This window comes from Sphaeramia orbicularis, chromosome 24 (assembly GCF_902148855.1).
Source record: "Sphaeramia orbicularis chromosome 24, fSphaOr1.1, whole genome shotgun sequence".
Taxonomy (NCBI): domain Eukaryota; kingdom Metazoa; phylum Chordata; class Actinopteri; order Kurtiformes; family Apogonidae; genus Sphaeramia; species Sphaeramia orbicularis.
Window position 1 is genome coordinate 23,914,358 of NC_043979.1, and position 144,179 is coordinate 24,058,536.

Genomic DNA, 144,179 nt, shown 5'->3' on the forward strand with positions numbered 1-144,179 from the left:
TATTGGTGGGATTCCACCCTTTTGAAGACATGGAAGCTTTGACAGTGTTACAAGTGGACCTGGTGTCATCTTTTTGACCATTTCTGCCTCAACACCATGTTGACTATGTTCTGAACAAAACAATGAAGCGTACACGTGACATCATCGCGCATGCGCAACGAAGGAGGAATCAATAAGCAGAATCATTAAGCAGGTAGGCAAACAATTCCAAGGAATCGAGCTACTGGGATCCAGTTCTCAAAAAGAACCGGTTCTCGATTCCCATCCCTAGGTATAATAGAGGGATAGAACCCGGGAGTCGGATGTTAAAAGTATGTAGTTTCCCTTTCGTTTCACGCCAGCATTAGTTACGTTAGATATGGACAGCACCCCCACGTACATAACTGCCACTCCTACCCCACATGACCCCCCTATGTTTTCTGACAAATCACACCCTGGGAGTAACTGACAGCTGATGACGGTATCAGGCTTTGACCACACGCTTACTTTGTTTGTCTCGTATCATCTGTGAAGTTGCAAATCTTGGAAATTTGACAAACTTTACGAAACTTGGCTTTGACTCATCACCAAGTTGTGGCTCCACACCTATGATGAGTCGAACAGGGAGACGTTTGTTTATTTAGAAGTGTCACGCCTAATGAAAGATTATGTAAAATACAGTAAGTCCTGAGTGAGGGAGTCCCGTTGGCTGGGATGCAGTCGCTGCTCCGTGTTTTAGCTGACTGAGCACAGTGATGAGAGTCGGCCAGTGAGCCATTGTAATTGGTTTTCTCCTTTTTCGTTCTTTCCCTCTGTCTCCTTAGCTCAGCACTGCAGTGTTGTCAGTCCCACTGGGAGTCTGTGGCTGCACTCCCTCCCACGCACACTCCAACAGGCACACTCACACACATACATACACACAACGCCCTGTCCTAGCAAACAAAAATACACAACTTACAAAGGCACCACTATCATTGGTGAGGGTGTATGTGCACCCAAGTGTATTCACAAACCCCTCCCTTTTTTTGCAACCACCCGTACCATCTCCCACGCATCGTTCTCACTCACACATGGGCTCCAGCAGAAGGCACGTGGCGAAGTGTGTGGATCTCATTAGGCGATGATAGATTCAGTAAAGTTGACTTTGGGCCCTGAGAGAGCCTTGAGGTAAACTAATAAATAAGCGTGACAGACACTCAGACACATGCACACACATAAAAAACAAAAAAACAAACAGCAAATACACACTCTTAAAACGGTGTTCTGTACTGAAACGTGGATGTCAGAATGAATTTATGTTGTTTACCGCCCTGTCGTATAAACCCGCCGTACTTACAGGTGGCTGTCCTTCAGTCATTTATTCCAGAAATCTGACATTCACACACACACATGAATGAACACCCACGCATATCTGCCTTCAACTCACTTCGTGATCCCCTGTCACTCTGACACTTTTGCTTCCTGAGATGTTTCACGCAACACAAATACTGTTACTTTGCATATGCTGAAAATCTCACCAACACAATGCATACACACCAAACACACACCTTTTCATATGCTGAATGGTAGTTTGAAGAAATTGTGAGCTTTGCGGCAACACGTGCAAAAAGGGGTTACTATTTTCAGCCTGCGAGAGAGAACTTGCTGGTGACTGGTGCATGAGAAAAGCACTTTTTTCCCTAAAGATGCTCTTCGCTGCAGCCTGTGGAAACGGCGCAGGAATATGGTTAATTAATGAATGTGACTCAGAGTCAAGGGCAGCTTATTTAATATGAAGATAGAAGGTGTAAATGTGGCTGCTTTAAATCATAAATACCCAAACATCCACTGTCGACCAAAACCATCCACTAATCTAAACTGTCGATCCACTAATCTTACCAATACATGTAAATAATTGGTGTAAATGCAGTTTGTCATCTTTTCATGGTCATCAGATATGACCCATTTGGACTTTCAGATGCTCCATAGTTACCGTGGAAACACAGTCATCTTCTACAACATTGATTCACCAGTAAAACACATGGACTTGGATCAATGACAGTGGATGGAAATGCTTGTTGTATGTTCAGTTAATGATAGATTTTACTGAAAAAAGTCAATTTTTCCGCAGTTTTCTCTGTTTTTGATGTAATGCCCCCAACTTTAATCTGAGCTTTTATGAACATCTTCATGATCAGTAAATTAAATATAGGAAAATACCTGATCTATACTGACAAAATGGGAAGTACAGAGGATAATTTTATAATAAATGGTGATAAATTACTTAAGGAAGGTTAGATACAGAGAAAATTCGTTTGGGAACTCGTACAATGACAGTGGATGGAAATGCATGGTTTATGTTCAGTTAATGATACATTTTAACCCTTTCATGCATGAATTATGAGAACCTTAGTCAATATTTTTTCTTGAGTGTTTTTATTCCTCTTTAGGCATGAAAAAACAATGCAATTGAAATTTTTTTATGAACCTATTTTTCATGGAGTCACAGAAATGTCCCTCAGTTGGACACCAGGCATTTAATTTTTAAAGCAAAGAAACATGTATTTAAAACTCATCATCAGAAAGTAATATACTGTGTGAAAACTATGAAATAAAAATATTTTTATTGCTGCTAATCTGATGTTTTCTCACATTTCATCACACTCAAATACTAGTTATTACTCATTTCATGGAGATTATATCCTCCTCAGACCTAGGAAATTGCCAATTTTAGCTTTTTTACATTAAAAATTTGTCTTGATTGGAAACTACATAATGCAACAGTTTTTTCAGATACATTTTAAAAATTATTTTGATTTATTGATTGATTTTTTAATGGAATGTCCTTTGTAATGGGCAATATTTTTTAAGTCAAACTGTCAAACTTTTGTCCCCTATAGAGGACAAAATGCATTACTGGGTCTCAGGAGGATATGGGAAAAAAAACAAACAAAACTTTTTGTTTCAGAAAACTGTTAATTACAGCCTAATAACAATTAGCAATTAATTTACACTCAAACATATTACTTCAGATCTGGTTTATCAAGAGTAGTAACGTTACAGTAATTGTATGAATTGCAGTGTTTTGGATGATGCATAAGTGTTCACTGTGTCGGCTGATATGGAACTGAAACAACAAAACCCATGAATATACAAGAGAACAGCTGTGGAATAGCTGTCCACTGTAGTGACTGCTGTGCATGAAAGGGTTAATGAAAAAGTAACTTTTTCAGCAGTTTTCTCTGTTTTTGACATAATGACCATCAACTTTAATCTGAGTTTTTATGAACGTCTACATGATTAGTGAATTAAGTTTAGGAAAATACATGATTTTCATTGAAAAAATGTAAAACACAGAGGGTAATATTATAAATAAATGGTGATAAATCACTGAAGAAAAGTTAAATATAGAAAAAAAAAAAAAAAACTATTTTTTTGGAACTGCCACACAAGTCACATTGGGTTCTTATGGGTTAAAACAACTTTGTGCCAAATCAGTTAAAGGTGCATGCAGTCAGGTGCACGGATTCAGGGTGTTGTTCCCAGTAATGAGCTCACCTCTGGGTGTCAGAGCACCGCTTGGTTCTGCCCAGAAAGGTTGGCAAGATGACAGACGTGAAAATCAGAGGAAGCAGGCAGAAATCAATTGTGCTGGACTGGATGGAGTCAAAGGCTAAAGGCAAAAATAGGCAGAGGGAGTGGAGGTGAACCTGCAATGGAAACATTATTCTCATCTACAATGCTGATTCAGTCTGATCCTGCATTAGTGTGTGAATGCTGCTGAGACACATGAAAAGGTGGAGACCTCTTTGCACAATGCATGGCTTCTAGAGCAAGGATAAACCGAGGCACCATCGATCTCCATTGAAGATCTTTCGCTGCCCTTTATGGTGCGGTTCATCTTTAAGCCCCACATGACACAGTGACCGCTTGCATCCCCCCCATTATGGAACACATACAGGGATGCAACTGTTTTACATGGAAGTTTTAAAACATTAAAATGAGGAACCCTTATGTTGAAGAAAAACATACAACTATTTTCCCACTACTTTAGCTATGTTTGCTCTGTCTTTCATCAAAGAGTCAAGTCAAGCAAGACGAGTTAAAGGCTGAAAAGGATTAGGAGGGATTTTTTTTTCCCCCCCTACCAGGTCTTACACAGTATGCGATCAAAACATGCCCACTGGACCTCATTAGCAGTTTGAGATAGAAAGAGTATATCATCTCTGACCAACACAAGGGTACTCACTTGGCTTTCTATTATACGGTCTCAGTCTCAAATGTATTATCTGACTATTCTGGACACATAAAAAGCATTAAAATACATTTAAACACAAAGACCCCCGCACATCATCAGGTCATCATACTCAGAGGCTTGTCCATGCATATATAATTTATACATATATCTTTTGGCAATTCTCTGAACTATTTAAGAAATAGGCATATTAAATATTTATTGACCGCATTTGAATTCATAGGAGTATCTGAAAATCTTTGGGTCTTTTGGGAGATCACAGAATAATTTATGTGCCAAGCTATATATTTAAAAGAGAAATTGTTGCCGTTATGTAAGACTGTTGCTGCTGTCAGACTGTGTAATAGCACCCTGAAGCATTTACAGCTCTATGAGGAGATATTTCGGAAAACTAGGTTTTTGTCTTCCCCCACTCCCTGAGTGAATTCAACAATATAAGCCACCAGTAGTTAAATGTTAAGAGCAAAAATAGACCTTTCTTGTGCTTTATTCTATTGACTTGCTGCAGTGAAGCGTTAATAGCTCAAACATCCTTCCTGCATCCATTTGTCTAAAAATACAGGATAAAAATCAAGTATTCTGGTGAGTAAACCATAATTTAAGAGATGCTTAAAATTAAAAAAAAAAAAAAAGAAAAAGTGAATTGTTTGTTTCCTGTTGGGTCTGTGCTGCCTTGGGTGTAAAGCTGATTTCACCAATCACAGTTCTGTGCCGTTTCCACTGAGTTACCGCTGATTGAGCCTCTGACTGGTTCTGATTACAGGGAATATTGCAATGTCATTTGTTTCCCCCTGCAATGAGAGCTCCATCCCTCTCACTATGAAGCTGAAGCAAACTTATTTGCTGCATAATGAGAGTTTCATTTCTACTGAACGGCTGCCACGTACGCGGCAGAGTGTTTTAAGCCATTAACAAGTACCTTCTAATTTGCACAGAGTAGAGATGTTTGTTCCCACTGAATTATCATCAGGTTACCTTTTCCTTTTTAATTGGTTTCTGTCTTAGTGAATAGTTACTGCCAGCATTAGTTTGCTCTTATACAACTGCTTTAGCAGCAGAAAACACTCCACAACACTGAATTAGCATCTACATTATATTCATTGCATTATAGACATAGTTGTCATTCAGTATTTTATGCTGAGTGAATATTTTTCTACAAGTTCCTGACATATTTAACTGCTGAAAATGTATGCTTTTTTTGTATATATATGATACATTTGTATATAGCATATAATAAAAAATATATATACATACAAAAATAGCATATTTTTACCACATTATGGAGATTACAGTACAGTGCATTTCTTTTCTATTTTATTTACAGTCTTTATGCTAAGGCAGCTAACACTAAAGAATGAATATTTAACAGTGATATTTTTTTCATTTCCATTTCTTGGAAAAAGACAGAAAATCTTACTTCCAAAATGCTCACACTTTTGGCATTTTTCGGCTTAGCTCAAACTGGTGACCTCCTAATCATCCAACCATGTGGATTCTGAGCATATATGACTCTGATCGATCACCAAACCTCCTGCTTTCACTATTTCATGACAATGATGAGCAGTGTTCATAGGAAATAAAACTATGCAAACATGTCTTGATTCCTGCTCCAATTAGAATTCAAGCCACACTTTGACATTAGCTGCTACAAGTGCCTCAGGCAGACTCAGGTCTATGGGCTGCATTATTCACAAAACACGCAAAACAAAAACAGATTCATATATTCACCAGAACAAAAATGCTTAATGAGCAAATTAAGATTCATTTCGTCCAACTGAGGTTATTTCTGGACATGTATAACCAAAATATGCACTGGGGGGTGGACTCTTGTACAAACTCAGCTGAAGTTCACTGAAAAATGTAATAGAATCTCTATTAATTTATCAGAATACATTGGTAACTACAGTGAAAACATGCAGGATTGGGAGGCATGCAACAACATGATACTTAACCCATAAAGACCCAAACAGCCACTGGCGACTGATCTGAACTGTTTAATACCTGTTAATCCACTAATTCTATCAATACATGTAAATAATTGGTGTAAAATGCAGTTTGTCGTCATTTCATGGTCATCAGATATGACCCATTTGGACGTTCAGAGGCTCTGTAGTGAACGTGGAAACACCATCATCTTCTACAACATTGATTCACTAGTAAAACCCATGGAGTTGGATCAATGACAGTGGATGGAAACACTTGTTTTTATGTTCAGTTATTGATATTTTTGCTGAAAAAGTCACTTTTTCTTCAGTTTTCTCTGTTTCTACCTATAAATTTACTCTGAACTTTAATGAACTTCTACATGATCAGTGAATTAAATATAGAAAAACATGTGATTTACGCTGAAAAAAATGCAAAATATTGCCGATAATATTTAAATAAATGGCGATAAATCACTTAAGAAAGGTTAAATATAAAGAGAAAATTCCCGTGGGAACTGTCACAAAAGTAGCACTGGATCTTTATGGGTTCATATTTTGTTTCGGATCTAATACTTTTCTAATGCCAAGAAATTTCACAATCTCTGTTTGAACAGAGGGCCCGCTGATAACAACAGATCCAGCTCACAGGTCAAATAAATAAATAAACTGATTTTATTTTTGCCTTCTTCCAATGTGAAGGGCATCGCTCCACAAACTGAACATGATTAAGGTTTATGGTGCATGGATGTCACAGCAGGAAATGAAACTGACCCTGTGTTAAAGGTAGATGCAAGGACATACACGGAGTATGATGAGCTGAGTATGTGGGTGAAATCCAGCTGGACCAAAGCTGTCAGGAAAATAGTACAGTGCATTAAACACAGCCACACACATATACACTGTCATGTGATTGAGACATATTTTGGGTGTCTCTGTCCTCACCTCAAGTACAGTGAGGTGAGGTTAGATGGAAAGAGGGAGACGGAGAGGGGAGAAAGAGAAGGAGGAGCCAGAGTCGACTGCAGCAGAAAAATGAGCAAGCGTAGGAAAAGGGGGAGGGCAGAATGGTGATGAGGGACAGTGAGGATATGAAGGAGAGAGAGTGAGATGGGAGAAGGGGAGGGTAGGCAGCATCTGCTCACTGCAGAGTCTTTCATTGATAAAGTAGTGCTGGTTTGAGCCCGAGGACTGAAGCTGGAAGCATCACCTCATCATGCACTCACACACACATAGACTTCCTGTGTGTTTGTTTACAGGCTGACACCACGCAGGCATCAACACATTCTGTCACACTGCACTCCAAACAAATGCACCACAAAGAAGCGCTCACACATACACCCACACAACAGTCACATGCTCTAATGGGACCGGACCACAACATCATCACCATCATCATCACCATCACAGCCTCTCTCGTTTTCTCTCCTCCGTCTTTTGAGTGAAAACAAGGACACCTGTAAGAGAAGCTGGAGTTCTGCAGATCTGATCCAGCGTCAGTTTTTCCCAAAGTCTTGCCTTGTTGTTGGATAAAAACAGGCTGCAGCAGGACGGTGGAACCAGCCGACACACCAGCATAAAGGTACGGGAGGAAGGATGCAAGCATGTGCGCAGGATTTTATACACAAACAGATGGCACGCACAGTTTAGAAGGATTCAAAAACACACTTTATGTTCAATATGATCATGCATGCTCCAGTAAACTTTACACATATCTGATAGTTCACTGAGATCTCAGGTTTTAACGTGACTTTTGAGTGTGAAGCTGTAAACAGAGCGTTTTCCTCCTCACAGCAACAGGAGTTGGCACCCTTTCCCTCCTCCTCTTCCTCCTCCTCCTCCTATTTCTCATCATCTTTAATGTGTATCTCATGACACTTTTTTTGTTTTACCCTATGTTTATTTCTTTCCTTGTTCCAGTAATTTCCCGTTCATTACAGTCCCACATTTTGGTCCATCTGCCTCCTCCACCTCCACCTCCACTGCCACCTCCTCTCATTCTCCTCCTTGTATCCCCTCACACAGAAGCATCTCCCTCATTCACCGTCCCGCTCTTGAACGCTAAAGCCACAGCCTTCTCCTCATGCCTCACTCCTTCTCCTCTCTGTTTCAATCCCTGCCAGTCTGCCCGTCATCCTGGGATCTACGGAGGCAAGCGGAGTGCCGGTGTCGGCCATGAAGCTGGTGAACGGGGGAGGAGGAGGAGGTGGTGGTGGTGGAGGAGGAGGTGGAGGAGGAGAGAAGACCACCTTTTCCTTTAAGAAGTGTTCTGCCTTTCAGTTTGTCAAGAGAAAGGTGAGTTTGGAGGGGGCTCGCACTTACAGATACACACATTTTGGGATGGACTGGGATGCTTTTGTGAGGTTGTGAGTGTCGTGCCCACACATGCACCCACACAATAAGAGAGAGGGAGAGAGAGAGAGAGAGGTGTATTGGCTCAGAGAGGAGGTGTCACAGCCGGAGTGTTCTGTGTTCTATGTTCTGTGTGTGTGTGTGTGTACACGCCAAAGATGATGTCATTGTTGAAGCTAAGCCGCACTAATCAGGCACAAGACTCAGCTCCCCGTGCATCTGTGTTGACTGTGTGAGTGTGTGCCACAAAAACACTGTTGCATTAAACAACCCACAAGTGTAAAAAAATCCTGACATCACTATATACGGCTGTGGTCCTGTAGTTTAGGATCTGTTCAGCATGTCCTGCCTTATGCTGCAGTGTGATCACAAGGCTCATTTGCTGTGTAACGTTAAAGGTTTTAATAGCTTCCTTACTTAGTGTGTAAAAAAAAGAAAAGAAAAAAAAAAGGTAAAAATCAGCTACTGTAATTAATGGAGCAACTTCTAAGAATGAAAACCATGTTATACTTATAAAGAGGTGTAACTAATGGCTTATATTTTGCTTTGTCTTTTTTTTTTTTTTTTTTTTTACTAACTATTTAAGCCTTTACACGAGAATACACCACCAGTTAGTGCTTTGAACAGATTCAGAGCTAGCTGCAGAGTATTTAATTGTAATCTAACAACAGCTACTGCAGACTCATTTTGTCTCTTAAAATTATGATCTTCAAGGTTTAATCATTTTTGATATTATAATGGTTTGTGTGTCTTGGACTATGCGACTATGCTAATTTGTCAACTGCAAAAAAAAAAAAATCCAAAAAATGTCAATAACTGTAAGTCTGTTCATTTTAAAGTACAAAAACTCTTGAATGCTTGTTAATATAGTAACAGTTTCTAATAGCTTTTAGTGGTATATAACATAGTGGTATACAATCGCGAAAAAAATTATTAAACCACCCTTTTTTTCTTCAGTTTCTTGTTAATTTTAATGCCCGGACAAATATAATGATAACAACAAAAATAGCTCATAATAGTTTACTTTCAGAGCTGATATCTAGACATTTTCTATGGTTTTCTTGATAATAACCAAAATCTATGGCATTGTACAGTACTGACAAAAACGGTGCTTTTACGCATTCCGTGTTTTCTTTTCTGTCTCTTTTAGTCACATGATACACACAGGAGTTAGTACTTGATTGCATAACCATTGTTTTTGATTGACTTTTGATGGTCTAATATTTTTTTCCCGACTGTATGTCTGTAGTTCAGGTGGTATTTGCTTACAGGACATATTCTCCATGGCATCAATTTCTGCCACACAATGCTTATGCAGGTTTGCAATGAACACCACAACATTTTTTTCTGCCCAGAGTTGCATCATTCATTCATTTATTTATTTATTTATTTATTTATTTAACCAGTATTTGTTTTGATGATGAAAAGTTGAGTAAAGTCTTCTCCATCACATCCCAAACATTCTCAATGGGGTTCAGGTCTAGGCACTATGGAAGCCAATCCATGTGTGAAAATGCCTGAAGGACTCTAATAGTTTGATCCTGATGACTCCTGGTTTTGTCATCTTAGAATATATCCCTGTCATCAGAAAATAAAAAAAAACTCTGCTGATGTTCAGAACAGTTTATTCAGGTTCAGCTGACCTAATTTTTTGGCCACATAACATTACTGAACTTAGATCTGACCAACTGAATCAACCCCAGATCATAACACTGCCCCCACAGTCTTTTACTATAGGCACTAGGCATGATGGGTAATCACTTCATCTGCCTCTCTTCTCACCCTGATGCACCCATCACTCTGGAACAGGGTCAGTCTGGACTCATCAGACCACAAGACCTTTTTTCCATTGAAACACAGTCAAATCTTTATGTTCTCTATCAAACTGATGATTGAGAAGTTACTTCTGCACCAGTTAGAGTTAAAGAACTTGTTGCACCTGAAAATTATTAATCACAGCTGTAATCCAATGGAAGGCTCTTACCTATTTGCTGAGCTGAATCCAGGTGTTGAAGTTCTTTGTTTTTTAAAGGGAAGGCAAGGGGTATTGTTTTTGGTTCTGTTTGTTTTTTTGTTTGTTTGTTAACACTCTAGGAGCAAAACTATTGGTTGAATTCATACCAAATTAGGTTATAGATTGCCAGTGACCCAGAATAGATCTTATTACATTTTGGGGAAGGTAGGTCAAAGTTCAAATTTTTAATGAATTTTTAAAATCTTTTTTTTTTTCCCCATTTACTTATAATGGGCAAAATTTCACATGTCTTTAGCAGCAAAACTATAGGTTAAATTCATACCAAATTGGGTTTATAGATTGCCAGTGACCCAGAATAAATCTGATTACATTTTGGGAACAGTAGGTCAAGTTCAAATTTTTTATGAATTTTTTAAAATCTTTTTTTCTCCCATTTACTTATAATGGGCAAAATTTGAAATATCTATAAAAACATCAATTTTGATTCAATTTTCTTCAAACTTGGCACATATATAGAGGCAACGGATATGCTGACATATGGATAGACATGATGGCATCAGGTGGATCGATGCCAAAATAAGCTACGATATATACAAGGGGCGGGGTTTGTTGTGCCTGGCACCACTTGTTGTTTTAAATCATTTCAGTAATAGAGGTAAATAGAGACAAATGTTACAGGTATAATGCCTTAATGTAACCAGCGCTGTCATGCTGCTGTTCATGCTGAATCAAAAATTACAAAATTATTTGGTATTGTCGGTGGTAGTACATGTACTGTGGCTAAATTTCCATTAAGGTTTGCTACAGCCACTCACAACATCCCAGGGTTAAAAAAAAAACAACTCCACTTCCACTTCTTTATTCTTTATACTAAATCTGAATAATTTGCAAGCGATTTACATGAGATCAAAAGAAAACAGAGAGATATGACTGTGGGGTATGAACGGAAGGAAATTATTCACATTACTACCTGCCTGTGGAGGAGAAGTGGATTAATGCATTTATTCAATAATCACTGTATTACTATGGGAATATGGCAGAACATTACATTTTCCCATTACCCCTGTGTAATAAGATAAATGTGATCGCAAATAAGATGTTTATCCGACTGGTTATTGTGTTCAAGTTACTGCATTTTCAGAACAAATAATCAGTGAATGTTTACTTGTTCTGATTTGTAATACCCTCAGGTTGTGAAGTACTTTTGTTCTCGTTGGTTTGAGTCACTGATTAGTGTTTTTGCTTGTAGTAGAGTTGTCCAAAATGTGTGTGTGCTGTAGTGTGTGTTGGATTCAGATGGCGTACAGTATGGTGTGGATCACTGATGACTCTCTTGGTGAATATGGGCAGATTGTCTTGTGTTAACACCCACTTGAAAACACACATGCACTCCCACAGGCACATTCTGCTGCAGTGACTCTCCCATGGGAATTTTTTTTTCTTCCGTCAACAAAATATGTAAATATAAGCATTTATACTTTCTTATCCGTTCTAGTTTTTTTGTATGTGTTTATGCTGCACATTTATGCGTAAATCTAGTTTCCCTAAAATCCCCCAGTAATAGAGAGAAAATAAGGCGATATGCATCAGCACGCATCCTCAAATTAGAATTTATGCCTGCTGTTGTTCAGAGTTTATTTGTCCCCTCCATTTGTCCCTAAATAAGCCTAATAACATAATGGTCCAAGTATGAGTCGGGACAATGCTCTGCATCATACAGATGAGTAAGGGAAATGAAGGAGGGAAATATAAAATCAATAGCCCTGTGCAGTGTGTGTGTGTGTGTGTGTGTGTTTTCATCTGTGATTTGCAACCGTGCGTTTGAGACGACACCAGCTGATTCACAACTGGAAGACGAAAGGCAATAATGAAGAGGCCATTCTATTAACCTAACACAGCTACTGATATAGACGTGGTTTGGCCGATGAAAATTTCAGTAAATAAAAATATGAACAAGTGGTGCCAGGCACAACAAACTCCGCCCCTCACATGTATTGTAGCTTATTTTGGCATCGATCCAGCCGATGTCATCATGTCTATGCGTGTAGTGATGTCAGCGTATCAACTGACTGTATATATGTGCTATAAGTTTTAAGTAAATTGAAACAAAATTGATGTTTTTATAGACATTTGAAATTTTACCATTAAAAGTAAATGGAAGAAGAAAAAATATTGTAAAAATTCATAACAAATTTGAACTTTGACCTATTTTTCCCAAAATATAATGACATCTATTCTGGGTCATTAACAATCTATAAACCAAATTTTGTATGAATTCAACCAATAGTTTTGTTGCTACAGACGTGAAATTTCACCCATTATAAGTAAATGGGGAAAAAACAGATTTAAAAAATTCATAAAAAAATTTAAACTTTGACCTGTTTTTTCCCCCAATGCAATGACATCTATTCTATGTCACTGGCAATGGGTAAACCAAATTTGGTATTAATTCAACCAATACCTTTGCTGCTAAAGACATTTGAAATTTTGCACATTATAAGTAAATGGGGAAAAAAAAAGATTTTAAAAGTTCATAAAAAATTTTTAACTTTGACCTATTTTTCCCAAAATATAATGACATCTATTCTGGGTCATTGACAATCTATAAACCAAATTTGTAAGGAATTCAACCAATAGTTTTGTTGCTACAGACATGTGAAATTTCACCTATTATAAGTAAATGGGGGAAAAAAACAAATTTAAGAAATTCATAAAAAAAATGAAACTTTGACCTATTTTTCCCCCATTCTAATTAGATCTATTCTGAGTCACTGGCAATGGATAAACCAAAATTTGGTATTAATTCAACCAATACCTATGCTGCTACAGACATTTGAAATTTCGCACATTTAAAGTAAATGGGGAAAAAAATATTTTAAAAATTCATAAAAAATTTGAACTTTGACCTATTATTCCCAAAATGGAATGACCTCTTGTCTGGGTCACTAGCAATCTATAAACCAAATCTGGTATGAATTCAACCAATAGTTTTGCTGCTACAGACATTTGACATTTCATACATTATAAGTAAATGGGGAAAAAAAGATTTTAAAAATTCATAAAAAATTTTAACTTTGACCTACTGTTTCCAAAATGTAATCAGATCTATTCTGGGTCACTGACAATCTGTAAACCCAATTTGGTATGAATTCAACCAATAGTTTTGCTGCTAGAGTGTTAACAAACAAACAAATAAAGAAACAAACAAACCAAACCAAAAATAGTACCCCTTGCCTCCCCTTCAGGGGGCGGGGTAATAAAGAAAGCAAAGATCATTTACATCCGTTTCCTGAATTTCATCTCTGTGTGTGTTTGCGTTCCTGAGGTGAATGCTACAGATGGCACCTATCATCAGTTTCATCATCGGTGTGACACGTTAAAACAAGAGTAATGATGGCACAGTGTTTGATTCACAGGATAATGTCAAAGCCTCTCTCACCACAACTTGGATGTGAAGACAAAAAACAAAAGAAAACTCATCTAATTGGATATAACGTCAGTCATGCTTAACCTTAGTCTTGTTCAGAAATAGTATGTGGTAGTGTTTTTATCACTGGACTTTCGTGTCAGTCCAACAGTAGCTTGGTTTGTTTTTGTCCTGACCTGCTGGAGTGGTTTTTCAACTCCAGGTCTGTTTTTCTTTAGGCCCGACATGCTCTGACATGCTGTCTGGCTACCCTACGACTCAGGCATTCAATCTCTCTGTGAGTGCTGGTGTGTTTGTCACAGCTGTCTGGACGCCGTGCTGCTCGCTCGCACAGGCTACTGCCCTGTGGTGTGTGTTTGCTGAACATTCGAATCACACAGTAGGATGAGCTTTCATAAGACCTCACGTTTCCTGTGTGTCCTTGGTTCTGTTTCTTTTTCATCGCTGCCAATCCTCTGTGTAGATAGCACATGAACACACATAAAGACACACTGGGTTTTACCGTCAGTGACTGTGTTTTACCGGGAAGTCTTAGTCACTGAAGGAGTGTTGCATGAATGCAACAGAGGCGATTTCTCATAGACTGCAAAGGAAGCTCAGCTTCCCCTAAAATTACAAAAATTAAATGGTCAAATATGTACAGTTGTGTTGACAATTCATTGACTACAAATGTGTTAGAACACGTTCATCTCACAGACGAGTTTGTTCTGAATCAGCTTTATCACAAATCAACAGACTCGATGTTGTTCACTTCTCATACATTCCCGTTGCGCTGTTTTCTCATACGATCTATGGTCAATGCATTTGCCCGTAGACGCTCAGCGTCCATGCACTTCAACGGGACTGAGTGGAACAGTTTTTTCATTCCCTCAAAACTGGACGGTAATTGGATAAATGCCATGATGTTGTCCCGCCCCCGGACGCTCGGCATCTCTGGGGGTGAATGGAGCTGTGGGCGGAGCTCGGCTGGGCTGGACGCTGGGCTTCCACGTGCTGATTGGAGGATCAGTCGAAAGGCTGAATCCTGTTTGATTGACAGGTATTTTGAGATCTACTCCTTCACTGAAACAGTTCAGTTTAATACCGTCAAGCATTCTGCTGTGAAATGGAGAGAAAAACCACTACGAAATTACTCGTTCATTTCTTGCACTGTAAATAAAACACACTCATCCTATTCCCTTTTTTCAATTTAACATAATTTCAACGTTTTCTTGTTTAGTTGGCACGATAAGGTCACTGACTATTTTCTTAAAAAGGAACAGAGGGCCAAATTTATGTTTAAATAACTTGACTTTTTTTTTTTTTTATGTAAGCTGACAATGAGCTTCCCCTCTCTGATAGATGAGCAGCCGCCACTGGCATGCAATATGTTTACTTGCAACAGCTTGTGCATGTGTTTGTAATATTATTAAATATACTCATCTATCTATGATGAGCCATACTTCTGTATAGCTGTGCATTATGAGCATCTGTCAGTGACAAAGATGAAGGGTTTTAATTTGCAATGATTCATCATTATAGCAAACATTTGGATTAATCTCACCTCTGTGGACCAGATTTCCAGACTCTAGCAAGTATTATTGACATGAACCCTTTAACCCCTGACGTGTCTGTGGTGCTTGTTCTGAATGTATAATTTATTTTAAATATTCATAAAAATTCAACCGTTTGCTTCATAGTAAAAATTTCAAAACATGCTGATAGAATAGACCTTGTTCTTTCCATAGATATCTGAGCATGCTCAGTGCACCCCCCCTACCGCCTGTGTAATGGAGGGCAAAACACAGAGCAGTCAGTGAGACTGACTCACTATAGAAATAGATGTTTTTCTTACACTGTTTTCCATGGGTTTTTTTTGTTTGTACTGTTGTTTGCGGTGTTGTGATGATTTTCTTTACTTTTTTAAATGTCTTTTTACCCAGTTTTGACTGTGTAACTGCTTTTTGGAGTACAACTAGGTGCCAAAAAACAGTTGGATTGATTTAGAAAAAAAAAAAGAGCCTCAAAACAAAAACTACAGGGCCAAAATTCAAATACTTGTTATTCACTGTTTCAGTTCACAGTTCATGTTCAACATCCTAAATCTCTTATTGATGTACATTCTGAGAGCCTTATTTAGTAAAAACCTGTCAAACTTCAGTTCCTCTCTTTGTCTTTTTCTGTTATTCCACCTGTTTTGACCATAAAACACACAGTAAAACAAAACCACTGAAGCAAAGGAACACGAACACATACTCACAGCAGCTTTTATGACACTGAAACAGACGCAAATTCACAGCAGCTTGTTTAATTAAAATAATGTTTCAGGGGTTAAAGAGTTAAAGTGTCAGAGAGAAAGTTTCTGTAGAAACTTTCAGGCAAGATCAGACATTTTTCTTTCATTTTTCATCAGTATTGTGCTTTGTGACAGCAACATGTGACAGGTGTGTGTGTGTGTGTGTGCGTGTGTGTGTGTGTGTGCATTTTACTGTAAGTGTTTTCTCTTTCTCATTTCATATGTTCAAAGTGTGACATTGTAGTATCAGACCGGAGAGGCGATTCGTGCCTCTTTGAAGTACAATTCTGTGCCTGTGTGTTCCACTCCAATTGACATGTAATCAGGGATAACATGACAAACTCCTTTTTCTCTGATCAAAGGTTGGAGCTGCCAGGGTTGAGGTGTATGTTGGTGAATGGGAAGCAACTTTATTACTCAAGATAGACGAATAAAAAGAAAGGGAGCCACTAAAAAATTTGATCAAAACACAACCAACCTTTCTGAAGGGGATTTTTTTTCTCACGCAGGTACGAAGATGGATGCGAAACCCTAAAGTGAATGTAGAGAAGACTCAGGGGAAAGGTCTCTACCCATGTCCGAAGTGTCCACTGGCAGAGGATCTGTGGTACACCCACTTCCCCTCACCGTACGGCTGCTGCCACTACTCGGGTCTGCAGGGTGGGCAGTACTACCACCAGGAGCCGTCGTCACCGTGCCCTGCAAGTGGACAAACCAGCGACCATGACAAGAGCAAAGGCTGTAAGGTAAAGACAAAGACCATGAAGCAGCGGTGGAAGACTATCCTTCATTTCATTTGTAAATGTAAAAATACATACAGTGTAGATATACCCTAATATATCAGACAAAATCACTAAAATTTGGGAGTAAGTCATTTGTTGATGCTAATTCTAAGCTAACAAACACTAATTTCCACAATTTGAGGACTTGGGTAAGTTTTTCCACATTCCTTACATTTGCCTAGTGTCTTCATTTGCTCTTCTACAGCAGCAACAATGTGTAACAGTAACTATTATTTGCATAGAAACTGAGTTTATGCTAAGCTAATGCCAAACTTCAAACTGCAGCACAGTTTGCAACACAACTTTACATGAGCACTAATTGACAAGGACCATGACTCAAACAGTGGGACCCATAGACTTACACTGAACCTCTTTAGAAATACTAATCATTTCTTTTCAAGGAGTCATTCTGACTTTTTTTTGTTGTTGTTGTTGGTCCCTATAATAAGTATTATTTAGGTCCATTTTTAAGTTATTGTGCTGATAAGTTTATTTAATTAATTTTATACTATACAATACAATACTAGGCTTGGGTTTTTATCATGTTGGATGTGGATATTAGCAATTGATGAAAGCCAAAATCAATTTCCTGATAGACAGCTTGACTGTAGGTATGGTTAACATGTTACCCTAACAAGTCCAGAAAATCACTTTGTTATGTAAATATTTGCAGAATGCCAGCTTACAGACTGTTTTTCCTGGTCAATAATCAAATATTGAGCACTGGTTCGTCCATCACCCCTCAGAGTTCTCTACCTCTGTTGTTTTATCCAAATATGGTCACTTCTGGGTCCAAAAACCTAACATTCAAACATTCACACAGTGGTAAAAAAAACTCCATGGATTAAATCTTTAAATAAATACTTTTGTACTGAAAGTATTTCTGCAACACGTATTTCCATACAACAAAAATTAAAGCTGTTATTGTGCAGAATCGCATATTTCAGTGTTGTTACAGAATATTAGATTAATATAGTATTTAAGTTTTTATACCTAATTACAGTCAGACCACCCTTGTTTTCTTGAGTTTTTTGTTCATTTTAATGCCTGGTACAACTAAAGGTACATTTGTTTGGACAAATATAATGATAACAACAAAAATAGCTCATAAGAGTTTAATTTCAGAGCTGATATCGATCCATTTTCCATGTTTTCTTGATAATAACCAAAATCACTTCAGTTCTTACATCAGTATCTATGGCACTGTACTGACAAAAACAGTGCTTTTAGGCATTCCACGTTTTCTTTTCTGTCTGTTTTAGTCACACGATACACACAGGAGTTAGTATTTGATTGCATAACCATTGTTTTTGATGACTTTTGATGGTCTAATAATTTTTTCCGTGACTGTACATGCAAAGCCATTTCTGTGTTTTCATTTTGGATATCTTGCATATTACTGAGTATGTAGTAGCAGTACTTCTTATCAAAAATGATCTAGTGGAGGATAAAGATGAATCAAATAGAAATACTTACTTTACTTATAAATAAAGCACACAATAATTGCTCTTAAGGACAGTACTTGAGTGAAAGAAGTTTACCTTCCACCACTGCGAGTCATTTGAGTCATTTGTATCACTTTTCACAGACATTTTACTTTTTTTTTTACCCTTCATTTAACTCTGGTGCCATTTATTACTGTTATTATTAAATCTATTCATTATTACATTGGTATAAAACATATGTTGTGGCCAAATAAACCTCCTAGGGACAAGAGGTTAAGTTCAGTATATACATTTATTATTCAGATCAGTATAACAGGTAGGATTTAGTAAATTTCCCTTCTAGTGACCCACAGCTGCTCCAGACAGACAGGATAAAGCCCCCTTATCATCAATGGTGGGCCTTTTAAAAGGGACAAACAGAAGGGAAGAGATAGGAGACATCTGGGTGTGTGTGATCTTCAATTGTACATATGAAAAAAGCAAATAACTACGTAAGGTACTTCCCTCCTCAGTAGACCATATGCCACATCACATAACAATTACATTAATGTATAAGGGGACATATAAAGAAAAAAACTCAACACTAGTGGTTGGCTCAAACACACTCCACTCTATTCACAGTGATATGACTGCAGGTGTCCTGGCTGTCCTTGGTTACGTAACGGCAATTATAAAAGCTATCCCACTGCCTATCAATCAACGTACCCATCAACTGGTTCCCTGTCTGCGTACACTAGTGTTACCAGTCCTGGGAACAACAGGAGAGAGTGAGTCATCAGTGTCCCAGAGAAACAAATAAATCACACTCTACTGTTTGTGTTTGCATGTCCAAGCCAACGTATGCAGAGGCCGAGCAATGTTGTTGTCTGCCACTTTACTTTCTTTTCTCCAGTGCTATTTTCTGTTTTTGTTTTTTTTTTTTTTTCATTTGGTTTCATTTTACTTGAGTTTTCTTCTAGGCCACTCTTCATCTCTCCATCAATTCCACCTCTTGGCCTCACTGGCAATAGATCTGTCACCAATGTCTCAGTGGAGATAACCGGTGTGTGTGTGTGTGTGTGTGTGTGTGTGTGTGTGTGTGTGTGTGTGTGAGGAGAATTAATGGGTGTTGCAGGGAGGTGGGAGCAGGCTGGGGGGTTAAAGAGGAGGGGCCTCAGTGGTGAGTCATCGCCGCTTTTCACTGCAGAGTGTAAGAGTAGCGTGTGTGTGTGTGTGTGTGTGTGTGTGTGTGCAGTGTGGAGACATGACTGTAAATGATTGACAGTATAACTTACAACATACATAAATGTTGGAAAGCCCATTTCCTGTATTTGACTTTGTGTGATATTGCCAAATAGTCCATGACAAAACACTGTACACGGACGTCACGTTCTGTTCCGTACAGTACGTCCCATATCTTTGTCCACTGTCCAAACACTTCACAACTCAGCCCCTTGAAGTGGATTTAGTACTCACACCAAGACACTAGTGGAGCGTGACACTTGTTCAGCAAATGGTTCGGTGACAGAAACATTCCCCTCATATGCAAAACACAGCGCTGTGTTCTCCAGGAGGCCACCCACGGCCTGACTCAAATGCAAATGAGCAAAGCATCACTATGAAATTTGTCAGCCCATCAAAGTGAACCGTATCAGATGCTGTCTAACAAGTGCCTCGTACTCGGACTTAAGAAACCGGGAGGAAGTTGCCGAGAGGCTGCTGTCACATTTTGGAGGAGGTGGGGATGGAAAAGACAGACTGTGCCATGTCAGCTTACTCTTAACTGTGCAGAGACAGAAGGGAAAGCTCCAGGGACATTTGTCATGGTCTAATATGTTACTCTTTATTCTTTGATTTTTAATGCTGTTGGAAATGTTAAAGCCCATTGTTTTGCCTTGAGTGTCCTGTGTTGTTGAGGAATGCATGTTCAACTTCATCCCTTTTTCACATTACACTCATTGGAAGCAGAAATTTCAAAAATCCTTAATCTGTAGTTGGCAGTAAAATATTGTTACATAGCTGTTTGTCTCCGGAAGAGCTGCATGTAAACTGTTTTCCGAATCCTCCAGAGGCACAAAGAAAATGAATTGTGAACACTCCTTATTCCCTTTGGACAGTTAGTCTTTTCAAAAGCCTTGAAAGTAGTCGCTTTTCCATTGACCCTCAAATTGCACAAATATAACTTGTGCACAAAAAATTACCTAATGGAAAAACGACAAGTTCGCCAAAAGTCTCATTTTTCGATTAAAAGTTGTTGGTTTTTTGGGCATAGCGCAAATGGTATATCATGCAAAACTGCAATGGGAAGACCTGTTTTTTGCAACTAGAATCAGGTGAATTAAAAAACGGATATTTACAGACTTTACAACAAGCGAAGAAGTTGTAAGAAGAAGAAACATGTTGCGGTATGTGTGGACACACCAGGAAACCCAAACATTTTTAAATTCAGTACGAGATAGAGGGGTAATATATAACAATAATAATGAATATATCTGTAAATCAACACCATATTTATGTTTTTCGCCATGTTGATGGAATGACTTCTCATGTCATCTCGCCATAATAAATAAACAAATCATTGCATTTGTGATTTAATGGAAAAACTGACAGCATGTCTATGTGGGCCCCAGAAGGGTTACATTTGGGCTGCATATAAGGGTCCCATGTGGGTTTGTCCACAGTTTCCATGGTGACTCCACATGTGTTTACCCATATCAGAATCAGAATCAGAGATTTGAATATCTCATATTATTTATTCTTCACACTATTTATCCCAAGATATTTATCTTTCATGTCATTTGCACTACTTCTCATGTTATTTGCACTACTTAAATTCTATGTTTTACAAATATCTTAGTTTGCAATAGGTTTTATTTTTTAATGTAAGTAACTGTGCCTTTTACTGATATTTGTTGTCTGTTTGTAAATTCTTGCACTGAACCTGAGAGCTTTACCTCAATTTCGTTGTACTTGCAACAGTGACAATAAAGAGATTCTGATTCTGATATGGGCAAACACATGTGGAGCTACCATGGAAACTGCGGACAAACCCACATGGGACCCTTATATACACCCCAAATGTAACCCTTCTGGGGCCCACATGGACATGCTTGCTGGACGCACTTCTGTTTTTTCGACATTTAGTAAATATCGGTAAAGTTTTGCGCAGATGTCCAATGGAAAAGCGACAAGAGACAGAAAAAACCGCCTCAGTCTTTATTAAAAATGCCACTCTTTTTCCTAATTAGACAGCATCAGCTCAGTTAAATATGCAGGTCGCTCGGTTTAGCCTTGACCCAGTGCTTTGCGTAGCCTTCACCCTTTCAATGACTCTGTCAGAGCCAAGGCTAAATATAGACCAAGCTTTATGGCGGTGATATGATTTCATTAAATCGGTGTACTACATTTACGACACCTGCATTTTTCCAAGCGCTGATGATAGCTCATAAAATCAGGGAGAAGACGAGGAGAGGTTTACTGTTACTAGGGTGAAGTGCAGGGAGGAATTAGAATAAAATATTGACAAAGTGTAAAGAGTTATGACAGGAGTGGGCAAATGGGCGACTGAAATCATGGACAGCGAGGGACATGAACAGAAGAATCAGCAGCGATAGAGCGAGGTGAGAACGGCTGAGGGGACAATTTTATTAGAAGATGGAAGATGAGGTCAGAGCATCTGCCCCGCTGTCTGAGCATGACCAGAAATCAAAAGCGTATAAATCCTCCCGATAAGGACGTCCTGTACTGTCCCACCAGCACACACACACACACACACACACACACACACACACACACACACACAGCTGATGTAAACGCAGCTTTTCCACTAATCTCTCGAATCAAGCTCGTACTGTTCATGATGAAGAATCGTATCAAACACATCAAACTTAAAGAAGGAACTGTCCTGACATGTACGTCTCTTGCGTCACATAATAATTACAGTTGGACCCTGTAACAGTAAATGTCTGACTCTGTCTTATCTATCATGTTATAAAAGCTTGTAGTCATTATTCGTCTCAGTTGTTTGTGGGTTTTGCTCATATTTCTTCATGTTCTGTTCCAACCGTGTCTCACAGATATGAAGTTTATATGCAGCTGGATTGTAACTCCTGGTACATTTTGTTATAGATATAATGGTGGCTGCATTTTTGTTTTGTTTTATTCACACATTGGAAGTAAATGGTATAAATTATGTAATATCGAAATGGAAAAATGGTGATCTGAATTATGTAAACCAGTCTCATGACAAGTACAGTATTTTGTTGCACCAAAATACCATCTACTCAATTTATAACACCACCTGAATTTGACAAGAGTATTACTAAACTTGTTTCTTATTATGGCTCAGTTTAAGGAATAAAAGCTCATGAAAATGCATTATCAATATTTAACCCATAAAAACCCAAACATCCATCACCAACCAAACACCATCTACTGATCTAAACTGTTTAATACCTGTTGATCCACTAATCCTATCAATACATGTAAATTATTGGTGTAAAATGCAGTTTGTCATCTTTTCATGGTCATCAGATATGACCCATTTGAATGTTCAGAGGCTCCATAGTGAATGTGGAAACCCCATTATCTTTTACAACATTGATTCACCAGTGAAACCCATGGAGTTGGATCAATGACAGTAGATGGAAATGTTTGTTTTATCTTCAGTTAATGATAGATTTTACTGAAAAAGTCACTTTTTTTGCAGTTTTCTCTGTTTTTGATACGATGTCCCAACTTTAACCCATAAAAACCCAAACAACCACTGACAACCAAAACCATCTACTGATCTAAAATGTTTAATAACTTCTGATCCAATAAACCTATTAGTCCATGTTAATAACTGGTGTAAAATACAGTTTGTCATCTTTTCATGGTCATCAGATGTAACCCATTTGGACGTTCAGAGGCTCTGTAGTTACTGTGGAAACACCGTCCTCTTCTACAACATTGATTCACCAGTAAAACCTATGGAGTTGGAGCAATGACAGTGAATGGAGACATGGGATTTATGTTCAGTTAATGATAGAATTGTTGAAAAAATCACATTTTCTTCATTTTTCTCTGTTTTTACTATTATCACAATTAACTTTAATCTGAGCTTTTATGAACATCTACACGATCAGTGAATTAAATAAAGGAAAATACCTAATTTTTATTGAATAAATGCAAAATACAGAGAATAATATGATAATAAATGGTGATAAATCACTTAAGAAAGGTAAAATAAAGAAAAAAAGTGCCGCAAAATTCGCACTGGGTCTTTATGGGTTAATCTGAGCTTTATGAACATCTTCATGATCAGTAAATTAAATAAAGGAAAATACCTGATTTATACTGATAAAATGCAAAGTACAGAAGATAATATTATAATAAAAGGTGATAAATCACTTAAGAAAGGTTAGATATAGAGAAAATTCATTTGGGAACTGACACAAAAGTAGCGCTGGGCCATTATGGGTTAAACCCAACTGTGATTTTTTTCCTAAACCTAACCATTTAAGCGTGTTTTTTTCTCCCTTCTCACTCTTTTGTTTTTCATGCCTTTACATTTTTTGTAACCATGATCATGGTTATGGTTAGTTTCTTTGCAATGCTGGTACATGATTATGTTTAGGAAAAGATACCAGGATGTCGTTTTAACATATAAAAAATCCACAATGATATGATGAAATATGAATCAGAATGTTTTTATTAACCTCATCTCTTTCATAACCTATACCACAGGTGTAAAACGGTGCGGCCCAGGGGCCAAATCCAAAGGGCCCAATCTGGCCCTTGGGTTGAATTTGTGAAATGCAAAAATTACACTAAGATATTAACAATCCTTTTAGTTCAGGTTCCACATTCAGACCAATTCAGTCTCAAGTGGGTCAGACCAGTCAAATACTATCATAATAACATAGAAATAATGACAACTCCAAATGTTTCTTTTTGTAAATGTAAATATTTTTCATGTATTTACACTAAAACAAAGTATAATTTTGCAAAAAATGTGAATAATCTGAAAGGTCTTAAGTGAAGCAAGTACAATTTTACCAATATTCCACCTGTTTTTAAATGTTTTGTTTATCTGTAGATCCACTGTGATCCATACGTTATAACATACATGTGTAAACGATAAACTGAAGCAGAATACTGTTAAAATTACACTTGTTTTTTAAGTTGGTTCATGTTATTCACTTTGTTTGAAAGGATAGTTTGTAGATGTAAACCTGTTCATGATGTAAATTAACTTTTTGTGCTCTAAAACATAAAGTTTGGAGTTGACATTATTTATATATTATTATGTTATTATTTTACTGGTTCGGCCCATTTCAGATCAAATTTAGCTGAATGTGGCCCCTGAACTAAAATGAGTTTGGCACCCCTGACCTATACCAACAGTGCCTTTAAAGCCTCAACATTTGCAGGCATTGGGATGTGAACGACACTATCTGGTGATGGATATTGTGTCTACCGTTCACCCTACCTACCTCCTACCTATTGAGGAAAAACAAAAGAATTTGCAGATCCTTCAGTTGCAAACAACAAAATCAACTAATGTCACTCACAATACACTGTATTAAGTTACAAATCCAGTGTAATTGGATTTCTAATTTAATTGCAAATGAAGGTAATTTCTGTGAGACTGTTCTCTGTGACAGCGTTTCACTTGGTCCAAAATCCAATGGAAAAAGGGTGGGCGGAAGAGAAGAGAGGAGTGGAGGGAGGAAGTTAAGGAAGGCAGAAGTGAAACAGAGGCAGGGAAGGGGCTGAAGAACTCCAAAGGGATGAGAGAAGCCAAGCGTGTCCAAGAAGAACAGTGATTGTTATCTACTCCCAAGCAGCCTGTGAGATGTGGTTGACTATTGATTAGATCTCAGTTGAAAGGAGTCGTACTAAGTATAGAGCAAAAAAAAAAAAGAGCTTTGATGCAGAAAAATGCCTAACGTCATTTGTCAGCGGACTAATTTAATTGTATTAATGTTTAGTAGTGTGAAGAAAAATCCAAAGGTTAATCGTGTTGCGCTGTCATCTTCACAGTAAAAGCTCAGATGATCAGTGTTGCTTTACACGTGAGTGAAGTCGGTCATGGTGCTTCGTCTCCTCAGAGAGAAAACAGAGGCAGACGACCTGTGACAAATCCTCCCCTGTTGTTCTCCTTCAGCGGTGACAAGGCCCTGCAAGTTAAGGTCTGTTCTCTGAATGCTAATGCATCACATCTGACTGAGTCAATGAAACTGAACAAAGCAAATGATGGAAGATCGTTTCATTCAACGATCCTATCAAGCAGTGGCTGTGTGAGTCAAGGACAAATGGAATTCAATTTGTTTAATCAGATGACAGTTCTCAGAAAGATTTGATTTTTTTTTTTTTTTCCTGGAGAATATTTGTGTTTCGGTTATATATATATTCCATTTCTTGTTTTTTTGTACTGTGAAGATACGTTACTGCTGGACCTTGAACTTTGTACTTGGAACTTGAAGTCGTCATTATCTGTGAGGTTGTACATTCTGAGAAGCAGCTGATGTCAGGCAGCTAACTCGAGGAAGAAGCTAATGGTTAATGACTTATGAGACACATTAAAATACCACCACACATGACCTTTAACTAGAATGCCGCTGACGTTTTGATGCACGGACATGAACTCCGTACTCCAGCTGTCTCCCATGCAGGTCTTTAAACTTGAACCTTTCCACTGGGTGAATCTAGACTTCCTGTTGATTCATCTAAATGGTTTTCCCACAAACACTTTAGCACTAATAGTCATTTATTTATGTGTAATAAATCCAATGCAACAGGCAAAATGAAAGGACAGGACATGAATGTAGCCTGGTCAGCCATCCGGTTTTCCCAGTGTAATTAATACTGAGAAAATGTTGCGCTCTCCGCCCGGACATTCGACGGCTGCGTTGTATGCGTTATTGAAATAACCACGAACTCGCTGCATTTTCCTCACTTGTCCAGGGTTTATTCAGCAGCTGCCATTACAATACTCAACTCAACAGCGTACATGCGCACAACTACTTCCTTCTAGATAACATCAATCGATCAGGCATGAAACAAAACTGTGTATTGCTTGTTTAACATAAAACATTTGTAAATGCATTAGTTTTTTTAAACAAAATATGTAAAGATTTAAATAACAATTTTAAATGTAATGTTAAATTTATATAAACCCATATTTTCCCTCATTAACTAAATATAAATGTAATTATACTGAACGTGTACCAATTTATATGAAGCTATAATAATACCTGGGAACAAGTAGACCCATTAATGACCTAGGAAGAACATGTCAAAGAAATAATGCGCTTCCTAAATTACAAAAAAAAAAATAAGGCATTTTAACCTGTCACAAAAACAGTCTGGAATGGCTCCATTCGCTGTGAATTATGCCTATTTTATACTGGACCAATCACAATTCATGGGGGCGGGTGTTTCGCAATGCATCATACAACTTCTTTTTCTCATCCCTAGTCAAAGTCAGTTCCAAGTCCACAAATCTCTTTACACTGTTTTTGGTTGATTCAAAAATAAGGATTGAATTACAGATAACAGATTGTCCTCCTTTCTCAAGAAGAAATCTGTCTGGAATTGTGGGGCTTGAATCCAAATATGAAGGCAGGACTAACAGGCACAGAGTAAACCAATCACAGAAAAGATGAACGTGATGCTTTTATCAGAGAAATTTAAGAATACAGGGTGTAAACTGTGATTCAACCCTTATTTTTGAATCAAACAACCAACAACAGTTGTAAAGAGATTTGCGGACTCAGAACTGACTTTGACTTGCGACAAAAAGAAGTCGGTGTGTATGGCGCTTTGCGAAACACCTGCCCCCAAGACTTGTGATTGGTCCGGTATAAAATAGATCAGGCATAATTCACAGCAAATGGACCAGTTCCACCCTGTTTCCTCAGTACTGAATACACTGAGAAAACCAGATGGCTGGCCAGGCTAACGTGAATGGGCATAATCTGCAAAAGCAGACTATGATTAACATCTTATACACTGCTTGGGTGTTGTGCTGGATCACAGTTAGGTGCATCTCATGAATTGTTGACTTTGTTGTCCTGGTGGGTAACCCTATGTCTCCATAAGCCCGGTACTTGATCCTCTTCTCACTTGCCAAACAGATTACACAGCTTTACAAAAACACATCACTTGGAATCCAGCTTCTGCTGCATTTGCCATGAATTGCATTACTGTCAAAATGGTTTTAAGCTTGTATTGGGAATAAGAAGGAATTAAGAGGAACAACCCACAAGGTCCAATTATAGTTGATACAAAGAGGAACACAGAGAGCACTGGGAGCCTAAATCCCTTTCTAAGTTGCATGGCGTGTCATGCATACAGTATCATCACCAAGAAGTGTTTCTCATTTCAAACCTCTATTTGTAGTCTTTTCAATAGTTCAACTATACTATGAGTAAGAAAGTTTATTTTTCTTTGTTAGAGACCACGGCGCCTATTCACATTCACTCCATGGAAATGTCAAAAGTCAGAGCCCCTGACTGAGCCTTTCAGTCTGTGCTGAGTAATGAAACTGGAAGTGTTGGTACAAAGCCAGTTCATATCAGTTTGGCCTACTTTAGGCTCCTACCCTCATTGAACATAACGGAATCAACTTCTTTGCTTTGGTTTGCTGAAGTCTCTCTATTAAAATCATTAACAGCCTTGTGATTGTCAAAATCACCCCTTTCCACTGATATGTCAATTATTTGTTTCTTCCATTATTACTGGCATTTAAGTTAGTTAAATGAATGGGAATATCCCAGTCTGAAAACTACCAAAACTACCACAGTTTAGCAAACACTTAGCAATGGAAAAACTGCTAATCCTTTTCTGTTCTTTTGTTCCAAAGCCAAGTGTTCTGGCAGTGGAAGAATGTGGTTGGAGTAATAAACTTGGAAGTGCTGTTCTTGCATGATCTCCTCTTTCTGTACACAGTACAACACTGTATATATACAACTCAAATGGCACAGTGCATTTGTTTCCATTGCAAGAGCAGTATTATACAGGCTCTTTTTTCTGCCAAAGCATAAAAAGAAGATAAATAAGCACCTTATACCTTGGCTACAGCTACGAATTCTGATGTGTGAATTAGCTTTGTAGTGTTTCTCCAAACCCTAGCTATAACAAGCTCTACAGGAGCTGAGTAAGGAAAAGTAAGACAGGTTATTTGTGAAGCTAAGAGCCATCCAAGGTAATCTGTGTCTGGTTTGATACAGATAAAGTCACTACGAGATACACAAGCAGTGTGACTGTATGTACGGTGGTGTGTTGAAATGCAAGGGAGGATGTAGCTTCAGCTTGATATTTTCTGTGTTGTACTTCAAAACTGAAAAGAAAAGGATTAACGCCTTGTATGAAACAAATGTTTTGATAAGAAAAATCCAAAAAATAGTAACCTAAATGGGTTACTTTATTAAAGATACAATATCAAACATTTGCACATGCTAACATGAAGTTTTATGGTCTGTAGAGCCAGGAGACAGTTGTTGACATTAGCTATATGCATTTCTAAGTTGCATCCTTGAGAATGAATAAGGATAGAAGAGACTGTTGTGAAACAGCTTGTTTTTTAAATTACGTTATATCTGTTCACACATAGGAAATAATACCAAATAACAACATATCGACACTAAAATCACCCGGAGTTAACCTAAAATAGCCAAAGGGGTTAAATTTACAGACACACTATTTAATGGGCAGTTAAGCAGCCCTGGGTAAATTTGACCCACTGGTAGTTCTAGTGGTAAAAGTACAATAAATACATACATATTTCTATAAAAACCTATTTTAATTTATGTCTAAAAAAAGTTGATTATCTCGTGTAAAAAAAAAAAAAAAAGAATGTTCAGAAGACAGCATCAGTTTTTCTACCTTGTTTGGACACAACCCCCATAGCTGCAAGGTCTTCCAGCATTAATACCTCTCCCTCGTGCCCCCTCCCACCCTCCTTCCGTCTTTCTCTTCACTGACCTTGGCCCACTAGAAAATGGGAGCACCCTCCATTCCGAGACTCTTTGTGAGGGAATTTGGGATTTATTGTTGCGTTAATCTACCCTGAGAATCCGGCTAATCCCATCTTCCATCTTGATGTTCCAGCGCTAATACCAAAACTGCTGCGCCACAGTGGCTCAGCAGCAACCTGACTAGACCTTGTAACTTTGCTCTTGCATTCACAGACTCAGCTTTATTGAAAGTGTGTGTGTGTGTGTGTGTGTGTGTGTGTGTGTGTGTGTGTGTGTGTGTGTGTGTGTGTGTGTGTGTGAGCAATGAAGTTTGGGTTCATGGCAAACCCTCCCTACAATTGAAATTAGAGTTGAGCTGCTTCTACAATATGCTTACTCATAGCATTGTGCTTAACAACAAGTAGGACATTGTTAGTAGTTTGTATAGTGTATTTAACTGTACACACATCTCATGTATTATCTCCAAGGCTATTCATTTGTTCATTATAATATGATTTGTGTGGTCTGTTTTGAGGTTAAATCTACACTTCAACTTGAATTGAAATAAGATAAGGGAGTTGGTGAAATATTTTGGCAGTGTTTTTATGTACCTGTGCAATGTCAGATGTGTGGGTTTTTCACAAGTGAGAGAAGTGAATATTTGACAAGGAGGAAGAGAGAAGCTTTCAAATGTCTAAGAAAAGTCACAGCTGCTAAAGCACAGTGGACGACCATGAATATTAATGTTTCGCCAGGAAGTCAGAACTCAGAGACCTTTTAGATATGAAAAGAGTCAGAGAACAAAAATGGACACGAACTCAAAAGCAGCTTAACCTTTTATCGGGCAAGTGACTATTTTTGGTCGTTTCTGTACGCATTACAAGACAGTGACAGCAACAGTTCCAGCGAGGACAGTGAGGCAACCATCTGAGGTCCAATGTGGTCTACAGGGTCTGTAAGGTCCACCTCTGCATGAACAGTGAGTGTACCTGCTTTGTTAGGTACCATGAAGTAATGGTACTAATGTAAGGAATGATGTTCAAAGGGAGAATGTGGATGTGGACAGGGGTCTGGATCAGCACTTATGTTGGTCTAGTGTTCTAAAAGTCATGTTCCTTTCACCTTACATGTGTTTTTCTTATATTTGTTATATACTTTTTGGATCTTTACTTTTTTTGTCACATATGGGCAAGGAACCAAATACAGTAACTTTGTTGACCTTGATTTTTGACATAATAATAAAAAAATTTGAAAAATTTCACAAAATTTATAGTCTTGTTAGGTCCTCCAATAACACACTAACATTTAAATTTTGAATTTCAGAGTATCTCTACAGTCGCTTTTCCATTGACCCTCATATTGTGCAAATCTAACTTGCGCATAAAAATTTGCCTAATGGAAAACCGACAATTTCACCAAAAGTCTTGTTTTTCTGTGAAAAATTTTTTGCACTGGTAAGAGGTGGTTTTTCAGGCATAGCAAAATTGGTATATCACCCAAAACTGCAATGGGAAGACCTGTTTCCTCAACTAGAGCCATGTGAATAAAAAAAAAAAAAAACAGATGTTGACAGATGTTACAACAAGCAAAGAAGAGGAGTTTTAATTTGATTTGATTTGATTTATTTATTTATTTCGAACATGCAACAAAACAAAAAAAAATAAAAATTAAAAAAATAAAACATTCAAATGGACAGAATCTATCTTCAAGCACATACAAGTCTGAATTTTGCATGGTCGAAAAGGAGTAGGAAGAAGTATAAACTTATTTAATTCTACCCCGCAGTGCTTTTACACCTTTGTCACTAACTTCATACAAGAGTCAAACAATAATATTTTCCTAATTTTAACATCAAACCACAACAAATACATAATGCAGTAACTGAATTACACCCAACAATATGATCATGGCAGGACAGTCATACAGACTCAACAATTCAACCATTATCTTCAATAATTACAGCAGATTCATCAGTTACAACATCATCCATAAACAAACAGGCCGCATTGTCATTATTAAATACTGTACCTCTCAAGAATATTTTTTATATCTTTTTTTAAACTAAATTATGTTTGATATTTGTTTTATCTCCACACACAATGTGTTCCACAGTTTTACTCCACAGATGGTGATACAGAAACTTTTTAACATACTTTTTAATATTTATGAATCTTTAAATTTAACTTTCCCCTTAAACCATAGCCTCCCTCTCTTTCATAAAACATTTCTTGAATATTGCCCGGCAGTAAGTTATTTTTTGCTTTATACATTATTTGAATAGTTTTGAATGAATGAAAGTTTTGAATTAAAAAAACATTGTGTGGCATGTGTGAACACACCAGGAAACTGAATCATTTTTTAATTTAGTATATAGTAGATAGAGCGGTAATATATAATAATAATGAATACATCTGTAAATCAACATGATATTTACATTCGTCGCTATGGTTATTTAATGACTTCTTGTGTCATCTTGTGATAATAAATAAGCAAATCATCTCATTTGTGATTTAATGGAATAACCTACATTACGCACTTCTGTTTTTTTGACATTTAGTAATTATCGGTAAAGTTTTGTGCAGATGTCCAACAGAAAAGCCCCTTAAGAGTGCCCTATAAAGGGTTAAGCCAATATCCCAATCTTGAAATCCCAATCATGCTCTCGTTTTTCAGGTTGGCTCTCCGTTCTGGCTTTGTCTCTCTGGCTGTGAACGGTGTTTCTAAGGCTTAATCGCCCATGGGATATGGTTGCTGTTTGAATTCTATTTGGACAGCCTGAATCATAGCTCTTCGCTACTCTTCCCGCTTGGATCTGACTTCACACCCTTCCTCATTTATTTCTAGACCTGTGTTCTATGATTCAGGAGCAGGACCAGGTAAAAGAAAGCGAGCTGAGGGAATAGTGACCTTGGTGTTAATAAGCAATTCTTATCTCTGACTAAGAACGTACTGGCTTATGTAAGACTATCTCACACTCGTATTCTTTCAGTTTAGCTTTTTGCCTTTCTTTGTCACAGTGTCTGTGTTTGCACCTCATTCACTCATTCTATTTTATCATTCCCCCACTGGTGCTCTGTCGCCTTCCCTCATTTCATTAGTCTTTGATGCTCAGACATATATGGGACGTCACATAGCTGTTAGAGGTAGACAAATGCACCAAGGGGAGCTGGTGGAGGGCAGGACGGGATAAGCAGGACAAGGCTAAAAGGGGGTTAGCAGGAAAGAAGGCCACAGGCTGCTAATAACACCACTATAAACTCTATTTTCAGTACCATGCATTGAACAAAAACTTTATGCTGAGATTGCTTAAATGCAATAAAAAAAAATACCAGAAATGCCGTAACAAGCAATACAATGCAAATGAACATTATTTCAGCAAAAATTATAATAATGTTCATTGCTGAGAAATGTACACTGTAAAAAAAAATCTTGTTGTTTTTACGGAAAAAAACTGGCAGCTGGGGTTACCAGAGCTATACTGTAAAAAACATATCCAACTGTAAACATATTTACGGAGTAACATGTAGATTTAACATTTTAAACATGTAGATTTAACATTTTAAACATGTAGATTTAACACTGGATTTAAATGGTAAATGGACTGCACTTATTTAGCACATTTTCTCCACCTTCATGTTGTCCAAAGCACTTTCCAAAACCACCAGGTCCAACTGGGAACAACTTAAGGTTCAGTGTCTTCCATGGACACTTGGACATATGGACAGTCGGAACCAGGATTAGAACCACCAACCCTTTGGTTATTGGACAAGCTGCTCTCCCAACTCTACCAGCCCATTAATTTACACATTTAAAATGTTAATTTGTTAAATGTTTACTTTTTTATAACTTTTTTATAAAAAAAAAAAAAAAGCAAATATGCCATTATTTCAACATTACGGTCTTGCAATCTAAACGGCACTACATTGTATTTCAATTTACAGTTTTATTTTGTAAAAACAATAGAAATACATAATTTCTACATATAAATCTGGTTTTGTTCACATACTCCTCCTGTAAAAACTACAGCTATATTTGATTGAATCATTAACACAAAAATCTTTTCAAATAGCCAACTTTGCATTATATTGTCACTTGTAGTTTTTTTGTTACAATTTTACAACTTTTTGGTGTTAATTCTACAGTCATTTTTTACAGTGTAGATTCAACTTAGAGGTTAGTTTGGACTGTTTGTCAGCCAATGTTCTGTTCCATATCTGTTACGTATCATTCAGTACTTGTTTGGGTCTATTTGTGACCACAGTGTGTATGTGACAGTGATGTTTTTGTCATGTTTTGTTTGGCTGTACATGCTGCTAAGAGAAATGAGTCATGTTGAACACCACTTAGCAATAAACATAAACTTCTACGCACCGCAGAACTTAGTATCAACATATTGTTAGGTTTAACTTCAGTGTCTGATGGTGCTATTTATTTTCAGTCATAAGGTACTTCCTAATATCTTGTTTGTGTGTAACAACAGATACAGAACTACACTGTGTACCGTAGTGTGTATTTACAAGTGTAATTTTTTTTTTTTTTTTTCATGTAGAATAGTAAGAAACATTATGATGTAAAGTTTATCTTTCTCTAGCAACATTGGATTTTATTATGGGGATAAAGTGCACGCTTTGTGCAGAACACAAGTTAATAAGGAGAAGACAGGAAGGGAAACAAACGGAACTCTCCATACAGAGAATGTGTGATGTTTTTATACCTTGATTTATGGGTCTGTCTGGAACTTATAGGTACATCCTGCCCTGAACATGCGAATATCCCTGGACAATATTACATCCTAAAAAGACTTATAGTGGGGCCTTATGCAACCTACATAATAGCCACTACTGTTGTCTTAAAGGGCATACCACAAAACCAGGTTAAAGGGCAGCGAAAGGGGTTAAGAGGAAGGAGTGTCTGGAAACAACATGATTATGGGTTGTGTGTCAGTGTGTTTTTCTTACACACTGACGGAGTGTATGTAACTCCTTCTCTGGGACAAGGGTCAGTGAGAGGCTATATAATGAAGGATGATAAACCGCATGATTAACATGTACACTTCAGGCTCATAAAGACCAGTTCATAAGTCTGTACATATAGTGCATAACTATGATGAAATATTGGTCAGAAAAACAATGTTTATGACCTATTCATTACATAAACACACATAGTTATATGCCCTCAGTCCTCCAGTTGCAGTTGGCAGTACATATTTAAATATACACAAATATAAGTGTATCTATATTAAGTACACAACAAAAAAAGCACAGGGTTAAAATATTTATAGTTCAGCTACAGAGCACATACATGCATTCTTGTATACAGTCGTGGAAAAAATTATTAGACCATCCTTGTTTTCTTCAATTCCTTGTTCATTTTAATGCCTGGTACAACTAAAGGTACATTTGTTTGGACAAATATAATGATAACAACAAAGTAGCTCATAAGAGTTTAATTTCAGAGCTGATATCTGGACATTTTCCATGTTTTCTTGATAACCATAATCACTTCAGTTCTTACATCAGTAGCTATGGTATTGTACTGACAAAAACAGTGCTTTTAGTGATTCCATGTCTTCTTTTCTGTCTGTTTTAGTCACATGATACACACAGGAGTTTGTACTTGATTGCATAACCATTGTTTTTGATGACTTTTGATGGTCTAATATTTTTTTATGTGACTGTAGGTATAAATTGGTATAGTTGTTGTGCTATGTTATTCCTACAATTATTTATCAGTTTAACAGTAATTGCACATTTTGCATCACAAAACACACTCAGTTGAATTCAATGAAAAATAATATAACTACTAGAAAAGCACTCGGAGAGCACAGACCTCCGCCAAGGCAGATCAGTGCCCCCCCAATGTTTGTTTGTCTGTTTGTTTGTCTGTCTGTGTGCCAGATAACTCAAAAAGTTAAGGACAGATTTGGATGAAAATTTCAGGAAATGTTGATACAGGCACAAGGAACACGAGGTCTGTGCTCTGTTTTCTAGAAAAGCACTCGGAGAGTGAAGACCTCCGCCAAGGCAGATCAGTGGGCCCCCATGGCCCCCCCACCCCCGATCACCACCAAAATTTAATCATTTGTTCCTTGTGCCAGTATCAATATTTCCTGAAATTTTCATCCAAATCCATCCATAACTTTTTGCGTTATCTTGTACACAGACAGACAAACAGATAAACCAACACCGGCAAAAACATAATCTCCTTGGCGCAGGTAATAAGCACATAAAGATATTAGCATCACTTCTCAAAACAGTTTAGGATGGTGAGAGTTCTTCTCTTCACTATTATTCGGAGGAAATGTTTAATCTCAGTGAAATCTGTTTGAAGACAGTTTAAATAAAATAAACACAATCGTGGATTTAATTATGAATATACTTACTTACTCACATGCTAATAATGGTACAATACTACTGTGTGTGACAATTTCCATAAAGACAGTGACATGGTCTGTGTAACCATGTTTCTGTCACAACAAATATAAACCCAACGTTGATCCTAAGAAGTATTTACCCTAAAAATGTGATGATGTATTTTGTCCTCATGAAAGACTAAAGTCCTCATATGTACTGTGTACAGATTCATGTCCCCATAATGTAAGTAATACTTATCCACACACAGTGTTATGACAGGATGATATCCCATTGTGTTTGACACCTTCAGTAATTGTTTGGATCTGTTTTGTCCCTCCAGTGTTCGGCTATAATTACAGGCAGGAGAGCAACCATACACACACAGGGAATTTTTTTTTTTTTTTTTTTTTTTTGCAGAGTTGCAGGTTGGGACTAGAACTCACATACACACACTTTTACACAATCTCACTCACACACATTTCCTCCTGCCAAGCTGAGGGCCAGCGGAGTAGCGGCCGCTGATCGAGGCCTTGATAAGACTCATTTGAAATGGCTGCAGTCACTGAACCTGTTCGCTGTGTGTGCCAAGGACACCATTTACCTTACATAACAGCCACTCCAGGTCACCGATACATCCATCTGGCCAATTTGGTTTCCTCAAGAAGTACTGTATGTGCACCTTGACCTTCACTTCCATTGTTCATTATCTCATATTTCTTTCTCACACCTTCCCATTCCAGTGCGAGCGCTTGAAAGGCAGTGTTTTCGTTCTGTGCACATGATGTAGTGTGTCACAGCTGCCAGTCAAATGCTAAATAATGAATGAGAAGAGGTGTTTATGGTAAAATGTCCTGAGAGACTGAGTCAGCGCATAGCTCCGTATATTACAAGAGCGTTACTGCTAAAGCTGACTCAAAAGCCTCAAACATACTGACTGACCGCCTCACTACCGTAATACAAAACACAAATATTTTATAGCTTATATGCTCATTTTGACTTTTCTTGATATACTGTATGCTCTTCAGTCATTTATAATGTTTCCTACAGGTCAGAAAGTGGAAGATGCTGGCTCGTCATCATGGTGACAGCACAGGGAAGCAGAAGGAAGCAGAGCCAGACGTCCACCTCGGGGGTTGCCAGTCCTGGGGGATGCATGCTTCACCCCTCCTGGCTAGTCCAGTCATGCTAGAGTGCTCCATCTGCAGTGGACCCTACATCAGCTACACCCTGGAGGATACATGGCAGCCACGACAACGCACACAGGCAAGATTAATTTGCTTCGTATAAAACAAAATAGAAAGCAAATTTTGTTTTTTTATCAGTGGATCTAAAATAAGGGGACTTCCAGGTGTCCTTGTTGGTCCAGTTTGGCAAATACCCAGAGAAATTATGAAATGCTTAATTTCTTTGTTCAAGAAGATCTTGTGAAAGAATCAATAATGACTGGCAAATGGCTTATATCACAAAAGGAAAAGGAGGGGACTTTGTGTATCACTGGGACACTCCTTCATAAGGTGTGCCATTTAAGCAAAGCCTTTACTTACAGTTCAGCAGGTCTTTTCACTGAATTACTGCCTTTGTCTTCAGCTAATATCATAGATTTGTCCTATTTGAAGCGGTATTTAGTACGCATATTGACTATCCCTTTTTTTTTTTAAGTAGTCCTAATACTTTATTTGTGAGACATTGAAAAGTTCACAGTTGTTTCACAAGCCTGGTGCTCATAGAAAATAATAAATAATTTTACTGAATTTCACTTTTATTTCGTCTTAATAACCATTAACCCCCCAACCATAAAAACAGTCTGACTGTGCATGTGAATTTATGGTGTCCTGGTTCTTCTGGTTCTGATCAGTGGGTGAGTGGGTGGACTTCCACATTTTTTCCCCAACTTTATTGAAAATATACACTCAAGGAAAAAAGAAACGCAACACTTTCATTTTCTTGATTTTTTCAGAAATATTGCAAACTACAATGAGTTCAGTACTATTCTGAGTCAAAATGGACAGAGATCGGGCCATTGGCATGCTTCAAGCTGGACGGAGCAGACGGGCCGTAGCCAGGCTGTTTGGAGTCCACCGCTCTACCGTTGTACGCCTTGCTGAGCGTTACCACACCACCGGCTCCTCCAACGACCGACCCAGATCTGGTCGACCGCATGTTACAACCGCTGCACAGGACCGTGATGATCGGCTGTCACATCTCCGTGACAGGTTTCAGCCGGCAATGGCCCGATCTCTGTCCGGTTGCAGTAGTCGTGGCATTGTGGACAAATGTGTTTTTGCTCCATTTTGGTGTCTTTTTATAGGGAACGGTTGTGCACAATTGAGGAGAGGTTCAATTCATCTGTGAGTTTCACTCATGAGCAGACAGGGGTGAGGAATACAGAAATAAAGTTCTGATTGCTAATCAAAATCAATCAACCGGAACCAGGAAAACAATCATTTCATTTTGACTCAGAATAGTACTGCACTCATTGTAGTTTGCAATTTTGCAATAATTGTCATATTTCTGAAAAAATCGAGAAAATGAAAGTGGTGCGTTTCTTTTTTCCTTGAGTGTATGTATATACAAAACATCAAGAAATTTTGAACAAACATCAAGATGTCAAAAGGAAAAATCGTCCAAACAAATAAATTAACATAGTGCAAAGGCTTATAGACCCAAAGAAGAAAAGACAAATAATAATAATCATAACTTGAAATATAAAGATTTAAGAAAAAATATATATCAGAGAGTAAATTCAGTCCATTTGAAAGTGTTTGTGCTTTTCTTGTTAAAGATAAATTCCAGTGATTTAATATATTTTTCAAATTCAATCATAAACACTTTAAATTTGTGCATGTTTTGGCATATTTACTTTCATGTATGTGAAATTTTCCAAATAAAATGATTAGATTAACAATAAATTCAAAATTATGTACAGTATGTCATGTTCAAAATATATAAGTACATTTTGAGATGTTATAGCTATATTTTCATTACATTTAGATATAAGATAGTTTTCAATTTTAGACCAGAAGTCAGAAGAATACACACAAAGAAAGAATATGTGTAACGTGGTTTCAGGATAAGAATATATTGACTATACTTCTACTTCACAAGATCTGGTAACAATGACATAATAATTCAACAAAAGGAAAAAAAAAACATACAAAATTAGCTGTGATTACCAGGCACATTTGAGGTGGTATCATTTATGTTTAGGGAATTCAACAATAAATTTCACAGCAATTATTTCTGTCTAGAGTTGCATTAATTTCTCACCATTATCTTGAATTGATGATGAAGTGTTGAACCACTGTGTAAAGTCTTCTTCATCGCATTCTCAATGGGGTTCAGGTCTGAAATCCATGTTTATAAATGATGTCTCATGCTTCCTGAACCACTGTTTCACAGTTTGATCCTTATGAATCCTGGTATTGTTATTTTAGAATATGTCTGTGTTACCAAGAAATAAAAGATCCACTGATGTTCAGACCTGGTCGATCAGTATATTCAGGTACTCAGCTGACCTAATTTTATGGACATATGACATTACTGAACCTAGACCAACCCCAGATCATAACACTGCCCCCACAGGTTTGTACTGTAGGCACTAGGCATGATGGGTAAATCACCTCACCACCTTTATTATGTTTACTCTAAAGTGCTGCAATGCATTTAACATAAAAACTGTACGCTCTAACATCAGCAAATGACCTGCTATCTGCACAAAACTGACTCAAAGTTTGTGCAAGCACATAATGTTACATCATGCATCAAAAAAAAAAAAAAAAATTGTGAGTCTGCTTGTTTACAATATATGTTTTTTTTATCATGACGTGTGAGACCATACACATTAACATGAATAAAGTAGCCCTATAGTTTCCCCCTTTTCCTTTTATTTTTATTATTTTAGTTAGTTAGTGTACTTTTATTTCAAACACACAGAATCATCAGATAACAAAGAACCATACAACATGGTCAAACAAAATTTTTTGGCTCTCGAAAAGGAGTGGGAAGAAGTGTAACTTATAAACTCTCACCCCCTTTTTACAAACTAATAATTAAATTAATTCCGCTTCCTTTGCTTTAACACACGTTTTTTCCGGTATATTTTTTTTTACAATAACACAAAACATCCATACAAACCATTCACATGCACTTTTTTTTAGTCACCTCACACACAATCAGATCTGCATAATCAACCCTTTTTAATATAAACTATAATATTTATATGCACTTTAAATATTTACTACAAATACAATCATTAATAAATGTGATAATATCTCCAAATCATGATAGTCTGTATTAATGAATTAATTACAATAATATCATATTTTATGCATTCTTCTATATTATAACTAGATATTCACTTATTCAGATAATGTTCTATATTTTATTATACTGGATTTATACATCCTCTTAAATGCACTGATACAGATTATTACCCCTCTATATTTTAGTAGATACAACCTTATAAAATGGCAGAAACACCTTTATTTTTTTAAAGCTAAAAAGCTGAAAGTTTCCTAAAGTCCTTTACTGTCAAATGTGCCTCATCTTATAATTCACAGTCATGTCATAAAACCTTTCATTGACCCTGGAACTGCCAAAAACTATTTTTCCTTGTTCGAAGAGCTTAAAGTTTTTGCCTGGCACCATAAATCTGTGATCAAATATTAATGAATGGAAAGCCTAGATTCCCCATCACTATGGATACAACTCCATCAGATGTCTCCAGTGAATCAATAAACAAAACCGAAGGAGAAAGAAAGAGCATGTGTGTATATAAGGGAAGTTGGAGGACAGAAACGAAAGAGGTAAACTCAAGGAGAAAGGACGAAGGAGACGATATAAGGAGATATGAACAGATAGCGTATATGTCTATGTGGGTTAAAGGAAAAAGAGGATGGCGAGACAGGGCTGCTGCCAGTTTTATTACGAGTTAGATGCAGATAAAATGACCGGCGTGACAGACAGATTATTGAGAGCGTCGCCTCAGAATGAATAAACAAACCGATGAGATTTGAACAGGCACACACACGCCTCTGCTTGTCTCGTTCTCAGAAAACACCCATGGGAGAATCCTGAGAGCTGCGATAAGTTTTTAGAACTGCAGCGTGGAAGAGCAAACTAGGCTAAGACAGTATTTAACAGAGACACCGGCTCAGTGTCACTTTGAAAAATGTGACAGAGACTGACAGCAGCATCAGGAAAAAGTGACATGTAGCACGACGCCAGAGTTCATACTTTCATACTTAGTGCTATACTGTAGGTGATAAGGTTAGCCCTGTTTTTTATGGCAAAAAAGAGTTTATTTGACTAAGATCCCATTGCATTTGAGTCCTAAAATAGCAAAACAGCTCCATGAAATTAACATTTTTTGCCACTGAGTATATAATTCGTCCACTTATCAGATAGATTTTCAAAGATTCCATGGCGCTGTGGAAAAAAGATCATGGTTAGATTAGCTGCCATGTTTCCTCTCCTATTAATTCATAGCCTTCAGTGAATGGTTATTTACTCCAGCTGTCAGTCACCTAGTTGTGTAAACTCCCCTCTCTGAGAAGAACCCAGAAACTAGAGCAAAGAAGAGGTGCACAAGTATTAAGAGTAACACTCAGAGTGGTAATAACTGACTTTTCTACCAATGACAAACAAAAACAAAGCTTTAACTCCTATTCACTGCATATGTGCTGCTTTTGGTTGCATTTTGGAGAGTTTTATTTATTCATTTATTGTTATTTATTTAACCTTTATTTAACCAGGAAAGTCTAAGTGAGATTAATAATCTCTTTTGCACATGTCAGTTACAGCGGTGAACCAAGCATACAATCAGTTAAAGATTAAAATTTGGGTGCTTCTATGAAACTGGTCCCTAAAAACAGGACAGAGAGACAAAAAATTCAAACAAGATGAAGAATAATGTTATGAAGCAAGTTTGGAAGCATTTTGGGTGTATTTTTAAAAAATAAATATTAGCTGAGAGAAAAGAGAAACAAATTTTCAGAGAAAACACATTTTTATATTATTTTTATGCAAAAATCTGCATATAACATGATAAAAAGGACACGAAAACTACAATTTTTTTTATATCTCTTTATTCTCTTACAGGTATATTTCTGGAATTGAGCTAATTATGCAAGGCAGAGTGTTTCACAAAATGACCAATACTGCAAAATCAGCCACGTTTTATCTGTGTTTAACTGGCCAGGTTCTTCATGTAATGCACGTGAACACGATGGGTTACACACAAAACCTGGAATGAAACTGACGGATCATGAAAAACCTGCATGTCTGGATTAAAACAACCACCAGGATCATCAAATTCAACACAGTGTCTTTATCTGTAGTGGTATATAAGGTCATTTCAAGTGATGTTTTCCAGATCAAATGCACTGACACCTAGATAGTTTTTCATTTCCCAATTTTGGTCCTATTTTTGGCCCCAATATTTTATTAAAAATTCATTAATTTTGGGATGGCTCAGAGCAAGAGTATAATTTGAAGCCAAAATGAACCCAGTTTCATAGAAGCACCCATTTATAAAATATACTGTTGATACTGAATTTACAAAAAAAAAAAGTTACATAAAATAACCATTAGTCAGAACAACTAAAATAAATGCTTTTAGAGTCTGGCAAAGCAACTACATTTGGATATTTCAGTGTCCTTGTCATTTTATTTAGTTTCATTTCTTATCTCAGAGATCCTTTCATGCTTGTATTTCTGCAGTTGAATAGTGATGTAGCCTAGCTTAGCTCCACTTCCATTGGAACAAACAGTTCTTTAGCTCTGTGGATAATCACATGTAATGTTCATGGAGCAGATGTCATGTTCAGCCCTCGGCCCGGGCTGATTAAGATCAGTTTCATTCAGACTTCCAGTCTAAGTAAAGCACAGAAATCCTCTCCCCGTGCTTTTAGAGCATGGTTTTCTCACCGCTTTCAGCATGGGGCTCAGCTGATTGAATGCAGTCTCACCCTGGAAACCCAACCTCATTAAAACGCATCGTGTGAGGAGCAAAGTGGAACGAGGGCATTAACCAGTCCGGGCTAGAAATGCTGATTTAGAGAGCCGTTGTTTAAAAAGGTCACGTCTCATATTGTCGCAGAGAAAAGCAGTCACTGTAACTTGACCGTCCTTTATTTATGAGTTCATCTAAAGCAACAAAAGGAGTTTTCAGAAGATGTAATACAAAGTCGGAGGTTTCATGCAAGAAAAGGTATTTAGGATGCTACATATCACAGCACACTCTTTTGTCTTTTGTAGAATTATGTGGTGGTAATGCAGCTGATTTTTTTTTTTATATGCATGTAACATCTGCTCAAACATAACTGTTCACTTTCTTGTCCAAATACTCCAACAAATGGGCTGTTTTTACTAATTAATGTAATATTTTTTTCCAGGCGATGGACCTGTACTACCACAATGAGTCAGACCCAGACAACTACTGTTGCCCTGGCGACAACAGTAAGTCACCGCGGGCTAAGCCTGTTGTTTTGTATTCTTCTACTTCCTCCCGTCTCCTTCCTTCCCGCCCATCCTTCACGCTGCAGCGGTGGAGCAAAAACTCTCCTTCTTTTATTATCCTCCTTCATCAGCCATCCTGGATCATTTCTTTTTATTATTTCCTTTGTTTTGATCTTCACTGCTATATACTCTATTCTTCATTTGTTTTTTTGCCCTGTTTCTGTCTAATCTTATGGCTGTGGCAGCAAAATGATTCACTGTAACTGACCTCACCACACCATGGGGCCTCTAATCCAATCCCTAAACTCCCAGGATAATAACTGTTACTCATAAACCCAAATTACTATTTTCTGTTTTATGGAAACAGGCTTGAAGAGCAAAACAGTAGTTACAGACACAAAACAGAATACTGATCGTCATACGTAACCCGGTGACTTTTTGTCGTCAGTTTCGTCGGCTGTGTACTGAATGTTTTTGTTGGTCAGCATATGTCACAGTTGTAAGCAACAGGGTGAAAGTGCAGAATTGGTTTATAGCCACCTTGTTTAATTTTCCATCATGCTCTTTATTTGTGTCAAACCATAGTCCAACTCAAAGTACACAATCTGAATGTGTCACGTTTTTGGCATACAGCCCATCTATCTTCTCCCTCAAGCTTAACATGAGCACTTCTGATGAGTGTGCATGAGTGCATTTAACATTCTTTCTTTTGAAACCACCAAGAAATCTTAGACCGATACTCTAATTTCCAGGGATGGACCGATAACAATACCAGTATCAGGTCCAATACTCAGCGTGTGTACTTATACTTGTACTCGTAAAAGTACTCTGATACAACTGCACCGATACCACTTACGGCAGGGTGACATTCACAGTTAAGCGCAGCAGGTACGTGGCGGAGTAGTAATGTCAGCAGTGTGGAGATTTTTCAAAATAAATGACGGTGACAAAAGTAACACTAGTCGCTTTTCCATTTGACATCTGCGCAAAACTTTACAGATATTCACTAAATGTCGAAAAAACAGGAGTGTGGAATGTCGGATTTTCCATTAAATCACAAATGCGATGATTTGTTTATTTATTATCACGAGATGACACGAGAAGTCTTTCCATAAACATGGCGACGAACGTAAATATGGTGTTGAGTTACAGATATATTCATTATTATTATATATTACCCCTCTATCTCGTACTAAATTAAAAAATGATTGGGTTTCCTGTTGTGTCCACACATACCGCGACATGTTTCTTCTTCTTCGCTTGTTGTAACATCCGTCAACATCCAGTTTTTTAATTCACCTGACTCTAGTTGCGAAAAAAGGTGTTTCCATTGCAATTTTGCGTGATATACCATTTGCTCTACGCCCAAAAAACCACCTCTTGCCAGCGCAAAAACTTTTAATCGAAAATTGAGACTTTTGGCGAAATTGTCGTTTTTCCATTAGGTACATTTTTATGCGCAAGTTATATTTGCGCGATTTGAGGGTCAATGGAAAAGCGACTACTTGGCTTCAAGTAACTTTAAAGACACAGATGGGTTCAGATGTAGCTTTCTGTCCGTCCTCTGTGTGCATTCCATCTGTTTTCCAGGTGCTTGCAGATGTGTACCCAGACAGAGAATACCACCGGGAACAGTGGAGGTAGAGGATCTTTTCAAAAAGCGACTGTGTGAGTTAGAGAAAAACTACTGACATATTTATGACAACTACCCTCATCAATATCGACATTAGTATCCACATTAGTGTTACCTCGTCCTTCTATGTTTGGTATTACTGACTTTCTTCTTCTCAAAAACTTTACTTTTCTTTGTGGTATTCAGCCAGTATGGTTAATTAAGAGCGGCGCCCTCTGGTGGATTGATTGAGAAACGCTCATTCCAACACATTAAACGTCACTAGCAGCACTTTGTTACAGTCAGACTAATGACAATAAAGCACATTTTCAAAAGTAACTAAGAACTGTAATGGCATTATTAAGTACTCATATCGGTTCTCGGTATCAACAAGTACTCAAATGTAAGTACTTGTACTCGGTCTGGAAAAAAGTGGTATCGGTGCATCCTACTAATTTCTTATTAATTGTATATTCTAACTTGGGTTTTTCCTTAGAGAAGATATTCATTCATGACTTCAGGTAGAATCGCACACCGTCACTTTTCTCCACTGCAGAATGTTCTTTTTTTTTTCTTTTTTTTTTTTGGCAGAGCTACAGTTACCTGCTGCCTGCTGGAGGATCTCCAAGAAACCCAATGTGACAGGAGTTATACTCTGATGAAAATGTTTTTCACTGGGAGTAGTCTGCCTGTTAATTATGGGAGTTTTCAGTGTATAGAGAGAAAATCCAAGCAATTAGCCAAGCCGGTGACAAGCTTTTCCTGTGGTCTCGGCTGAGCTATCACTACATCCAAGTTCAGCAATTAGTGGCTTCAGGGGCACATAAGAGTCGAAGGGTGTCGTATGTGTCATTTTTAATAATGTAATTTGACATGATGTGTGTGACAGAGGCACTGGAGACTTGGAATCAAACAGTAGTAACAGTAGGAAGAGCCCTGACCGAGGGGTAAGGACGGAAGCAAGGTTCTAATAGTTTTGGATTTTTCATTATAGTTTAGTTTTATTTAGTTTTGACTTTTTTTCTCTAATTCAGTTTGTTTTAATCAGTTTTTAGAGCAGGTTTGCTAGTTTTTATTAGTTTTTGTTGTTTTCTAAATGCTTAGTTTTAGTTTAGTTTTAGTTTTTTCATATCTTTTCTCTTCTCCGTCGTATTCAAATAAATCCCAGACAGGACTCTGCTGCTTTCTCCCAACTTTAGTTTCCATGTTTCCAGGTAGAGTGGGGACCAGAAGACAACTGGAGACCACAAGTGACCACAAGTGACAGACCGTCAAGTGTCGTATGGTGCCACTAGATAAAATTGCTTGAGGGAAATAAATCGATTTTAAATCAGTACGATGTTGACAAAAGATGAAAACGAAGGGAATTTTATCCATGATTTTTATAGGTTTTAGTTAGTTTTGTAAGCACACAATACAAGGTGGGGAAGCAACATTTACAATGAACATTTAGTTGTTTTTTCTCAGCAGGCACTACGTCAATTGTTTTGAAACCAAACATATATTGATGTCATAATCATACCTAACACTATTATCCATACCTTTTCAGAAACTTTTGCCCATATGAGTAATCAGGAAAGCAAACGTCAAAGAGTGTGTGATTTGCTGAATGCACTCGTCACACCAAAGGAGATTTCAAAAATAGTTGGAGTGTCCATAAAGACTGTTTATAATGGAAAGAAGAGAATGACTATGAGCAAAACTATTACGAGAAAGTCTGGAAGATACTATTAAAGAAGAATGGGAGAAGTTGTCACCCGAATATTTGAGGAACACTTGTGCAAGTTTCAGGAAGCGTGTGAAGGCAGTTATTGAGAAAGAAGGAGGACACATAGAATAAAAACATTTTCTATTATGTACATTTTCTTGTGGCAAATAAATTCTCATGACTTTCAATAAACTAATTGGTCATACACTGTCTTTCAATCCCTGCCTCAAAATATTGTAAATGTGGCTTCCCCACCCTGTACAGTTTCAGTTAATTATAGTTTTTTTCTTTTAATTATAGTTTTTATTTATTTCCGTTAACGAAAATGTTTTTACAATTCTAGTTTTCGTCATTTCGTTAGTTTTCATTAACGATGATAACTTTGGACGGAAGTTTGAAACTGAGGTGTAATACCACTGACAGCCACTAAAAACTGGCTCCAAAAAGGACTTAGAACTCAGGAGTTACTCTAGTCTTATTACCTCCACCAAGGAATGGTGGAGGTTATGTTTTCATCTGGGTTTGTTTGTTTGTTTGTTTGTTTGTTTGTTTGTTTGTTTGTTTGTTTGTTAGCAAGATAACTCAAAAAGTTCTGGACGGATTTGGATGAAATTTTCAGGAAATGTTGTTACTGGCACAATGAACAAATGATTAAATTTTGGTGGTAATGGGGGTGAACTGACCCGCCTTGGCGGCAGTCTGCGCTCTCCGAGTGCTTTTCTGGTCTTCTTTATTTGCACCCTATGATAAGTGTTCTGGTGGTCTATCGCTCCTGGTCTGTTCCTCTCAGTGGTCCTCTTCAGCTCTGACCCTCTTGGTTTCTCTACCATTCTTTCTTCTCCTTCCTTTCTCTTTTTCTCTTCCTCCTCCTCATTCCTTAGTTTTTTCCCCGAAATAACCAGTAATGATGTTACTTTTACTTTTTCTTTTCATTGTCGCCGCAAGTGTCAACATATGAACATTTCAGGGTTCAAATCCTTGTATTTTTCTCACTGTATCAGTTATTTTGCCAGTTTGACAGTAAGGATGTAACCTGCTTTAACTGTTCAGGCTTATTGATAGGATATTGATCACACTGTGACTGAAATTTAAGCCCCTGAAACAGTGACCCTCTGAATTCAAACATGCCAGTTTGTGATATCTAAATGCTTCATAGACTGTTTACTCTAGTCAGCTGACTAACTAAAGGGGAAAATGCACCAACAAATCATACACGACTGATTCACTTTTGTCTAGTGATGAATGAACGTAGTAGTAGAAGTTGTAGTAGTGTCATTATTATTATTATTATTATTATTATTATTATTATTATTATTATTGTTATTATTATTATTATTATTATTATTATTATATTGAAATGCAAAAGTATTCAAAAACTAATTACATATGATCAATTATTTTACTTCAATTAATATAGTAATTCAAACAGTCCTATTACTTATTATCCTTTTAACTGTGTAATTAATGATTTATCACATTTGAACTTTGACCTTCCCATTGACATAGAATCTAACTATGTCAGTGTTCTTTCACTGCTGAAAAAAGCTCATTAAATCGCCAACCAGCAGCGTTTCACTTCAACAGCATTTAAACACTAACTTCCTGAGATGTCAACAGGTTTATATAATAACTACTAAGCCTGACTTTGTATGTGTGTATCCTCACACTTTACTCTTTCGTCCTCTGTGACGCAACATGGGATCAACACTGCAGCTCCTTTTCTAAAGCTGTCAAACCCTCTTTTCACCCACCCTTCATGACGCACCGCTCACCTGTGTCAACCTGCCCTTGAAATTTATGGGCAAACATGCAAAGTACTCCTCCACACAGACACACTCACATTAAAATAAACATCAAAATGCACTAAAATACAGGAGTACATCAATTAACATCTATGAAACTACAAGAATGTGAGAATATGTGTAACATAATTCAGTGAAAAGGTCAGAACAGATTCGAGTTTCTGCACTGCATCCACAACCAGGACTGCCAAGAATGTAATACAATGCATTAACTTTCCCCTGAACATACCTTTGACCGTTATAGCATCAAAGTATTTCATTCTCTGATGCAAGAATAAAATGCAACATCAAAAATCCCACTGAGAAACTGTGAAACAACCCAAATATCATCACAAACTCTAATGCTCCATGTGCAAAATATTCCAATAACATGGACAAAGCATTTCAATTTAATTAAAAATACACCAAATAAACACGTTCTGCTTTTTTTTTTTTTTTGGTGTTGTATTCATAAAAACTAGAGGGACACTTGCAAAGTACAACCTCTACCAAAGCTAATATTCACATTTTTTCTCTATAGTTTGAACCCCAGATAATTCAGAAATTATTGCCATTCTCTTGCTTTCTCTCAGTAGTTTCCTGGTTAATTTAACTCATCATGTTTGGGGTTTTCTGTTGAAGTGACATGTGAGACAAACGTGAGAGTGGAAAACAGTTGCAGCTCCCTCCTCTTTTTATTGGCTCTGCTCCAGAATTCAAGAGGTTTGTCCTATATATTGGTGTGTGCCCTACCCTGCCACTAAATGCCATGCAAATCAGGAATACCCTGCTGACAGACGGATAGGTAGAGAAGCAGAAGTGATCCCACAGAGGTTATAATTTTACAGTTCGGAGGCTCTAGGGCCCTAAGCAGACACTGTCCAGCAGATATGAGCATATCATATACCCATCACACAAGACCTGTGGCAAACATCAACAGAAGAGCCTCCACAGACCCCCTCAAACAAAGGTCCCAGCCAGTGTTTTGTTGGCTGAGCTTATAAGCTTACCCAGAAATTCACACACACACTCACACTCACACTTATGGTCCTCAGTGTGTCCAGCGGCAAAATAAAAGCCTAGCTGTCCTCTCTGAATAGCCGAGGGCTTTATGTAACAGTGTCATTTGGTTCCTCACCACCGAGGCTCATTCGCATTCATCACCAGGCGGCTCAGATCAACTATAGCCACAAACATGATCATCATCCCAGGCACAAAGAATGGACATAACAAGATGGAGGGATGAGCAGTTTTAAAGAATGGGTGTCATCTGCCGGAGACTGGGTGAATATGGTTATGTGCTTATGTGTGTCTGTATGTGTTGGAGTACTTGGTCTGGTTCTAATGTGTCTACGCTACAGTGTTAAACTCTTATACCCCCCCCCCAATCCACCACCTCACCTCAACCCCCCTCGAACTCCTTTCCTCCTTTCCTGTCCTTTCATGAAAAGGCCCTGAGTGTATGTGGGTCCATGCCTTTCTTGGCACAGATTACTATGCCACTAGTGCCTTACATAATGCACCAGTGCCCGACATAGACCCCCAGACACAAACCCAGGCAATAAACACACATCTTGAGTTTTGTGGTGCCTCCTCTTGTTAACGGACCCAGGCCCCGAGTAGCCTGTAAATCCAAAAGGGAAAGGGGGCCAGAGAGGAAAAACACTGAGTGGACTTGTTGCTCCCTCTCCCTTTTTTTTCCCTCCTCTCTCCTGATCTTCCCTCAACACCTCCCTCTCATTTCAACTCTGGACTTTGACCAAAGATGCAACACCATTGCCGACACCACATCGGAGGTAGTGTAAGGTGCTCTTCATCTTTACTTTAAATCTTCTTGCTCTGCTACATTTGCACTTTTTTTCCCCTGATGAACAAAATTGCAAAGCTAGTTAAAATCTCTATAAAGTCTCATTGGGTACATCTGTGCTGAGACTACAAAAGTTTTCAAGGTCATCACTTTTTTCTGCTACTTTTTAGGGGGGGTGCTGTCTTTTGAGAAAGCAATATGTGGAAGTTTCACTTGTTTGCTGCATGATGCTTTCAAGTGCTGATAAGAAATGTCGGTTTATGTCCCACATGGACTTGTAGTGCTGGTGGTGAGATAGTGTAGATTAAATGCAAAATGAAGGATGACGGCATCGACCTGAAGTGTCTCAAGGAGAAATATGTTTTTCTAACGTACTGCAATCAGCTGGTGCAGTGTAGGGAAGGAGGGGCTACGTGGATCCCTTTGGGGAATTTAGGAAGTACCTGATGTGTCCTTTCTCCTGGTGTGTGTGTGTCAGAAGTGTCAGAGTGTGTGCACGTTCTGTCAGTCTCCTTACTAGTTTTGTTTTGTCCTCCTAGTTGTGAGGATGTGTACGTCTATGTGTGTGTGTGTGTGTGTGTGTGTGTGTGTGTGTGTGCAGTCAGACTCCCTGCAGGTTTGTTTTGCCCTCCAGCTCAGTGTGTGTGTGTGTGTGTGTGCATCAGGTGGCTAAGAGGGGACAGATTAATAATAGATTTGACCTGAGTTAAGGGAGAAACAGAGACAGCGGTAAAAGTTGTGCCTATATTTAAAAACTGCAGAGTCACACATGCTCACACACAATGATTTTCTCTGATAGAGGCGGGGGGTCCGCAGGAGCAGAAGAATGCACACTTTACTCTTCTGCACCTCATCCACACATACATACACAGCAGTCTTCCTGACTCATAGTCATTTGCGGATGTGCCTTAATCGCTGCCTGTCTTGGGCTCAGCATTTTCCTCGTTCAGTAACAACTATACTTATACTGCTCAGTGTATTTGTAAGCTACAGAGATAGCTTATGCATCTGAAAATATTGCACCCTGGAGTCAGTGGATGCTAGAAAAAAATTCAAAATACAAATATATCATGTGGTGTTGGGTAATAATTCAAAAGACAGGGTTAATGAGTTTTGTTTTTTTTTGTTTTTTTTACTTTTATGGTTTTGACATTTCACAACTTTCTGTTACATGAGTCAGCGTGGGTGAATTTCCAAATCCAAATTAGTTTTTGCAGATTTGTGGAAAAAAACTGGCCGCTATGAAGATGAAAGCAGGGAGTGACATGTTTGCACTCAGATGTGAGTCAATAAATATCTATGCAGAGTGATTTCACCACGTTACAGTCACTTAAAAGGTATTTATAATACACTGTCCTGCTACAAATAGGAATATCTGAACAACATCCTTACACTCTGGAAAAGGTCCATACTGTCTTCCAAATATAATTATTGGAGGTAATTCATTTATCAGATGGGGTAGTTGTTTGTTAACCTGCTTTTAGAGCTGCATTAATTGACTAGGTGCTTAAATCCAATGCAAAAATTCCTGATTCCATTAATCGACTCGAATTGATTGATGGGAGATATTCTATTGCAGTTTTCCTGAACTGAAGCTTCTTTGTGCATCACAATAAGTGTCCATGTGAAACACAACAGTGGAACCAATGTTTAACAGAAAAAAATGAAGGAAACAAAGCTTTGATTCAGGAGAATTGTGGTTGAATGATTTTTTTGGATCACTTTGAGTCAATTAATCGGTTGCAGCTCTACCTGCTTTACTAGTTTCAGCTACTTCCTGTAGCCTTCGTCAGATAAACATCCTTACACATTTGTTCATTATCAATCAAACAAACAATCAAACTTTATTTGTATAGCACTTTTCGTACATGTTACATGTAACACAAAGTGCTTTACACCAAACCCTCCACTGTCCCACAGTTGCAAATAGAAATAAAAATAAAACAACAGAGTAAAGCAGTGTTAAAAAAGTAAGAGTTTAATTAAAAGCTAAACTAAAAAGATAGGCTTTAGGTTTACTTTAAAAAATATGACTTTTTATGATTAACCCTTTCATGCACAGTGGTCACTACAGTGGACAGTTCTTCTACAGCTGTTCTCTTGTATATTCATGGATTTTGTTGTTTTAGTTCCATATCAGCCAACACAGTGGACACTCATGCATCATCGCATACACTGCAATTCATACCATTACTGTAACTTTGCTGTTGTTGATAAACCTGATCTGCATTAACATGTTTGAGTGTAAATCAATTGCTTGGTATTGTCATTACAATTTTTTTTTTCATATTATCTCTATGAAGTGAGCAATGACTAGTATTAGAGTATGATAAAATGGGAGAAAACATCAGATTAGCTGCATTAAAAATATTTTTAGTTCATAGTTTTCATACAGTATATCAGTAAATATGTTTCTTTGCTTCAAAAATTAAATGCACGGTGTCCAGCTGAGTGGACATTTTTGCAACTCCATGAAAAATAGGTTCATATAATAAAAATGTTCAATTGCATTGTTTTTTTAACGCCTAGAGCACAGGTGTCAAACATGCGGCCCGGGGGCCAAATCCGGCCCGCCAAAGGATCCAGTCTGGCCCTTGGGATGAATTTGTGAAATGCAAAAATTACATTAAGACGTTAACAATCCTTTTAGTTCAGGTTCCACATTCAGACCAATTCAATCTCATGTGGGCAGGACCAGCAAAATACTATCATAATAACATATAAATAATGACAACTCCAAACTTTTATCTTTGTAAATGTAAATATTTTCATGTATTTACACTAAAACAAAGTATAATTTCGCAAAAAAATTTAATAACCTGAACAAATATGAACAACCTGAAATGTCTTATGAGAAGTAAGTACAATTTTAACAAGATTCTGCCTGTTAATAAATGGTTTGTGTATTTTTTATATTATAATGTAAATGTGTAAATGAAAAACTGAGGCAGAATATTGTAAAATTACACTATTTTTTTCAGTTTGTTAATGTTACTCACATTGTTTTAAAAGATAGTTTGTAGATGTAAACCTTTTCATAATGTAAATTAACTTTTTTCGCTCTGAAATGTAGAGAAAAGTTTGGAGTCGACATTATTTCTATTTTATTATGTTATTATTTTACTGGTTCGGCCCACTGCAAATCTAATTTAGCTGAATGTGACCCCTGAACTAAAATGAGTTTGACACCCCTGGCCTAGAGAAATAAAAACACTCAGGAAAAAAAAAAAACTATTTAGTGCTATTTATTGTTAGGCATTTTTTATTGTTGCTTTGATTCTTATTGTTATTTGTTTGTTATTTATTTTTTGATAATGGGTGGAGAGAGAGCCAGGGCACACTGTGTTTCATTGCCATGGTACTTGTACCCTGAACGCACATGACAAATAAACTTGAAACTTAAAAGTGGACTTGAACTCTTAATTACGGCTCTAATAATTCATGCATGAAAGGGTTAATAATATTTTTGTTTGTTTTGTAACTGAATTAATTTTACTGCAACTCCAAAACCTGATCTTATGAGCAGCACTTGAAGGCAGCATCACCCCCGCCCTGCAGAAAACTCATGCAACCATGCATGAAACATAAAACTGAGGAGTGGAAGGAAACTAGAGGCGGGACGTCTCCGCCCTTAAAAAAAAAAAAAAAAAAAAAAAAAGAAGAAAAAATTCTGTTGGATGTAAGTCTCCTTGGAGTGGAATGCGGTGTAGTTCGATTACCTCCCTGCCGAGGAGCCTAAAGCCTCTCTTCTTCTTCTTCTTCTTGTGATTCGGATTAATAAGGCATCCCTATGAAAGACAAAACCACCTCTTTAACATGTAAGTAGGCTGCGTAGTGTCTTGAACGCAACACCGATGGGTTTATCCACTCCAAACAGCACCACTGTTGGATTGTGGTAACAGTTTTACAAGATGTAGCTCGATAATAATCCTTTTCAGTGCGAGGTAATGTTATTTGTGTGGTCACCGGCCTGCTGGGGCTCTGTCACACACACACACACACACACACACACACACACACACACACACACACACACACACCGGGTGTCGGTAGTCGGTAGTCGGAGGGGTGCATGTTTCTGGTTTTGGAGGAAAGCAGGCAGACATACTTAGGGGGGCGCTCCATTCACCCCTCAATCCTATGACCTGGATTTATGATGCTTTATCTGTGCAAAAGGCTCCTTATAGAGAGAGAGAGAGGGAGGGGGGTGTTTTAAAAGTGCCAGGAAAGTTTTGGCAACTGTTCCATAACTTGTTGAAAAGTGGAAGAGCAGGCGAGCAATGAGAACGCGTCCAGATCTGAAAGGTTTGTTTGCTTCAGGAACTCAATATGATTCATCTTTCATTTACGGAGGATTAAGCAAATAAGGAAGTAAATTGATAAACTGGAATACTGTGTGTTTAGAAAAAAAAAATGTATTTGTAAATAAGTGAGGATGCAGTTGTTCCATAAAACAGCTGTGCGTAATGTGCAGTCAAATGCTTTTACGCACGATTAGAACTGTCACCTTTCGGATATTTTTAACAAGAGTTTAGTCTTTATTGATGCTCTTGTGTTGCATACTTAGATTCCACCCAGGGGTGTAGGTCACACTTGAACCAGGTGGGTTACATAACCGTACCTAACTGTGCACGGCTGCTCTAAAGTGTGTCAGCACAGAATGGCATTTTGCACTTAATTTCATGTTCATGCTTAGTTTGTGAAGTGCTCTCAGGTAAGTTCAGACAGATAGTGGGTCGGATCTGGCTCTGGCTCTTGCTCTGTTATATTTCACGGGTTTTGTGCTGGATGGGTTCCGGAGTTTCTCTCTCTCTCTCTCTCTCTCTCTGTACTTTTCCACTACCAGGCTTTTCTTGGCATCTGGCCTCCCCGGCTCAGACTCTCTCACTCTGGTCTTTTGTATACAGAAGGTGGGGGGTTTGGGGGGTGTTGGGGGGGGGGGGGTCCTGCGTCACTCCCAGCCGTTTTAATTGAGAAGCAGCCAAAAAAAAAAAAAAAAAGATAGCCTGGCCACCATGCTCTCAGATTATTTGAACAGGACCTGAAGGACTGGAAAGCTCCAGGGGTGACAGGGATAAAAATAGTCCGAAAGCTGGAGAAAGAGAAGGAACGGTCTTGAATTGTGGCCTGTGTTATACTTCTGCACATTACAGAACTCATAGTTAATAGACACATCTGGAGTTGATTATTAATTCATTATTATTTCTTTAGTGACACTTTATATCCGATCTGCTGAATAATATCACTGTATGACACACTGATGGCAAGAACAGTTGCTATGGAATTGTACAAACAAAAGCAGAAATAGTACAACTTGGCCTTTTACTGACTAAGTGGTGGCAAGGAACTTTTTTTTTTCCTCTTTTTCCTATGTTTTTGACGAAACCACACTCGAGGTGCGCCTGTGACGCATGGGGGGCGCAACAGCTGCTGATTGGTCGAGAATCCTATAGCTCAACCTCTCTCACACAGAAACGTCAAGGAGAGGTTCACGCCCACAAGGGGGTGTGGGCAACTCCTCCCTCCTGTTGGTCTGTTATAAAACAAGAGCTAAAAGCAAGGTGGTTACATTTTAGCTTTAGGCCGTCGAAGTGTACAGAGCTGCACTTGAACTCATCACATCATGATAGTGAAGACAGAAACAGAAAAGCCTGCTATGACTTATTCTAAGTCTAGAGGGCTAGTGGCATTAGTTACTGGTACGGATGATTTATGGATGTTTTGATATTTATGTCAGTTCCTTATGATATGGATGGATACATGTGTCTTTTAGTTTTCTCATCTTTGTTTTCTTTTCTTCTCATTTGTGTTGTAGCTTTTATGAAGCAGAGGAGAATGGGGCTGAACGACTTCATTCAGAGACTTGCCACAAACTCCTACGCCTGCAAGCAGTGAGTACCATCTGACTCATGTTATTGTTCTGCACTCACTGGAGGACAAAACATTGGAAATTCAACCAGAAATGTCAGTTATGTGTCCTCTGGAAAAACTGTGTGACTTCATATGACTCAGAGATTTTGTGGTGCAGTGGACTCAAAAAAAAAAAAAAGAGCTAATGATACTTTTGGTGATTGCTGTTATAAATGGTGGTTGTTAAAGGACTTGTGTTTTTTTTTTTTGCAGCCCTGAAGTTCAGTCTATTCTGAATCTGAGTCCTCCTCAAGATGCTGAACTCATGAACACAAACCCCTCTCCTCCTGTAAGTATATCAGCAGTAAACACAACTCTGTTTCATCCTTTGTTTATATGTTTAACATCAGTTCATATTATGACTCTAACTCCTTCATGTCCTTCTTTTCCCTCCACTCACAGCCTAGTCCATCCCAGCAGATCAACCTCGGTCCGTCCTCCAACCCCTCAGCAAAACCCAGCGACTTCCACTTCCTCAAAGTGATCGGCAAAGGCAGCTTTGGCAAGGTCCTGCTCGCACGCCACCGCACAGATGACCAGTTTTACGCAGTCAAAGTCTTACAGAAAAAAGCCATCCTTAAGAAAAAGGAGGTGAGTGCAAACACAAACAAGCCTTTGGCAAAATACTCAGACACTTAAAAGAAGTCATACGTCTGAAGGAATCCCCTCATCAATCTTTGTCACCTTTGACTTGTAGGAGAAACACATTATGTCTGAAAGGAACGTGCTGCTGAAGAATGTCAAGCATCCATTTTTGGTCGGCCTGCATTACTCCTTTCAAACGGCGGATAAACTCTACTTTGTCTTGGACTACATCAACGGAGGAGAGGTGAGTTAAATGTCAAAGGGCACGTGGAGACAGAGCATAACCTGTAGATTCATAGTAAATTCACGGCAGATTGAAATGAGGCTTAGACACAGACAGACACGGAGGATATCCTGTCATGAGAAGCAAAGTAGAGGCTGTCGCTGTCCGTCTTTATTTCTCTAAAGGAAACACCTCTCAGGAAATCATGGGGTTGGTTGGGGCACAGAGAGAGAAAGAGAGAGAGAGCGAGGGATGGGGACAGGGGGGCGGGGGGGGCTTGAGCCAAAATTAGCAGCACCATTCAGAGTCAGTGTGTCTAATCGAGCTAATTTCCTGTGATTGTTGGACGAGTAAAGACTGTGTTGATTAAATATGGGCCTCATCAGGAAACAGGACACATTTACTCTTCTTACACCCCTTTCTCTTTTCTTCCGCTCTTCACTCTATCCCTCTGGTCTGTACTCCATCTTTAGCACTCAATTCATCTGTCTCCCTTTGTCAAACTTTTTAAGTCGCCACCTTCCTGCCTCTTTATCCCCTCACATCAATTCACCTCTGTGTCTTTCTTCCTCTCCTTGTCTTTTTCATACTCATTTCCTATCGTCGCTTCATTCTTCAGCTGCTAATGAATGAAAAATGTTGTGTTTTTATGTTACTACAGCCTCTTCCTTGGATTTATGCTTAATAATCTCTTCTTTTTTCCTCTGTTTTCCAGTTGTTCTACCACCTACAGAGAGAGCGTTGCTTCCTGGAGCCCAGAGCCAGGTTCTACGCTGCAGAGATCGCCAGTGCTCTGGGTTACCTCCATTCCCTCAACATTGTCTACAGGGACCTGAAGCCAGAGAACATCCTGCTGGACTCTCAGGGACACATCATTCTCACAGATTTCGGTCTCTGCAAGGAGAATATTGAACCCAATGGGACCACATCCACATTCTGCGGTACGCCAGAGGTAAGGATGAAATCCAGAGCAGCTCAGAACTGCATTCTTGTTGTGTTTTTCAAGTGCAAGTATGTAACCACCATTCCTTTTTCTGTTTCAGTATTTAGCCCCCGAGGTGCTTCACAAGCAGCCATATGACAGGACGGTTGACTGGTGGTGTTTAGGAGCAGTTCTCTATGAGATGCTTTATGGCCTGGTGAGTGTATTTACCACTACGCAGTTTTGTTCTTCAATCTTTACATGATTTAAAATGACTCAATGTATGGTCATTTTATCGATTGCTTGTTTTGTATTGTGGTCAAAATGGTAATAAGTTGTGTTTTTTTTTCTCCCCAGCCTCCGTTCTACAGCCGTAACACAGCAGAGATGTATGACAACATCCTGAACAAGCCACTTCAGCTGAAACCTAACATTTCCAACGCAGCAAGACACCTGCTGGAGGGTCTGCTACAGAAGGACCGCACCAAGAGGCTGGGCTGCACAGACGACTTTGTAAGTCTTAGTTTGTGTAATTATAAACATTTTTATGTTTATCTTCATATAATCTTGCTTGTCTTAATGCTTTCTTTCTTGTATTTCTTGACAGATTGAAATTAAGAACCACATATTCTTCTCTCCCATCAACTGGGATGACCTCAATGCCAAGAAGATTACCCCTCCCTTCAACCCCAACGTGGTACGTGCCTTGATTAGTATTTACGTAACTAGAACACGAACATGGAACATTTATGAATTGAAACACTTCCAAATTTGGCAAGGTTTTGAAATAGACAACTATTACAGCCCGACTAATCCCCTCTTGTGTCTCCTCTTTTCTTTTCTTGCTCCCTCCCCCTCCAGACGGGACCTAACGACCTGCGGCACTTTGATCCAGAGTTCACAGATGAACCGGTGCCCAGCTCCATCGGCTGTTCCCCAGACAGCGCTCTCGTCACAGCCAGCATCAAAGAGGCAGCTGAGGCTTTTGTGGGCTTCTCCTACGCCCCCTCTATGGACTCCTACCTATAGGACTGACATGGGCGCAAATGTAGACTCATGGGACGTGTCTGCGGACTTTGCATCTTGACCCCATATCCTCATTTTCCGTCAGGATGATGGACGTTTCCAAAAAACAACCCCCTGCAACAAATCTGCATCTACAAAAACGTGTACTTGTCATAATCTCGAATGCATTCATGAAGGCCTGCTACAGGAGGATGCCTGCCGTGGTTGAACGATTCCCTGGGGTTATAATCCTCCATCGTATCCTGATTTGAAAACGCACAATTTCTTCAACTTTCAACGACAAACACAAACCTACTAGATCTGTTGTCAGTGTTCGGTTTTCCATTTCTTACCTGATAGTGGAGGTCTTTGCACATAGCTCAGGCAGCTTAAAAGCCCCCCCTTTGACCCCAACGCCACAACTGACAAGCACAGACACTATCATCATTCTGTTAAAGATTTCCACCTCCATCTATGTAGCGAAGCATCCTTTGAGATTCTCTCCACCACCAATGGGGGCTTATCTGTTAAGTTTTGAATGACATTCATTTAGGTGCTTTAGTTTCTTCTCATTTGTTTTCTGTGTGGTTGAAAAGGGATTCATTTTAAGCTGAATGTTACAGAGGGGGACATTTAATTTCTCTCAAAGGTGCCTTTATTTTTTTCTCTCCATCCGAGCTCGCATCTTTTGGGTTTGTCTGTGTTATCTTATCGCCACCTAGGGACGATGTAGCACTAAATTAATTCACCTGTTTTTTGTTTTTCTTTGTTTTTTTTTTGTTTGTTTTTAACATAAAAGACATAGGAACTCAGATGATGTTTCATATCTTTGTTTGCACATAAAACAAAAACGCTAATGCTGGGGGAGAGAGAGAAACAGAGAGCACTGCTGCTATTGCACGAGTGAGATAGAAGCGCGACGTGTTCAGGAGTGTTTGTCTAGTTCTGCTCGCCAACACTGCGTCCCCCTCATTTAGTCTTCCATTTGCCTCACAGAAACGTAACGGCGGCCCGCTGCCGGACCGTTCTGACGACATCGAAACTGAACATTCCATTTTAATATTGCTGTGATGCAGTTTGATGGTATTTAAGTTTGTTTGTATATTTTGAGTTATGTGTACTAGTTTTAATGTATATTGAACAAAAGATGACTAAAGGTATGCTTAAATATGTATATGTAACAATTCATGTTTAATGTACTGTAAATTGTAAAATTGTTTAAGATTTATGTGACCATGTTTGGTTTGCAATAAAAGTTTAACTTTATTACACCTTATAAACGGGTTTTGTGATTTATGGATGAAAATAAATACTTTGATTTAATATTGACCAAAACATTCCTTAAAATCATTTCCATGAACGTAACCAAGTCAGACTGATAAAAAAAAAAAAATCCAAAGAATGAAGATGAAGATTTACATTGTTTCGTTGGAATGAACTTGAGCCACTTACATCCACTAAGCGACCCACATAAATGTAGGATGGACTTTAAACCTTTTCATGCGTCAGCAGCATTACACAACAATGCGTGTGACGTTCAAATGCATGTGTGCAGAGTACATATCTGGTTGCAGGACAATTATTGGCTGCTCTGATAAGGCCACTGTGGGTCAATAGAAACAAATGAACCCAGTTTAGATTTACAATACGCTACAGCAGCACTGATTTCTGACACCTAATCTAATCTGGAATGGCTCCAGGTTCATCTAAACATAAATACTGTGCTTCTTAGATCTGGTAGACCAGTGATAAAAGTGACTGTCTTTCTGTTGAAGTTCAAGGTTGTGTCTGTTGAAGAATTTCTGACAGATACACAAGAGTAATTGAGTGGGTAACCTCTGACCCCCAACTCCTCTGGGATGAGGAGAAAGTAAAAAAAGAAAAAAGAAGAAGAAAGGTGACAGGAACTCATAAAAGCGTCTGCACATTTTTGACATTTTTGCTCTGAGAAATTGCTTGACCGTTTAACGAATTGGTTTGGAAAATGTTGCCATGTACTCCATTAAAAAAAAGAAAAGGAAAAGAAAAACATAAAACATGTCAAGCTCACACAAAACTGCAAAACATTAATATCAAAACCATGTATACCTCACACATAAGCAGTTTTTTATTCTAAATCAGAGACAACATTATAAAGATTCTAACTTATTTTAATCTTCATGATGAAGGTAAAATTAATAAAATAATTTCTTGTTTAGGAAAAATATGGTGAGAGCTGAGGAATATATTGAGTATCATCTATGAACAATGTGATGGCTGTAAACTGTATTTCATAGTGTTTGCTTTTAACTGTATTAAACTGAGTAGAGGTTTATATTATTTAAAAGGTTTATAGGCATGCACTGCCATCTACTGGCAGCCTCAGTAAATAGACACGGACGGACCACAAATATGGATGGAAGAGATGAAAGATATTTTTAAAAGCTCTATTTTTGTGTCTTCATCTTCTCTTTCCTATTATTATTGTTATACATTGTATATAATTTTTCCTTTTTTCCTAGATTTCACTCCAGCAACATGCTGCAGCCATCTCCAGCACATCATTATTATGTCATAATTAAATTAAATTAAATTAAATTAAATTAAATTAAATTAAATTAAATTAAATTAAATTAATATTATAGTATAGTATAGTATAGTATAGTATAGTATAATATAATATTTATATTTATTTGGAAAATGTTTTGACATCTATTTGCCAAAATAACAAAATCACTTGATTTTCTTCATGTGAGTAAACAGACCTTTATATTCGAGTAATCCCTTTTAACTACTTTTTTATAACCACTTCAAAAAAAACCAACCCCCCAATCATCAAATTTGAAGTTAGGTTGTTTCCACATATTTACCTCCACCAGGAGGTATTGTGATCACTTTGCTTTGTTTGTTTGTTTGTTTGTTTGTTTGTTTGTTTGTTTGTTTGTTTGTTTGTTTGTTTGTTTGCAAGATAACTCAAAAAGTTATGGATGGATTTTCATGAAATTTTCAGAAAATGTTGATACTGGCAGAAGGAAGAAATTATTAAATTTTGGTGGTGATGGGGGGGGGGGCAGATCTGTCTTGGCGGAGGTCTGCGCTCTCCGAGTGCTTTTCTTGTTTCCATTGTTATTTATCTTTGGTTATTATAATATTATCCTCTGCATTTTGCAAAAGTTAACTTAAAAATAAATAAATAAATAATAAAATCCAGCCAGTCCAGTATACAGATGATGAGGAAGGATCATATGAGAACAGAGAAAAATGCAGAAAGTCCATTTAAATTTACTTCCATCCAAAATGCTAAATCTTCTACAACGTTAATTCACCAGTAAAACCCATGGCGTTTGATCAATGACAGTTGATGGAGACACTTGTTTTATGTTCAGTTAATGATATATTTGCTGATAAAGTCAGTTTTTCTTCAGTTTTCTCTATTTCAGACATAATGGCCCTCAACTTTAATCTGAGCTTTAATAAACATCTATATGATCAGTGAATTAAATACAGGAAAATACATGATTTTCACTTAAAAAATGCAAAATGCAGAGGATAATTTTATAATAAATGGTGACAAATCCCTTAAGAAAGGTTAAATAAGGAGAAAAAATTATTTGGGAACTGACACGTAAGTAGCACTGGGTCTTTATGGGTTAATGGGTCTGTGGATCATTTTCCATCCAGGTCTTATTATATCCAGCATCCCTAAAAGACTGATGACTGGACTTGCTTAAATGTTGAAGACATTTTACCTTAGTTTTGAGAACACATAGTCAGACGAAATTTAATTTAGTTAAGTTTTCAACCATCATTTAACACATAAATTTGAACACATAAAATGATTATTTAACTCACCCCAACAATTACAGGTAAAAAGTGTTTGTGAAATACATCTTGAATGTCATAACTATCCAATCACTAAAAAGAAAAAGCTGAATATGATTTCCATACCATATGTTAGACTTTATCAATGGCTGATTCACAAATTTAAAACTGTAAAGGAGCAGAAATTTCACAAGATGGTGCTGTTCCCTAACATCTGCACATTATTAATTGTTCAGTGGTTAGATTTGACGCGAAACAAGTCAAACTAATGTTTCTCAAACTCTGTGTGTGTGTGTGTGTGTGTGTGTGTGTGTGTGTGTGTGTGTGTGTGTGTGTGTGTGAGTGTGTGTGTGTGTGTGTGTGTGGGGGGGGGGGGGGGGGGGGGGGGGGATAACGGCTCCCCAGGGGGGGCCTGGGTGTAATTCTTTTTTCTTCAGGTTAGAACATGTAGCAGGTGGAGCTAATGTTTTAGCGTTGGAGCACCTTGGACTCATTTTAGGGATGTACAACAAACAAATCTACTGCCATGGTGATCTGCCACTAGACTAGACAAAGAGTTTAGGTTTGGAGAATGGACAAGGACTGGACTGGAAAAGAAAAATGTGCAATGTTTCTGTTTATGCACAGTTTGTACAGTTTGCACTTTAATATTCTGAGACGTGCAATGTAAACAGGCTCATTGCAGCCACTGATATTGTTCAAATGTTCATCTTTGTTACCAAAATTTGTTTGTTGTTCTAAAAAAAAGTAATTTTATTGTCATAGTTGTAAGATAATTGCACATTTCCTATTTTTATGTGGAAAAATATTGTCTCAAGGAGCAGTTTTGTTGACTTTATTTGTATTGTTCAAGCAAAACTCTAAGTTCTTTTTAATTTGCACAACAAACTATTCAAAGAAAAGCAAGAAGTGTTGTTACAATATTGATGTTTCTTTCAATAAATTTATAATTGCATCACTGTTACAATGTTGTTAGGGTTCAGGGGGACCTGGAGATTTTTCGTCCTCCAAAGGGGGGATGACGGAAAAAGATTGAGAACCACTGAGCTAGGTAGATACAGTGGTGTTTGTAGCCTGTTTTTTGGGGGGCCACTTGATACCAACACATTATTATCATCACTAGTCTATATTTTAGATGCACTAAAACGTAGATCACTATTTATATGGTTAAGTTGGATTAGCTGATGTTTTTTCTCACCAGGAAATGTTCCAGGTGGTTCAGTCAACCTCTGTCCTCTATTTGAATTGGAGTGAAAGAAGCTACTGTTGTGTCATATTGTGTTTATATTAAAGAGCCAGGTTCAGGTAAGGGTACAAGATCAAATGGTGTGACTTTATTTTCCACAGCAACCAAATATTCTATTAGGGTGATGTTGTAAATTGGATTAATGTGTCAGTTTATATCTCTTATTAGATGTAAAACACATTGAGGAGAAGAAGAGGGAGAGACTGGGACATGAGAGAGAGGAGTTTGTATGATATAATACAGACAAGAGGGAAAAAGGCAGAGACAAACATTGAAAAAGTACATTTCTGTTAACTAGTGGCATTGTACCCGTGGTGCCATTGTACGATAGCGTGAGAGGCTAAAATCGCCCAGCATACCTCACAGCATTTGAATACAAACATAAAATTGTGCCTAGTAGATAGTGAGGTAATGTTTCTATTCATTTGGTGAGTTTGGCGGCAATCGGGTCTGTGAAGGCTGAGGAAAATCCGTACAAACGCCCTCCTGTGCTGCAACATCGATCGGACGGACATCGGACGGACACAGAACGTGCATCATATAGTAGGATGTGTTTTATATGTTGTGCATTGCATTTCAAATAAAAGTTGTTTTTTTTTAAAAGTCCATTATCCATTTTTTGGTATCTTTGGTACTCACTACAGGAGACTTTTTTACTCCAGAAACATACATATGCAGTTTATGTGTATATGCTGAGGAGCTGCTGTATCAAAAGGGTTAGGATATATTTCTTTTATGATTCCGATCCATTCCTCTTTTGCTGAGGCTCAGCATTTAAAATCACTTTTATCAGATTTCATGGCTTAGTCACAGAGTTTCCCCCAGCCAAAATAATGTTATGCTTTTCTTTCACAAATGTGGGAATGATGGTTTGAACTTGTGTAAAAATGTACAAAACAGTGAAATTTCTCTTGCTTGGCCAGAACTCTGACTGCTCAGCACCCCTCAATAGATAGATAGATAGATAGATAGATAGATAGATAGATAGATAGATAGATAGATAGATAGATAGATGGATGGATGGATGGATGGATGGATGGATGGATGGATGGATGGATGGATGGATGGATGGATGGATGGATAGATAGATAGATAGATAGATAGATAGATAGATAGATAGATAGATAGATAGATAGATAGATAGATAGATAGATAGATAGATAGATAGATAGATAGATAGATAGGTTTGATTTCTGTTGCAAAATTTTAATCTCCCACACATCTAACCATAGCTATAACAATTTCCCTCAATCCCCAGTGTGTGCAAGTGTGTGAAATGAGAAAGTGTGTGTCTAGGCATGAATATGTAACCAAATGTTCATGCATGAGTTGTGAATTCCAAAAAAGTCACTGTTGCGTGAACCCAAATAAAGCCCACCATATGTACACACTCTCTTGCAGAGTAATCACCAATTTGTTCTTGCAAGAAATCACTATTAATATTAAATAAAAAGTCATCTACTTTCATCCTTCCAACCCCTCACATATATCGGGTACCTACTGCATTCCAGTTGTTGGTTTAAGGGTGCTTGTTGTTGTTTGCAGTGTCCGACATGATATAATGATTGACCTTTAGGCTAACAGATAGGTGAGACTTTTGATTTTCCTGCCAATATCCTAACCTCATGCCTGGATTAGTAATAAAACTGTGTTTGTGATTAATCTTGCAATAAATAAAACATTGCAATGACAGTTTGTCAGTAAATGCTCAGTCTTTATGGCTGTGTTTGGATCTCAATCACTGCAACAAAACTATAAAAAGACTGAAGATCCAACAAAAGACAAACAGGTAGAGTGAGTAAACATACTGGTCCAAGCCAGTCTCTAACAAGTGGGTCATTCTTAGTTATCGTCACTGAATCATTGCATAACAAAAGCCCATATATCCACATATCTTAGAGTCAAGTAAGGATCAAATGATGGTGGTTCAGACATCAGAGCCTATAGGCCACGAACAACTAAATAAATCTGACAAAGTAGGGCAGGCTCAAACAGAGCCTAACGGGGACATAAGGCTACAAAATGTCATCTGTGAAGCAGCAGGGGCAGGTGTGACAGATCAGTCCTCCAGCATTCGTAGAAATGGGACATGGGAACCGAGCAAAACAGCAGGTGGAAAGATCAGTTTGTTTTCACATGCTGTAGCTACAAGTCAAAGAACATTATTGATACAGGTGTATTTTATTGGTGGTGCATAATAAAATCACATCAGAAAAAGAGCAGGATAACTTATAGTTGGTGAACTCAGAGTGTATTATATAGAAATTATATATTAACACAACAACCACATAGCAAGTATCAATATTTACATGTTTTAATGCAAAAAATAGTAATAATAATTAGTCTATAGGTACTATTAAAGTATACGTTTGGACCAATAGGAATTCACGCTATGTGTCATTAGATAGAACCGACGGCTCCTATTGGTTGTCTGGGAGGAAGTGGGCGGGGCCGAGGAGTGTATGACCAAAACAAGCAGCGCGCGTGCACCGACACGAGCGAAACAAGCCTGTGTGCAAAAGGCAGAGGTTAACGTTTATGAAGTTTGGAAAAGAAGGCGAATGGACGAATAAAGAGGGAAACTAAGATACCGAACGGGAACACGGAGCGGCGGCTGCGGCTTCAGGTAGGGGAACTGTCACTGCACGGAGGAGGAGGTGTTTTCAGGAACTTTTACTAGAGGCAACGCGTCAGAAGTGGACAAGCCCATACTTGATGTCAGTGTCGGAGAGAAAATAGTGAAGTTGTGTGTTAGTGGTGGGCAGCAGTGTGTGTGGATGACCTTGTCCACAGTAAACACTTGTAGAGAACTGGAAAAAAAGAACAGGTCAATGCAGTCCCAAGCATGTCACGTTAATTGTCATTTATTTTATTGTTTATTTGACAGGGGAATTGTGCAGTCACAGTTAGCTTAGAGCAGGGGTGTCAAACACATTCAGCCTAATATGATCTAAAGTGGGCCAGACCAGTAAAATAATATAAATAATAGGTTAAGAACTTATAAATAATGTCAACACTAAAGTTTTCTCTGTGTTTTTGAGTGAAAAAATAAAAATTCCGTATTGAAAATGTTTACATCTATGAACTGTACTTGAACATAACATGAACAAATATGAACAACCTCAAAATTCTTAGGAAAAATTAGCAGTGGCGGCACCAAGAGGGGGCACAACCTTTGCCCCCCCCCCCCCCCCCCCCCCCCCCCCCCCCCCACACACACACACACACAGTTGCGCCCCCACCCAGATTTGGGGAAATCTTTGGGAAAATTCGGGCAACGAAGAAATATGAAAAATCCGTCAAAGGAAAGCGTACATAACACATTTTGATATACTTATAATACAACCAGGCAGACAGTCCCTCCCTCCATGCATGCATCTGTGGAGGGTTCTCTCTTTTTTGTCCGCCCTCCCCAACATTTTCTTTGCCCTCCAGTTGCCCCCCCACTTTTAAAATCCTGGTGCCGCCACTGAAAATAAGTGCAATTTTAACCCTTCGGTATCCTGTCCAGCAAGGCCCTTACTAAGCACCAAGTGTGCCTTTTTGGCACACTTGTAGAATAATGTCAAAAAATTTTTATACAGTTTGTTTTAAATTCTTTTACACTTTTTCCTATTTATTCAACTTGAGTCGTAAATAAAAATACCAAATACTCAATAATTGTCAATTTTTTTTTTTTTTTTTTTACCTTTTAAGTGCTGTGTTCGTAATGTAAACAAACCATTTTTTTTTTTTTTTTGGATGCAAAAAACAAAAAAAATTGTTTTTCAATGTACTACATAAAAAGTGGATCACATATTATTTGATTTTTTTTCATCCTGGCATATGTCAACGATTAACTCCAACATCAGTTAATTTGCATTATTATTTTTGGCACTAGATCAAATTTTCAAAAATACTAGCATTTGTCACCAAGTGTGCGTAAAATGCACACCTATAAATCAAACTATTAAATATTGTATATTGATTTATTTTTCTGCTCTAATTTGATTTTATTTTTGTAAATCAAGGTCAGCCCTAATCATACATATCAAATGGAAGAAATAGTGCGTTTTAGGCACACTTGGGAGACAGATGCTAGTCTTGTAATTTTCTATTGTTTACAATGTGCAAATTTTAGTTGGTGGCCAGAATTTGAAAGATCATGCAAAAATGAACAACTTTTGAATTCTAACCTTATTTAAATTGTGAAAAATAATGTGAAGTTTTTTAACACGAAGTGCAAAGTGTGCCTAAAAGGCGTACCCGGATACCGGAGGATTAATAATATCATGCCTCAGTTTATTATTTATACACGTGCATCCCAACTTACAGATCACAGTGGATCTACAAATACACAAAATATTTGGTAACAGGAAGAATATTAGTAAAATTCTGCATACGTGTCTTAAGACATTTCATATTGCTCATATTTGTTCAGGTTATTCGCATTTTTTGTAGAAGGATAGTCTGTAAATACAAACATTTTTGTGTAATTTTACTTCTTTTTTTTTTTTTTTTTTTTACACTAAAACAAAGACAAAAATTTGCGTTTTTCATTATTTACAGGTTGTTATGATTGTATTTTACTGGTCTGACCCACTGCAGATTGAATTGACCTAAAATGATTTTCACATTCTTAATTGGTAATATCTTCATTATAATTTTTGCATTTCACAAATTCATCTCAGGGGCCAGATTGGACCCTTTCGCGGGCCGGTTTTGGCCCCCGGACCGCATGTTTGACACCTGTGGCTTAGAGCTAATTTACATCTGCAGTCCATGGGCAGGTAAACAGACAACAGTGAATACACAATATAAAAACAAGACATTACATAAAACAGCTGACATATAATTTAAAAACGAAGATTCAAATACAATAATGGCAATGTAGTCTAAAACATGTATAATCTGTACAAAGCATAAATATTGAATATAAATAGTATTAAAAAAATATTAAAAGGCTCTACTGTAGTTATATTATATATAAATTACCAACAAGTAGAATAGCTGGTAAGTTTAACACAACAGCTGAAACCTTCAACATAAGAGGAGACTAAAGTCAAAGTTCAACAGAATAAAAGTCCAAATGCTCTCAGCACCTCTGGGTTAGAGCAGGAGCTGTCCACTGTCAGCTGCACAGAGCTGGTATTTATGACAGGCCTTTCACTGGGAGGCCTGTTAGTAACCAAGGCCACCAAGATACATAGAACTGTGCAAGTTTAACTCTAGTCTAATGAGGAGTTATAAACAGGGTCTGATTTTATTGCCATTCTTTTTTTTTTTTTTTTTTTTTTTTTCTTTTCAGGTTTGTTTTTGGAGGAACTGTATTCAGGCCAGTCTACTATTTAAAAAAAAAAAAGTTTGGTTTAATTATGCATATCAATTTTTTTTAATAATTATTATTTTTGAAGAACTCTTGAGATTTACTCTGCAGAATGCACTGTGCACCGCGCTGAACTAAAATCTGCAGGGTTTATACTGACATATGTCTGCATGCCAATATTAGAGATTAGAGTAGAGTAGAGATAGAGTGAGTTTGACTGAAATTTTGTATTTATCAGAATCAGGATCTGTTTTGTCATGATATATTTTGCATATCATTCATGCTTAAACAACTTTAGTTTAGTTATGTTTATTATTTTTTTCAAGAACTCATGAGATCTAGTCTGCATACTAAAATAAAACCTCCTCTGTTGTATTTACCCGCAGGGCTGCATGTCAGCTATTCCAGTTCTAGAGTGAGTTGAACACTGATTTTTAAACTTTTTTACAGAATCAAGATCAGATTTATTGGCCAAGTTTGTGCATACACACTGTACACATTTTTTTTCTGGCTTATCCTTAGCTCTCACATACTATAGAATAAGTATATGTATAGAAATATAGAATAAAAAAGGTATTTTTTTCCGACAAAAACTGTACAAATATTGTGAGACCAAATAGTATTCAGACAATAGTGCGAGTATAAAAACCAATAGTGCAGTATAAAAGGATAATAGTACATTAGTGTGTTACTTGTTTGATTCCAGGTGATTATTAGTGTGCTTTTATTGGTGTCTGTCTTTTTTTTCTAGGAATACTTTCAGAGGTGGTGGACAATTAAACGTGAAAAGATGACCGCCAACGTCTCAGGCAACCCCTCTCACAGCGAGCCCCTGAAAAATGGCTGCCAGAATTTTGGCCCACACAAAAGCACAGGTATCTACAGGCACTGGCAACATTTATTTGTTTTTAATCACATAGGTTTGCATAAGATTTGTGTTTGATACGAAGATGTGTAATCCATGGGTGTGGCAGTGTTTTTCAGAGTGGACATATTAAAACCTGGTGTTAACATGCGTGTTAGTGAGGGTGTAGTGAGTTGATTCAGGTGCAGCTTTACTCCTCCCACAGCAAAACTTCCCTGGAACCAAGCTATGAGTCACAACAGCTAAGAATGGCAAACAAAAGCAGTTACCACATGTCACAGATAGGCAGTGGCCTTTCAATCAATCGCATCCATGAAAAAGGCGACACCATTAATGACATTAATAAGGATAGTAAATATACTGGTACCTTTCTTCATGAACACAACACCTGTAGATATTGTCTGCGTGTTCTAATGTGCAATAGGCAACAATTAAGGAGGACAAGTGCATTATCCAAATCACAGAAGCTGCAATTTACTGCTAAATGCACAATTTGCTACAAAATACCATTGTGGTGCTACAGAGTTGTCCCCACAGCTCTGGAAAAAATAAGAGACCACTGCAAAATTATCACTTTCTTTGATTTGACCGTTTATAGGTATGTGTCTGAGAAAAATGAACATTTCTGTTTTATTCTCTAAACAACCAACAACATTTCTCCCAAATTCCAAATAAAAATATTGTTATTTGGAGCATGTATTTGCAGAACACGACACATGGTCAAACTAACAAAATGATGCAGTGTTTTCAGACCTCAAATAATGCAAAGAAAACCAGTTCATATTGATTTCTAAACAACACAATACTAATGTTGTAACCTGGGAAAAGTTCAGACATCAAAAAACCTGATTTTCAATGACAGCTTTCACGTGTCTTGGCTCTCCTCCATTGCTGTTAGATGACTTTATGCAGCTCCTGGCACAGAAATTCATGAAGCTCAGCAATGTTCCATGGCTTGTGACCATCCATCTTCCTCCAGAAGTTTTCAAAGTGGGTTCAGGTCTAGAGATTAGACTGGCCATGACAGGGTCTTCATCTGGTGGTCTGTCATCCACACCTTTAATGACCTAGCTGAGGCCAGGAGCATTGTCCTGATAGAAAAAGCAGTCCTCAGAGTTTGGAAATATTGTCAGAGCAGAAGTTGAGTAGTTTTCAAATGTTATTTTTTGATTCCAATTACTTTTGCAGTACTAATAGCACTGTTTTTTGCCTATTGTAAGAAGATAGTGATGACCACAGTAGTGGTGTTTATAATTCTCCTTCTAAAATAAGACATGGACCAGGTGTTTATTCAATAGAATAAGGTGTGTTTGTGTTGGAATTCAACAGACACAGGAATGGAATGGCTGTCATACATGCAGACATGCTGATTTCACAGGAAATTGCAGAGGTCTCTTAATTTTTTTCCATGAAATGCAAAAATTACCATCCACGCTAAAATTAGATGTCATATTTAATTGCAATATCTGCAATATTGTCAATCATTCATGCTTTAAAAAGTTCAGTTTGAAAACCAGTTAAAAACCTGCAGCCCTGCAAATCTTAGACTTGGATTAGTGTGCAAAGTCCTGCTATAAGTGTTGCTCAGCAAAATGTCTTTAAACTCAGCTCTCTGAGTCAATTAGAGAAATATGAAACCATAAAAACGACCCTGTTGCATAAATTTCCTGCATCATCAGCAGAAATATACAGTTAGATCTGCAATATCAAACATTCTTTAATTATGATGCCAAAAGTTACTTTATAGCTGTTTTGCTTCTGTCGCGGTCATGCTGACCTAAGTCCTGGTCATGCTGACCTAAGTGGCTTGAAACCAAAAAATATGATGCGCAGATATAAAAGACGACCTGTTGTTCACCCCAGAAAAACAACCTATGGCACACATTTATTTTTAACCTGTACGTATTGCTTTTGATGACACAATTTCCAGCTGTAGTTGTGTAGTAATTGCTGATGCTAAAATGCACATCCTCTTCCATGTGTATTGTTGTTTTATGTTGCAGCAAGAGGACACCTGAGATGAAGATTTCGTTAATATTCAATTGAACAGACTTTGCAAAACTTTGTAAATCTGTTTAAGGTTTAACAGCACTAATCATGACAAGGTGAACAACATTTTTATGGTTGACTGTCAATAGATTATGAAAAGTTACACCTTGTTTTACAGAATTATGATGCTATTGAGTTTCACACAATAAAGTTATGTCATGTCAGCCATTATCTGAATCGTTAGGAATAAACAGTCTAACTGTAGTAAACTCAAACACACCTTATATTTATGTTTGCATTACTAGTAAATGTTAATTTTTTTTATGTAGATGTGCGGCTTTACATTGTATTGTTAAAAGGCCTAATTTCTATCCCATTAGTTTCAAAATGATCATATCTGTGAGTTTGTGATGAGCTCTGGGGTTTTCTGTTTGCCCTTCCTCATCCATGTGGCTGTAATGATAACATGTCTCTCTACATCGATACATGCAAGACAAAGCATGTCGACTTAAACCCCTCCACACACTCCCACCCCTCATACATGAGCACACGCACACAATGGTTTACAAGATTGCCTCAGCATTCTTCAAGTGAACTTCCGACCTTTAATTCCCCACAGTCAGCACTGGCGATGTCTTGGTTGGGGGAAACCTGCAGAGAGGAAAGATGTGGCCTTTCCACTTGTTATGCCATAAGTTAAACATTTGTTACATGTGTGTATTTTTAGTTTTTTGTGTATTATTGATGCCACCCAGGTACTCTAAAAACACAGAATGAAGTCAGGTTTCTGTTTCACACAATGTCTTCCATGTTATCATCAAACATGAATTACTATCATACCTGTAAAGCAGTAGAAGCAGTGACTAATTATTTTATGAGCATAAGCTGATTTACTACTAGATTGTTCATCCATTGCTCTGAATTCATGTAACACATAGTTATCTCACTCACTGTTGGCCCTGCTCCAGGAGGATGTAGTATAGGGTCAGCTACGTAACGAAATAACTTCATGAATGCTGAAAGAGTTTCACTGTGTTTCCGTTTAGTACTTGACTGTGGCTACTACCGGTCTTGAGGATTATCCCACTTTTCTCTCACTAAGACTTATTATAGATTTGAAATCTTCATTAGAGTGTTTATATTTTTCTTTCGAGGAATTAACAAGTTTTCTGTTTTAGTATGTCAGGTTTCATGACAAAAAAATCCTTGATTTTGTAGAAGCTAAGATATAGAAAATATGATTTATACAACTAAAAAAGAAGAACCAAACATTCATCCTAGATTCTTTTTCTCAGGACAAAGTGGTATTCCACCCACAGTTCAGTTTAAAGCTAAAAAAAAATGAATGAGTGAACATGATTTTACAAGAAGTTGACTGATAGTGAATGTGAAAGGCTGGTGTATAATGATAGCTGACAGAGCTGATCTCACAGACTCCAAAAATATTCAGCACTGTCAGAAAATGTTTGACTTTGTAATAAACTGAACATTAAACTAACCATAAAAAAATCTGCACTATTCTATGTGCAGATTTTGAGATTTTTTTCCCCCTCAGAGTCAGTAATATTAGTTTAGATTAGGGATGTAAACAATTAATCGACTAACGATTAATTGTTGATAAGAATTTGCTCGATTAAATTATTAATTGTCAGTTAATTGCCCTTTTCCGCCCGTCCACACCTGTCCGAAGGCTGGCGGTTTGTCCGCGCTGCGCCGCAGCTGGGATAGGCTTTCACTGAACCGGGTCATGGCGTTGGTGAGTTAGACTGTCTGTGTGGACAGGAGGACCAAACACACACCAGCCTGTCTGTCTGTGGGAGCGGTGCACCCCAGAATAAATACACGCACACATGCGGGGTCGGAATCGGAGCGTTTTCCCTGGAGGTTGGTGTAGTCTACAGTCAGTGAGAAGTTTCACTTTCACTTCTGCACCGGACCCCCATAATATTAGAAGTAGGACGGGAAGTCACGCACGCACGCATCCCCCGGCCGTACTGCGCGCGTGCGAGTACCCCCCCACAACACACACACACACACACCAGCGAAAGGCACGCTCGTGCACCCCCCATCTACAGACGAATTCCACAGGAAACACAGAGTGTATCCAGTAGTTCAATAAATCAATCATTAAGGAATATGACATGATTTTTTCATGAAGTGTATAATCAATATTTAGCTTTTATTCTTATAGAATATATTAAAAAAGAAATTCAGGTTCTCAGGAAAATCGCGGCTTATCAATTAATCGTTAATCGATCGAAAGGGCAACCAACTAATGATTAATGAATTAATCAATAATTTGCATCCGTAGTTGAGATAATGAATGTTACCTATCAGCCACTATCACAGATGCATCTCTAGGTTAGACCTTAAGTTTTGTTTCTTTTTAACCATTTAGGTGCCAGAGGTTGTTTTTTTTTTTTTTTTAATATTCAATTTGGATATCAAGATTTCAAAAAGCTGTCCGTTTCATTCAGTTATGTTGGCTGTCATCATATTGGTACTTTGGAGCTTAAAGGGTTAATTCCTGTTGCATTGTTCATTGTAATGTTTACGCTGTCATATGGAAACATTTTAAAAATGAAAGGTTTTTTTATTTAGCTAATTTTAATTTTACTCTTTCATTGACTGCATTAACCATGTACAGTACATATACAGGGTTTCTGTGGGTCATTAAAAAGCAGTAAAAGTCATTAAATAGATTTTGTGAAAATTAAGGCTTTAAATGGCATTAAAGAGCATTAAACTCGATGTCCAGAGGCATGAAAAAACTAAATACACTTGATGGAAAAAAATCATTGTTATTCACGATTTATTTGGATTATATAAACATTTGATAATTTTGATCAGAAGTATAGTGTGATGATTGACAGGCGGAACCCTTTAGTTGGCTATTGTTTATGGCTGATACACAAAGTCATACCACCGGATCTTTGGAATGCAACGTGCTGTGAGCGTGCTCATGCCGTGGTGAAAGAGCGGAGGGAATATTAGTGAATGTCGTGAAAATGGGAAAATGCAAGTTTGAGCAGAAGTGGTTGGAGCAGGAACTATTCAGAACCTGGCTAAAGCCTGTCAACAGTAAATTGTCAGAAAAATTGTATCTGCAGTTGGACACAGGCATGAAAAAGCATTAAAGTAGATTTGCCGATACCTGCAAAAACCCTGATATAATACGTATGTTACAAAGTTAACATGTAATCACTAGCCATGTGTATGTTCTTTATGCTTGTTCTGTTTTCCCGCCCCTCTCTAGGCTGTAGCTGGCTGGTGGTTGTAGCGGCTGTGGCGGCCTCCCTCAGCGGCCTGATGCTGGGTTATGAAATGGGCCTGACCTCTGGAGTTCTGCTGCAGCTGCGTGGCCTCCTCTCCCTCTCTTGCCGAGAACAGGAACTGCTGGTCAGTTCCCACCTGCTCGGCGCCCTCCTCATCTGTCTGGCTGGAGGTCCCATTCTGGATCGTTACGGCCGCCGCTGCTCGCTGCTCCTGAGCGCTGCCATGGTAGTCGGAGGCAGTGTCGTGCTCGTCGCCATCACCTCGCTCGTCGCACTCACAGTGGGCCGAGTGATAGTTGGCATGGGAACGGCACTGTCAGGAACAGGAGCGTGCCTGTACATTGCAGAGATCTCACCTCGGGAAAGGCGGGGTCTGCTGGTGACGCTGTATGAGCTGATGGTGGTTTTGGGCGTAATGCTGGGATTTAGCTGTAGTTACGCCTTTGCTGCTCTACCTCATGGCTGGACTTATACATTTGCACTTGTAATTCCCCCAGCACTGCTACAAATTTGCGCACTTGTGTTTCTCCCACCCAGCCCTCGTTTCCTGGTTGCTCAGGGTAAAGTAGAGAACGCCAGGGTAGTGCTGGCCAAAATGAGGGGCGAAATATTAGAGGATGTGGAAGTCGAACTCAGAGACATACAGGCAGGACTTAAAGAAGAGTCAGAGCATAGCTTTTGGGAGTTATTCGGTGCCAAGGCCAACCTGCGTTCACGGCTGCTAATAGGCGTGGCCTTAGTCTTCCTCCAGCAGGCAACTGGTCAGCCCAACATCCTATCGTATGCTTCACCACTTCTCCGCAGCGTCGGTTTCAACAGTGATGCTGCAGCAACCTTGGCCTCCACAGGCTTTGGAGTGGTTAAAGTAGTCGGGACTATCCCAGCCGTGTTGCTGGTCGACCGTGTGGGACCTAAAAGTTTCTTATGTGTCGGGGCTGTTGCTATGGGTTTATCACTCGCCACTCTTGGGACACTGACACTGCAAAGCCACACTCATCTCACCAGTCTGTGTACAAGCCAGACTGTAAACAACCACACACACATGCTGTGGGACTCAAACAGAACTTCTGTGGAATTAGACAACAGTGTGTTTTTTTCCACTCACCTTCCCAGCCAATGGAGTGGTGAGGATCAGAGGACTAACACAGAGGATGATGAAATGAAGGTATCAGATAAAGGAAGGACTGTTACAGATGTGTCATCCTCACTGAAATGGGCGTCACTCATCAGCTTACTGGTGTATGTGGCAGCTTTCTCTATCAGCCTCGGGCCAAGTAAGCGCTCACTCACTCAAAACACATAACGTTTATCTTGTGTCATGTCAACGTACCCACATTTGACTGTCATGCTTGAACCTCTGATGAGACTTGAATAACCAGTTTTTAAACAGACAAGTCTTAGTGAGCAGCCCCAGACGTTGTGCCCTAATAACTACTAAAGCAGGACAGAAGCCACCATTCAGAATCACAGAAGGTCAAGACAGTACTGTATAGATTATATATAGGATTTTCTACTTGCATTCCATTTGAATGGCTTCAGCTTGTAGCATGTTGCAGAGTGATGTGCAAAGTACAACAGTGGTTATCACAAAATCCCTTAAGTGCTGAAAAAGTTAAGATTAACACACTTTCCAGATAAAGCAGTTTTGCTCCAGAGTAAACTCTGTTTAGTCTATAACCCCACATAAAAACTGACACTACCATAATTAAACTATTGCATGTTTTTGTTTTTTTAATCAAGCACATTGTATCTCAACATGTGTGTGTGTGTGTTTTTTTTCCAAGTGGTCTATGTGGTTCTTAGTGAGATCTTTCCAATGGGAGTGAGAGGCAGAGCTGTGTCGGTGGTTTCTGCTGTAAACTGGGCGACTAACCTGCTTATCTCATTGACCTTCCTTACCATTACAGGTGAGTTAACAGTGACCATTTTGTGCTCATAAGTTTACATACCCTGACAGAATGTGCATGGGACAGTCTTGGATGTTCCAACATGACAATGACCCAAAACATACAGCCAAGCCGACCTGTCGTTGGCTACAGCAGAAAAAAAGGGAACGTGAAGGCGTGGCCATCTCAGTCTCCTGACTTAAATATCATTGTGCCACTACGGGGAGGTCTCAAACATGTAGTTCATGCAAGAACACCCAAAATCTTAAAGGAACTGAAGGTGTTTTGTCAAGAAGAATGGGCAGCTTTACCATCTGAGAAAATAAAGTATCTCATCCACAACTACCACAAAAGACTTCAAACTGTCATTGATGTTAAAGGGGCCAATACAAAGGATTAAAAACTAGGGTATGTCAGCTTTAGATCTGGGTCATTTGGATAGTTTCTGTTGTCAGTATGATTTAAAAAGAGCAAACACATTTGTTTGATAATAAATGGCTTCACCCAACCACTAACTACGAGTGAAAGAAAAGTTTTTGTATTATCATTCATATTCTCTGAAAAATGGCCAAAGAGTCTCGAATTCTGCTAGGGTATGTAAACTTGTGAGCATAACTGTATATACTCCTGAAGCCCCCTGAAAACTAAAACACTGTCCTCATACCTTGTAGGTTTTTTTTCTTTTGCCCAGGACTTTTAACCAAACCTTTTCAAAAGTCCCAATGAAAGGACTAGCAGAGCGCTGTTTACTTTTTCATATTTCAGGAGGCTGCCTAGTCTTCTTTGATTGGTCAGCCTCACCTGTAGAGGGATGTCCCATAACTAGCAAGCTCATATGTGGTCCTTACCAGTCAGACAAGTCAATCCAGGCCTATGTACAAATATTGAAAATATTGCTAGGGATGGATCTGGTGTAATCTACTATCAAAACCAATCTAGCCAGGCTGTATTGTTTTAAATACTTGTCTTGGGTGCGGCTAAGTACAGGCTGTGACCTTACTGGCACAAATTAAAGCTTGGGGCAAAGTTTGCTGGTGGAAAAATGAAGAGGTTGTGCCACATAAAAGGCGTACAGATTTCGATTGATTTTATTGGCTGTCTGTGCCTGAACAGAATTCATTAAGTCAAAATACCATTAATTTGTTGCTGGCGTATAGATATATAGTGCGTGATATAAATACAGTCTATAAAAACACATGTATTGTAATTTTGATTTCATGGGCAGCTTCATATCTCTTGCTAATGCGTCCTTTAAAAATAGCATCTTAAGTGTTTTTATGTCACAGTGACAGCAAGTTAAGACAGATCTGCCAGTGCTGTTAAGTAATTTACATAGAATTACAGTTACTCTAATGTTGTCACTCAACTTGACTTCAACCTTGCACTGGAAGCAAAAAAACAAACCAAAAAAAAAACAGTTGGCCAGAGAAAAAACAACCCAAAACTCGAGAAGAGAAATAATTGTCATTACTTTTTCAGAACGGATTGGAGTTCCCAACGTTATGTTCCTTTACGCTGCCATGAGCTTTGTTCTCCTGGTGTTTGTCATCCTGTGTGTACCCGAGACCAAAGGACGCACTCTGGAAGAGATATCTAAAGAACTGGCTAAGAAGTGAGTAGCCACTTACTCTTGTTTACCAAACCTATTGACCCAACCTGTTAAGTGTTGATGAATGCATCTCATTCCTCTGCCTTATCAGGAAGAGTTTTGAAGTGAGGATCTGTAAACAGGGACGGCCTCAGCAGAGCCTCATCAGCAGCATCCCGACCACAGAGGAACCAGGACACATGTCGGCCTGAACAGCCCACGGCACACTGTGGGGTCAAGAACGAGGATCAAGAAGCACACGGCAGTAGCACAGTTAAGAATGTGCCAAGGATAGCTCAGGGTTCACTCTTTACTTGCTGCAAAACAGTCACAATAAGCAAACAATTAGGCCTGATGAAGGACCTGATGCATATATTCCTAAAATTAGTATATTTTTGTGTTGCCTATTTAATAACACTGCTCATAATGCAGAAAAGGGAAATGTTCCCTTGGCTCCAGGATTAAAATGGACCTCTTCAATCAGTAAAATGATAGAGAACACATCAGTTACTGTATTATGAAAATCAAACACTAACCATGTTAAATGGCTCTGGATGACATTATTAATTCCATTATAATTTGAAATATTTATCTGGTCACCTGCCCCAAGATATTTCAGATAAAACTGACATTTCTCAAACCAGTCAGACCAGCTATGTTAAAGAAATTGTGATTTTCTGAACAAACAAATCAGCATGTTGATGATCAACATGCTCAGCTCCACCGTATCCTCAACAATTGATCAAGGAAAAATACTACACTCCGAAGGTGGAGTAGTAATATTTAAATGATAATAGTGGTTGTAATGTATGAAGGTTTGTGGAAAGGTATAAACCTTTTTTTTTTCTTTTTTATAAGTTGTGTCATCGATGACAAAATCATCTGTTGATTAACTAGTGGGAAGTTTTATTGCAAGAAAGGATAAGTGGTGTGAATCTGTCCATAACTAAAATTGCACATTTTTAAAAATAAAATAAAATCAGTTTGTTGTTGGTGAATTGTATTTTTCATGGTGAAAGATGCTCCAGTACGCCTATATGAAGGCCAAACATATTTAATAAAAATGCAAAGTGCAATACATACACGGTAGCATGTTTAACCTTTATTTTTATACAAAATACAAAATACTGAACAAGTGTCCCAAATGTTGAGTTGACACTGGTTCGAAAATCACTCCGTATCACATACAACGTCAAACATTTAGTCAACATCTTCACCACCAGTTGCATTTAAATATACACATACATACATAGGCTGTCTCTATAGATGTATGACCCAGTGTGCAATCTGCAGTCTTGTTACCACAAGGATACAACACTTAACCACTAACCATTGCTTTTTGCTGTTTTGAGAGAATGGGATTTTATGAAGGGTTTCATTTTCAGACAACACAGGCTGTGGACCGTGACCACCTCGAACACTTGTAATGCTGCTTCAAGGATTCACAAAACTTAAAAAGAAAAAGCCTTAAGTCTTCTGGTTTACTAGTGACTCCTTTTGTGATTCTGATCTGCTTCACTATCTGTTCTCTCGAGGGGTTGTTTCTAGTTGCTGAATATCCGGCAATTTTAAACATTCGGATTCTGGCTGTTTTACAAATCATTATTCCTCTGCGCAGTAAAAACTCTGTTAAAATGTAATGGTCTTACCATGTCCCAGTAGCAATTGCTGTTGTTTTTAAGAGTTGTAGCCAGAAAAAGAAATAACAGCAAATTAACTATTACAGGGAACTCACATGTTCAAAAGGACAATACATTAAAACCACACTAGGGAACATGGTCAGCCATAGCTGTGCAGAATAATAATAAACGGGCAAACAAAGTTGAAGTTATCCTAAGTAGAATGCTGTTTGTGTTTGAGCAAAAGTTAGGGGCCACTTAAGAGTGGATTTTTTTTTTTTCCACTCAAGCACCTTTATAGAGAAGCAACGGACGGAGATTTGATTAAGAAACCTGGCATAAGAAAAAATAGTGGACACTATCAGGCTCCTTTTACACCTGATCTCTATGTTTTCTAGGACATCTGGTTATTTACATTGCACCCATGGGCTTTATTTTTTTACTTGATAATAACGTGTATTCTTGATGGATCTTCTGAAATGTGTGATTTGATCCCAGCAGGAGGAGGTGCACTGAGGTGGCTGAGATCCAATCACAGGCCGCGTTTAAACGACAGATGTAAATGGGGTGTTGGTGTTAAAATCTCGACTCTTCGCAATAGTTACAGCTGTTCTCGTTTTAAAAATGTTACAAACTTGTCTTTCAGTATCCATGCAAAACCACCCAGAGAAAATCACAAAAGCGAGAGCAAACAGCTCCCCCGTCAGTGCTAGTCATGTTCGATTAACCATTTCAATGGAGGAAATAACATTTGGAAGACATTTGCAGGTTTAGGCTGTTAAAATCAAAAGAGTTACACTGTAAAATGACTGTAGTGACAATTCGTGAGTATGAAAACTAAAAAAAAACATTCTAGATAACATAGTGAAGACCATTTTAAAATCCAGCTCTTATCCATTTGTCTGTCATTTTGTTAAGACATTTGTTGCTGTTGCCATGTAATGATAAGAAAAAGCAAATTCCAGAATAAGGTGCTTCCTCACTTGAAACAAAGAATTAGACTTGCCTTCCCATTTACTTTTTGTTTTCATTTACTTGCAGAGAGGTTTTTGACACTCGAATAATAGTGGGTAAACCTGCTCCACGGCTGTGGCCACATTCTGCACATTTGGTCCTGTGAGATAGGGTAAAGCGAGAAGACAAAAGGTTTAGATTTGAGTGGATGAGCATAAATGACAGAGTAACAGTTTCTGTGTCTGGATCTAAACACATGGCGGGTCATTCAAAAGGGCCATCAACGACTTCACGTTGAAAGGAATTCCTTGAAGAATTAGGTGACCTACAAACCGATCTGGCCTCGAAAAATGGACTGTAACAACGTATTCAGACGATGTGACCTAAATACCATAAAGCTGGTATGTGTGGATTTAGTGTACGATTATGTGAGAAAGGTTAGTGCATGTTCATGTGTGATTTACCTGTAACTGTGATGCTGCCAGTAGAGAACACCTGGATAGTAGCCTTGAGGTTTTTGATCCTGTATGTAGCAGCGGGATGGAGTTCTGGTTCATAACTATATACAAAACACACATGAAAAAAGGTTTATATGTAGTAGGAAAAAAAAGTAGAGTTACAACAATCATCATATTTAGAACGATCTTTGTTTGTCTTTTGAACCACTGTAGATGGAGAGTCTGCATTTAAATGGCTGTAATTCCTAAATGGTTGATGCAATATTTTTGTTAACCCTTTCATGACTGAATTAATACACTAGTGGCTTTTTTTTTTCTTTTTTAACTAAAACATACCCAAATGTACTTCTTCAATATCTTATTTCTTTACCATAACACCCAGCTATTCACTACAGTATAGTGGATTCCATGTATCAGCAGTTAAACATATACACTGCAAAAATCTAAATCCTACCATGTGTATTTTTAAGTATGATGAGATATTTTGACTAGAAATGAGAAAAATACACTTGGGAAGATTTTGATTTTTGCAGTGTAATGGTATTAATTTTTTTTTAAGAATAAACACATCCATAAAGCACAATACAGTAGCAGAAAAAATTATTAGATCATCAAAAGTCATCAAAAACAATGGTTATGCAATCAAGTACTAACTCCTGTGTGTATCATGTGACTAAAAAAGACAGAAAAGAAAACAAGAATGCCTAAAAGCACTGTTTTTGGCAGTACAATGTCATAGCTATTGATGTAAGAACTTGAGTGATGTTGGTTATTATCAAGAAAATATGGAAAATGGCTAGATATCAGCTCTTAAATTAAACTCTTATGAGCTAATTTTGTCGTTATCTTTATATTTGTCCAAACAAATGTACCTTCAGTTGTACCAGGCATTAAAATGAACAAGAAATTGAGGAAAACAAGGGTGGTGTAATAATTTTTTCCGTGACTGTATATCGCTGATTCAAGAAAACATACAATTTCATCGTAAAACGTAACTGTCCACTGTGGTGAATGTCATGAATCAATCGTTAGATTCTGGGAAACTTCAGTCTATGACACAAAATAACAAAAAACAAAAGGATTAAACTGTGAACAAACTATTCCCCAAACTGTAGTGTATTAGAGACTTTCTTTGTAACCACATGTTTAGGATTCATTAAACAATATATCAGGATAAGATAAGACTTTATTTATCCTCCTAATTCAAGTGTCACAGCAGCATTTACACTAAAATGACCCTAAAGAATAGAAATAGAAGACATAACTGCACAACAATTAAGAGTTAGAATAATTCCTGCAAATAATGCATCTTAAATTGAATTGAGAATAACTATCCACCGCGGTAATATCATGCATGAAAGGGTCAAACCTCTTGAATTGAAGCTGAAAATCCACACTTCGTTCGGACAGAGATGTGCTTTATTTTATATCCACTGTGGTGGTGTAAAGAGAACTGACAAAATTTGAGTCAGTGTCCAAAGTCTGTCCACTGTTTTGCATAATGTCTATTTGAACTCAGTCCTGAATCAGAATCTGTACAGAAAAGTTGTTCAACAGGCCGTCATGTCATATCTGATGGCTCTATACCTGTGGAAGTTCTATTGAAGTCTGGCTAGTACTCCCTCCACTAGAGGTCAGCGCATCATAAGAAATAATGCCATGTCTTCTAATTGTTTTACTATTTGTGCAGATGAGCCATAATATGGAATACTGAGCAAGACTGAATCAAAATCAGGTTAATCAGGTTAGTACTGATAGACAAGTGAGCTGATAGCGGTATGTTGTACCATATTACCTTGCAATAGGACGGTTGTTCTTGGTAAAGTCTATGAGGTGGACTGCAAAGGGCATGGAGCACACAGCCAGCACATTCACAACCCTAAAGGCTGAAAATCGCACCTGAACAGACCACAAACACAAAACATTTGATCATATACACACCTCAGGAAATACGTTTCTGCACTTTGAGCCTAAAATTATTCTTCAAATACAGTTAGTAGTTTCACTTTCCAAAACAAACTTTAACATATGATATTACAGTGTATTTCGATGGAAAGCTTCTCTTATTACCATAGTGTGCATCTTCATATTACAATTGTGATGTATCATTCATTTTTTTTCCCAATGAAAAAATCTGTGATACATCAATTATGTGTAATTCTCACCTTGAAACCTAGTTTCTGCAGACAGCGTGCTAACCTGCGGGCACCTAACTTTGCCTCGTCTTCACTGAATAAAAGAAAGTTAAGTACATATATGGTTATTTGGTTGCAAAAAATAAATGCAACACACATCATATAGTATAGCTTACACTAGTAGCTGATACATATTCTGATGTAAATACTTTATCACTGGGAAACTCAGCATTTCTACACCTTAGACACAGTACTCAACAAGAAAATGCATTTGTCATTAATCAACTTTTTAAATCGACCTACAGTAAATACAAATGGGCATCTTGTACATGTCTACCTTGTTGCTCCAGTGCAGATGATTTTCCCTGATGACCAGATTGAGGCTGTTATCTTGGGTTTACGAAGCTTCATAAGGACTTTCTGAAAAAGACAGGTTGCAGTTTCACTGTTGCAAACATGACCCAAATCAAATCATTCAATATTTCATAAAGGTTCAGAGTTTATTTCATTTCTGAAAGATTTTGGTTTCCTCACCCCTACTTCTGGTTTGTAGATAACATTGATCCCCTCTAAGGCAATAGTGCGCAAATTGAGATGGCACCTGGTCCTAAAGGTCGCCACCACATTGGTGACAATAATATCAAGGGCCTCATCATTGCTGGAATCCATATGGAAGTGTGCAGAACAGCAAGGGGACCAAATGGGCTTCCTTCTCACACCTTCATTATAGTGACATCTAACACCATCATTCAAGGACGGATAGGGAGATGAGAGGAGCTGAAATAAAAACAAACCACGACTTAATTGGTAGATTACACTTATGTTGTCATGTTAAAACATGAACTAACATTTTCTACCCTATTTACTTCTGGTGTGACAGTATTTCCCCCCAGAAGACTCACTGGTAACTGTGTGTAATAGCATGTAGCATAGCTTTCTTTCATTAGCTTTTTATGTTTAAATCAATAGCATTAACAGTGTTTTGAATAGAACCACAGGAACAAAACTCTAACTATGACGATCTTAATCGTGAGGATGTGATTGTCTCTTAATAATAGGCGTTTTTGCTGCAATGGTCATGTATTAATGTTAGCTTACCGCTAGTGATGCTGCCTGGGAGAGGATAGATACTATAGCAACCCTTTGTTGCTGCTACCAAGTAAGATACCATTAAAGGAGGAAAGCAATAAAAATATACCCCTTTTTGTAGGATTTTACTCAAACATAGGGTTCGTTGTTGCTGCGGCTGATGTAATTCTCCTCTTAGTGTGGACAGTAGTGACAGTAGCGCAACTAATAAGCTTGTTTGGAAAATATTATGCTAGCTAATCTCGCCTGTATAACAAGCCAGCTGTCAACTTTAAAGCAAACTAAGTTAGCATAACGATGCTTATATCCGGCTGGTTTTCTGTTGTGTCTGCATGACTCTAAACAAAAACCAACGACGCCTCTCTACTGCCCAGCTAATGTTGTGAAAAAAGCTACCCGGTAGCTATCAACAAAGAAAAGTGTACAGGCGTAATGAATGAAAAGTTGTTAGCTAAGCTAGCTAGCAGGCTAGTTGTCTAACATTACACTGAGGACTCGCTAGTTCCAAAATATCCTGGTAGATTTACGTGCAATGGTAAATTTTGTTTATAATTCTTGCTTTACTTCTGTCGCAGCTTCTTCGGCTAACACTGGGCTTTAACCTCATAACATAAAAAGTAAAAAATTATAGACAAACCCCTTCCTCTGCAGATCACTGACCACAGCAACAAGCCCCACATCCGGTTCAAGTCTTCAAAATAAAATGGAAGACAAGAAAACAGCCTGACTTCCGGGAGAGGTTTTAAAAATAAAATGAAATAAAATAAAATAACATGAAATAAAATAACACCGGCAGTTCAATGTTAATGCATTTAAATAACTTTAAACTGAAATAAATTAATGTAAAGTTTGACCATTTCCTTTTTTTCATGGTGTTGTTTTTCTTACATTATTATTATTTATTATTATTATTATTTTTATTTTTTTTAGAAGTAGTAGTATTATCATTGTCTTTTTTATTATTTATTTATTTATTTATTTATTTATTTAGTTAGTTAGTTAGTTATATCATATTATTACCTTTTTTGTTACCTGTCTGTATGTACCCAATTCATTAGTTTGGCAGATAATTTTTTTTTTGTTGATACATCTGCACTGACTGTATTTATTTATGTATGATAATACCATTTAAATCAGTTCATTAAAAGGTGTATTCTGTATCACTCTTGTGTAACATAATTTTTAACTTGGCTCAGATATAAAAAGGCAAAGAAAAATTCTCCGTATGATAAATTGGTTTTATTTTTCGATTGTGGAAAATATTAAAGTATGCTTAACAATTTTGCTATTGCTGCCTGCACAGTACAGTACTGTCTATGCTACTGATAGCTAACGCCACCTTGTGGACATTATAAGTCAGAGGTCACCAATCCTGGGCATCGCGGGCTGGTATCTTGCAAGTTTTAGATATTTCCCTCTTCCAACACACCTGATTCAAATGATAAGCCTATCATCAAGCTCTGGGGAAGCCTGATAATGACCGTCAGGTGTGCTGGAAGAGGGAAATATCTAAAATATGCAGGATACCGGCCCTCAAGGACCAGGATTAGTGACCCCTGCTGTAAGTGATCAGCTTAAAAAAAGGAAAATAAAGGATAATTAAGGGGAGCTATATACATAGGTTGACAAAATCCAATTCTTCTAAAATATAGCTTGATATTGGTGGTAAATTAGTTATAAATATATAAACATTCAAGGCAGAGAAGAGTTAAAATATCAGCAGACTCTTGCCAAACTCTTTAACCATAAAATTTGTCTTTGTATTCGTACTTCTGCCAATATTACACTTAACAGTCTTATGTTAACACCATTTCCAGACAACAATGTGTACTTTTTTCTGTGTTTATGGTGTAGTGACATTTAGACTATGTGGATTAGTAACATCTCTAAGGAAAATGAGCACATCTGGTCAGTGAACGCTCCACAGGGACTTCTGGACAGGCTACAAAAGAGGAGAAGGAGTAAAGTTTGGAGGCGGCCGAGAATGTTTGTGTTATCAATGAGAGAATTCACAGCCGCTCCTGTGACTCATGAATGAATTCAGTGAATGGATGCGGTCCTGAAGTGTCTGTGCGGTCATGTATTGTAGTTCTTCTGACAGGCTGTGTACCTGACTTATCATGGCTTTATGAGCGTTCGGGTTAGACCTTTTCTGAACTCATTTGACTTTACTTTGTGTATCTTTGCAAAGCACTCAACTAAAGTTAAACATATAAGAATGACATATGTTTAGGAGATATATCGCAAAAACAGATTTGATGTCTTGTGAGTGTGTGTGTGAATGTAGTGTACTTGTTTGTGTGTATTAATGTCCATGACTTATTGCCTGCTTATGCTCATTTGCTCATCGTTCGCTATAACCAAGCTCTTCTGCTCAGACCACTTCTCACGCTTGGCTTCCCCCCAAACAAAACAAAAAAATAACTTCTTTATGATTCAGCCATGTTATTGTTCTTCCTCCCTAGTTACCAAATTGTCCCTCTCTCCTCTTCTTATTTAATCCTCCTGGGCTGCTCCTAATGAAATATAGCCTTGTAGACTAATTTACATCCATTGTGCACAAGAGGCTTTTTCAGTTGTCCTGAGATGTTTACTATAAAGGTTTGGATTTAAAGCAGGTTAGGAATGCCAGACCACTAGCATCGATGGTGTGTATGTGTTTGTGTGTGCTGTGATTCGGCTGACGCAGGGCGCAGGAGTGTGTTTACAGTTTGTTGGGCTGCACATCACTGGGGCAGATTCTTCCCAGGGGAACAATGCTCTTATTCTCATTAGGTCATAAGATGCAACATGTAAACACACAGATGTGAGCACTTACAGCTTAATAGATTTAGATATGTCTGAGAATAAATAGACAGTCCATCACTGTAACTACCTAGTGTGTGTGTGTCAAAGAGAGAGTGGCTGAGGGAAAAAAGGAGATTAATCTTTTTTTCTTCCATCCATCTGGGATTATTTGTGTATTTGAGGTTTGGCTATTTGAGCATGGAAGTGATGGAAGTGGGCTCTTTCAGGACAATAATGCCCTGTCCATGATTCGATGAGTGAAAATCACATTTTCTCCCCTATGGCCTTAGAGGTACCTTATTAAAACACTTCATATAAGTGAAGTCTCAAGAAAAGCCTAAGTTTTTGTGTTGAAAACACTGGGTTACAAAAAAATGTTTTTTGCAAGTTGTCTAGGTTTTTTCAACTGAATTAGGACCATTTTGCACCACTAAATCCAAAAATGACATCTGTTTTTCTCAATCAGGTCAGGTTTTTTTGTTAATTTGATTTTGAAAAATTTGATCTTCTCACAAAATATAATAATTAATACCAAAATAAGATTGGTAAGCACACTTTATGAAACTTGTGACTTGATTCCTGTTAGGTACAATGGTGTATTCACCGCAGATGTAGCAGAATACGTCAGGCTTATTTTTGCAAGATCTTCTAGTCGAAGCCATTTCATTCACCTGTAATATTAAAAAAAACATTAATCATAAATTGGCAAAAGTAAAATCTTCAGAACTCATTTATTGCAAGAAATATGAAAGAATTTTGTATCATATGATGTGAAAATGCCCATAAATGTAAGCAAAAATGTTAAAAAGCCAATATGTAGCATAGTTCAGAAAGTTGACCTGATTGAGCAAAACTAATGTGATTTTTGGATTCAGCACACCAAAATTATCCTAAATCAGCTCAAAAAACTTAAACAATAACAAATAATAAGTTGCTCAGATGAACAATAATGTTGAGTAGCAGTCTACATAAACTGTAAATGCTCTGCTTGGATCTGAATTCTTCATTAATTCAACTCCACAGGTCCATCTTCAACCCTATTTCTGAGTAATGACACCAGAAAGGTCATTCTGAATGCTGGCCCTTTAAATGCACATGACCCACTTCATACCCCACCCCCTCCAGGTTGTTGGCTGTGCAGATCTGTCCTGTTTAACCAACAGCTGGACATTTTAGGTAATTGGCTTGAAGTTTGGACATATTTTCAGTATGGACTACAACCACTGCTGCAGACAAACAATTATGCCGTACTCGGAAAAAATGTTCGTCAGAAGTCTTGACCTTATATGTACAAATGTCGTGATGTAGCTAGTTACAGACGTAACAAATTAAGCAGGAATTAAAACAGGTTGTAGAAATCCACTTGTTTTTTCCAATTATGAATCTAAAGATAGCTTTGCAGCACCTGGGGTTCAAATTCAAACTTTTTGAACTATTAGGGTCCAAATACACAAATAAATGTACCAAAGACTGATAAAAGTGGGTTTAGCAAAATATGACCCCTTTAAGTTATAAACCTGGTAATCCTAACATGAGTTGTGCCTAGTTCTGTGCTTCGGCATGCAAAAAAATATTAAAAAGTAAAATAAACTGAATAGTAGATTAATAATGGAATGTGATTATTTTTACCTAAGGACCATTTTACTGCAGAATGAAAACTGACTTTCAACACTTTCACTACATTTGGCTGATTATACTTAGTACACAAGCAACTTTTCATGGCATTGGTTTAGGAATACTTTACTTTTACTTGCAGTCAAATACTTTTACAATATGTATGAGTATATGAGTAATTGATCTAAGTGCTGTCTTTACTGTCACAGTAGCAGAAAAAATTATTAGACCATCAAAGGTCATCAAAAACAATGGTTATGCAATCAAGTACTAACTCCTGTGTGTATCATGTGACTAAAACAGACAGAAAAGAAAACATGGAATGCCTAAAAGCACTGTTTTTGGGAGTACAATGTCATACATTGATGTAAGGACTGAAGTGATTTTGGTTATTATCAAGAAAACTTGGAAGATAGGTAGATATCAGCTCTGAAATTAAACTCTTATGAGCTATTTTAGCTGTTATCATTATATTTGTCCAAAGAAACATACCTTCAGTTGTACCAGGAATTAGAATGAACCAGAAAATGAAGAAAACAAGGGTGGTCTAATAATTTTTTCCGCAACTGTACACCAAATCAGTTCTCCAACTACTCCATTGATTTGCTGTGACTAAATACTATCCTTTCACTGTCACATCATTTGCGTCAGGTAAATACTAAGTCTAAGTCACACTGAGTCTATGGTCTGAGTAAATCAAGTAAGTCATAAAAACTATGACTTAATTAAGATAAGTCAGGTCATGTGACTTAACCCCTCCCACCTCTGTTTTTTTTCTGTTTTATTTAGTACCTATCTGTTTTATATAGCTAGAACTATACATTTTTGGCAGATTAATCCACACCAACAGGATTTTTTTTTTTTTTAAATATTGAGCTTCTTAACTGTAATTTCCCAACTTTGATGGAAATTATATGGTTGGAAAAAAAGGCACCCAGAATTAGTAAGATTTGACTGAAATCTGTTCATTTGTTTCAGATTTATTATCCCATTACTTTGAGTTTCATGTTCATTCGTCCAGATTTCTTTGTTCGTTAAGGTATTTATTATTATGACATAGTTATCATCTGTTAAGTTCAACATTTATGTAATTTACAAAAGTTGATTTCCAACACTGTCATTTTTTCAGGGAAGGTGATTTTGATAATTATCTGCTGATTGATTTTTTTTTCCTATGAGGAAAAAATAAAATCCATAAATCAATCATTATCATATTCACTGTTGCTTGTTATTTTCACACATTCTTGAGTCATGTATGTGTAAAAATAGTTTTGAGATTTATGAGTCACCTCTGTGAAATCTAAATCCAAGGGGACTATCATTTGAGAGCTTAACTCTGACATAATGTTATTATTAAATATTATGATCAAGAATATGATCAGCTTAAACAAATGGAGTTGACATATACATGCAGGTCCCACGAGATGTTTTCCTCTGACACAGTTGCATATTTTTCTCCAAACCCCAAAGAATTGTTAGAAACATCCTGATGAAAGTCATGTATTTCCTACAGTTTCCCTTGTTGTTTTTCTAAAAACAAAGGATGCATAAATGTCATGTATTTTTAAAGCTTTAGTCGTCTGTGTCAGCAGATGCAGAGCTGCGCTGCTTGGGTGACCTCAGCGTTGCCTGTAAACTAGGCGTGTTTATCAGGAAAGCCGTGTTCTGTTTATGTTGGGCGTACATCACAGACTTAAATCAGAAGGATTTAGGGCGCAGTGTTAAAGCTTTTCAGAGTTTCTCTAGTGTTGTAAAATCAAGTTTAATTTGGGGTTGATGTTTCTGTGGGAATTGTGTGTAGGATTGTAAATGCTTTTTTTTTTTTTTTATCAGTTTGAGTATTTCTTTGATGAGAAAATGAGGAAGCAACGTGGTGTACAGCTATTAAAACTGGAAATAGTACAAATAAAAATAGAAGCAAAAGTCTTTTAAGCGCAACAGGAAGGGAATAAGAAAGAATAGTAGAAGGAGAAAGATGGCTACACTCAACATTTTTGCGTTCTTAATCTGTGTGTACATTTCTGCACAGTTCTATATTGTGCTTATGCTGTAAACTATGTGTGTACGTATGGCTTTCTGTATGAGTCAGAGATGGATGGTGTGTGAGTCTGCCGTGCAGAGGGAATCCAGCGCTCTAGTAGTGCTGCTCCGGGGTCCCCCAGTGTAAACAGAGACGTGGGAACAACCAAGGCTGTTTATATCAGCTCCATTCTTACTGGGACCAGTCAGCCAGCCATCAGGGGCACAACCAGCAGACCGAGATTTGTAAAAGACGTGTGGGCAGGTGTAAAAGCATAGATCAAGCAGATGATGGTGGTTACATTTTAATATAGTGTAGATTAGGGAAGTTTGCTTGCTGCACTGAGAAATTACACTGTTGCCCATAAAGTTAGGATAATTTTGTTTTCAGACACATTCCTCTTTTTTTCCCTATTCAGTAAAAACTGAACAGGCATAATAATTACATACTGAGTCCCACTTACGAATAAGTCACATTTTCACAATAATTTCATGACAAGAGGTAAAACTAAATTTGTGGGCAACAGTGAATAAGTGTAAATCCAGGTACGGTCAGGTTTCATCTAATGCACAGGTGTCAAACATGCGGCCCAGGGGCCAAAACCGGCCCGCCAAAGGTTCCAATCCGGCCCGCGGGATGAATTTGCAAAATGCAACTTAGGGCATCAAACTCAAAAATAATATCATAATAACCTATAAATAATGACAACAACATTTTTTTTCTCTTTGAATTAGTGTAAAAAACATTAAATTATGAAAATGTTTACATTAACAAACTATCCTGTAACAATAAAATGTGAATAACCTGAAGAAATATGAACAACCTGAAATGTCTAAAGAAAAATAAGTGCAATTTTAACAATATTCTGCCTGTTATTAAATGTTTTGTGCCTTTGTAGATGTGATCTGTAATGCATATGTATAAAAAAAATGGTAAGTCGAGGCATAATATGGATAAAATTGTCCTTATATTTATTAACAAATTTCTTTTTTTTTTCAGGTTATTCACATCCTTTTTGTTTGGATAGTTTGTAAATGTAAATATTGGCATAATTGTGTGTTATTTTTTTGCACTAAAACAATTTGGAGGTGTAATTATTTACTGGCTATCATGCTATTAGTTTACTGGTCCGGCCCACTTCAGATTAAATTGGGCTGAATGTGGCCCCTGGAAGAAAATGAGTTTGACACCCCTGATCTAAAGTATTGATTATTCATTCATTCATTCATTCATTCATTCATTCATTCATTCATTCATTATCTGAACCTGCTTTATCCTCAATAGGGTCGCTGGAGCCTATCCCAGCTACTTATGGGCATAAGCGAGGTACTCCCTGGACATGTCACCACTTCATCACAGGGCTGACATATATTAATTAGTGAGCATGAAATAATGTTATACACTGTGTATTAATAGTATATTAGACACAAAATATCTTTTTCTTCCCCACTTTAATCACAAATCATTCTGTCTATTCGTTCTCTTCAATATCACAGAGTTTAACATATCCAACTAAACCAAATAACTTTCAAATAAAAAAAAAAAAAAAAAGAAATCAGTCCAAAGTCATGAAGTCCCCACACCCTCTTATCTCAGCCACTGAAGTGAGGCCAAGCTCAGACAGAGAGATTATCACTCCGACACTCATCATGTCAGATTTACTGGCCTAATATTAACACACCTGCACTAATGTTATGCAGTTCCCTCCAAAGCCATGTTTAGACTAGTTTTAGAAATGATGACATTACAATGAGAATGGTCTGCTCACAGTTTGCAAAGAAAGCACCTGCTACCTTCAGAAAAAAGATGAAAATGATCACTAAGCTGGGCCAAGATGGAATCAAGGTCTACACAAGGAGTAAGAAAAGAAAGAGCAGCTATAAAAGAGAGATGTTCTTATACATCTCTTTAATTTGGGAGAAATAAACTACTGTAAAATACATAAAAATACAATAGCTCAACTGTAAAATGCTGCATTCAGACTTTTTCAATTATATGGAAAATCTAGATTGCAAAACCCCTTTACTGACAGCACTGAACAAACAATATATTTTTTTGCTCCACAACTGGGACCCCATGGTCATTTTGTCAGCACCTCAGACAGACACACTACAGCCAGTGTTTGGATAGAGAATGAGTTGCTGTAAGCTTTGTGGAGTGGATTCTTCCTCTCACTAGAAAACAGAGCGCTCCAAAAACAAACTGCTTTAAGAGTGTGGAGGAGTCAGTCTGAATGGCACCTAACAACCACACATGCACGCACTGGTCAGTGAAGGCACCGCGAGGCAGGTCAGCAGAGCGCACTTCAATTACACACCTGACTGCTCACTGAGATAATGTGTGTGTGTGCTTGTAATCAGGAGTGAAATGCGTCATTGTCACTAAAGTGTGTGTAAAGTATATTGTATGTGTGAATGCACCGAAGCTTATGAAGGAGGGGGTGTGGGTGCCAAATCTGTGTTAGTGTGTGATGTGTGTATACATGTGTATGGACAAATGTCACTTATTGTGATGTAAATGTGTTTGCATAGCCACATATGGTGACAAAATGCGGATCTAAATAATGTAAGTGATTCAGTTTTAGATATAAGGGTTCAAAGTGTGTCATTTAGTGACATGTGGGGGTGAAGTTGCAGACCACTTTACCCTCAGCTACTGCAGCTGCAAAAAACACAGGTTCTTAACTACAGTCAGTGTTGATTTAACCCTTTCATGTATTAATTGTGAGAACCTTAGTCAAGATTTTTTTTTTCAGTGTTTTTATTCCTCCTTAGGCATGAAATAAACAATGCGATCCAGTTTTTTTTTCCTGTGGAGTTGCAAAAATATCCATGCATTTATTTTTTGAGATAAAGAAACGTGTTTAAAACCCAATATCAGAGAGGGATATGAAAACAATGAAATAAAAACATGTTTACCGCTGCTAATCTGATGTCTTCTCACATTTTAACATATTCTAATGCTATTAATTCTTCACTTCAACGAGATAATGTGCAAAAAAAAAAAAAACCTTCTTGTCTAACAAATAACAATTGATTTACACTCAAATATGTTAGTTCAGATCAAGTTCATCAAGAATAGCAAAGTTACAGTAATGGTATGAATGTCAGGATAAGAGATGATGTGTAAGTGTCCACTGTGTTGGCTGATATGGAACTAAAACAACTAAACCCATTAATATACAAGAGAACAGCTGGAGAAGGACTGTCCACTGGAGCGACTTATGCATGAAAGGGTTAATCTGTTTTGGGAATTATAACTCTTGGGGGAATGGTATTACAGTTTAGTGCTGGGTGGCATCTGTAAACATAATGTACTGCACACTTTTAATCCCCCTCAGCCAATGTAGTGTAAGATTCTGTTGAAAGTTACTACTCTATGACTTAGATTCGACTGTCTTTGGGTGAATTTGGTGCAGATATCTCAATGCATTCTTCAGATAATGCAATTATGTTGTTGAAAGGACAAGTCGCCATTGGAGCTTGAAAAAGTAGTTCAAGGTGACCTATTCTTAATAGGCTTCTGCTCCATGCCAAGATGCATCCGTAGTATAAATTTGGTGCAGATATGTCAGTGCATTATTCAGATGCAATTACATCATTTAATGGACAGACAGACGACAAAACACTTATAATACCTCTTCACCCAGAAGCTGGCCGAAGGGTAATAAAACCAAGAAAATAAGAAGTCCATTTGGAGCCAATATAGCCACATGACAGTGCAACACGGCAGACTATGAAGAGCAACCCACTATCTCTGTAGATGTCAATCAGCTCTAACATAACAAAATACCCCTCATTTAAATGTAATATTGATGAAACCATAATTATGAATACAACCACAATACCAAAAACACAAAAAACAGAATCACAGGGAATTACAGATTTCATACACCCATTATTTAGATAGAACATAATCTGTAACTGTGAACATTTTATTAATAATAAACTGTGCTCAGACATAATTTCTGGAGGTGTTCCTCAGTCCATGCATTGGTTTCCATGACAGAACCATGCCTGGATTTAATGCAGTGTTGCCTGAGGGCCTGAAGTTCAAAGTCATCCAATATTGATTTTCAGCCTCATCCCTTTGACACAGAGGTTCCTCCTAATTCCCAGAATTTTTTTTTTTTTTTTTTTTAAATCATACAACACACTATAGATGGTGAGATATTTAAAATCTTCACAACTTTACATTGAGGAACATTATTATGATATTGGTATGCAATTTCTACAGGCTTTCATAGTTTGGTAAACCTCTGCCATCTCTACTTTTGATAGACTCTACCTCTCTAAGATGCTCTTTTTATTCACTTAATTAGTTGAAAAATGTTCCTTTTCAGAACCACTTACTTTTTCAGCCTTTTGTTGCCTCCATCCCAACTTTTTTGAGACATGTTGCTGCTATCAAATTCTTTTTTTTCTTCAACTGGCACATTTTTCATTGTAAACATTTCATATGTTTTCTATATCATGACTGAAACATCGGTTCATGAGATTCAAAAGCTAATAAATTCTATTTATTATTTATGTGTTGACAGTCTCCCAATTTCTTCTGAAATGGGGTAGCAGTACAGTAAATTCCATTTCTACAAACACATCATCTTAAATCCCCCTAAAACCTACACACTAGACATTTAAGATTTATTTTACGGTTATAATAGGGTGACATTACACTATATTATGATAATTATATCTGCCGAGGAGGTTATGTTTTTGCTAGGGTTTGTTTGTTTGTTTGTTTGTTTGTTTGTTTGTTTGTTTGTTTGTTTGTTTGTTTGTTTGTTGGATAGTTAGCAACATAACTGAAAAAGTTATGAACGGATTTGGATGAAATTTTCAGGAAATGTTGATACTGGCACAAGGAACAAATGATTAAATTTTGGTGGTGATCGTGTGTGTGTGTGTGTGTGTGTGTGTGTGTGTGTGTGTGTGTGTGTGTGTGTGTGTGTGTGTGTGTGTAAGGGTGGGGGTGGGGTGGGGCACTGATCTGCGTTGGCGGAGGTCTGCGCTCTTCAAGTGCTTTTCTAGTTATTAAAGTTAGCGTTAACCCCCAGAAAATGAGTGTAAGTCACTGTAGTATCACTAAAGTGTAAGAAACACCAACTCTGTGTGAGTATGTATGTATATGTGTGTGCGTGTGTGTGTGTGTGTGTGTGTGTGTATAGACTCTCCTCATGCTGGTAAAAGTCTGGGTGGAATGGGGGTGGGAGGTGTTGACATAGAAGGATGTTTTGGGGTGGCGTTTGGGGAGCGAGTTGGGGTGAAGGTGTAGAATGATGATAGGAAGGAGGGATATGTGATAAGGGCTGCTGTGTTTTACTGGTTAAAATGTTGGGAGTATAATTGTCCTGGTGTTTTGAAGTGTTGCAAGTTTACAGATCTGCACAATTTTTAATTTTTTGCTGTTGTTCACACTTACTTCAGCGTGGTACAACAAAGCAAGAAAATTCTGTAACTTGTACGCAAGCCATACACACAAACACATGCCCGAACCCACACACACACTCACACACACACACACACACTGATATCTAAATTAATGGTCTCCTTGGGGAGTCATCCAAAGGCCACGGGCGTTTGGGAGAAAAGATTCTTGGAAAAAGGCTTCATCATCAGAACATTTGCTCATTAGTAACCCCATCTTAGCCATCCAGAGAGAGAGAGAAAGGTTCGCTAAGGAATACATGAACAAGGTCATATACTTATCATGTTGAAGAGGCATTTACTTTACAGTCTGTCCAAATGACAATATAAGTGGTAGATAGAGAGAACACAGTGAAGAGCCGCCTTTGGTGTGAACAACACAGGAACAGGCTCTAGTAGTTCAAGAATAGTTCAAAGAGTATCCTTAAAGAGAAAAAAACGAGATAAATAAAACAAGGAAGATCTCAATTCTCACTAAGTTCGACTCCCTCGGTCTCCTTCAGGCTAACTCAGTACAGGAAGTCATTAAAGAGTAAGCCAATAAAGCTGTGTCAGATATATTGTATCCCCATCCTCCACAGACATATAAAATATTGGCCTCCCATTCTCATCAGACATGAGGATCAGCATTTTACAGGCCCACGAAGTCCTCCTTCTGAGTTCAGAGAGTTTACTTAAGTTATCGACTGTCCTCTTGTTGAATTTCAACATAATTGTTTCCGGTTGAAAGTGACTCATAAGAAAGGGGCATCCTGGGTAAAAATAAGGCCTGTAAATTCAGCTACTATCATCTTAAGTTGCTTGACCTGAACAAAACTAGTTTTACAATATTTATTTGATTGGTCAGAATGAGTCAGATCTGAGTAGAATTATTAGAATAAAACTGCAGTAAAGTGGTATCAGGTCCGGCATGAAATAAATAAAAGCACAGATGAATGCAGATGAGTTGTGCTCAATGAAATGTAGGATTTAGTTCATTTTCATAGTTTTGTGTTGATCGAAAGATGAAGTCCAGCCCCTTATCATTGTACCCCATGAGTCCTCATTTCAGAAAAGAGAAATAGAACAGTCATTGGTGAGAGACAAGTCATTTTTTGGTCTCATTTGAATTAGGACATCGTTTACATCTATATAATAAAAGGGAAGTGGACTCTGTTGATGTGTGTGTGTCTCAGGCATCACACAAAATTTGTAAAGAGCTGACTGCTGCAGTTTGGCATACGTATGTATTTCAGGTCAAGAAAGAAATTCGTGAAAACAGCAAGTTGATAGGACCAATATTTTGGGGGATATTAGTAATTTTGGAATATGATAGCTTTACAATCACGTTGCTATGCCCAGAATCATAGAATCATCATTGAAGTGGGTTATCTAGCAACAGATAAACAAAAGGGCCACGTTGCCATGGTGTCCAATTTCATATGCATTAACAGACATGCCAGCTGAGAGGTTATTCAACTAAAAATGCCAGTGGAATTTACCAAGAACGTAAAGGAATGGAATGGGTCAACATGCTAGCATATATTCTTAGTCAATATAATAGATAAGTTTACAAATCTCTTTCTCAACAGTCTACTCAGATTCACTAAAGATGCACCTTAAACATAACCTGTTCTTATTTTCTCTTCTTTTAATACTTTTTCACCTCCCTCTCACAGAATGAAGTGAAACGTATCTTTGGAGTTGGTGATGTGTTATCATGTGCAACGAGATGCAGTCCACTGAGTAGTTTCACACAATGTTACTTCAACAAACTGCAACTTTCTTAACAAATAAAACTATATTTTAAATTGACAAATATATGTGTAAATGATGTCACAATTCAAACAGGATCAAAAAACTTTTTTGTCTCTTGTAACTGACAAAATGAAGTCTCATGGGTCACACCAGAAGGGGCAGGACTTAGCCTCTCTAGTCTTTCACCTTTTTTATTTTAATCTACTCATATTAGCATAGCTTTAAAATGGTTTAATTTGTTTGTTTAATTTAACTTTAACACTATTACATATTTACAGGACTGTGCATAAGTCTTAGGCCACCTTTAGTTTTATTTTTCCTACAGGGTTAACATGAGCATAGATTTGTATTGTGAATTTTTCATTCAATTTTTTTAAGATATAGCAAGAAATACAGGAAATCTGCGCACAGCTGTAAGAAAAAAAGGGGATCTAAAGGTAAACTTCTTTATTTAGTGTGACCCCTGTCCCCATGACAATATGATTATAGAATATAACAATATAGAAGCTGTTTATTCCCTGAAACTTTAGTTTTTAATGTTGTACATGTTTCCCATATATCCAGATTGTATCTTAAAACAGAGACTGAAAAATATGCATATTTATAGTCATTAAAACTTTACTAATGTTGGCCTATGATTTTTGCACAGTACTGTATATATAAATTTTGCTTTTTGACTTCATTCTACTGAGTCGACCTAGTGTATATTTTTCTTACAACGAAATTAATTTAATTTAAAGCTGTAATAATAAAAATTTGGCCACTAGGGGGCAGAAAACTCAAAACATGATGTCAATACCAGTAACTTCTCACACTGCCCTTGCATTTATTGCTGCTTGTCCCTTATTACCCCACCCCCTGAAGGGGAGGCAAGGGGTATTGGTTTTAGTTCAGTTTGTTTGTTTGTTTGTTTGTTTGTTTGTTTGTTAATACTCTAGCAGCAAAACTATTGGTTGAATTAATACCAAATTTGGTTTATAGATTGCCAGTGACCTGAAATAGATCTCAATACATTTTCGAAACAGTAGGTCATAGTAAAAAATTTTTATGAATTTTTAAATCTTTTTTTTCCCCATTTACATATAATGGGCGAAATTTCAAATGTCTGTAGCAGCAAAACTCTCTGCTGAATTCATACCAAATATGGTTTATAGATTTCCAGTGACCAAGGATTGATCTCATTAAATTTTGGGGAAAATTGGTCAAAGTTTCAATTTTTTATGAATTTTTTAAAACTTTTTTCCCCATTTACTTGTAATGGGCAAAATTTCAAATGTCTATAAAAACATCAATTTTGTCTCAATTTACTTCAGACTTGGCACATATATAGAGGCAACTGATATGCTGACATCAGCACATGTATAGACATGATGACATCAGCTGGATCGATGCCAAAATAAGCAACAATATGTGTGAGGGGCGGCGTTTGTTGTGCCTGGATCCAATTGTTTTCTTGTATTTGTTTTGTTTTGTGATGCAGTAACAAGAGAGTATTTTCTTCCTGAATGGGAGCTGTATCACACCCACTCTCTGAAACCCAGACACTAGAGAGAGATGTTTTTGAGTTTAATCTGGAGCAACTAAGAAAAAGAGGTGGTGGGTCAGTTCAGGTCTGTAAGTCAATGCATCTCACGCCTTTCATCCCAGAGATAAATGAGGCCAAGGGTAATTACACAAGACTAAGTGAAAACACTTGTACTGGCATACGCATTTGATGTAAGTTTGTCCATCTGAGTGTTATTGGCTGTTTTTAAATGTACTTTAATTGCAGCCTCTTTATTTTAAAAAATGATGTTTTTGTAGGAAACTATCTTTTAATAAGGATCAACCTGTCACTGAATTTTAGTAGCATATAATGACTCATGGTTTCAGGAAACTCCACTAAAATAGGTGTGCACAGCGTTAGCATTGGGATGTCTTTGCTTGCATGTGTGTGTGTGTGTGTGTGTGTGTGTGTGTGTCTCTGAGTTCAACTCCCCCCACAAGGGAAGTACTCGTGATGATATACTGTTGCTTTGTTCTCTGTTTATCTTATTTTTTCCCCCAGATTCAGTTTTTAACATATTTGGACAAGCATTTTATATCTTACGCAAACAAGAACACTAGTTTGGAGGGAAAATAAGCAGCCCCTGTTGCTTTTCTGTTGATAAGGCAGTTCATGCTCTTCCAAAATAAATACGCAACTTATTAGTAATAGAGCAAGAAAAGAATGTGCTCATGGAAACCAGTGAAGAAGTGAGTTTTGTGTCTTTGTGTTTATGCAATAGATAGATAGATAGATAGATAGATAGATAGATAGATAGAGGGGGAGAGTAGATGCAAATAGGAATAGTAAGAAAAGGAGAGCAATAAAACATAATGGAGGGAAAGAAGGAGGGAAGGGGAGAAGGAGGGATGGAGGTTTATCCAAACAGACCTGTGCCAGGTTATTTTTACGACGGTCCCATCAGCCATTATCTGCTGACTGTGTTATGGTTAGGGATAAATACAGACCCTGGGCAATACCATGGAGGGCTAGTGTGTGTGTGTGTGTGTGTGTGTATGTGTGTGTGTGTGTGTGTGCGCGCGCTGGTGTAGCTAGTAGCATTTGTGTGGTTTTGCATCTGTGTAATGCGGTGTGTTTTCATGAGCATATGTATGTTGACTCTCTCTGTCTATCTGGCTCTGTGCCGCTGCAGCAGCCAGAGAAGATAACCACAACAGTTTATTCCATTTCATCAGACACTCTTCTGGCCATTTTAGACCTAATGGACACAGAGCAGAACTTGCTTTTTTATCTTCTTGCTCAATAAAAATCTTCAGGGCCGGTCTGCTCGTGAGACTCTCTGTCTCTGAGTTGAATAAATATCTATGAAACAGAGTGAGCTGGTGAGTGGAGGAGAAAAGAGGCTGGAGTGGGTTTGTGTGTTTGTGATAAGTGAAGTCGAGGAACGTTCTGTGGGAAACAACAGAATGTGTGTATGTGTGTGTGAGAGTGTGAGAGAGGGAGAAAAGGAGACAGAACGTGAACATAGTTACATGATATCATGATATCTGGCATCCAGCTCTCATCTGTAAGCTCTCCAAACACCTGTGTTTAAGGCGTGGAGTGAAGATAAACGAGGGCTTTAAACCTAGACGTAGAGAGAAATCAATCTGAGTGTGTTAGTGTGGAAGCAGGCACATGCTCCAGAGATGTCATGTTGTGTATTTATAAGCTCTTGACAATATTTGTATCATTCAGTGCTTTCTTAAACACGTATTTAAATGCTGCCTCTATGTGTACGTTTATACACACCTGCAGATTTAGAGGAAAAAAAGTAAAAAAAAAAAAAAAAAAAAAAGAGTGGAGGAAAAATCTTGTGTGTCTGAGAGCGTTCACCCCAGATGGCCATGTGTGTGTGGGTGCGAGACGAACCGAGCTGACGGTGAGTTTGGAGCAGCAGAGAAATGATCTTGAAGGTTTATTATCTTTAATTAGCATCCAAGGGGAAAAAGAGATAGATAAGGACCACCATTTTACATTTCACTGATGGATCTGTTCTGTGTTTTTCCCCCTCAACCTAGAGGACACGTCGTAGTTAAAAAGCAAAAGTTATAAAGAGATCCAAAAGCCTCCAGTTATGCCCTGTTGTTTTTATGCCATAACATAATTGTCAGTCACAGTGAATCTAATACTCATCTTATACAGTCACGGTAGAAATTTTTAGACCACCCTTGTTTTCTTCAATTTCTTGTTCATTTTAATACCTGGTACACATTTGTTTGGACAAATATAATGATAACAACAAAAATAGCTCATAAGAATTTAATTTCAGAGCTGATATCTAGACATTTTCCATGTTTTCTTGATAATAACTAAAATCACTTCAGTTCTTACATCAATATTTATGGCATTGTACTGACAAAAACAGTGCTTTTAGGCATTCCGTGTTTTCTTTTCTGTCTGTTTTAGTCACATGATACACACAGGAGTTAGTACTGGATTGCATAACCATTGTTTTTGATGACTTTTGATGGTCTAATAATTTTTTCCACGACTGTAATTGTAAAGACAGCACTTAGATCAGTTACTTATATACTCATACATATTGTAAAAGTATTCGGCAGCAAGTAAAAGTATCGTATTCCTAAACCAATGCCATCAAAAGTTGCTTGTGTACTAAGTATAATCAGCCAAATGTAGTTAAAGTGTCAAAAGTCAAAGTTTTCATTCTAGTCCTTGTGTAAAAATAATCACTTTCCATTACTAGTCTACTATTCAGTTTATTTTAACTTTTTAATATTTGTTTGCATGCAGAACCACAGAACTAGGCAGAACCCATGTTAGGATTACTTGTCCTTTCAGACTTATAGGTTTATAATTTAAAGGGGTCATATTTTGCTACACCCACTTTTATTAGTCTTTGGTACATTTATTTGTGTATTTGGACCCTAATAGTTCAAAAGGTTTGAATTTGAACCCTCCAAGTGCTGCAAAGCTAGCTTTATATTCATTTTGGCAAAAAATGGAGTGGATTTCTACAACCTGTTTTAATTCCTGCTCATTTTAATCTAATTAATTTAATTAAATTCAATATAAATTTTTAATTCAATTTAATTTTTTGTTCATTTTAATGCCTGGTACAGCTGAAGGTACATTTGTTAGGATAAATATAATGATAACAACAAAAATAGCTCATAAGAGTTTAATTTCAGAGCTGATATTTAGTCATTTTCCATGGTTTTCTTCATAATAACCAAAATTACTTCAGTTCTTCCATCAATATCTATGGCATTGTACTGACAAAAACAGTGCTTTTAGGCATTCCATGTTTTCTTTTCTGTCTGTTTTAGTCACATGATACACACAGGAGTTAGTACTTGATTGCATAACCATTGTTTTTGATGACTTTTGATGGTCTAATAATTTTTTCCACGACTGTAATTGTAAAGACATAGCCAACATACATGAACATCAGTATAGATAAATGTCTAATTTTGTGCACAGATGTTAGAAACAGGATATTTTTACCTCCTTCCTAAACCTCTTGGAGCCATAGTGATGTATGTGTCTACTTTGACTCTTGTCTGTTAATCAGACAGTTCTTGAACACAACTGATTCATGTGACATGCAATGATTTACAAACCACATCTTTATTTATGGAGCACAGTATAGTCAGTTCATTCTATACCTGAGACCCAAAAATCTATAGATATAAAGGTATTTTTCCAATTTTAAAAGTTTATGTAAAAAAACCTGACGCATGATAATTTGTTAATGAATCACATCCGTTCTATTTCTCTCCATTAACATAAAGCTGCACTGTCAGTTTAAAGTTGTGCTCTGCATCATACATTACATTAAAAACTCAAGTAAATATGGGAATGACCACAGCTACTGAGTTCACCTCATCATCGCCTGTGATTTTACTGATTATGATCATTCCATTTTTCATAAATTATGCTTTTTGTGACAGGTACTGGAAAAAAGAAGTGTCTGTAGAGTGACATTTTCATTATCAGCAGCTCTTAAATTCAGACTCAGTTACACACACAAGTGCTTCTCACCTCTTCAGATGCACATTTCTTCTGTCAAATAAATATGCCAAAAAGTAAATACACATCAGACAGCTGCAGAACAGCTGATACACCAGAGACTCAGAGTTGTAGAGTGTAAGGTTAGGCAAAAACAGGAGATATTCAGCTTTTTAAGAATAATCCTCCAAAATACTAACAGAGCAGAGTAGATTAACACCGCACACATAAATGTAGGCAATAAATTCTACTATTAAAACATCAACTTAACATCCTGTATAAAAATCAGTGACTGTTTCGTCCATTCACACATGGTAAGTAGTGGTGTGTGATACTGCATATTTTTGGTATCAGTCCAATACCAAGTAAATACAGGGCCAGTATCACCGATATCAATACCGATACGTTCCTTTAACTAAAGTGGATGCATCATCGAACTGCTAAATCTCAATTAATTTTCATGGCCTTTAACCCTCTGGTATCCGGGTGCACCTTTTAGGCACACTTTGCACTTTGTGTTAAAAAACTTCATATTATTTTTCACAATTTAAATGAGGTTAGAATTCAAAAGTTGTTCATTTGTGCATGATCTTTAAAATTCTGGCCACCAACTAAAATGTGCACATTGTAAACAAAAGAAAATTACAAGACTAGCATCTGTCTGCCAAGTGTGCCTAATATGCACTATTTCTTCCATTTGATATGTATGATTAGGGCTGACCTTGATTTACAAAATAAAATCAAATTAGAGCAGAAAAATAAATCAATATATAATATTTAATAGTTTGATTTACAGGTGTGCCTTTTTTGTACACTTGGTGACAGATGCTAGTATTTTTGAACATTTGGCCTAGCGCCAAAAATAATAATGCAAATTAACTGATGTTGGAGTTAATCATTGACATATGCCAGGATGAAAAAAATCAAATAATATGTGATCCACTTTTTATGTAGTGTATTGAAAAAAAATAATTTTTTGTGTTTTTTGCATCCAAAAAATGGTTTGTTTACATTACAAACACAACATTTAAAGGGTTAGAAAATGTGACAATTATTGAGTATTTGGTATTTTTATTTACGGCTCAAGTTGATGAAATAGAAAAAAGTGTGAAAGAATAAAAAACAAACTGTATGAAAATTTTTTTGACATTATTCCACAAGTGTGCAAAAAAGGCACACTTGGTGCTTAGGAAGGGCCTTGCTGGACGGGATACTGGAGGGTTGAGTGTTTTATGATGTTTCCTTTATTATTATTAAATAGTTAAAACCCAGGACAGAATTTGGACAAAGTTTATAATTAGATAGAAAATACTTTATCATCAAAATAAGTTTTTTTCAGAAACAATAGAACAGTAACAAAACAATTTTTCCCCATACATTGTCATGTCTGGAATTTTTTTCTTAAATAAACAAAGTGCACCAAATGATCACCAGAAAACGATTTTTTTTTTTTTTTTTCAGGTGGTGTTCAGAAACTGCGATACAAAATATAAATCAAATTTGTACCTTAAAGCCTTTTTAGAAATTATTCAGCTTGCTTTTGTCTCATTTTCAGCCTGAAAATATAACCTCATGGCGCTGCTCTTCCATGCCATTCTAAACTGAAGTATCGATCTCACCACACTGGTATCAATCTGATACTGATACTGACTAGGTATCGATACTATCGATATTTGGATTGATCCACCCACCAATAATGTTAAGGGGCGAAAAAATTATATATTTTCTTTCATACACTATATATTCTACAGTACCAAATATCAATTTTTTTTATTAAAACATACAGGCACTCTTAATGGATACCTCTGCCAATTTCACTAGATTTCACCAGAATTGCTACTTTTTGGAATGATGATGATGATGATGATGATGATGCATGTGGACATGGAATCTGCAGTTTAGGTTCTTTTTATGCATCATTTCATGTTAAATTTTATGAAACTGACAACACAAGCCAGTAAATAAATACTTTTTGTTTCTTTTTGCCATTTTTAAGGTATTTTTCCCCATAACCCTTCTGTCACAAAAACATAATGGCATGTTTAGATTGTAGTCTTGCAGTATATTAAGTAGAATCACTGGATCAGGGTAACATCACTATTAAATTATAGTTCTGTAATACATATATAGAAATGACTGTCATCTAATAATAGTATAAGGTGGTCTGTATCTTATCTTACAATCCTGTGCAAAAGTCCTAAAGGTCAACATTAGTTTTGTTAAATTAGTGAAGTTTCAATGTCCACACATGTGCATTTCTCAGTCCCTTTATCAAAATCCAATCTATATCCTCCTGAGACCCAGGAAAGTACAAGTTTTGGCTGTTTTACATTAAATAACTGCCTTTTTTTCAGGTGAATTTAAAAAAAAATTTGGAATGTCCTTTGCAGTGGACAGTGTTTTTTTTTTTTTTAATAAATCTGTGAAACTCTTGTCTCCTACAGAGGACAAAAATGCATTACTGGGTCTCAGGAGGATATAGGAAATATAAACAGCAGTAAAAACTAAGGTGTCTGGGGAAAAAAAACAACTTCTATAGCACTATTTAGTAGTGGTAGTATTTAGTGTGACCTACCTTTGCATTTAACCCTTTTGTTCAGACAATATGAGATTTATTGCATTCATTTTCTTTTTTTTTTTTTTTTTAATTTTTTATCTCATCTGGTCCATCATCATTACAGCAGAATGCTAGTCTGGGTCCTTGTTGCGCTGAACAAATTTGCTTTGTCAAGGGGAACTTCATTAAGTATATGAGGCTTCCCTTTATTTTGGATTTTGTTGAACCACATTTCGATGCAGACCTGACAGGAAGGAACAGGGGGAAGAGAGGAGGAGAGAGCAAAGGGAGGGAAAAAAAAAAGAAGGTAGCGAAGATCCTCACAGGGAAGTATCAACAATACTAACAATAACAACCATGGTGATAATTAAATTGATAATAACAAGAGCTGAGTAAACTGAGCAAAAAAAATTAATAAAATAAATAAAACATATTAAATGAGAAATAAAATAAAAGACATCATGAACAAAATATTGCATTATTTTTCTGATGTTTTATACCATTTTCAGATGTTTCTATCTGTACTGCTTCTGGTCATGGGGACAGGGTTTACACTAAATAGTAATTTTAACCTTTAGAACCCATTTAGTTGATGATGATGATGATGATGAAATTCTTTATTCAGTCATCACATAATAATACAACCAGTGTCAACACTACAAACTTTACTAACAGGTTAATGAATGAAAAGGCACAGGCAGAAGCAGAATACTAATATTAATGCCAGCCCTACATAACAAATTCAGCTACCCGGCATTCAATGTAGGAAAAAGAAAAAACAACAATGCATACAACCAAACAAACGAGGAAAAACATTTTTTAAAAAAGTGAAAATAAACCAGAAAAATAGAAAACTTAACCAACCAAATTAATGGTAATTTAATGTAGAATCAAAAATAAATTATTTACCTATTACTTATTAGAGCTTAACAATTGTATCCTTCAAAAATTGTCTTACGTACCATTTTTTTAAAATATCAAAAATGTGTTCAGTTCAGATTTCTGTGTTTTTTTTTTTTAAAGCTGCACACATATTCCCTGTATTTTCCTGTTTTATCTGAAGAAAAGAAGATGAGAAACAAACATGTATGCTCATTTGAACCCTGCAAAAACAACAAACCTAGAGGTGGCCTAAGGCTTCTCCAAAGAATACGACAATTTTCAATAAAATCAAATTAACAAACTCAGTTGTCGATTGGAGGAACTAGTGAGGAGTTTTAATATCAGTTAATTTGGCAACAGGATTTTGCAGATATTTCTGTGCTGAGGTTTTTGTCTGATCTGTCGGTGCTGCCAGTGATGTCATCAGATAAATATGTGAGATTACGCATTTTGCACTCAGTGTTTATGTCAGGGGTGTCAAACTCATTTTGGTTCAGGGGCCATATTTAGCCCAATTTGATCTCAAGTGGGCCAGACCAGTAAAATAAAGACTTAATAACCTATAAATAATGACAAATCCAAGTGTTTCGTTTTATTTTAGTACAAAAAACCCCCAATTAAATTATGAAAATATTTACATTTTACAAAAAAGATGTGAATTACCTGAAAAAAACAGAAATTTCATTTGAAAAATTAATGCAATTTTAGCAATATTACACCTCGATTTATTTATACATGTACGTTACACACAATGTTACATAAACATTTGGTAATAGGCAGAATATTGTTAAAATTTTGGATTTTGGAACAACAATTTGAACAAATTCTACAATATTCCATCTGTTATTATTTAACAACTACAGATCACAGTGGATCCATAAATGCACAAAACATTCAGTAACAGGCAGAATATTGTTAAAATTGCACATTTCAGGTTGTTCATCTTTGTTTTTATTTATGTATTTATTTGCATTTTATTGTGAAAGAATAGTTTTGTAAATTTGAATATTTTCACAGTAATGTTATTTTTTTCACTTCAATTTTTTCCACATAATTTTTCCACAAAGAAAATTTGTAGTTGTCATTATTTATGGATTATTGTGTTGTTATTTTTACTTGAGATCACATTGGTCTGTATGTGGAACCTGGACCAAAATGATTTTGACTCAGTTTTTGCACTTTCATCCTGCGGGCCGGAATGGAACCTTTGGCGGACCAGATTTGGCCCCCGGGCCACATGTTTGACACCTATGGTTTATGTGATCATCTAATATTTAAATGTGACAGAATAGTATTTAGTGAGGGGTTCGGTGGACATCTGTTTGTGATTACACTCTAAGGTAAGGTGCTGTTGTGTCTGTCCTCTGCTACTAAGTGGACCTGTCTGTTAGCTGCACCGGAGCTTGGGTAACACTCACACACACACAAACAAACATGTGCACACACTAATGAGCTACAATACACACACACACACACTTGTCTGCTTCCTGTCTTGGGACTTGGGGTTCAGAGGATCTTAGGGGGTCTCTGGAGATTTGCTGTTAAGTTTGTGTGTGTGCAGAGGAACTTTTTATCGCAACCCACATCTCACCTCTTAGTCGTCTCCTGTTAGCCTCCGGTAGCATTATGTCTGTGTCTCATGGGAGAACTGAAACACACACTCACAAAAACACAGATTAGGGTGAAATGAGATGTGAGAAGGTGCTGCTAAGGTCAGTGACTTCAGTCTCTATCGCACACAAGCTGAAAAACTTTAATATGACCACACTTCAGTATGGTAATTTAGTTTTTTTTTTTTTTAATTTCAGCTGCATTTTTCTGTTAGTTTTTGACTCATTCTGTGCAAATATTAATTCCATTCCTAATATTTTACAAAAATGTGTACTCTTATTATAAAAGCAAATACACAGCCCTGTTCTGACTGCACATTAAAGTGATGTTTCAGTGCATTCTTTATGTTATGGCTGTTTTCACAAAATTACATTAAAAAAAAATAAATATATGAGTTTGCTCAATATAAGTTAAACCTTCCTTTCCCAGATTTAAGTTTAAGACCCAATATGGATCATGGAGTTATTTTCTATTGGGCTTCCAACTGTCAAAGTAAAATACATAACAATAAACATGATGTGAGATTATTTTTTTTCTAGAATAGACATTTATTTTTTCTAGAATTGAAAATATAAACTTGCGATGACATTATAATTGTTGCAACTGAGCTGAGACCTGAGTTATAAAGACAAAACAAGATTAAAGCTAAAAGATACAACATGAAAATGTAGTAAAATGCCATAAAAAACAACAACGTAACAATAAAAAAAAATTGACATTTAATTCAATGGAGTTTTGAAGCTGAAAGAGACGTTATGACGTTGTATGAACTGTTTTTTTTTTTGGGTCCCATGCTGAAAAAGTGTGACAATAGACCCCCATATATTACTCTCTTTTAATAAACCAGTGAAATGCTATATTTTTTTATGACTTTTCTTATAATTGCACTGTGTTACATCCACATTCAAAATATGGACATTTATACCTATAACAGCCACTGGGTCAGATTTAACCCAGTAGGAATGCACTGATTTTTGCACCATTTATGTTGAAACATTCTAAGATTTTAAGCAACAGCATTTGTTTGTGTGTGATCTGAAAGATATGTCAAACAAATATGCAGCTCTTTTCTTCCACTGTCATTTTGGAGTGATTTGTATTAACGTCTATGCAAAGTGACTAGTGTTCTGACAGACCCACACCAAAACACAGTGAAAAATTAACCCATAAAGACCCAGTGCTACTTTTGTGTCAGTTCCCAAATGACTTTTTCTTTATATTTACCTTTCTTAAGTGATTTATCATCATTTATTGAAATATTATTGTCAATATTTTTGCATTTTTTCAGTGTAAATCACGTATTTTCCTGTATTTAATTCACAGATCATGTAGATGTTCTTTAAAGCTCAGAGTAAATTCATGCATAGAAACAGAGAAAACTGAAGAAAAAGTGACTTTTTTCAGCAAAGATATTGTAACATGAGAGTTCGTTGGTGGTAAATGGTTCATTCTATACAACACTTCCTGACACATATCCTCACATGACTGAACTAACCAACCAGGAGCTAGCAGTACTCAGATCATTAAACGTAAGTGATTTAGAAAGGCAGATTCAAGAGATTACCTTAGCTGCTTGTATACTACAAATGAGAATATTTAAATATAAAAATAATAACTCTGCAAACATAAATGTAAATAGTTAAATGGGTTAACACTGTCAATGTATTTTTTAACAAATACACCAATTAATTTATTCCCTGTAATTTACATCACTATTAAACCTTACATTTCTTCAACATAAATTACCTTAACTTTTGAGCCTTACAGTATCATTAACTGAACATAAAAACAAGTGTGTCCATCCACTGTTATTGAATAAACTCCATGGGTTTTACTGGTGTAGAAGATGATGGTGTTTCCATGTTCACTACAGAGCCTCTGAACGTCCAAATGGGTCATATCTGATGACCATGAAAAGATGAAAAACTGCATTTTACACAAATTATTTACATGGATTAATAGGATTAGTAGATCAACAGGTATTAAAATTTTTAGATCAGTAGAGGATTTAGTTGCCAATGGTTGTTTGTGTCTTTATGGGTTAAACAAACTTTTGTTAGGACTTTAACCCTATAACACCAAACATATCATATTTGAAACATAAGTTTTGAACCCCTCTACATGATCAGTGTGATATTTTTTCTTGGAAAACCTGATTTATACAATTAGATACATGCAATACACAGATCATCCACCAGGGGGCAGGAATTTGTTCACCAGAGGCCTTTCCAGTGACACTACAAGATAGTGATGGGACTTTTGGCTCTTTGAAGGGAGCCGTTCAATCAGGAGCCGTTCACTGAAAAGAGCCGTTCAAAAGACTGGCTCTTTTATGTTTTTTGCATTGTTTTGAAACACCAGTGTTTTAATGACTAAATAGGCTACATGTGATGATTGACATTACATTTTAAAGGTGTTTGATTGGCATGGCAGTAAATATTATTTTACCGGAAAAAAGAATTGTTAGTTCAAATGTGTGGGCTAAATACATGACATGAGAGGTGACATTAGGCAAATGCTGGAATTTGACAAAAAACATCACGGTACATTATGTGGACTAGTCTGTAGCCTAAAAATGAAGAAGAAGATAAAACATTTTCTAATTAAATAACATTTTATTCTCCTCAAAACAAGAACAATAAATGTGTGTAAACAAACGGAAAAAACTGCACAAAACACAACAGTGATTAATCACTGCAATTACTTAAATACCTGAACTGTAGTGCAATTCTCAGAACAAGAACAGTATGTTGGTAAATTGACAGGTAATCGGACACTCCCTCCTTTAAAAAAAACAAATAAAAATAAATTAATGGCTCTTTACAAAGACTCGGTTCCCATCGTTCATTTCAGCAGCAGCAGCGCGTCTGGTCTTCAATCAGCCTAAAAGGGCACATGTCACCCCCTTACTCATTGAGTTACACTGGCTACCCATAGCTGCCCGCATCAAATTCAAATCTTTAATCCTAGCCTACAAAATTCTCCGTGGGTCTGCTCCTGTCTACTTAGGTGCACTAATAAAAGCTTATGTCGCCCCACGACCACTCCGCTCGTCTGGGGAACGTAGTCTGGTGGTCCCCAGACCTTGTACAAGACAATCCAGGCTCTTTTCATGGGTCGTTCCACGTTGGTGGAACGCTCTACCAAGTGCTACAAGAACAGAGTCATCCCTGCCTATCTTCAAGAAGCTCCTGAAGACCCAGCTCTTCCGAGAGCACCTCCTGTCCTAGCACTTTCAAACATTCCATTTTAAATATTCTAATAAGGTTTTTCCCAGGACAACCACAGATTCTTTCACGATTATCTCTGGACCTGCTGCGGTGGTCCGGCCTCTTCCCTGCCCTCATCATCACCACTCACTTATCCTCAACCGCCTCCATGTGTCTCCCCCTACTCCCCCCTTCTCCCCCTCTCCCCCAGTCCCTATCTCTATCGCTCTCTCTTTTTCCCCTTCTCTACTCTCTCTCTTTAACCCCAACTGGTCAAGGCAGACGGCCATCCTCCAGGAGTCTGGGTCTGCTCGAGGTTTCTGCCTGTTAAAGGGAAGTTTTTCCTCGCCACTGTCACCAGTCACAAGTGTTTGCTCCAGGAGGATTCTGTTGGGTTTCTGTAAATTGGCTTAGAGTCTGGTTTTGACCAACTCTATATATAAAGTGTCAAGAGATAACTTTTTTTGTGATCTGGCGCTATATAAATAAAATTTGATTGATTGAGTGATTTAATTGGTTTTCCCCTGTAAGTCGCTTTGGAAAAAAGCGTCTGCCAAATGCATAAACATAAACATAAACATAAACATTTCAAAGAGCCGTTCAAAAGATTCGATTCGTTCGTGAACATCCCATCACTACTACAAGATTGTCATTAATGAGGAAGGAGGCAGAACTTTGGCAATTTTTAAAAGGAATTGCCAATTTGTTAGACATGTTTGTGTTATATTAGGTTTTCTTTGTTCAAAACTAATAATATTTGAGCATTGAGACCCAATGTACAAAATTAAAACTCATCATCAAAATTGATATTTGAAAAAAAACATTTTTGGTTGTTCAGAAGGACCAATAAAGGCTCCAGTTTCAAAGAACTGGAATTTTCTGTGAATAATTTAATGGTACAGGCTTTACAGGGTAAAATATTCTTTATTAAAGAGAATGACAGAGGGCATTTTTGTAAGTACAGAAATGGCATATAGGTAAATTTGACCCGTACATCTGTTTTTGGTAACTTCTGTTCTATTGTAACAAATATAAAGCACATGTCAAAAGTCAAACGACTGGATAAAATATAGGCTTTAAACTGTGTTTGCTTTTCTTTTTCATTCCTCTTTCCATCCCACATTTACTTCCATAAATATCACCCATGGCTTTTCATGTTTATATTACAAATGCATGAGATGTCTTTGTTGTTACATATTTTAGCTGTCATTCTGTCGGTATACAGTATGAGAGGATGTGTGCACAAGCACAGCAGAGTAGAAGATTATTACACACAAGTCAAATGTGCAGTGTTTGTATAAGTTCCCTCCCTTTGCACCAGGCCCACTCCTACAGGGGGAGTATCAGCAGAGTAGCCCACGAGGAGTCTCAATCCTGGGTTTGGTGGGGGCAGTGGTTCCCTATGGGACCTGAACTGAGATTGCAGGGTGGAGGGATGCATCCAGGGAGGGGGGATATGCGTAATGTCTTCGCCCAGGAAGGCAGAGGTTTTCATGCATTTGGACCACTCATCACATCCCCGGCTATCAGGCAGTTCTGGATGGTTTATCCGGAGATATCGGCAGGTTATGTGGGTGTATCTCACCGGAGCCTGGAGTTTGTTCATGTAGACGAGAGGGCTGACCCCCCCCCTCAACCCCCTCCACAGAACCACATGCATTTAAATATATAAATGTGAAAATCCGTACATACCCAGCTCACATGCTCTGTCCATGTCCCTATCTCTCTTCCTGGGATTTGATAGTGTCTGTCTCCTGTTGCACCAGGAGCTGCAGTAATTACCAGTCAATGGCATAGAACATTACAGATAACCAGTGTGTGTTGGTCAGTATCAAGGGTTTCTTTGTGAGTGAGCGCTATGAGCTAACCACACTAACAAGATAGGGACCATATAATGTGGTGAGATCATTTTATCTGCGAGATTAAAAATAAATAAATAAATAAATTGAATTCATCTTTCAAAATAAAACAATTGTGCTACATTTGGGAAGAAAAAATGTAGTCCTCATGGATAGCTTTCTTCTTTCTTAAGCATCTGAGCACCTTATTTAACATGTTACAAAAAAATTTCAGCCCACATAAACAGACTTACACACCTGTCTTTCCCCCTGTGAGGGATGAGGAGGATGAAGATCAAAGCCCAGAACGTGATCTAGCCAATAAGAGCTCGGTATGTTTATCATCTCTCTCCATCATCGCCCTCTCTGTTCACAACAACAGCCTGACTAATCAGGTGTGAATAATATCAGCGACGGTCCAGCATTACTCTGCTAATTAGGTGTGTGTAATGATAATTCTGACATTATATATCCCTTCTTTAACACAGATCATTCAGAGATAAGGCCAGTGTCTAAGCATTTTATCCGAACATAGTTTACTTAGGATATAATACAACTACGAAAACAATGTTTTTATTCAAAATGTTGGAGTATTTTATATTGCAGAGACATTAGGAGTATTTTAACAGCTTTGTAAAAAAAGAGCAATCTGAGTTCTTCAATGATTATGATGGATTATGACCAAAAATAGGTAAGAAAAAAAAAAAAAAAAAGGTGGCAGGTCATTTATGGGAGTGAACAATGTGTTAAAACCTGAATAAATATTGATATTTGAAGTTTTATTTCAACTTTAATTACCTCCGCCAAGGAGGTTATGTTTTTGCCAGGGTTTGTTTGTTTGTTTGTTTGTTTGTTTGTTTGTTTGTTTGTTTGTTTGTTTGTTTGTCTGTCCGTTAGTGTGCAACATAACTCAAAAAGTTATGGACAGATTTGGATGAAATTTTCAGGGTTTGTTGGAAATGGGATAAGGAAGAAATGATTAAATTTTGGTGGTGATCGGAGGTGGGGGGGCCCACGGGGGGGGGCCACTGATCAGCCTTGGCGGAGGTCTGCGCTCTCCGAGTGCTTCTAGTTTGGATAAGTTTTCATGTTTTTGTAGCTTAATGTGTTTTTTCAGTTCTTTTTATATTAGCCTATTAGTCACAGACTTGTCATTTACATGGATTATTCATTTTTATTTTTATGGTGGAAGACTCAGTAAAAATTGGTGATTAAAATCTATTTTTACCTCCGCCAAGGAGGTTATGTTTTTGCCAGGGTTTGTTTGTCTGTTTGTCTGTTTGTCTGTTTGTTTGTTTGTTTGTTTGTTTGTTTGTTTGTTTGTTTGTTTGTTTGTCTGTCCATTAGGGTGCAACATAACTCAAAAAGTTATGGACAGATTTTGATGAAATTTTCAGGGTTTGTTGGAAATGGGATAAGGAAGAAATGATTAAATTTTGGTGGTGATCGGGGGTGGGGGGGCCCACGGGGGGGGCCACTGATCAGCCTTGGCGGAGGTCTGCGCTCTCCGAGTGCTTCTAGTTCTACATAAGTTTGGGCCGTAGCATTATTCACAAAAAACTGTCATTGGATATGTATCAGTCTGATTAAGACAGATGTGCTACCAATGAAACAATGCTAGATTTCGCTAAACTGTTTGGACACAAAACAACAGAGAACACAGTTTCCAGCCAGTGTGTGTTAAAATCTGAACAAATATTAATATCTCAAAAACACTTTTTTGGTGATTGGTGATTAAAGATCTTTTTTTTTACATAAGTTTAGGAACTGAAAAGCCACCTTTAAGGACAAAAGCCGTCATCGGACATATACGAATTAAGAAACACAACAAAACAGTACTATATTATATTAAACTGACCAGAAGCAAATCGTAACCATTATGTTAAACTTGAAAGAATATTAATATTAGAAGTACAGCTTTTTTTTTTTTTTATCTTTATCTTGTTCATAAAACTTCTTGTTCGTACAGTATTTTTTAGATTGCTAAATATGTTTTGCAAAAATCACTGGACACAAATGGGTTAATTACTTGTTTTTAAATTCATTTAATATTACGTGTCAAAGACTTGTTATTTACATGGATTTGGGAATGTCTCTTTTTTATTTAACCCATAAAGACCTAGAGATACTTTTGTCGCATTTCACAAATACATTTTTCTCTATATTTAACCTTTCTTAAGTGATTTATCATAATTTATTGTAATATTATTTTCTTTAGTTTGATTTATTTTTTTCTGTATAAATCAGGTATTTTCCTCCATTTGATTCACTGATCATGTAGGTGTTCATTAAAACTCAGAGTAAATTCAAAGGTTATTATACTAAAAGCAGAGAAAACTGAAGAAAAAGTGACTTTATTTTAACTGAACATAAACCCAGTGTGTCCATCCACTGTCACTGATCAAACTCCATGGGTTTTACTGGTGAATTAATGTTGCAGAACATGCCAGTGTTTCCACTTTTTTTTTTTTTTTTTTTTTTTGTAATCTGGGGTGAACAGTCTATCTATCTATCTATCTATCTATCTATCTATCTATCTATCTATCTATCTATCTATCTATCTATCTATCTATCTATCTATCTATCTATCTATCTATTATTTTTCATTGTGTTTTTATCTTAGTATTTTATCTTTTTTATCATGTTTTATTGCATTTATTTTACTGTATAGCACTTGGAAACCTTTGTGTTTGTTTAAATTTGTGTTTTATAAATAAAAATGGTTTAGATTAGATTAGATTAGATTAGATTAGATTAGATTAGATTAGATTAGATTAGATTAGATTAGATTAGATTAGATTGGTAACAGAGCCTCTGAATGTCCAAATGAGTCATATCTAATGACCATGAAAAGATGACAAACTGTATTTTACACCAATTATTTACATGTATTGATAGGATCAGTGGATCAACAGGTATTAAACATTTTAGATCAGTAGATGGTTTTGGTCACCAGTGGCTGTTTGGGTCTTTATGGGTTAAAGTGGAAAACTTGGTGAAAATTGCAGATTCAAGCTATTTTTCTAGATAAGTTTGGATTCTGTTAAGACACAAAATTACTCTTCGGGGCCTCCAGCTGACAGACTTTGGGAACCAGAACCCCAAACCCATTGACAAATAACTTCAAGGTTAAGAAAGATGTGTCACCAACTAAACAGCGCTAGATCATACTAAACTGGCCAGAGCCAAACTGGGAAGAATAAGATGAAGACGAGGGAGACAGGGGAGAGTGAATGGCTGATGTGAAGGATTTACTGGGATGTATGGAGTTCTGGTCTGTGGGGAAGATCAACACACACAAATGGTACCAGTGTGTGAGACAGAAAACTGAGTAGTGTTCCTCTGCCTTTGTGTTTATAAACTGTAGCCTCAATCACAGTGACAGAGACCAGACCTCTGAAACCCTGCACTGTCCTATACTCAACCCAGTGCCCAAAGTGAAGCCCCACAAACACACACACACACACACACACACACACACAGAGACACACACTTTTATCTCTAGATCTGATCAGCAGGCCACAAGTTAGACCAGAGGTTAAAATAGTGTCATATATACTGTAGACTGCAGCTGCATTACATCTCATTTACTTCCGACAGGACACTTAGCAAACCCAAGTTAAAGCCAATACAACTTAAGCAACAGAATTCACTGTGGAATCATCAGTGCAGTTAACCCCTACACTGCCAGAAACATACAGTCGCGGAAATAAATATTAGACCACCCCTTGTTTTCTTCACTTTCTTGTTCATTTTAATGCCTGGTACAACTAAAGGTACATTTGTTTGGACAAATATAATGATTTTAACAAAAATAGCTCCTAAGAGTTTAATTTCAGAGCTGATATCTAACCATTTTCCAGTTTTCTTCATAATAACCAAAATCACTTCAGTTCTTACCAAGGTTATAATAGTTTTGGATTTTTCATTATAGTTGAGTTTCATTTAGTTTTTACTTTTTTTCCCTCTAATTCAGTTAGTTTTAATTAGTTTTTAGAGCAGATTTGCTTGTTTTTATTAGTTTTTGTTATTTTCTGACTGCTTAGTTTTAGTTTAGTTTTACTTTTTTTTATATCTTTTATCTTCTTCGCAGTTGAATTCAAATAAATCCCAGACAGGACTCTGCTGATTTCTCCCAACTTTAGTTTCCATTTTTCCGGGTAGAGTGGGGACAAAAAGTTGACTTTAAACAACAAGTGACGAGAAGTGACGGATCATTAAATATCATACGATGCCAGCAGCTAAAATTGCTTGAGGGAAATAAATCTATTTCGTATCAATCTGACAATGACAAAGACAGAAACGAAGGGAATTTTATCCATAATTTTTATACATTTTAGTTAGTTTTGTCAGCACACAATACAGTTTCAGTTAGTTATCTTTTTTTTTCCTTTTAATTATAGTTTTTATTTATTTCAGTTAACGAAAATGTTTTTACAATTCTAGTTTTCGTCATTTCGTTAGTTTTCGTTAACGATAATAACCTTGGTTCTTGCATCAATAGCTATGGCATTGCACTGACAAAAACAGTTCTTTCAGGCATTCCATGTTTTCTTTTCTGTCAGTTTTAGTCACATGATACACACACGAATTAGTACTTGATTGCATAACCATTGTTTTTAATGACTTTTGGTTGTTGAATAATTTTTTCCACAACTGTACTCTTTATTTATTTATTTTTTTTATGTAAGTGAGATGATTTGTCACTGACTGTGCACCTTTTGTTTTCAGACCACAACAAGAAAAAAGTTTGCAGAATATGAACTGTCGTCAGAAGAGATGCCTTCATAAAAACAGTGAGGATAGATGGTGTGTTCACAAGCAACATGTTTAGCTGAAAAACCTTAAGGATGAAGTTACTTAAGAAGGTATAACATTTCGAAACATTGTCTAAAATCTGTGTAATCGATTAAAAAAATTCTGACACAATCTAAAATGGGTTCTTGCTAAAGTGAAAAAAAGAGTGGTCTGCTATGAATCAGGAAAAAAATAAATAAAAATCAGGCTGCAAAGCTATCTTTATATTAATTTTGGCAAAAACCAAATCCTTTTTAATTTGTTACATTTTCTAACTAGTTTTGTCACGGCATTTGCACATTTAAGGTCAAGATTTCTGACGAACATTTCTCTGAGTACGACAATTGTTTATCAGCAGCAGTTGTAGTCCATACTGAAAATATGTCCAAACTTCAAGCCGACTACCTAAAATGTTCAGTTGTTGGTTGAACAGAACAGAGTGGCAGAGCCAACAACCTGGAGGGGGTGGGGCCTGAAGTGGCCCATGCGCATTTAAAGGGACAGCACTCAAAACAACCTTTCTGGTGTCATTACTCAGAAATAGAGTTGAAGATGGACCTGTGGAGTTGAATTAATGAAGAATTCAGACCCAAGCATAGCATTTACAGTTTATGTAGACCACAGGGAAATGTTTTAAAATGCATAATTCCTCTTAAAAAAGCAAAATATCCCTCCTTTAAGGTTCCTTCTAATGAAAGCCCATCCTGGTTTGCTTAACTCTTTAAAACCTGACGTGTCATCGTTGGGACACCCTGTGCATAATGCAGTTTGGATGGCTGTAACTCTTTCAATGTTTGTGCAACTGGAAAAATTCCAACAGTTTCTGAAACCTGAGACGTTGTGCTTTATAGGTTTCATTGAGTCATTGTGGTAGTTTCACTCACGCCTGCACCAGAAGCTGGAGAAGAAGCCGTTTTAGCAGGATTATAACATACAGTACATTGTAAATGATTGCTAGATTTTGAAAGATCTGGAAAAATTAGCACACAGACTCACTCACAGCATATTTTCAAACCTTTTTATGGTCAAAATAAGTAAAAAAAAAAAAAAAAAAAAAAAAAAAAAAGCCCAGGCGGACCATTTTAGACTTAAAGTTTAAGGGTTAAACAGTCATCAAGTATATTGTTCTGGCTCTTGGCTTTTGAAGCATGTTCATTAAGGCGTGTGATGAGCGTGTGGTCACCTGAATGGAGGTAAAGCAGGAGGACTGACATCACTGATATTCTTCATACATATATGAAACCCAGTACGAGTGTGAATGAATATATGCACACATTCCAGCAACCAATACACTTGCAACTCCCTCACACTGTAAGGACAAGACTTCCAGGTCATTAACCTGCGATGTGACAGAGTATTAGTCTTATTTTGGTGAACCACTCTTTGCCTCCCCCCGGATGTTCCTGTCACTGAATATCAAAGAACTGTAGCCTGTTTGAAATATAATATGATATTTCAACTCCCATAAAAATGTTCATAATTCTCTCTTATTGCCCGGTTTGTCCGCCACATCCTTTTACCCCAGCTTTTTCTCCTCCCTTTTGTATCTTTGCACTTTCTGCAACCTCTCTTATAGTTATCCTACTTAGGTTTTTCTTCTTTTTTTTTAGAGGTGCTTGAACTAAGGCGAAAAGCAGTTAGTGCGTACAAGTGCGATTGTGAGTTCGTGTCTGTGTTGGTGTTGTGTGTTTTTGGGGGAGTATGGGCTGTGATAAGGGACAGGCAACTGGAGAGCTCAGACATAGATGAATGATGTTTTTCTCACCCTAAGCCTCAGTCCAAGATTACAGTTTCCCATTCACACTGCTATGCAAGACACTAAGCCCCGAGTTTTCTTCCATCTTGTGTTTTGTTTTGCATTTTCCTTATCAATGTCATGAAATTACCTGTGAAATGAAGTGACTAAAGAAATGTTCTGCATTCTCACACATTCGTCAGTTATTCTGCGTGATAATGTATGATCCCTAGTTTCTTTTCCTTTTTAAGTAAAAATAACAAAGGCAATGGCTTTATTTAAGTCTATCTGTAAGCATACTGCAGTGTATATATTACACTCAAAGGGGTCATATTTTTATAAACCCACTTTTATTAGTCTTTGATACATTTATTTGTGTATTTGGGAACCCTAATAGTTCAAAAACTTTGAATTGGAACCCTCCAGGTGCTGCAAAGCTATCTTTATATTCATTTTGGCAAAATCGAGTGGATTTCTACAACCTAATGCTGCGTTCCAGGCAACCCGTAACTGGTGTTTTTCCAAGCTTCTACCAAGGTTATAATAGTTTCAGATTTTTCATTCTAGTTTAGTTTTATTTAGTTTTGACTTTTTTTCTCTAATTCAGTTAGTTTTAATTCGTTTTTAGGTCAGGTTTGTTAGTTTTTATTAGTTTTCATTTTTTTCTAAATGCTTGATTTTAGTTTAGTTTTAGTTGTTTTTTTTTTTTATATCTTTTCTCTTCTTCTCTGTCGTATTCAAATAAATCCCAGACAGGACTCTGCTGCTTCTCCCTGCTTTAGTCTCCATGTTTCCAGGTAGAGTGGGGACCAGAAGACGACTGGAAACTGCAAGTGACCACAAGTGACGGACCCTTAAATATCATATGGTGCCAGCAGATAAAACTGCTTGAGCGAAATAAATCGCTTTCGTATCAATCCGACATTGACAAAAACGAAAACGAAGGGAATTTTATCCATAATTTTTATACTTTTTAGTTTTCTAAACACACAAAACAGTTTCAGTTAGTTATCGTTTTTTTCTTTTAATTATAATTTTTATTTATTTCAATTCACGAAAATGTTTTTACAATTCTAGTTCTCGTCATTTCGTTAGTTTTCGTTAACGATAGTAACCTTGCCTTCTATCAGTGAAAATGCACTGGAATGGCAGTAAAACCCGTGACTTCCCCACCATGAACTCATACTAGATCGATGTACTCCCAATTCCCAGCTCTGACAGCAATGGCGGCCCCCATGAATGCAGTGTTTATGCCAAATTGTTTATTAAAACAAGGTATTGCTCTAACATAATTTATCTGCAAATGTTTCTGCATAATCAGCAGCTACTCTAGCGTTAGACAAGGATAAATTAATACCAAATATGTATCCAAATATACAAATAACGTAATATAAAAGGTATAACAGCTTCTCTTGCCTTATGCACCCTTTTTACTCCTCTGTTTCCTTCAAATAAGCAAGAAGCAAGCACCTCTGTGATTGAAATGACTGTAAATGAACATAAGCTCTGTACGATCCGCCATGCTGGTTCATTTACATCTAGCTACTATAATTTCTTGCAGCCAGGCAGTTTAGTGTGACTTCCCTGGAACGTTACAAAGTCGTGAGTCGTGGTTTGAAGTCATGACTTACAGGCTCAAAAACCTGCCTGGAATGTTACGTCTGTAACTAGTTACATCACAACATTTGCACATATTAGGTCAAAACTTCCGACGAACATTTCTCTGAGTACACCATAACTGTTTGTCAGCAGCAGCAGTTGTAGTCCATACTGAAAATATGTCCAAACTTCAAGTCGTTTACATAAAATGTTCAGTTGTTGGTTGAACGGGACAGAGCAGCACAATCAACAACCTGGAGGGGTCGAGGCGTGAAGTGGCTCCTGTGCATTTAAAGGGCCAGTGCTCAAAATGACCTTTCTGGTGTCATTACTCAGAAATAAGGTTGAAGATGGACCTGTGGAGTTGAATTAATAAAGAATTCAGACCCAAGCATAACATTTACAGTTTATGTAGACCACAGGGAAATATTTTAAAATGCATAATTCCTTTTTAAAAAAGCAAAATATCACTTCTTTAACATATTAAACTCAGGATGTAACAGTGAGCCAGTTTACATACACACAAACTCTGGTTATTATCCAATTCCTGGAGTTATCAGGTTATCTATGTAATCAATTAAACAGCATAATGTGATTTGTTTTATCAGATAACAGCAGTATCGATATTCTGATTATAAGAAATCAGATTAACACACCTGGATTTCTCCCAAGTACTCTGGTGTCTTTGTGAATGAATAACCATTAATCTGGTTTATTTCATTCTTTCATATTTGGGTATATGTTAAAAGAAAAAAAAGAAAGAAAGAAAGAAAGAAAGACAGTTTCCAGCTCAAGAATGTTAACTGGACTTAGTGATAAGTAATGACTGTTGTAACCATGTATATGTATATTATTGGCATTGTTATTATTATTGTTATCATTATTATTTATGTTTCATCTGGTCGGAGATTGTCCACATGTCTTCAGTATACTGGCATTGATAACTGGCATAACATGTGGAAATGTATAGCATGTATGGCCTAAAATCTTTTTTTTTTGTTTTGCTTTTAATTTTTGTTTTTTTTGGTTTACGTTTTTTTTTTGTTTGTTTTACTGTTATTTTGCTCTTTTTTTGCTCTTTTTTTCATATGTAAAGGAAAAATTCAATGAATATCAAGTCATATAAAAAAGAAAGAAAGACAATAATAGGAAGTTTGAGTTTACCATGACTACTAGTTTTTAAATATCTTACAGGCGAGCTCATTGGGAACAATGCACCATTAACTATGATGACTTATTTACTGTATTTATTGTATAATCTGACATTGATTGTTTGGGTGATATGTGAGATATGTACATTTCTGTTGCAAATCAAATGGCCCTTCATGGACATTAAAGATTTTTCAATTCAATTAAATTCAATTCAATACCCTGAAAAAAATCCAGTAAAGGACTGAAGTGATTTTTTCGATTATTTGATTAGTAAATGCATCAAATCAGATTATTTCAATTATCAGATTACTCACAGTTATCAAATTGTATGGTCATGTAAACAGGCTCAGTGCAAGTTTTGTATTGTTCATGAAAAACGAGATTGATGTCCTGATGTGAGGATACAGTAGATGAGCGTTAAATGATACCCTGTGTAAAATAAAAGACCATTTACCTCCATAATCCTGCTCTAACATAAATTATAACTGTTCCTCAACACATGCAGTCGCTTCAACCATTTAACAAAGCTGTTTATGTGAGTGTGTGTGTGTGAAATGATAATGATCCAAAGCATCAAGTGTCCGCCTCGGTGGCCCTGCGAGCAACATCTGGAACCTGTCCCTCTATGGTGACATCACACAACCAGCCTGACCTCTGACCCCAAACCGGCTAATTAGCAGAATGTCCCTCCATAACCACCAGGGTCTCCTCTTTTTTTCTTTCTCCATCTTTTTCACTCCCCCTCTCCACCTGTTGCTTCTTGTCACTGCGGCACAGAAAGAAGGAAAACAGTCACTGAAAAAAGTCTCCAAACTCATAGTGCATTGTTTTATCATTTATGTGAAGGGTGAGAAAGAGCACCCTGGTGTATTGTTTGTTATTAAATGACAGATTTGCCTTTGTCTTTGTAAGTACAAGTCACTTTTATGGCACACATTAATCTGTGTTTTATTGACACACGGTGGGAAAAAAAAAAAGGGCCGAGTTTTTTTCATGAGCTATTTTCGTTCCTCGCCTCTCCCTTACTTTCTGTTGCTCTCTGGTGAATCCATGTATCTCGGAGGTGATCATCAATCTAGCAGACTCTATTATTACTTTTCCACTAAGTGCTTTGATTTCGAGCCCACCCAGGAGGATAGGCCCCCTCATTTCTCTCTGTCCGTTACCTACCTATCTCTGCTTTTCTACCATCATTTTTGCTTTACAGGATAATTCTCAGGAAATTTCACCCAAATGTGCTATTTCTTTATGATTTGTTGCATCTTTTAGTCAATTGTTTCCTCCCATCAGATTTATAAATGCAGTACTAGAGTGAATACAAGTGTATACATTGAATTGCATCACTCCAGTGAAGAAAATGTAGCGGCAGTGCCTGTTTAGAAGCACTGAGACACCGGAAGCAAGGAGGTTAAAGGTCAATTCTCAAGAGGCACATCTCTTATCCCTGCACACACTTCATCTGTGTAGGCATTATGTGCATAGATCCCTCCTAAAACATGCTGCTTCAAACTCATTTGTGCAGAGAAGTCAACAAGATGCATCCCTTTTTTTTTTTTTCTCGTTCTATCACTGCATAGTTGTGGTGCACCCCAAAGTCCTCCACGCCTCTCCAGAGGGCTTGTTGTTTGGACTTGGTCCTGAGTGGACCGGTGCATGGAGCATCGGTGTGGAATGATGTGGAAGGCCAAACAGGGGATTGTAGGTGCCGGGTATCCATTACATCAGAGGGGACCAAGGCGCCAGTGTGCCATCTGAGACGCAACACCCCTCTGTCCTTGCACTTTATCCTGCTAACGGGCAAGATGTGCTGAAAGTGACATGGGCCCATTCTACAGAAGAGTGTATTCAACTCATTGTAAAGATAACATTTGATTCCTTTGTTTTATATTGTAACCTTCCTAAAATAATGAGAAACACAAAAACTTAACCAGAAATTTAATATTTGATGACTGACACAAAAAAAGAGTTAGGATTTAAGACAGTGACAATATATATTTTGATGTTAGCTATCTCAATATTTTAATTTTATTTTAACGTGTAACTAATTATGCATGTTTGCAATTTCTTCAAATATCAGTAAATTAACCCTTTCATGTGTTTATGTCACTAGTTTAATTATCTTATCTACACTATGTCTTAGTTTTCTTTTCATTGTATTGTTTGTCTGGTTTCATTATTTGTTCCAAAAAAAAAAAAAAGCAAATCCGAAAGTAATGATGTTCACAAACCTGGTTAATGTTGACATCAGTGTGCCATGGTGTTGGCATGTACCTTTTGTTTTCTTGTTTGCGCATCAATAAAAATATGAAAAAGAAATTAATCCTTTCATGCATAGTGGTCACTACAGTGGACAGCTATTCTTCAGCTGTTCTCTTGTATATTCATGGGTTGTGTTGTTTTAGTTCCATATCAGCTAACCCAGTGGATGTTTATGCACCATCCCATACACCGTAATTCATACCATTACTGTAACTTTGCTGTTCTTGATAAACCTGATCTGCAGTAATATGTTTTAGTGTAAATGAATTGCTAATGGTTATTAGACTGTAATTAACACTTTTCTTAATCAAAAAGGTTTTTTTTTTTTCATATCTCCATGAAGTGAGTAATAATTAGTATTAGAGTATGTTAAAATGTGAGAAAACATTAGATTAGCTGCATTAAAAATGTTTTTATTTCAGTTTTCACACAGTATATTACTTTCTGATGATGGGTTTTAAATACATGTTTCTTTGCTTCAAAATTAAATGCATGGTGTCCACCTGAGTGGACATTTTTGTAACTCCATGAAAAATAAGTTCATAAAAAAAATTTCAATCGCATTGTTTTTTTTTTTCATGCCTAAAGAGGACTAAGAACACTCAGGAAAAAAATCTTGACTAAGGTTCTCATAATTAATGTATAAAAGGGTTAAAGTTAAATGAATGTAGAATCTGTTCACACATATGTCCCACACAAGGCCACTGTCACCATACACACACACAGAGTAAAATTTACTCAAATTGAAGAAAATTTTACTCTACTCAGATAACATTTGGTCCCTCTCTAAAAACAGTAAAAGTATTCTTTGGGTAGAACTCTCCAAACTCAATATAGAGTCAAATTTACTCTTTTTGAGGAAAACACTTCTGACTCTGGAAAAAAGATCACATTAATTTTTCCTGTGTAGTTTTACTCTGCTGTGATTTCACAGTCTGTGTCTGCTCCAGGTTGTAATTGTTAAAGTCAATATGTGACCCAGTTATAATCCAAAATATAATCCTAGCCAACATGTCCATGTGGGCCCCAGAAGGGTTACATTTGGGCTGCATATAAGGGTCCCATTTGGGTTTGTCTGCAGTTTCCATGGTGGCCCCACATGTGTTTGCCCATATCAGAATCAGAATCAGAGATCTGAATATACATATTATTTATTCTTCACACTATTTATCCCACGATATTTATCTTTCATGTTATTTGCACTACTTAAATTCTATGTTTTACAAATATCGTAGTTTGCAATACTTTTTTTTACGTAAATAACCGTGCCTTTTACTGATATTTGTTGTCTGTCTGTAAATTCTTGCACTGAACCTGAGAGCTTTACCTCAATTTCGTTGTACTTGGTACAATGACATTAAAGAGATTCTGATTCGGATGTTGATTCTGATTCTGATATGGGCAAACACATGTGGGGCCACCATGGAAACTGCAGACAAACCCACACAGGACCCTTATATGCAGCCCAAATGTACCCCTTCTGGGGCCCACATGGACATGCTGGCTGGGAATGTCTCCTATTTAGATTCATTTGGAAATATGACGCAAACCAAATGAACTCACCATCAGTTTGGTTGTCTCTCAGTTTTAGTGGAATTCTCTACATAAAAAATGAAGATGTGCCACTTTTTGAAGCCGTCTGTGTCCTCCTGGGAACCAGTTCAGTGGACCACAGTCTCCTCCCAGTATGAAGAAACGCCCTCTGTGGTCCTGGACATAAAACGTCCCTTCCTTGGTGCGTTCACGTACACTTAAGAAAGCTTCTCCAAAGCGGGCTCGTCCACCTTGTCCGTTCCTGTCCAACCTAAGCTTCCTGCTCCCATGTTTTGAACCCGTTCCCTTCGGAGACAGTCCACCATGTCCACCGGGTCTCTCAGCGATGTCGACGACGAGCTCCTGGACGGCATCCTGAAGTTTGGCTCCGCCGGAAAAGACTCCAACGAGAGCACGGAGGAGAGTTCCAACTGTGAGGGCACATGCTCAAACGAAGACCGGCGGGACGTTCCGGGCAAGAGGAGGAAAAGCGCGTCCCGGAAAGCGGCGCCCAAGGGTGTGGCACAGCAGGAGGGCAAGCAGGTGCAGAGGAACGCAGCCAACGCCCGGGAGAGAGCCAGGATGCGCGTCCTGTCCAAGGCTTTCTCCAGACTGAAGACCACTTTACCCTGGGTCCCCCCGGACACCAAGCTCTCCAAACTGGACACTCTGCGCCTGGCCTCCAGCTACATAGCGCACCTCCGACAGATACTGGCCAACGACAAATATGAAAACGGATATATCCACCCTGTAAACCTGGTGAGTGTGTGTGTGTGTGTGTGTGTGTGTGTGTGTGTGTGTGTGTGTGTGTGTGTGTGTGTGTGTGTGTGTGTGTGTGTGTGTGTGTGTGTGTGTGTGTGTGTGTGTGTGTGGAGGACGCATGGTCCATATGGACAAGGAAAACCTGAACATAAACCTCCTTATTGGAAATATTCATTAAAAGTGTAGCTGCTTTACAACTACAGTTTATTTTTATTTTACGCACAGCAGCTCCTTAAAGGTGTGGATTTAACACCTGGTAGGCCTCACAAATATGAGTTCTCCAAGGTGATAGCTGAGGATGAAACAGGTGCATGAAAGGGTAAAATGTCAAACAAATCCTAGAAATATTAATACTCAGAGAACCAGTTAAAATGCTTAAAGTGCTGTAAATGCATTTTTTTTTCTCATTTTCCAAATAATGCATTAGGCCTGCAAAACGTTAGATCATGTATTTCTGAAAATATCTGCAAACATTATTGAATATATTATAATTAGGATTCTACAATTATGTAAAAGAGTTGACTTATTGCATTTATTAAAGTACTGGAGGAGAAACTTTGTACAAAATGCAAACCATTAACTAACTGTTAACATGTTTAATTGTATTTAAACTCTGGCCTATGGCCTATATTTAATTTTTTCCCCTTCTGGTACATTTAGGTGCCGCAAAAAGGAAGTTGCTCATTTTTTTGTTTTGAGCTGATTTTCACATTTCCTTATGTTTTCCTTCCAGACGTGGCCTTTCATGGTTGCAGGTAAACCAGAGAACGAGCTGAAGGAGATGCTCAACACAACGAGGTTATGTGGAACAACGGCGTCTTGATGCAACTGGACCCCTATTGTTTTTTGTTTTGTTTTGTTTTGTTTTTTTAAAGGAGCAATAATTTTGCAAGAAAAAACACACATATCTGCTTGTTTCCGAGGGACAAAAAAACGCATGTCTTCATCTTCGCAGATATTGAGTGGGAATAACGGAGGGGTTTGCGTCCTCTCCTTCGTTCCTGTAAAGACAGATTGAATTCTATTTAAATGCATACTGTCACTGATTGTCTTTGCTGGTTCAAAGATAGACTGCTTTAAAATGCTTTCTTTTTTTTACTCCGCAGATGCATTTTTTGTTCTTTTTTACTCGTGCAGGCCTGTTTTGGCCAATGCATTCTGTTGGATAGATGTGCACATAAAAGTTCAACTGTCCACTGTCTAAAAATGGTTGTACAGATTATAAAAAAAATATATTTGTATCACATTTACACCCTGTGTGCTGAATGTTTTTTTTTTTTTTAATGTAAATTTTTTTCCTGTGTGGCCCGGGGCCTTTTAACCTTTGCTATCGCAGCACTCCGTCAGAAAAACAGAACCTGAGCAGCAACAAAGCGTCAGTGCAGATAAGCCTTTTTCTGTTGTTTATTAAAGATACTGTGGACGTGGTTGTCCTTATATAAACAAACATTATTTAAACCTCTAAAAGCAGTCTTTGCTCTTAGTTTAAACAAGGAACATTATTGTTGTTACACTGATAAACGCATTTTACGCACATTTTACGCACAATTTGATTACTCATGTATAGGCCATATTTACAGATCAGAATAAATATACAACATTTATCTTTGCGCTTTAATGGATCTTAACATAGAAGATTAGAAGAGTAATTGCGTGGTCCAACGTGCGCACTGATTGGATAGTCAATTTAGGAACTAACCAATCAGTGAGGTGTGAGCGCACCGGTCCAAAGGTGCGTCAGGTCACGTGATTTAAGACAGATTCGAAGATGTTTTGGAAGCTGTAGAAAATGTGACATTTAATCCCGCCCAGAGGAGTTGTTTTAATTCGCTCGGGTTATGACCGCTGTGTTTACATCATGCAGACAGTTATTTATGCAGTCTGACACACGGGCCTCTGCAGCCGCCGCCTCCTTCTCCCTCTCCCTCTTTTTCTTCTTCTTCTTCTTCACTGAAATGCAAATAAGTATTCACTTTTTTTTTTTTGCGCTTAACGTCTATTTATTTATCATCTTATTCTTAACATATTTCTCAAGATTAAAAACAACGCTGAGTCTCATTTAATGTTATTATCACCACTATAACATAAAAAAAAACATCAGCTTAAAAAAACATACATTTATAGACTTAATATTTTTTATATGGAGCATTTTTTTTAATATTCTTTATAAAGGTTTGGGCTCATACATGATAATAACATAATAACACCCTCTCTCCCTTCATACAGTAACATGTATCCTCCAACAGAAACAATAAAGACTGAGCACTGAAGTAAAAAAAAAAAAAAAAACAGTCTCCGTCGGCATCTCTTCAAGGGCCCTCACCTCATACATCAGTGGTGGTGTGGCAGGGGCCTCGACGCCGCCCCCCAATGGGACCACCTGCGAGAAAATAAACTTGGCCGCACTCTGTCCAGGGGCCAGCTGCAGAAAGAGAATGAGGATAGAGGGTGGAGGGTGGAGGATGGAGGGAGGGGTCTGTATGTATGAGAGAAGGCCTGGGATTCCCATACTTGCTAATTGTTTTGTTGGAGTCCTGCCCAAACTCTGATGTGAAAAAGGTCCACAGACAGAGGGGAGGAAGGATTACATTTTGCCAACACATTTCCCATTTAGCCTATACCCACATCTCATTACTCTTTACATTACCATTAAATAATCCAGTCTAGCTCATTTAGTCTATTCTGTGTGTGTAGGTGTAAAGATCACAACAGCTTGGCTTGTTACATCACTTAACACATTAAAAGTATGGACTCCCTGATGCGTTCAAGGACTCTTTTTTGGCTTGTAGTTTGTAAGTCTGCCACCTACTGGTTAAAATATGCAAGTTGTGAATTTGTGAGTGCGTTTCCATGCATAATATTATTCCGAATTTGACAGATACCATATCCTCCTGAGACCCAGCAATGCATTTTTGTCCTCTGTAGGAGACAAGAGTTTCACAGCTTTATTGAAAAAAAACAAACAAACAAAAAAACACTGTCCACCACAAAGGATATTCCATGAAAATTTGAAAAATGCATCTGAAAAACTGTCGCATCATGCTGTTTCCAATAAAGGCAATTATTTAATTTAAAAAAAAAAACAAAAAAAAAAAAAAAAAAACTTGTACTTACCTGGGTCTCAGAGGGATATAAACAGGCCTTCTTCTGAATGGAGCATTTTCTGATCTAGACATGCACCGATATTATTATAGTTTTATGAGTATTCTTTGGTGTGTATGCAGCGTATTCAGAGAATTAGTCAAATTTGCAGGTTTGTTCCAGAGTAAAGATGCAAGATTCTTGGGAGAGATCAGTTTCTTCAATATCAACAGCTTAAACTAAGAATTAAAGAAAAAGTTAACTTAAGCAATAACACATTTCAGCCATCCCACTTAATCGAAGAAATCTTTCAAATCAGCAGTCCTAAGAAACTAACATCCATACTGTATTCACTCATATCCACCTTAAATAGTACAATAACACTCCCAACAAGCAAGTGGGAAAAAGACCTGGCCCTCTCTCCCAACCCTGATTTCTGGGAACAAATCTGTAAAAACACTTTTCCCATGACTACTAACACCAACCTACAGCTAATACAATATAAAACCATTCATAGAACTCACATCACTCAAAATAAAATGTTTAAAATGGGACTGGCCGATTCAGATATCTGTTCACATTGCACATCAGGGAGCACAGACAACTACCTTCACGCCATCTGGCTATGCCCACCAGTACACACCCTTTGGATTAAGGTCACTGAAACACTATCCACCATCCTGAGTTCCAGAATCCCAGCATCAGCATCACTCTGTCTTCCTGGCGATATATCCAATATACACCTCCCACCCAGATTCAAAAACTCAGTACTTATTTCTCTAGCTGTCACCAAAAAAGTAATCCTACAAAACTGGAAATCCAAGAATACATGTCATATCACTCACTGGACTAACCTCATGACTGAATATATATCAATGGAAAAAAATAGTGCTCTTCAGAAGAAGCATACATCAGCCTTTGAGAACAACTGGAACCCATTCATAACTTTCTTAAAGCAAACATAACCGGAAACTGCATATATCATCAGAACACAACACATACCCCCTTGCCCCTATAACCCCCCCTAACACCCACTTTCTATCTCAGCATTTAACCTCCACACCTCACCCCCACTCATCATTAACATTAATATACACACACACACACACACACACACACACCACACTTACAACAATGCAATACATCTGATCGACAGTAACATCAATAAGAGTGACCACTTACTTTGTCTGTCCATTTATCTTGTCTTATGTCTGTCCTGTGTCACTGTCCCGTCTTATGTTTGTCCCATCCCACTGTCTTGTCTTATGTTCGTTCTGTCCCACTGTCGTGTGTCAATCTGCCACTTTGTCAAGTCTCGTCCTTGTGCACTTTTGTTTATATGAATCCCTCCCTCTATGTACATATATACTAGCAAGGAATGCTGGTCAATGGGAGCATAATCTTGAAATTGTTACTGGTCACTTGTTAAGTATAAACTGTAATAAATAATAAAGTTGTCTCCTGAAGAGGGGTGGTGGTGGCGGGTCAAAAAAAAAAAAAAAAGAAAAAAAAAAAGAGAATTAGTCAAATTTGCAGGTTTGTCAAAGTAAAGATGCAAGATTCTTTATTGTCATTCAACATTGGTATGATGAGCAAAATTATGATCCACATAATCAATAGTGAAATTTATGAGTGTGTTTCCATGCACAATATCAGTCCATTACTATTTTGAATTTGACAGATACCATATCCTCCTGAGACCCAGCAATGCATTTTTGTCCTCTGTAGGTGACAAGAGTTTCACAGCTTTATTGAAAATAAACAAACAAAAAAAAAAAAAACACTGTCCACCACAAAGGATATTCCATGAAAATTTTAAAAAATGCATCTGAAAAAACTGTTGCATAGTGCTGTTTCCAATAAAGGCAATTATTTAATATTAAAAAAAAAAAAAAAAAAAAAAAACAGCCCAAACTTGTACTTTCCTGGGTCTCAGAGGGATATAAACAGGCCTTCTTCTGAATGGAGCATTTTCTGATCTAGACATGCACCGATATTATTATAGTTTTATGAGTATTCTTTAGTGTGTATGCAGCGTATTCAGAGAATTAGTCAAATTTGCAGGTTTGTTCCAGAGTAAAGATGCAAGATTCTTTATTGTCATTCAACATTGGTATGATGAGCAAAATTATGATCCACATAATCAATAGTGAAATTTATGTGTGTTTCCATGCACAATACTATTCCATTACTATTCTGAATTTGACAGATACCATGTAAACAGGCCTTCCGAATGGAGCAGTGCTACTTTTGTGTCAGTTCCCAAATTAATTTTTCTCTCTATTTAACCTTTTTTAGTCATTTATCACCATTTATTATAACATATTATCTATTGTATTTTGCCCTTTTTTAAGTGTAAATCATGCATTTTCCTCAATTTAATTCATTAATCGGGTATGTTCATGAAAGCTCAGATTAAAGTTAAAGGTTATTATATCACAAAACAGAGAAAACTGAAGAAAAAGTGACTTTTTCAGCAAAAATATCAATAACTGAACATAAACCAAGTGTCTCCATTCAGTCATTGATCCAACTCCATGGGTTTTACTGGTGAATCAATGTTGGAGAAGATGACGGTGTGTCCACATTCACTACAGAGCCTCTGAATGTGAAAATGGCTCATAGCTGATGACCATGAAAAGATGAATAATTGCATTTTACACCAATTTTTTACATGTTTTCACAGGATTAGTAGATCAACAGGTATTAAATATTATAGATGAGTAGATACTTTTGGTCGCCAGTGGCTGTTTGGCTCTATATGAGTTAAGACATGCACCAATATTATTATGGGTTTATGAGTATTCTTTGGTGTGTATGCAGCATATTCAGAGATTTAATCAAATTTTTCCAGAGTAAAGATTCAAGATTCTTTATTGTCATTCAACATAGGTATGATGAGCAAAATTACAATCCACAGGATGAATAGTAAAATGAAATGAACATTTAAATAACACACATATTTAAAATAATAATAATAATAATAATAATAATAATAATAATAATAATAATAATAATAATAATAATAATAATAATAATAATAATAAATCAGCATAAAAGATGAGGAGAAATAACTGAAATGTATACAAATTATTGCACATTACATATAATAATTAAACTTTATATTGTGTAAGTAGATTGTAATGACAAAGATTCTCTCAGGTAGAGGTTGATGCTCCAATGAAAAGTTCACATTTGCCCTCAGAAGGAGATGACAGAGGACATGAACAGATTTATAGATATGAACAAATACCTAAACGTTGACCTTTTTCCAGAAGGTGCTTGAAGGAATGAAAATATGAGCCTCAGTTCACACAATGGAATATCTATATGAGGGGAAAACTTAGAAAAAGCACTATTTTTAGTGGGTATGTGTGCACGGCTACATGTAAACTTTATTAATTTTTACCAGTTATGTAGATATTGTCTTTGGAAACTATGAAAAGAGGGTATATTCCAGTACATGTAGACAGAGTCATTGAAACCACTCTGCTAATAAGTGTATATTAACTATTAATGGAAAAACACCCATTTAAATCCAATACAACAAAATTAAAACTAGTATTTTAGTATGCAGGAAATTATTATTATCAAGAAGCATTCAATAAAAAAAAAAACTGAAGTTGGCTTAAAAGATTTAACTGATTGAAGTGGAAGAAAATGTAATATTTTATGGCACTTATTGATAAAGACATTAATTTATCTGAGTACAATGACATAAGAATGTACCATGTTCATATTATATATGATATGTGCAGATGAGAGTATTCAGTTTTGGTCTGACAGGAGCAAATTTTATAGTTATTGTTACTGTTCCATCACACCATGAAAACTATGAAACTGCTTTATGTGCTGTGAGTGTTTTCATTACCAGGGATTGAACTGCATTCTGGGACGTTTAAATGAAACGCAACACCTACATTCAGATCCAGAACGACACCATTTGACAGACACTGCATTGCAAATTATTTATTATAGATTTCCTATTTACATAGTTGAACATTGGTCTTTATCTCTGTGTCCACATGTTGTGACACTCATTTTTAAGGTTCTGTGAGAAGATCAGTGATTGGACTGTGGGTATATGACCTGCTGAAGTTCAGAACTGATGGAGTGTTTGTCAGAGCTACATAAAATGACACCTTTACCAGCTTTTTGATTAGACCGTCCACTGCATGTTGTTCATTTGGACTTTTGAGACTTGATGGGCCCAAGCAGAGAAGTTGATGCCCCCATTGGTCAATAGTGCTAAGCCCGCCCCCCTCAGCTGCCCTGTTGGACCTGTGTTTTTTTTTTCTTTTTTTTTTTTTTGCTTTTGTTTATTACGGAAGCCGAGAACGGCCATGGCTAATACATAATTTTATGCTCGTTATCTCGAGATAACGACTTAATTAATTCGTTATCTCGAGATAACAAAGCTCGTTTTCTCGTGATAACGACTTAATTATCTCGTTATCACGAGAAAACGAGCTTTGTTATCTCGAGATAACAAATTAATTAAGTCGTTATCTCAAGATAACAAACTTTGTTATCTCGTGATAACAAGATAATTAAGTCGTTATCACGAGATAACAAGTTTGTTATCTCATGATAACGACTTAATTAATTTGTTATCTTGAGATAACAAAACTCGTTTTCTCGTGATAACAACTTAATTATCTTGTTATCACGAGATAACAAAGTTTGTTATCTCGAGATAACGACTTAATTAATTCGTTATCTCGAGATAACAAAGCTTGTTTTCTCATGATAATGAGATAATTAAGTTGTTATCACGAGAAAACGAGCTTTGTTATCTCGAGATAACGAATTTAATTAAGTCGTAATCTCAAGATAACAAACTTTGTTATCTCATGATAACAAGATAATTAAGTCGTTATCACGAGAAAACGAGCTTTGTTATCTCGAGATAACGAGTTAATTAAGTCGTTATCACGAGATAACGACCATAAAATTATGTATTAGCCATGGCCGTTCTCGGCTTCCGTAGGTTTCCGTAGGTAACCCTTTGCAGAGTTTGTTTTTTTTGTTTGTTTTTTGCTCAAAAGAAAATCTGTTCAAATGTAAGAATATCTGGGTTATTTCTAGTTGGGCTGTTTTTGCAGAAGAGTGTTTATCAAAGTCAAACTTGATAGAATTAGGAGTGTTAGTCTTTATATTTTTATGTCAGTGATGTGTATTCAACCAAACGTAAACTTTACAGTTTAGAGCAGAGGTTCCCAACCTTTTTTGGCTTGTGACCCTATTTTAACATCGCAAATTTCTGGTGACCCCAGATATTCAAAATGGAGACTTTTTTTTTTTGGCTAAAATTAATTTGTTTTTGATCATGTAATAGTTTGCTATACTATGTTGCAAATAAACGTTAATTTTAGACAACATTTAGTCTATATAATCTATATTATTATGGACAGAGGCAGAAAAGGCAGGTGTAGATTACTGCACAAAGTGAGAATTTTATTTTCCTTGGTCAGGATATGTACAGTCAGTCCAGCTTGGATTTACAAGGCTGACAATTAATACTGAACAAACAAGAACTTAAACTATGAATTATGAAAGAGCTGCAGCATCTGAAACCGACCACAATGAACATTTGACAGATAAACAGTACCACAGTGCTTCAGTTTCAGCTTCACAGTTTGTCATGTCTTTTATGTATTGGGATTGTCTCTGATTGTCTCAACTCACCATATATTTTTTATTAGTAATTTATTTTAAATATTATTTTTTATCAGTTACTACAAATTCCAGGTGACCCCAAGGTTGAAAAACACTGGTTTAGTTTAATGTGAAGCTGTTAATAATTAATTCGACCAGTAGATGGCAGCAGAGGACCCTTATTATAACCCTTATAACAGTGGATGTCAGGAAAACAAAAAAGTAAAATAGGGAGAAAGAGACATGAATTAACACTCAGTCATTGAACAAACTGGGGTTTAAGGGTCAGCGGTTTGGAAAGTCACAGTGGAAGAGTGAGGCGTTGTCTTTGCAGAAAAAAGCCAAATGTGTTTAAACAACTGCTGTAACCACTTTGGATCTTGTACTTTTGAAACGCTAGATATATAGTGTTGGACATGAGGGGGCTGTTTTCAATTACGGCAGAGTCCAAACTCATGATGCGTTTAGAAATGACCAGATACCCTATTATGACTGAGGTTGGGGGACAGCTGGTTGTGGTGTCAGTTTGTGTCAGATGGCGTTGCAGCCTGGGCAGCCTGGTACAGCAGCCACCAGAGCAGAGGAGATGCCAAAGATAGCTGGGACCTGCCCAGATCACCTCCTCATGTTTACTGGCCTGCTCTCACTCATGTATGCTTGTGCGTGTGTCATTGTTGGCATCAGATGTTTGTGATTATTAAAAGGAGCACAGCTGGTGTCTGCTAAGAAACGCCAGGCCTTCATGTCAATACCAGGCGCGTGGATTTTCCTGTCTTAAAGGGCCATTTCAACTAAATCACAACTGAAATATCCACACAGGGTGATTTGTTTTTATTTACCCAGGTTTTCGACTTTGCTGCCAGTCAAATCAAATGGACTTTTTTCTGTATTTGCTTCCACCAGCAATCCTTTTTGAGAAACTACCTTCAGGTTTCCCACAGCACTCACAATATGGTTTTATTGGTAGCACTGTCAAAAGAAAAAAAAATCCCCTCATGAAAGTTTTTACTGCAGTCAGGACGGACACATTTTTTTATTCTTTTAGCTTACTTGGCTCAAACTAAAACACAAGATTTATGTGAAATTGATATAACCTCTGTCTCATGATAATTATAGTGTTTCAGATCTTTTATTTTATTTCAAAATATTACACAATTCCAAGTAATATAACATGTTAGCAGTAAAATATAGCTCGACTATTGAAGTAAAAGTACTGGACTGATTCCTTTGTCTCCTATATTAATATACGCAGTTGAACATTGTGAACGTAAAGTTGGAATAAATTATTTTTATCTCTTCTCATGGAATAATTGTGACAATGTGATTTATTCTTGATAGATAAAGTGTAACTGGGACTCAGTATGTAATCAATACACCTGGTCAAATGTGATTACAGATGTGTATAAACAGGAATAAAAAAAAAAAGGAATGTGTCTGAAAACACAATTATTCCAGTTTTATGGGTATGTTAGATAATTAACAGTGAATCATCCGTTGTATAGCAGCATGTTACTGTTGTTGGAGCTACAACAATGTGAATAAGTATATATCATATTTTATATCACAACAATAACGTTCCCAGTTGGACCAGGGCCTATTTTGTGGAGTTTGCAAGTTCTCGCCATGCTGTGCATTTGTCCTCCAGCTGTTTTTTTCCCGTTATCAGAGATATGTAAGTTGGGTTAATTCTCCTGTCAGTGCCCTTGGACAATGTTCTGGCTTAGATCTGGAGGAGTTGGTCCCCTGGGGCCTTCAGTGGCAGCCCACCACTCCTCATATGGATACTAGGATGGGTTGAATGCAGAGGTTGAATTTCCCTACAGGGACGATAAAAGTGAAGTTTAATATATACAGACATCCAATAAATAAAAAAAGGGATATTTAAGACTTAAATAGCAGTTTTTCCCCCTTTAATCTTTGATTTTTTGGTGACATTAAAAATAATTTCAATAATTATTCAAATCATACCATGCTGTTAAAAAGTCATACACATCTGGGTGCTTCTACAAAACTGGGCTCATTTTGGTATCTGTCACTTTACCAGCTTTTAGACCCAATAATGAAAGAGAAATTTAGACATATTTCCCCCCAGGATGTACCTAGTGATGACCTCAGATAAATGCAAAAAAAAATTATACTCTTGCTCAGAACCATCCCGAAATTAATGAATTTTTAAGAAAATACTGGGGCCAAAACTAGGACCAAAATTAGGACATGAAAATCTACCTAGGATCTGGAAAACATCACTTGAAATGGTCTTATATACCGCTATAAATAAAGACACTGTGTTAAATTTGAGGATCCTAGTGGCTTTTTTAATCCAGACATGCAGGTTTTTCACAAATTTACAGTTTCATTCCGGGTTTTGTGTGTAACCCATTGTGTCCATTCATGTTACATGCAGAACCTGCCCAGTTAAATGCATGTAAATTGCAAATGATTTTGAAACAGCGGTCATTTTTGTGAAACACACTGCTTTGCAAAATTAGTTCACTTCCCAAAATGTACCTGTAAGAGCATAGAGATATTTTTTTTTAAAAAGCAGCACGTAATTTTCGTGTCCTTTTGACCATGTTACACATGGATTTTTGTATTAAATGTAATTTAAAATACTATAAAAATGTGTTTTATCTGAAAAATATTTCTCTTTTATTTCAGTAAGCATTTATTTTTAAAATAGACCCAAAGTGCTTCCAAACTTGCTTCATAACATTAGTCTACATCTGGTTTGAATTTTTAGCCCTTCTGTCCAGTTTTTAGGGAACAGTTTCATAGAAGCACCCATTTATAAAGGTAGACACTTGACTAATTTTTAATAATGCATTGCATACTGTTGTCCATAAAGTTGGAATAATTTTGTTTTCAGACAAATTCAGACTTTTTATTCCCTCACACATCAGTACCTTTGTCCAAGTGCAATGATTACAAATTGAGTCCCAGTTACATTTTTTCCATCAGAAATAAAATAAATCACAGTTATAATCATTTCATGAAAAGAGGTAATAATATTTTATTCCAACTTTATGGGCAACAGTGTATTTTCTAAGTTTTGTGCATGTTGTCAGACAAACATTGCGGAGTAAAAATATAAAATATGCCTCTGAAATGCAATGGAGTTGTAGAATAAAACAGCATGAAATGAAAAAACTCAATTAAAGTACAAATAAAATGTAAAAATAAAGTAAAATGATGCTTGTATGTGGGTGCTGAAAACCTTCTACCAGGGTGGGCATTAGCATCGTTAGCATCAAAGTACATGGTTGCACATACAGATTTATGTAGCCCACAGTACTTCACATTCAGCAGACTGTAAAGGAATTCCACATAAACATGGCTGTTGTCAGCCTGTGCCTCAGTGATTATGTTACAAGTGTCATGTGCGCCAAGAATTTACAAGGCAGGACGACAGAAGACAATTATAAGAGCATCTTTGCCTCTCCAGTTATTTATTTGGTTTTTTTAAAGACTGGGATATATAGTCTGATCATTCCTGCTGCAATTTTCCACACACTCTTGAATAATTAACTGGTAAAATACAGCATTATAACTGGATATTTTAGGGCTTAGGGAGTGTTGATAGTCGTATGCAATTTGGGATCAAGGAGCAAGTAAAGGGTAAAGGAGGTCACGCATACACACATACACACACATTCATATCCACGCTGTAAGAGTAGTGTTAGTAGAAGGAAGGGGCGCCTGACTAAATGATGTTTTCCCAGGTGGACACAATTACCTGTGTGCAGAGAGTGTGTGTATTTCTACGCATACATGCACACAAACCTCTCTATGCATGTGTCCATTTGCGCGTCTGTGTGTTCATAAGAATTATCCTCATGTTGTTTTTAGAGGATTCAGGTCTATTACAATTAGGAAGACATGAATCAAAATCTGCACTCCCACGTTTCTCTGCAGGTAAGAGTCAGCTGGAAACTGGTGAGTTGGACTATATGGCCTCTAGCTTTTTTTTTGTTTTTTTTTTTTTTTATTAGCACTTACAATAATACCATGCAGACAACTATGATACCTTAGTGGTGTCCTGGGTTTGTTTAACAAGTGGCTATTCATTCCTGGTTAGAGCAAAGCACTCACAAAGCCAGAGGGAGCAGGACGATGATGGGTCACTGCATAGGGGAGCTGAACACAAGCTCTCACTGTTGAGTCATGGAGTTTATGAGAAGCCGTGGCTAATCCTTGGCGAATGTGTGTGTGTTTGTGTGTGTGTGTGTGTGTGTGTGTGTGTGTGTGTGTGTGTGTGTTTGAATGAGAGACAAGCACGGGTGTGTGTGGAGCCATGTGCACGATCTCATTCTGCATGGGAGTGATACAAACACCTGCTTTAGTTCTTATCAAACAGAGACTGGTAGGTGCATCTGTGTGTTTGTGTGTGTGTGTGTGTGTGTGTGTGTGTGTGTGTGTGTGTGTGTGTGTGTGTGTGGCCTCGTGCGCACATTCGAACAAGCGAACACGTGTCTCATTATAAGCTGAAATCACTCACAGGTGACTTTGTTTATTTGATCTCAATTAAGCCTCCGCCTCTTCCCACATGGAAATCTGACCAAGAGTTAAAGAAAAAAAAAAAAGAAAAGAAAAAAATCCCCTGCTTCTATTAATTCCAAACAACGTTCCAAGGATTGTGGTAAAAAAAAAAAAAAAAACCCAGAAGAAGAAGAAGAAGAAGTAGAAGCAGAGGAAAAAAAAACAGGTCTTTCTAAAGTGTGCCCGCCCCGGTGGCTGTAACAACGTGCCATTTTTGTCCACACACCACCAAAATGGGAACACCTCGGAATACCGAGCACACATGGGCTCAATTATCATCCCATGGAATTCTGCAAAAGTTAAATCAGCAATAAGGAAAATATTCCTCTAATCTGGGGTCTTCCTCAAGCTGGGTGTGAAGGAAATTTCGGGGGTCCCCATTTTAATTAGGTCCAGATTCGACCACCCTATTGAAAAAGCTTTGGGACAGTTTTTCTAGTGGGGTTTACTTTGTTGAAAAAGGTGCTATTTTGGTTGTACGTGAATAAATGTGTGATTTTTCAGAGGGGGTTTCTGCAAACCAGATCAGACTGCCCCAGTGTTATAGGAAGCAGATGGACAGGACTGAGCAAAGAAAACAGTGTGTCCCAAAAGAGAGGAAGAGAACGTAACATATACAGACAGCATGAGAGAAACATGCATATAAGAAAACTGCTGTTGAAGAAAACACACTGAATGCCCTTTGGTTCAACTTTATTGATTAAAAAGTGTGAAGATGAAATGTAACTACAGTATATTGAGCTGCCTGCTTATGTTGCATACAAGTTTAGCACACAGGTTTAACACCAGTCCTCTCCAAATTCAATGCACAAGAACACACAGACACCTGGATTTTGACAGATTTATCTGGTGAGTGAAATTCCGCAATTCACATAAGAACAGTCATGTGGATTGACAGGCCTGAGAAGCTGCTGAAAGAGGAAAAATGAAATGTTTCTAAGGAAAAAACATGGAGGATTTGATAGATTTGGAACAGGAAAGAGACATCAAATTCCCTAAAATCGTCATTGTTTGTGAATAAATGAGCAGCATATACTGTCTATGATGAAGGTATACAATACAGATGAAGGAATGATGTAAAAATGAAGAAAAAACGTTTAATCAGTTTAAGTCAAACCATTTATGTCTTTGACGGAATCAAATAATGCCGCATCTAAAGAACAAATAACACAAAACAAAGAAAAGCAAAACAAAATCCAAATAAATCCAGTCATAAGATGAGACAAGAGTGTAGCAGATGTTCAATGATGCTGCTTATTTTAGTGTGTATCAGCGTAAACCCTGTTCCTGTTAATGTTAGGTAGTTTTTACAGTAGTTGCTTTCATTTTTCCAACTAAGGATAATGATGTCTGACCTGACGTCTCACCTAAAGTTGACACGAATTTAATAAAATTCAATATTAGTAGGTTTGTTCTGATTGAAGAAGTATTTCCATTTCCCTAAAATTATATTTCACTCAGTTGTTTTAAGTTGCAGCATGTTATAATTCACAATTTTTCATCATTTTTCTCACTTTAGTAAATGTGGAGCCAATCTGATACCTGTTCAGCTGTTGTTAAATATAAGAACATTAAGAATTAATATACATCTTTCAGATATAATTGAAGATCACAAAAATAAGTTTAATCTCATGGAATAATTTTCTTTTTCTACACTTTTCATTTGGATGTATTTAGATGTGCATATTTGTGGACATACAGTATATAAGTAATGAAAATGACTAAGCTGGACTGAGCCAATACTTTAACCCATAAAGACCCAAACAGCCACTGGGCACCAAAACCATCTACTGATCTAAAATGTTTAATAACTGTTGTTCAATTAATCCTATCAAAACATGTAAAATATTGTTGTAAAATACAGTTTATCATCTTTTCATGGTCATCAGATATGATCCATTTGGATGTTCAGAGGCTCCGTAGTTACCGTGGAAACACTGGCATCTTCTATAAGATTGATTCATCAGTAAAACCAGTGGAGTTTGATAAATGACAGTGGATGGAGACATTTGGTTTATGTTCAGTTATTGATTTCTTTGTCTTCAGTTTTCTCTGTTTCTGATATAATAACCCTCAACTTTAGTCTGACTTTTTTTATGAACATCTACATGATCAGTGAATTAAATATAGGAAAATACCTGATTTTTACTGAAAAAATGCAAAATACAGAGGATAATATTATAATAAATGGTGATAAATTACTTTAAAAAGGTTAAATAGAGAGAAAAATGTATTTGGAAACTGCCATAAAAGTAGCACTGGGTCTTTATTGATGACGACTTCACTTCAGAACCCCAAAAAAGTTAGCTGCACCCAACACCGATTGACTCACCCTTCCACGTCACCCTCACTCTCCTCCATCCCGCTCACTCTCTAGATGCCATTTGTCCACCTTGGTACTCTGATGCCCTTCCGGAGAGTCGAGTATCAGCTTTCTTCCCCAGCGGCCCCCAGCTCCCTCCACCATGCATTTTTAATGGACACACTCGTGCAGCGGACAAATGATTTTTATTTTTGACAGGGGAGGGCTGGCTCCAGTTACATAGGGATGGGGAACAAGCGAGCTTGCACCCGAGTGAGCATGGGGAAGAATGCACACCCACGCCGGAGACATAACCAAGAAAGAAAGTCCTTACTTATGAGAACACCAAATCCAAAATGTACGGACAACCTTATTAGACCTTGGATTTGTTTCTTGTGAGTGTTAAACAAAACACACAACCACAACTCACTCAAACACACACACATCCTCCACTTACTAGAAAGTGGTTGATTAATTCACCACTTGGATTATGATGGGCCGAAGTCCAGGATGATGAAAGAGGCAACCGGCCCACCAAGGCCTTCATTAAACCAGGATTAGAGCCAGTCTAAACCCATTAACTCAGGCTTAAAACCACTTTAATTCCAATCAAATCAGACTTAAAATTCACACTGTCAGACTATGTGCATCCTATCCATTGTGACAGCAGCCTGGTGTGTGTTAAATTGTCTTAACAGTG

At 37.2% G+C, this 144,179-nt stretch overlaps 4 protein-coding genes across 8 annotated transcripts; 3 read left to right on the forward strand and 1 right to left on the reverse strand.

Moving 5' to 3' along the window:
- Positions 1–7,292: 7,292 nt before the first annotated feature.
- Positions 7,293–59,441, forward strand: sgk1 (serum/glucocorticoid regulated kinase 1). The gene is made up of 14 exons (XM_030128521.1): positions 7,293–7,717; positions 8,259–8,430; positions 16,674–16,910; positions 36,714–36,929; positions 43,061–43,124; positions 55,848–55,923; positions 56,156–56,231; positions 56,345–56,533; positions 56,640–56,771; positions 57,466–57,702; positions 57,794–57,889; positions 58,030–58,185; positions 58,280–58,369; positions 58,534–59,441. The coding sequence occupies exons 2-14, from the start codon at positions 8,311–8,313 to the stop codon at positions 58,699–58,701; spliced, it is 1,857 nt and encodes a 618-aa protein (XP_029984381.1). The 5' UTR covers positions 7,293–7,717; positions 8,259–8,310; the 3' UTR covers positions 58,702–59,441.
- Positions 59,442–66,196: 6,755 nt separating this feature from the next.
- On the forward strand, positions 66,197–81,090 carry slc2a12 (solute carrier family 2 member 12). Of its 2 annotated transcripts, XM_030128710.1 has the most exons (7): positions 66,197–66,350; positions 69,416–69,444; positions 69,781–69,904; positions 75,140–76,432; positions 76,943–77,065; positions 78,524–78,656; positions 78,745–78,879. In XM_030128710.1, exons 3-7 carry the CDS (start codon positions 69,820–69,822, stop codon positions 78,842–78,844), a joined length of 1,734 nt encoding a protein of 577 aa, XP_029984570.1. In that variant the 5' UTR covers positions 66,197–66,350; positions 69,416–69,444; positions 69,781–69,819; the 3' UTR covers positions 78,845–78,879. The 2 variants fall into 2 exon arrangements, with proteins under 2 accessions (XP_029984570.1, XP_029984571.1); XM_030128711.1 differs by lacking the exon at positions 69,416–69,444 and having other exon boundaries at positions 78,745–81,090.
- Positions 79,722–85,585, reverse strand: tbpl1 (TBP-like 1). 4 transcript variants are annotated; one of them, XM_030128712.1, is made up of 7 exons: positions 85,525–85,585; positions 84,333–84,575; positions 84,136–84,218; positions 83,829–83,892; positions 83,459–83,562; positions 81,670–81,764; positions 79,722–81,365 (listed from the first exon to the last, which is right to left on the reverse strand). In XM_030128712.1, the coding sequence occupies exons 2-7, from the start codon at positions 84,465–84,467 to the stop codon at positions 81,283–81,285; spliced, it is 564 nt and encodes a 187-aa protein (XP_029984572.1). In that variant the 5' UTR covers positions 84,468–84,575; positions 85,525–85,585; the 3' UTR covers positions 79,722–81,282. The 4 variants fall into 4 exon arrangements, with proteins under 4 accessions (XP_029984572.1, XP_029984574.1, XP_029984575.1 ...); XM_030128714.1 differs by lacking the exon at positions 85,525–85,585 and adding an exon at positions 85,452–85,472; XM_030128715.1 differs by lacking the exon at positions 85,525–85,585 and adding an exon at positions 84,997–85,439.
- A 41,801-nt stretch (positions 85,586–127,386) lies between these two features.
- On the forward strand, positions 127,387–129,028 carry tcf21 (transcription factor 21). The gene is made up of 2 exons (XM_030128858.1): positions 127,387–127,899; positions 128,636–129,028. Exons 1-2 carry the CDS (start codon positions 127,465–127,467, stop codon positions 128,723–128,725), a joined length of 525 nt encoding a protein of 174 aa, XP_029984718.1. The 5' UTR covers positions 127,387–127,464; the 3' UTR covers positions 128,726–129,028.
- Positions 129,029–144,179: the final 15,151 nt, after the last annotated feature.

Excerpts from the sequence above, each read along its gene's own strand:
- tcf21 (XM_030128858.1), top strand. The coding sequence starts at position 127,465 with ATGTCCACCGGGTCTCTCAGCGATGTCGACGACGAGCTCCTGGACGGC. Across the intron at positions 127,900-128,635 it reads ATATCCACCCTGTAAACCTG|ACGTGGCCTTTCATGGTTGC; the intron begins GTGAGTGTGTGT and ends TTTTCCTTCCAG.
- tbpl1 (XM_030128712.1), bottom strand. The coding sequence starts at position 84,467 with ATGGATTCCAGCAATGATGAGGCCCTTGATATTATTGTCACCAATGTG. Across the intron at positions 84,219-84,332 it reads TCTACAAACCAGAAGTAGGG|AAAGTCCTTATGAAGCTTCG; the intron begins GTGAGGAAACCA and ends TGTCTTTTTCAG. Across the intron at positions 83,563-83,828 it reads TGCAGAAACTAGGTTTCAAG|GTGCGATTTTCAGCCTTTAG; the intron begins GTGAGAATTACA and ends TGGTCTGTTCAG.
- slc2a12 (XM_030128711.1), top strand. The coding sequence starts at position 69,820 with ATGACCGCCAACGTCTCAGGCAACCCCTCTCACAGCGAGCCCCTGAAA. Across the intron at positions 69,905-75,139 it reads TGGCCCACACAAAAGCACAG|GCTGTAGCTGGCTGGTGGTT; the intron begins GTATCTACAGGC and ends GCCCCTCTCTAG. Across the intron at positions 78,657-78,744 it reads TCTAAAGAACTGGCTAAGAA|GAAGAGTTTTGAAGTGAGGA; the intron begins GTGAGTAGCCAC and ends CTGCCTTATCAG.
- sgk1 (XM_030128521.1), top strand. The coding sequence starts at position 8,311 with ATGAAGCTGGTGAACGGGGGAGGAGGAGGAGGTGGTGGTGGTGGAGGA. Across the intron at positions 55,924-56,155 it reads AACTCCTACGCCTGCAAGCA|CCCTGAAGTTCAGTCTATTC; the intron begins GTGAGTACCATC and ends TTTTTTTTGCAG. Across the intron at positions 57,890-58,029 it reads ATGAGATGCTTTATGGCCTG|CCTCCGTTCTACAGCCGTAA; the intron begins GTGAGTGTATTT and ends TTTTCTCCCCAG.